Source organism: Ursus arctos, unplaced genomic scaffold (assembly GCF_023065955.2).
Source record: "Ursus arctos isolate Adak ecotype North America unplaced genomic scaffold, UrsArc2.0 scaffold_29, whole genome shotgun sequence".
Taxonomy (NCBI): domain Eukaryota; kingdom Metazoa; phylum Chordata; class Mammalia; order Carnivora; family Ursidae; genus Ursus; species Ursus arctos.
This window is the reverse complement of record NW_026622974.1, coordinates 435,223-577,380: the sequence shown is the minus strand read 5'-3', so window position 1 is coordinate 577,380 and position 142,158 is coordinate 435,223.

Below are 142,158 nucleotides of genomic sequence, written 5' to 3'. Positions count from 1 at the left end.
GCCACACACCCAGGTGTAAGAAACAACATTGCCCAGGCATGGTCTAAGCCCCTCACCTCGTCCCTGTGCTTTGGGGAGCCGGAGGGACAGCCGAGGCACACGGCCCTGAGACCCCTTTGCAAAAAGCCGGCTTCCCACGGAAACAGTTTTCCTGAGGTGCAGACCCTATCCCAAGTGGTTGTGGCAAGGTAAAGCAAATGCCCTCCACTTCTCTGGAAGAAACCACAGTGCCCAGCCATGTTCTAGGCCCTCCCATCCTCCCTGGGCTTCTGGCAGCAGGAGTGAAAAGAGAGGAGCAGAGCACTGGGACCCGTTTGACAAAACCCGGCTTCCCACGGGAAAGTCTTTCTCCACGTGCAGACATACTCCCAGGTGCATGTGGCAAGGGGAAGGAAATGCCATACACTGACCTGGAAGAGACCACAGGGCCCAGGCACAGTCTGAACCCTTCCCTCAACCCGGCGGTTTTGCTAGCAGGAGTTCAACCCCAACGAACACAGCCCGGAGACCCCTGGGGCAAAAACGGCTTCCGACGAACAATAGGTGCTTGCTGTGGAACACCTATCCCAAGTGGTGGAAGCCAGCTCAACAAAATGCCACACACCCAGGTGTAAGAAACAACATTGCCCAGGCATGGTCTAAGCCCCTCACCTCGTCCCTGTGCTTTGGGGAGCCGGAGGGACAGCCGAGGCCCATGGCCCTGAGACCCCTTTGCAAAAAGCCGGCTTCCCACGGAAACAGTTTTCCTGAGGTTCACACCCTATCCCAAGTGGTTGTGGCAAGGTAAAGCAAATGCCCTCCACTTCTCTGGAAGAAACCACAGTGCCTAGCCATGTTCTAAGCCCTCCCATCCTCCCTGGGCTTCTGGCAGCAGGAGTGAAAAGAGAGGAGCAGAGCACTGGGTCCCGTTTGACAAAACCCGGCTTCCCACGGGAAAGTCTTTCTCCACGTGCAGACATGCTCTCAGGTGCCTGGGGCAAGGGGAAGGAAATGCCATACACTGACCTGGAAGAGACCACAGGGCCCAGGCACAGTCTGAACCCTTCCCTCAACCCGGCGGTTTTGCTAGCAGGAGTTCAACCCCAACGAACACAGCCCGGAGACCCCTGGGGCAAAAACGGCTTCCGACGATCAATAGGTGCTTGCTGTGGAACACCTATCCCAAGTGGGGGTAGCCAGCTCAACAAAATGCCACACACCCAGGTGTAAGAAACAACATTGCCCAGGCATGGTCTAAGCCCCTCACCTCGTCCCTGTGCTTTGGGGAGCCGGAGGGACAGCCGAGGCCCACGGCCCTGAGACCCCTTTGCAAAAAGCCGGCTTCCCACGGAAACAGTTTTCCTGAGGTGCACACCCTATCCCAAGTGGTTGTGGCAAGGTAAAGCAAATGCCCTCCACTTCTCTGGAAGAAACCACAGTGCCCAGCCTTGTTTTAAGCCCTCCCATCCTCCCTGGGCTTCTGTCAGCAGGAGTGAAAAGAGAGGAGCAGAGCACTGGGACTCGTTTGACAAAACCCGGCTTCCCACGGGAAAGTCTTTCTCCACGCGCAGACATGCTCCCAGGTGCCTGTGGTAAGGGGAAGGAAATGCCATACACTGACCTGGAATAGACCACAGGGCCCAGGCACAGTCTGAACCCTTCCCTCAACCCGGCGGTTTTGCTAGCAGGAGTTCAACCCCAACGAACACAGCCCGGAGACCCCTGGGGCAAAAACGGCTTCCGACGATCAATAGGTCCTTGCCTTGGAACACCTATCCCAAGTGGGGGAAGCCAGCTCAACAAAATGCCACACACCCAGGTGTAAGAAAAAACATTGCCCAGGCATGGTCTAAGCCCCTCACCTCGTCCCTGTGCTTCGGGGAGCCGGAGGGACAGCCGAGGCATACGGCCCTGAGACCCCTTTGCAAAAAGCCGGCTTCCCACGGAGACAGTATTCCTGAGGTGCAGACCCTATCCCAAGTGGTTGTGGCAAGGTAAAGCAAATGCCCTCCACTTCTCTGGAAGAAACCACAGTGCCCAGCCATGTTCTAGGCCCTCCCATCCTCCCTGGGCTTCTGGCAGCAGGAGTGAAAAGAGAGGAGCAGAGCACTGGGACCCGTTTGACAAAACCCGGCTTCCCACGGGAAAGTCTTTCTCCACGTGCAGACATGCTCCCAGGTACCTGTGGGAAGGGGAAGGAAATGCCATACACTGACCTGGAAGAGACCACAGGGCCGAGGCACAGTCTGAACACTTCCCTCAACCCGGCGGTTTTGCTAGCAGGAGTTCAACCCCAACGAACACAGCCCGGAGACCCCTGGGGCAAAAACGGCTTCCGACGATCAATAGGTGCTTGCTGTGGAACACCTATCCCAAGTGGTGGAAGCCAGCTGAACAAAATGCCACACACCCAGGTGTAAGAAACAACATTGCCCAGGCTTGGTCTAAGCCCCTCACCTTGTCCCTGTGCTTTGGGGAGCCGGAGGGACAGCCGAGGCACACGGCCCTGAGACCCCTTTGCAAAAAGAGCTTCCCACGGAAACAGTTTTCCTGAGGTGCAGACCCTATCCCAAGTGGTTGTGGCAAGGTAAAGCAAATGCCCTCCACTTCTCTGGAAGAAACCACAGTGCCCAGCCATGTTCTAAGCCCTCCCATCCTCCCTGGGCTTCTGGCAGCAGGAGTGAAAAGAGAGGAGCAGAGCACTGGGTCCCGTTTGACAAAACCCGGCTTCCCACGGGAAAGTCTTTCTCCACGTGCAGACATGCTCCCAGGTGCCTGGGGCAAGGGGAAGGAAATGCCATACACTGACCTGGAAGAGACCACAGGGCCCAGGCACAGTCTGAACCCTTCCCTCAACCCGGCGGTTTTGCTAGCAGGAGTTCAACCCCAACGAACACAGCCCGGAGACCCCTGGGGCAAAAACGGCTTCCGACGAACAATAGGTGCTTGCTGTGGAACACCTATCCCAAGTGGTGGAAGCCAGCTCAACAAAATGCCACACACCCAGGTGTAAGAAACAACATTGCCCAGGCATGGTCCAAGCCCCTCACCTCGTCCCTGTGCTTTGGGGAGCCGGAGGGACAGCCGAGGCACACGGCCCTGAGACCCCTTTGCAAAAAGCCGGCTTCCCACGGAAACAGTTTTCCTGAGGTGCAGACCATATCCCAAGTGGTTGTGGCAAGGTAAAGCAAATGCCCTCCACTTCTCTGTAAGAAACCACAGTGCCCAGCCATGTTCTAAGCCCTCCCATTCTCCCTGGGCTTCTGGCAGCAGGAGTGAAAAGAGAGGAGCAGAGCACTGGGACCCGTTTGACAAAAACCGGCTCCCCACGGGAAAGTCTTTCTCCACGTGCAGACATGCTCCCAGGTGCCTGGGGCAAGGGGAAGGAAATGCCATACACTGACCTGGAAGAGACCACAGGGCCCAGGCACAGTCTGAACCCTTCCCTCAACCCGGCGGTTTTGCTAGCAGGAGTTCAACCCCAACGAACACAGCCCGGAGACCCCTGGGGCAAAAACGGCTTCCGACGAACAATAGGTGCTTGCTGTGGAACACCTATCCCAAGTGGGGATAGCCAGCTCAGCAAAATGCCACACACCCAGGTGTAAGAAACAACATTGCCCAGGCATGGTCTAAGCCCCTCACCTCGTCCCTGTGCTTTGGGGAGCCGGAGGGACAGCCGAGGCCCACGGCCCTGAGACCCCTTTGCAAAAAGCCGGCTTCCCACGGAGACAGTTTTCCTGAGGTGCAGACCCTATCCCAAGTGGTTGTGGCAAGGTAAAGCAAATGCCCTCCACTTCTCTGGAAGAAACCACAGTGCCCAGCCATGTTCTAGGCCCTCCCATCCTCCCTGGGCTTCTGGCAGCAGGAGTGAAAAGAGAGGAGCAGAGCACTGGGACCCGTTTGACAAAAACCGGCTTCCCACGGGAAAGTCTTTCTCCACGTGCAGACATGCTCCCAGGTGCCTGGGGCAAGGGGAAGGAAATGCCATACACTGACCTGGAAGAGACCACAGGGCCCAGGCACAGTCTGAACCCTTCCCTCAACCCGGCGGTTTTGCTAGCAGGAGTTCAACCCCAACGAACACAGCCCGGAGACCCCTGGGGCAAAAACGGCTTCCGACGAACAATAGGTGCTTGCTGTGGAACACCTATCCTAAGTGGGGATAGCCAGCTCAGCAAAATGCCACACACCCAGGTGTAAGAAACAACATTGCCCAGGCATGGTCTAAGCCCCTCACCTCGTCCCTGTGCTTTGGGGAGCCGGAGGGACAGCCGAGGCACACGGCCCTGAGACCCCTTTGCAAAAAGCCGGCTTCCCACGGAGACAGTTTTCCTGAGGTGCAGACCCTATCCCAAGTGGTTGTGGCAAGGTAAAGCAAATGCCCTCCACTTCTCTGGAAGAAACCACAGTGCCCAGCCATGTTCTAGGCCCTCCCATCCTCCCTGGGCTTCTGGCAGCAGGAGTGAAAAGAGAGGAGCAGAGCACTGGGACCCGTTTGACAAAACCCGGCTTCCCACGGGAAAGTCTTTCTCCACGTGCAGACATACTCCCAGGTGCATGTGGCAAGGGGAAGGAAATGCCATACACTGACCTGGAAGAGACCACAGGGCCCAGGCACAGTCTGAACCCTTCCCTCAACCCGGCGGTTTTGCTAGCAGGAGTTCAACCCCAACGAACACAGCCCGGAGACCCCTGGGGCAAAAACGGCTTCCGACGAACAATAGGTGCTTGCTGTGGAACACCTATCCCAAGTGGTGGAAGCCAGCTCAACAAAATGCCACACACCCAGGTGTAAGAAACAACATTGCCCAGGCATGGTCTAAGCCCCTCACCTCGTCCCTGTGCTTTGGGGAGCCGGAGGGACAGCCGAGGCCCATGGCCCTGAGACCCCTTTGCAAAAAGCCGGCTTCCCACGGAAACAGTTTTCCTGAGGTTCACACCCTATCCCAAGTGGTTGTGGCAAGGTAAAGCAAATGCCCTCCACTTCTCTGGAAGAAACCACAGTGCCTAGCCATGTTCTAAGCCCTCCCATCCTCCCTGGGCTTCTGGCAGCAGGAGTGAAAAGAGAGGAGCAGAGCACTGGGTCCCGTTTGACAAAACCCGGCTTCCCACGGGAAAGTCTTTCTCCACGTGCAGACATGCTCCCAGGTGCCTGGGGCAAGGGGAAGGAAATGCCATACACTGACCTGGAAGAGACCACAGGGCCCAGGCACAGTCTGAACCCTTCCCTCAACCCGGCGGTTTTGCTAGCAGGAGTTCAACCCCAACGAACACAGCCCGGAGACCCCTGGGGCAAAAACGGCTTCCGACGATCAATAGGTGCTTGCTGTGGAACACCTATCCCAAGTGGGGGTAGCCAGCTCAACAAAATGCCACACACCCAGGTGTAAGAAACAACATTGCCCAGGCATGGTCTAAGCCCCTCACCTCGTCCCTGTGCTTTGGGGAGCCGGAGGGACAGCCGAGGCCCACGGCCCTGAGACCCCTTTGCAAAAAGCCGGCTTCCCACGGAAACAGTTTTCCTGAGGTGCACACCCTATCCCAAGTGGTTGTGGCAAGGTAAAGCAAATGCCCTCCACTTCTCTGGAAGAAACCACAGTGCCCAGCCTTGTTTTAAGCCCTCCCATCCTCCCTGGGCTTCTGTCAGCAGGAGTGAAAAGAGAGGAGCAGAGCACTGGGACTCGTTTGACAAAACCCAGCTTCCCACGGGAAAGTCTTTCTCCACGCGCAGACATGCTCCCAGGTGCCTGTGGTAAGGGGAAGGAAATGCCATACACTGACCTGGAATAGACCACAGGGCCCAGGCACAGTCTGAACCCTTCCCTCAACCCGGCGGTTTTGCTAGCAGGAGTTCAACCCCAACGAACACAGCCCGGAGACCCCTGGGGCAAAAACGGCTTCCGACGATCAATAGGTCCTTGCCTTGGAACACCTATCCCAAGTGGGGGAAGCCAGCTCAACAAAATGCCACACACCCAGGTGTAAGAAAAAACATTGCCCAGGCATGGTCTAAGCCCCTCACCTCGTCCCTGTGCTTCGGGGAGCCGGAGGGACAGCCGAGGCATACGGCCCTGAGACCCCTTTGCAAAAAGCCGGCTTCCCACGGAGACAGTATTCCTGAGGTGCAGACCCTATCCCAAGTGGTTGTGGCAAGGTAAAGCAAATGCCCTCCACTTCTCTGGAAGAAACCACAGTGCCCAGCCATGTTCTAGGCCCTCCCATCCTCCCTGGGCTTCTGGCAGCAGGAGTGAAAAGAGAGGAGCAGAGCACTGGGACCCGTTTGACAAAACCCGGCTTCCCACGGGAAAGTCTTTCTCCACGTGCAGACATGCTCCCAGGTGCCTGGGGCAAGGGGAAGGGAATGCCATACACTGACCTGGAAGAGACCACAGGGCCCAGGCACAGTCTGAACCCTTCCCTCAACCCGGCGGTTTTGCTAGCAGGAGTTCAACCCCAACGAACACAGCCCGGAGACCCCTGGGGCAAAAACGGCTTCCGACGAACAATAGGTGCTTGCTGTGGAACACCTATCCCAAGTGGTGGAAGCCAGCTCAACAAAATGCCACACACCCAGGTGTAAGAAACAACATTGCCCAGGCATGGTCCAAGCCCGTCACCTCGTCCCTGTGCTTTGGGGAGCCGGAGGGACAGCCGAGGCACACGGCCCTGAGACCCCTTTGCAAAAAGCCGGCTTCCCACGGAAACAGTTTTCCTGAGGTGCAGACCATATCCCAAGTGGTTGTGGCAAGGTAAAGCAAATGCCCTCCACTTCTCTGGAAGAAACCACAGTGCCCAGCCATGTTCTAAGCCCTCCCATTCTCCCTGGGCTTCTGGCAGCAGGAGTGAAAAGAGAGGAGCAGAGCACTGGGACTCGTTTGACAAAAACCGGCTCCCCACGGGAAAGTCTTTCTCCACGTGCAGACATGCTCCCAGGTGCCTGGGGCAAGGGGAAGGAAATGCCATACACTGACCTGGAAGAGACCACAGGGCCCAGGCACAGTCTGAACCCTTCCCTCAACCCGGCGGTTTTGCTAGCAGGAGTTCAACCCCAACGAACACAGCCCGGAGACGCCTGGGGCAAAAACGGCTTCCGACGAACAATAGGTGCTTGCTGTGGAACACCTATCCCAAGTGGGGGTAGCCAGCTCAACATAATGCCACACACCCAGGTGTAAGAAACAACATTGCCCAGGCATGGTCTAAGCCCCTCACCTCGTCCCTGTGCTTTGGGGAGCGGAGGGACAGCCGAGGCCCATGGCCCTGAGACCCCTTTGCAAAAAGCCGGCTTCCCACGGAAACAGTTTTCCTGAGGTGCACACCCTATCCCAAGTGGTTGTGGCAAGGTAAAGCAAATGCCCTCCACTTCTCTGGAAGAAACCACAGTGCCCAGCCATGTTCTAAGCCCTCCCATCCTCCCTGGGCTTCTGCCAGCAGGAGTGAAAAGAGAGGAGCAGAGCACTGGGTCCCGTTTGACAAAACCCGGCTTCCCACGGGAAAGTCTTTCTCCACGTGCAGACATGCTCCCAGGTGCCTGGGGCAAGGGGAAGGAAATGCCATACACTGACCTGGAAGAGACCACAGGGCCCAGGCACAGTCTGAACCCTTCCCTCAACCCGGCGGTTTTGCTAGCAGGAGTTCAACCCCAACGAACACAGCCCGGAGACCCCTGGGGCAAAAACGGCTTCCGACGATCAATAGGTGCTTGCTGTGGAACACCTATCCCAAGTGGGGGTAGCCAGCTCAACAAAATGCCACACACCCAGGTGTAAGAAACAACATTGCCCAGGCATGGTCTAAGCCCCTCACCTCGTCCCTGTGCTTTGGGGAGCCGGAGGGACAGCCGAGGCCCACGGCCCTGAGACCCCTTTGCAAAAAGCCGGCTTCCCACGGAAACAGTTTTCCTGAGGTGCACACCCTATCCCAAGTGGTTGTGGCAAGGTAAAGCAAATGCCCTCCACTTCTCTGGAAGAAACCACAGTGCCCAGCCTTGTTTTAAGCCCTCCCATCCTCCCTGGGCTTCTGTCAGCAGGAGTGAAAAGAGAGGAGCAGAGCACTGGGACTCGTTTGACAAAACCCGGCTTCCCACGGGAAAGTCTTTCTCCACGCGCAGACATGCTCCCAGGTGCCTGTGGTAAGGGGAAGGAAATGCCATACACTGACCTGGAATAGACCACAGGGCCCAGGCACAGTCTGAACCCTTCCCTCAACCCGGCGGTTTTGCTAGCAGGAGTTCAACCCCAACGAACACAGCCCGGAGACCCCTGGGGCAAAAACGGCTTCCGACGATCAATAGGTCCTTGCCTTGGAACACCTATCCCAAGTGGGGGAAGCCAGCTCAACAAAATGCCACACACCCAGGTGTAAGAAAAAACATTGCCCAGGCATGGTCTAAGCCCCTCACCTCGTCCCTGTGCTTCGGGGAGCCGGAGGGACAGCCGAGGCATACGGCCCTGAGACCCCTTTGCAAAAAGCCGGCTTCCCACGGAGACAGTATTCCTGAGGTGCAGACCCTATCCCAAGTGGTTGTGGCAAGGTAAAGCAAATGCCCTCCACTTCTCTGGAAGAAACCACAGTGCCCAGCCATGTTCTAGGCCCTCCCATCCTCCCTGGGCTTCTGGCAGCAGGAGTGAAAAGAGAGGAGCAGAGCACTGGGACCCGTTTGACAAAACCCGGCTTCCCACGGGAAAGTCTTTCTCCACGTGCAGACATGCTCCCAGGTGCCTGGGGCAAGGGGAAGGAAATGCCATACACTGACCTGGAAGAGACCACAGGGCCGAGGCACAGTCTGAACACTTCCCTCAACCCGGCGGTTTTGCTAGCAGGAGTTCAACCCCAACGAACACAGCCCGGAGACCCCTGGGGCAAAAACGGCTTCCGACGATCAATAGGTGCTTGCTGTGGAACACCTATCCCAAGTGGTGGAAGCCAGCTGAACAAAATGCCACACACCCAGGTGTAAGAAACAACATTGCCCAGGCTTGGTCTAAGCCCCTCACCTTGTCCCTGTGCTTTGGGGAGCCGGAGGGACAGCCGAGGCACACGGCCCTGAGACCCCTTTGCAAAAAGCCGGCTTCCCACGGAAACAGTTTTCCTGAGGTGCAGACCCTATCCCAAGTGGTTGTGGCAAGGTAAAGCAAATGCCCTCCACTTCTCTGGAAGAAACCACAGTGCCCAGCCATGTTCTAAGCCCTCCCATCCTCCCTGGGCTTCTGGCAGCAGGAGTGAAAAGAGAGGAGCAGAGCACTGGGTCCCGTTTGACAAAACCCGGCTTCCCACGGGAAAGTCTTTCTCCACGTGCAGACATGCTCCCAGGTGCCTGGGGCAAGGGGAAGGAAATGCCATACACTGACCTGGAAGAGACCACAGGGCCCAGGCACAGTCTGAACCCTTCCCTCAACCCGGCGGTTTTGCTAGCAGGAGTTCAACCCCAACGAACACAGCCCGGAGACCCCTGGGGCAAAAACGGCTTCCGACGAACAATAGGTGCTTGCTGTGGAACACCTATCCCAAGTGGTGGAAGCCAGCTCAACAAAATGCCACACACCCAGGTGTAAGAAACAACATTGCCCAGGCATGGTCCAAGCCCGTCACCTCGTCCCTGTGCTTTGGGGAGCCGGAGGGACAGCCGAGGCACACGGCCCTGAGACCCCTTTGCAAAAAGCCGGCTTCCCACGGAAACAGTTTTCCTGAGGTGCAGACCATATCCCAAGTGGTTGTGGCAAGGTAAAGCAAATGCCCTCCACTTCTCTGGAAGAAACCACAGTGCCCAGCCATGTTCTAAGCCCTCCCATTCTCCCTGGGCTTCTGGCAGCAGGAGTGAAAAGAGAGGAGCAGAGCACTGGGACCCGTTTGACAAAAACCGGCTCCCCACGGGAAAGTCTTTCTCCACGTGCAGACATGCTCCCAGGTGCCTGGGGCAAGGGGAAGGAAATGCCATACACTGACCTGGAAGAGACCACAGGGCCCAGGCACAGTCTGAACCCTTCCCTCAACCCGGCGGTTTTGCTAGCAGGAGTTCAACCCCAACGAACACAGCCCGGAGACCCCTGGGGCAAAAACGGCTTCCGACGAACAATAGGTGCTTGCTGTGGAACACCTATCCCAAGTGGGGATAGCCAGCTCAGCAAAATGCCACACACCCAGGTGTAAGAAACAACATTGCCCAGGCATGGTCTAAGCCCCTCACCTCGTCCCTGTGCTTTGGGGAGCCGGAGGGACAGCCGAGGCCCACGGCCCTGAGACCCCTTTGCAAAAAGCCGGCTTCCCACGGAGACAGTTTTCCTGAGGTGCAGACCCTATCCCAAGTGGTTGTGGCAAGGTAAAGCAAATGCCCTCCACTTCTCTGGAAGAAACCACAGTGCCCAGCCATGTTCTAGGCCCTCCCATCCTCCCTGGGCTTCTGGCAGCAGGAGTGAAAAGAGAGGAGCAGAGCACTGGGACCCGTTTGACAAAAACCGGCTTCCCACGGGAAAGTCTTTCTCCACGTGCAGACATGCTCCCAGGTGCCTGGGGCAAGGGGAAGGAAATGCCATACACTGACCTGGAAGAGACAACAGGGCCCAGGCACAGTCTGAACCCTTCCCTCAACCCGGCGGTTTTGCTAGCAGGAGTTCAACCCCAACGAACACAGCCCGGAGACCCCTGGGGCAAAAACGGCTTCCGACGATCAATAGGTGCTTGCTGTGGAACACCTATCCCAAGTGGTGGAAGCCAGCTGAACAAAATGCCACACACCCAGGTGTAAGAAACAACATTGCCCAGGCTTGGTCTAAGCCCCTCACCTTGTCCCTGTGCTTTGGGGAGCCGGAGGGACAGCCGAGGCCCACGGCCCTGAGACCCCTTTGCAAAAAGCCGGCTTCCCACGGAAACAGTTTTCCTGAGGTGCAGACCCTATCCCAAGTGGTTGTGGCAAGGTAAAGCAAATGCCCTCCACTTCTCTGGAAGAAACCACAGTGCCCAGACATGTTCTAAGCCCTCCCATCCTCCCTGGGCTTCTGGCAGCAGGAGTGAAAAGAGAGGAGCAGAGCACTGGGTCCCGTTTGACAAAACCCGGCTTCCCACGGGAAAGTCTTTCTCCACGTGCAGACATGCTCCCAGGTGCCTGGGGCAAGGGGAAGGAAATGCCATACACTGACCTGGAAGAGACCACAGGGCCCAGGCACAGTCTGAACCCTTCCCTCAACCCGGCGGTTTTGCTAGCAGGAGTTCAACCCCAACGAACACAGCCCGGAGACCCCTGGGACAAAAACGGCTTCCGACGAACAATAGGTGCTTGCTGTGGAACACCTATCCCAAGTGGGGATAGCCAGCTCAGCAAAATGCCACACACCCAGGTGTAAGAAACAACATTGCCCAGGCATGGTCTAAGCCCCTCACCTCGTCCCTGTGCTTTGGGGAGCCGGAGGGACAGCCGAGGCACACGGCCCTGAGACCCCTTTGCAAAAAGCCGGCTTCCCACGGAGACAGTTTTCCTGAGGTGCAGACCCTATCCCAAGTGGTTGTGGCAAGGTAAAGCAAATGCCCTCCACTTCTCTGGAAGAAACCACAGTGCCCAGCCATGTTCTAGGCCCTCCCATCCTCCCTGGGCTTCTGGCAGCAGGAGTGAAAAGAGAGGAGCAGAGCACTGGGACCCGTTTGACAAAACCCGGCTTCCCACGGGAAAGTCTTTCTCCACGTGCAGACATACTCCCAGGTGCATGTGGCAAGGGGAAGGAAATGCCATACACTGACCTGGAAGAGACCACAGGGCCCAGGCACAGTCTGAACCCTTCCCTCAACCCGGCGGTTTTGCTAGCAGGAGTTCAACCCCAACGAATACAGCCCGGAGACCCCTGGGGCAAAAACGGCTTCCGACGAACAATAGGTGCTTGCTGTGGAACACCTATCCGAAGTGGTGGAAGCCAGCTCAACAAAATGCCACACACCCAGGTGTAAGAAACAACATTGCCCAGGCATGGTCTAAGCCCCTCACCTCGTCCCTGTGCTTTGGGGAGCCGGAGGGACAGCCGAGGCACACGGCCCTGAGACCCCTTTGCAAAAAGCCGGCTTCCCACGGAAACAGTTTTCCTGAGGTGCACACCCTATCCCAAGTGGTTGTGGCAAGGTAAAGCAAATGCCCTCCACTTCTCTGGAAGAAACCACAGTGCCCAGCCATGTTCTAAGCCCTCCCATCCTCCCTGGGCTTCTGGCAGCAGGAGTGAAAAGAGAGGAGCAGAGCACTGGGTCCCGTTTAACAAAACCCGGCTTCCCACGGGAAAGTCTTTCTCCACGTGCAGACATGCTCCCAGGTGCCTGGGGCAAGGGGAAGGAAATGCCATACACTGACCTGGAAGAGACCACAGGGCCCAGGCACAGTCTGAACCCTTCCCTCAACCCGGCGGTTTTGCTAGCAGGAGTTCAACCCCAACGAACACAGCCCGGAGACCCCTTGGGCAAAAACGGCTTCCGACGATCAATAGGTGCTTGCTGTGGAACACCTATCCCAAGTGGGGGTAGCCAGCTCAACAAAATGCCACACACCCAGGTGTAAGAAACAACATTGCCCAGGCATGGTCTAAGCCCCTCACCTCGTCCCTGTGCTTTGGGGAGCCGGAGGGACAGCCGAGGCCCACGGCCCTGAGACCCCTTTGCAAAAAGCCGGCTTCCCACGGAAACAGTTTTCCTGAGGTGCACACCCTATCCCAAGTGGTTGTGGCAAGGTAAAGCAAATGCCCTCCACTTCTCTGGAAGAAACCACAGTGCCCAGCCTTGTTTTAAGCCCTCCCATCCTCCCTGGGCTTCTGTCAGCAGGAGTGAAAAGAGAGGAGCAGAGCACTGGGACTCGTTTGACAAAACCCGGCTTCCCACGGGAAAGTCTTTCTCCACGCGCAGACATGCTCCCAGGTGCCTGTGGTAAGGGGAAGGAAATGCCATACACTGACCTGGAATAGACCACAGGGCCCAGGCACAGTCTGAACCCTTCCCTCAACCCGGCGGTTTTGCTAGCAGGAGTTCAACCCCAACGAACACAGCCCGGAGACCCCTGGGGCAAAAACGGCTTCCGACGATCAATAGGTCCTTGCCTTGGAACACCTATCCCAAGTGGGGGAAGCCAGCTCAACAAAATGCCACACACCCAGGTGTAAGAAAAAACATTGCCCAGGCATGGTCTAAGCCCCTCACCTCGTCCCTGTGCTTCGGGGAGCCGGAGGGACAGCCGAGGCATACGGCCCTGAGACCCCTTTGCAAAAAGCCGGCTTCCCACGGAGACAGTATTCCTGAGGTGCAGACCCTATCCCAAGTGGTTGTGGCAAGGTAAAGCAAATGCCCTCCACTTCTCTGGAAGAAACCACAGTGCCCAGCCATGTTCTAGGCCCTCCCATCCTCCCTGGGCTTCTGGCAGCAGGAGTGAAAAGAGAGGAGCAGAGCACTGGGACCCGTTTGACAAAACCCGGCTTCCCACGGGAAAGTCTTTCTCCACGTGCAGACATGCTCCCAGGTGCCTGTGGCAAGGGGAAGGAAATGCCATACACTGACCTGGAAGAGACCACACGGCCGAGGCACAGTCTGAACACTTCCCTCAACCCGGCGGTTTTGCTAGCAGGAGTTCAACCCCAACGAACACAGCCCGGAGACCCCTGGGGCAAAAACGGCTTCCGACGATCAATAGGTGCTTGCTGTGGAACACCTATCCCAAGTGGTGGAAGCCAGCTGAACAAAATGCCACACACCCAGGTGTAAGAAACAACATTGCCCAGGCTTGGTCTAAGCCCCTCACCTTGTCCCTGTGCTTTGGGGAGCCGGAGGGACAGCCGAGGCACACGGCCCTGAGACCCCTTTGCAAAAAGCCGGCTTCCCACGGAAACAGTTTTCCTGAGGTGCAGACCCTATCCCAAGTGGTTGTGGCAAGGTAAAGCAAATGCCCTCCACTTCTCTGGAAGAAACCACAGTGCCCAGCCATGTTCTAAGCCCTCCCATCCTCCCTGGGCTTCTGGCAGCAGGAGTGAAAAGAGAGGAGCAGAGCACTGGGTCCCGTTTGACAAAACCCGGCTTCCCACGGGAAAGTCTTTCTCCACGTGCAGACATGCTCCCAGGTGCCTGGGGCAAGGGGAAGGAAATGCCATACACTGACCTGGAAGAGACCACAGGGCCCAGGCACAGTCTGAACCCTTCCCTCAACCCGGCGGTTTTGCTAGCAGGAGTTCAACCCCAACGAACACAGCCCGGAGACCCCTGGGGCAAAAACGGCTTCCGACGAACAATAGGTGCTTGCTGTGGAACACCTATCCCAAGTGGTGGAAGCCACCTCAACAAAATGCCACACACCCAGGTGTAAGAAACAACATTGCCCAGGCATGGTCCAAGCCCCTCACCTCGTCCCTGTGCTTTGGGGAGCCGGAGGGACAGCCGAGGCACACGGCCCTGAGACCCCTTTGCAAAAAGCCGGCTTCCCACGGAAACAGTTTTCCTGAGGTGCAGACCATATCCCAAGTGGTTGTGGCAAGGTAAAGCAAATGCCCTCCACTTCTCTGGAAGAAACCACAGTGCCCAGCCATGTTCTAAGCCCTCCCATTCTACCTGGGCTTCTGGCAGCAGGAGTGAAAAGAGAGGAGCAGAGCACTGGGACCCGTTTGACAAAAACCGGCTCCCCACGGGAAAGTCTTTCTCCACGTGCAGACATGCTCCCAGGTGCCTGGGGCAAGGGGAAGGAAATGCCATACACTGACCTGGAAGAGACCACAGGGCCCAGGCACAGTCTGAACCCTTCCCTCAACCCGGCGGTTTTGCTAGCAGGAGTTCAACCCCAACGAACACAGCCCGGAGACCCCTGGGGCAAAAACGGCTTCCGACGAACAATAGGTGCTTGCTGTGGAACACCTATCCCAAGTGGGGATAGCCAGCTCAGCAAAATGCCACACACCCAGGTGTAAGAAACAACATTGCCCAGGCATGGTCTAAGCCCCTCACCTCGTCCCTGTGCTTTGGGGAGCCGGAGGGACAGCCGAGGCCCACGGCCCTGAGACCCCTTTGCAAAAAGCCGGCTTCCCACGGAGACAGTTTTCCTGAGGTGCAGACCCTATCCCAAGTGGTTGTGGCAAGGTAAAGCAAATGCCCTCCACTTCTCTGGAAGAAACCACAGTGCCCAGCCATGTTCTAGGCCCTCCCATCCTCCCTGGGCTTCTGGCAGCAGGAGTGAAAAGAGAGGAGCAGAGCACTGGGACCCGTTTGACAAAAACCGGCTTCCCACGGGAAAGTCTTTCTCCACGTGCAGACATGCTCCCAGGTGCCTGGGGCAAGGGGAAGGAAATGCCATACACTGACCTGGAAGAGACAACAGGGCCCAGGCACAGTCTGAACCCTTCCCTCAACCCGGCGGTTTTGCTAGCAGGAGTTCAACCCCAACGAACACAGCCCGGAGACCCCTGGGGCAAAAACGGCTTCCGACGATCAATAGGTGCTTGCTGTGGAACACCTATCCCAAGTGGTGGAAGCCAGCTGAACAAAATGCCACACACCCAGGTGTAAGAAACAACATTGCCCAGGCTTGGTCTAAGCCCCTCACCTTGTCCCTGTGCTTTGGGGAGCCGGAGGGACAGCCGAGGCCCACGGCCCTGAGACCCCTTTGCAAAAAGCCGGCTTCCCACGGAAACAGTTTTCCTGAGGTGCAGACCCTATCCCAAGTGGTTGTGGCAAGGTAAAGCAAATGCCCTCCACTTCTCTGGAAGAAACCACAGTGCCCAGCCATGTTCTAAGCCCTCCCATTCTCCCTGGGCTTCTGGCAGCAGGAGTGAAAAGAGAGGAGCAGAGCACTGGGTCCCGTTTGACAAAACCCGGCTTCCCACGGGAAAGTCTTTCTCCACGTGCAGACATGCTCCCAGGTGCCTGGGGCAAGGGGAAGGAAATGCCATACACTGACCTGGAAGAGACCACAGGGCCCAGGCACAGTCTGAACCCTTCCCTCAACCCGGCGGTTTTGCTAGCAGGAGTTCAACCCCAACGAACACAGCCCGGAGACCCCTGGGGCAAAAACGGCTTCCGATGAACAATAGGTGCTTGCTGTGGAACACCTATCCCAAGTGGGGATAGCCAGCTCAGCAAAATGCCACACACCCAGGTGTAAGAAACAACATTGCCCAGGCATGGTCTAAGCCCCTCACCTCGTCCCTGTGCTTTGGGGAGCCGGAGGGACAGCCGAGGCACACGGCCCTGAGACCCCTTTGCAAAAAGCCGGCTTCCCACGGAGACAGTTTTCCTGAGGTGCAGACCCTATCCCAAGTGGTTGTGGCAAGGTAAAGCAAATGCCCTCCACTTCTCTGGAAGAAACCACAGTGCCCAGCCATGTTCTAGGCCCTCCCATCCTCCCTGGGCTTCTGGCAGCAGGAGTGAAAAGAGAGGAGCAGAGCACTGGGACCCGTTTGACAAAACCCGGCTTCCCACGGGAAAGTCTTTCTCCACGTGCAGACATAATCCCAGGTGCATGTGGCAAGGGGAAGGAAATGCCATACACTGACCTGGAAGAGACCACAGGGCCCAGGCACAGTCTGAACCCTTCCCTCAACCCGGCGGTTTTGCTAGCAGGAGTTCAACCCCAACGAACACAGCCCGGAGACCCCTGGGGCAAAAACGGCTTCCGACGAACAATAGGTGCTTGCTGTGGAACACCTATCCCAAGTGGTGGAAGCCAGCTCAACAAAATGCCACACACCCAGGTGTAAGAAACAACATTGCCCAGGCATGGTCTAAGCCCCTCACCTCGTCCCTGTGCTTTGGGGAGCCGGAGGGACAGCCGAGGCCCACGGCCCTGAGACCCCTTTGCAAAAAGCCGGCTTCCCACGGAAACAGTTTTCCTGAGGTGCACACCCTATCCCAAGTGGTTGTGGCAAGGTAAAGCAAATGCCCTCCACTTCTCTGGAAGAAACCACAGTGCCCAGCCTTGTTTTAAGCCCTCCCATCCTCCCTGGGCTTCTGTCAGCAGGAGTGAAAAGAGAGGAGCAGAGCACTGGGACTCGTTTGACAAAACCCGGCTTCCCACGGGAAAGTCTTTCTCCACGCGCAGACATGCTCCCAGGTGCCTGTGGTAAGGGGAAGGAAATGCCATACACTGACCTGGAATAGACCACAGGGCCCAGGCACAGTCTGAACCCTTCCCTCAACCCGGCGGTTTTGCTAGCAGGAGTTCAACCCCAACGAACACAGCCCGGAGACCCCTGGGGCAAAAACGGCTTCCGACGATCAATAGGTCCTTGCCTTGGAACACCTATCCCAAGTGGGGGAAGCCAGCTCAACAAAATGCCACACACCCAGGTGTAAGAAAAAACATTGCCCAGGCATGGTCTAAGCCCCTCACCTCGTCCCTGTGCTTCGGGGAGCCGGAGGGACAGCCGAGGCATACGGCCCTGAGACCCCTTTGCAAAAAGCCGGCTTCCCACGGAGACAGTATTCCTGAGGTGCAGACCCTATCCCAAGTGGTTGTGGCAAGGTAAAGCAAATGCCCTCCACTTCTCTGGAAGAAACCACAGTGCCCAGCCATGTTCTAGGCCCTCCCATCCTCCCTGGGCTTCTGGCAGCAGGAGTGAAAAGAGAGGAGCAGAGCACTGGGACCCGTTTGACAAAGCCCGGCTTCCCACGGGAAAGTCTTTCTCCACGTGCAGACATGCTCCCAGGTGCCTGGGGCAAGGGGAAGGAAATGCCATACACTGACCTGGAAGAGACCACAGGGCCGAGGCACAGTCTGAACACTTCCCTCAACCCGGCGGTTTTGTTAGCAGGAGTTCAACCCCAACGAACACAGCCCGGAGACCCCTGGGGCAAAAACGGCTTCCGACGATCAATAGGTGCTTGCTGTGGAACACCTATCCCAAGTGGTGGAAGCCAGCTGAACAAAATGCCACACACCCAGGTGTAAGAAACAACATTGCCCAGGCTTGGTCTAAGCCCCTCACCTTGTCCCTGTGCTTTGGGGAGCCGGAGGGACAGCCGAGGCACACGGCCCTGAGACCCCTTTGCAAAAAGCCGGCTTCCCATGGAAACAGTTTTCCTGAGGTGCAGACCCTATCCCAAGTGGTTGTGGCAAGGTAAAGCAAATGCCCTCCACTTCTCTGGAAGAAACCACAGTGCCCAGACATGTTCTAAGCCCTCCCATCCTCCCTGGGCTTCTGGCAGCAGGAGTGAAAAGAGAGGAGCAGAGCACTGGGTCCCGTTTGACAAAACCCGGCTTCCCACGGGAAAGTCTTTCTCCACGTGCAGACATGCTCCCAGGTGCCTGGGGCAAGGGGAAGGAAATGCCATACACTGACCTGGAAGAGACCACAGGGCCCAGGCACAGTCTGAACCCTTCCCTCAACCCGGCGGTTTTGCTAGCAGGAGTTCAACCCCAACGAACACAGCCCGGGGACCCCTGGGGCAAAAACGGCTTCCGACGAACAATAGGTGCTTGCTGTGGAACACCTATCCCAAGTGGTGGAAGCCAGCTCAACAAAATGCCACACACCCAGGTGTAAGAAACAACATTGCCCAGGCATGGTCCAAGCCCGTCACCTCGTCCCTGTGCTTTGGGGAGCCGGAGGGACAGCCGAGGCACACGGCCCTGAGACCCCTTTGCAAAAAGCCGGCTTCCCACGGAAACAGTTTTCCTGAGGTGCAGACCATATCCCAAGTGGCTGTGGCAAGGTAAAGCAAATGCCCTCCACTTCTCTGGAAGAAACCACAGTGCCCAGCCATGTTCTAAGCCCTCCCATTCTCCCTGGGCTTCTGGCAGCAGGAGTGAAAAGAGAGGAGCAGAGCACTGGGACCCGTTTGACAAAAACCGGCTCCCCACGGGAAAGTCTTTCTCCACGTGCAGACATGCTCCCAGGTGCCTGGGGCAAGGGGAAGGAAATGCCATACACTGACCTGGAAGAGACCACAGGGCCCAGGCACAGTCTGAACCCTTCCCTCAACCCGGCGGTTTTGCTAGCAGGAGTTCAACCCCAACGAACACAGCCCGGAGACCCCTGGGGCAAAAACGGCTTCGGACGAACAATAGGTGCTTGCTGTGGAACACCTATCCCAAGTGGGGATAGCCAGCTCAGCAAAATGCCACACACCCAGGTGTAAGAAACAACATTGCCCAGGCATGGTCTAAGCCCCTCACCTCGTCCCTGTGCTTTGGGGAGCCGGAGGGACAGCCGAGGCCCACGGCCCTGAGACCCCTTTGCAAAAAGCCGGCTTCCCACGGAAACAGTTTTCCTGAGGTGCAGACCCTATCCCAAGTGGTTGTGGCAAGGTAAAGCAAATGCCCTCCACTTCTCTGGAAGAAACCACAGTGCCCAGACATGTTCTAAGCCCTCCCATCCTCCCTGGGCTTCTGGCAGCAGGAGTGAAAAGAGAGGAGCAGAGCACTGGGTCCCGTTTGACAAAACCCGGCTTCCCACGGGAAAGTCTTTCTCCACGTGCAGACATGCTCCCAGGTGCCTGGGGCAAGGGGAAGGAAATGCCATACACTGACCTGGAAGAGACCACAGGGCCCAGGCACAGTCTGAACCCTTCCCTCAACCCGGCGGTTTTGCTAGCAGGAGTTCAACCCCAACGAACACAGCCCGGAGACCCCTGGGGCAAAAACGGCTTCCGACGAACAATAGGTGCTTGCTGTGGAACACCTATCCCAAGTGGGGATAGCCAGCTCAGCAAAATGCCACACACCCAGGTGTAAGAAACAACATTGCCCAGGCATGGTCTAAGCCCCTCACCTCGTCCCTGTGCTTTGGGGAGCCGGAGGGACAGCCGAGGCACACGGCCCTGAGACCCCTTTGCAAAAAGCCGGCTTCCCACGGAAACAGTTTTCCTGAGGTGCACACCCTATCCCAAGTGGTTGTGGCAAGGTAAAGCAAATGCCCTCCACTTCTCTGGAAGAAACCACAGTGCCCAGCCATGTTCTAAGCCCTCCCATCCTCCCTGGGCTTCTGGCAGCAGGAGTGAAAAGAGAGGAGCAGAGCACTGGGTCCCGTTTGACAAAACCCGGCTTCCCACGGGAAAGTCTTTCTCCACGTGCAGACATGCTCCCAGGTGCCTGGGGCAAGGGGAAGGAAATGCCATACACTGACCTGGAAGAGACCACAGGGCCCAGGCACAGTCTGAACCCTTCCCTCAACCCGGCGGTTTTGCTAGCAGGAGTTCAACCCCAACGAACACAGCCCGGGGACCCCTGGGGCAAAAACGGCTTCCGACGAACAATAGGTGCTTGCTGTGGAACACCTATCCCAAGTGGGGATAGCCAGCTCAGCAAAATGCCACACACCCAGGTGTAAGAAACAACATTGCCCAGGCATGGTCTAAGCCCCTCACCTCGTCCCTGTGCTTTGGGGAGCCGGAGGGACAGCCGAGGCACACGGCCCTGAGACCCCTTTGCAAAAAGCCGGCTTCCCACGGAAACAGTTTTCCTGAGGTGCACACCCTATCCCAAGTGGTTGTGGCAAGGTAAAGCAAATGCCCTCCACTTCTCTGGAAGAAACCACAGTGCCCAGCCATGTTCTAAGCCCTCCCATCCTCCCTGGGCTTCTGGCAGCAGGAGTGAAAAGAGAGGAGCAGAGCACTGGGTCCCGTTTGACAAAACCCGGCTTCCCACGGGAAAGTCTTTCTCCACGTGCAGACATGCTCCCAGGTGCCTGGGGCAAGGGGAAGGAAATGCCATACACTGACCTGGAAGAGACCACAGGGCCCAGGCACAGTCTGAACCCTTCCCTCAACCCGGCGGTTTTGCTAGCAGGAGTTCAACCCCAACGAACACAGCCCGGGGACCCCTGGGGCAAAAACGGCTTCCGACGAACAATAGGTGCTTGCTGTGGAACACCTATCCCAAGTGGTGGAAGCCAGCTCAACAAAATGCCACACACCCAGGTGTAAGAAACAACATTGCCCAGGCATGGTCCAAGCCCGTCACCTCGTCCCTGTGCTTTGGGGAGCCGGAGGGACAGCCGAGGCACACGGCCCTGAGACCCCTTTGCAAAAAGCCGGCTTCCCACGGAAACAGTTTTCCTGAGGTGCAGACCATATCCCAAGTGGCTGTGGCAAGGTAAAGCAAATGCCCTCCACTTCTCTGGAAGAAACCACAGTGCCCAGCCATGTTCTAAGCCCTCCCATTCTCCCTGGGCTTCTGGCAGCAGGAGTGAAAAGAGAGGAGCAGAGCACTGGGACCCGTTTGACAAAAACCGGCTCCCCACGGGAAAGTCTTTCTCCACGTGCAGACATGCTCCCAGGTGCCTGGGGCAAGGGGAAGGAAATGCCATACACTGACCTGGAAGAGACCACAGGGCCCAGGCACAGTCTGAACCCTTCCCTCAACCCGGCGGTTTTGCTAGCAGGAGTTCAACCCCAACGAACACAGCCCGGAGACCCCTGGGGCAAAAACGGCTTCCGACGAACAATAGGTGCTTGCTGTGGAACACCTATCCCAAGTGGGGATAGCCAGCTCAGCAAAATGCCACACACCCAGGTGTAAGAAACAACATTGCCCAGGCATGGTCTAAGCCCCTCACCTCGTCCCTGTGCTTTGGGGAGCCGGAGGGACAGCCGAGGCCCACGGCCCTGAGACCCCTTTGCAAAAAGCCGGCTTCCCACGGAAACAGTTTTCCTGAGGTGCAGACCCTATCCCAAGTGGTTGTGGCAAGGTAAAGCAAATGCCCTCCACTTCTCTGGAAGAAACCACAGTGCCCAGACATGTTCTAAGCCCTCCCATCCTCCCTGGGCTTCTGGCAGCAGGAGTGAAAAGAGAGGAGCAGAGCACTGGGTCCCGTTTGACAAAACCCGGCTTCCCACGGGAAAGTCTTTCTCCACGTGCAGACATGCTCCCAGGTGCCTGGGGCAAGGGGAAGGAAATGCCATACACTGACCTGGAAGAGACCACAGGGCCCAGGCACAGTCTGAACCCTTCCCTCAACCCGGCGGTTTTGCTAGCAGGAGTTCAACCCCAACGAACACAGCCCGGAGACCCCTGGGGCAAAAACGGCTTCCGACGAACAATAGGTGCTTGCTGTGGAACACCTATCCCAAGTGGGGATAGCCAGCTCAGCAAAATGCCACACACCCAGGTGTAAGAAACAACATTGCCCAGGCATGGTCTAAGCCCCTCACCTCGTCCCTGTGCTTTGGGGAGCCGGAGGGACAGCCGAGGCACACGGCCCTGAGACCCCTTTGCAAAAAGCCGGCTTCCCACGGAAACAGTTTTCCTGAGGTGCACACCCTATCCCAAGTGGTTGTGGCAAGGTAAAGCAAATGCCCTCCACTTCTCTGGAAGAAACCACAGTGCCCAGCCATGTTCTAAGCCCTCCCATCCTCCCTGGGCTTCTGGCAGCAGGAGTGAAAAGAGAGGAGCAGAGCACTGGGTCCCGTTTGACAAAACCCGGCTTCCCACGGGAAAGTCTTTCTCCACGTGCAGACATGCTCCCAGGTGCCTGGGGCAAGGGGAAGGAAATGCCATACACTGACCTGGAAGAGACCACAGGGCCCAGGCACAGTCTGAACCCTTCCCTCAACCCGGCGGTTTTGCTAGCAGGAGTTCAACCCCAACGAACACAGCCCGGAGACCCCTGGGGCAAAAACGGCTTCCGACGATCAATAGGTGCTTGCTGTGGAACACCTATCCCAAGTGGGGATAGCCAGCTCAACAAAATGCCACACACCCAGGTGTAAGAAACAACATTGCCCAGGCATGGTCCAAGCCCCTCACCTCGTCCCTGTGCTTTGGGGAGCCGGAGGGACAGCCGAGGCACACGGCCCTGAGACCCGTTTGCAAAAAGCCGGCTTCCCACGGAAACAGTTTTCCTGAGGTGCAGACCCTATCCCAAGTGGTTGTGGCAAGGTAAAGCAAATGCCCTCCACTTCTCTGGAAGAAACCACAGTGCCCAGCCATGTTCTAAGCCCTCCCATCCTCCCTGGGCTTCTGGCAGCAGGAGTGAAAAGAGAGGAGCAGAGCACTGGGACCCGTTTGACAAAACCCGGCTTCCCACGGGAAAGTCTTTCTCCACGTGCAGACATGCACCCAGGTGCCTGTGGCAAGGGGAAGGAAATGCCATACACTGACCTGGAAGAGACCACAGGGCCGAGGCACAGTCTGAACACTTCCCTCAACCCGGCGGTTTTGCTAGCAGGAGTTCAACCCCAACGAACACAGCCCGGAGACCCCTGGGGCAAAAACGGCTTCCGACGAACAATAGGTGCTTGCTGTGGAACACCTATCCCAAGTGGTGGAAGCCAGCTCAACAAAATGCCACACACCCAGGTGTAAGAAACAACATTGCCCAGGCATGGTCTAAGCCCCTCACCTCGTCCCTGTGCTTTGGGGAGCCGGAGGGACAGCCGAGGCACACGGCCCTGAGACCCCTTTGCAAAAAGCCGGCTTCCCACGGAAACAGTTTTCCTGAGGTGCACACCCTATCCCAAGTGGTTGTGGCAAGGTAAAGCAAATGCCCTCCACTTCTCTGGAAGAAACCACAGTGCCCAGCCTTGTTTTAAGCCCTCCCATCCTCCCTGGGCTTCTGTCAGCAGGAGTGAAAAGAGAGGAGCAGAGCACTGGGACTCGTTTGACAAAACCCGGCTTCCCACGGGAAAGTCTTTCTCCACGCGCAGACATGCTCCCAGGTGCCTGTGGTAAGGGGAAGGAAATGCCATACACTGACCTGGAATAGACCACAGGGCCCAGGCACAGTCTGAACCCTTCCCTCAACCCGGCGGTTTTGCTAGCAGGAATCAACCCCAACGAACACAGCCCGGAGACGCCTGGGGCAAAAACGGCTTCCGACGAACAATAGGTGCTTGCTGTGGAACACCTATCCCAAGTGGGGGTAGCCAGCTCAACAAAATGCCACACACCCAGGTGTAAGAAACAACATTGCCCAGGCATGGTCTAAGCCCCTCACCTCGTCCCTGTGCTTTGGGGAGCCGGAGGGACAGCCGAGGCACACGGCCCTGAGACCCCTTTGCAAAAAGCCGGCTTCCCACGGAGACAGTTTTCCTGAGGTGCAGACCCTATCCCAAGTGGTTGTGGCAAGGTAAAGCAAATGCCCTCCACTTCTCTGGAAGAAACCACAGTGCCCAGCCATGTTCTAAGCCCTCCCATCCGCCCTGGGCTTCTGGCAGCAGGAGTGAAAAGAGAGGAGCAGAGCACTGGGACCCGTTTGACAAAACCCGGCTTCCCACGGGAAAGTCTTTCTCCACGTGCAGACATGCTCCCAGGTGCCTGTGGCAAGGGGAAGGAAATGCCATACACTGACCTGGAAGAGACCACAGGGCCGAGGCACAGTCTGAACACTTCCCTCAACCCGGCGGTTTTGCTAACAGGAGTTCAACCCCAACGAACACAGCCCGGAGACCCCTGGGGCAAAAACGGCTTCCGACGATCAATAGGTGCTTGCTGTGGAACACCTATCCCAAGTGGTGGAAGCCAGCTGAACAAAATGCCACACACCCAGGTGTAAGAAACAACATTGCCCAGGCTTGGTCTAAGCCCCTCACCTTGTCCCTGTGCTTTGGGGAGCCGGAGGGACAGCCGAGGCCCACGGCCCTGAGACCCCTTTGCAAAAAGCCGGCTTCCCACGGAAACAGTTTTCCTGAGGTGCAGACCCTATCCCAAGTGGTTGTGGCAAGGTAAAGCAAATGCCCTCCACTTCTCTGGAAGAAACCACAGTGCCCAGCCATGTTCTAAGCCCTCCCATCCTCCCTGGGCTTCTGGCAGCAGGAGTGAAAAGAGAGGAGCAGAGCACTGGGTCCCGTTTGACAAAACCCGGCTTCCCACGGGAAAGTCTTTCTCCACGTGCAGACATGCTCCCAGGTGCCTGGGGCAAGGGGAAGGAAATGCCATACACTGACCTGGAAGAGACCACAGGGCCCAGGCACAGTCTGAACCCTTCCCTCAACCCGGCGGTTTTGCTAGCAGGAGTTCAACCCCAACGAACACAGCCCGGAGACCCCTGGGGCAAAAACGGCTTCCGACGAACAATAGGTGCTTGCTGTGGAACACCTATCCCAAGTGGTGGAAGCCAGCTCAACAAAATGCCACACACCCAGGTGTAAGAAACAACATTGCCCAGGCATGGTCCAAGCCCCTCACCTCGTCCCTGTGCTTTGGGGAGCCGGAGGGACAGCCGAGGCACACGGCCCTGAGACCCCTTTGCAAAAAGCCGGCTTCCCACGGAAACAGTTTTCCTGAGGTGCAGACCATATCCCAAGTGTTTGTGGCAAGGTAAAGCAAATGCCCTCCACTTCTCTGGAAGAAACCACAGTGCCCAGCCATGTTCTAAGCCCTCCCATTCTCCCTGGGCTTCTGGCAGCAGGAGTGAAAAGAGAGGAGCAGAGCACTGGGACCCGTTTGACAAAAACCGGCTCCCCACGGGAAAGTCTTCCTCCACGTGCAGACATGCTCCCAGGTGCCTGGGGCAAGGGGAAGGAAATGCCATACACTGACCTGGAAGAGACCACAGGGCCCAGGCACAGTCTGAACCCTTCCCTCAACCCGGCGGTTTTGCTAGCAGGAGTTCAACCCCAACGAACACAGCCCGGAGACCCCTGGGGCAAAAACGGCTTCCGACGATCAATAGGTGCTTGCTGTGGAACACCTATCCCAAGTGGGGGTAGCCAGCTCAACAAAATGCCACACACCCAGGTGTAAGAAACAACATTGCCCAGGCATGGTTTAAGCCCCTCACCTCGTCCCTGTGCTTTGGGGAGCCGGAGGGACAGCCGAGGCACACGGCCCTGAGACCCCTTTGCAAAAAGCCGGCTTCCCACGGAAACAGTTTTCCTGAGGTGCACACCCTATCCCAAGTGGTTGTGGCAAGGTAAAGCAAATGCCCTCCACTTCTCTGGAAGAAACCACAGTGCCCAGCCTTGTTTTAAGCCCTCCCATCCTCCCTGGGCTTCTGTCAGCAGGAGTGAAAAGAGAGGAGCAGAGCACTGGGACTCGTTTGACAAAACCCGGCTTCCCACGGGAAAGTCTTTCTCCACGCGCAGACATGCTCCCAGGTGCCTGTGGTAAGGGGAAGGAAATGCCATACACTGACCTGGAATAGACCACAGGGCCCAGGCACAGTCTGAACCCTTCCCTCAACCCGGCGGTTTTGCTAGCAGGAATCAACCCCAACGAACACAGCCCGGAGACCCCTGGGGCAAAAACCGCTTCCGACGATCAATAGGTCCTTGCCTTGGAACACCTATCCCAAGTGGGGAAGCCAGCTCAACAAAATGCCACACACCCAGGTGTAAGAAAAAACATTACCCAGGCATGGTCTAAGCCCCTCACCTCGTCCCTGTGCTTCGGGGAGCCGGAGGGACAGCCGAGGCATACGGCCCTGAGACCCCTTTGCAAAAAGCCGGCTTCCCACGGAGACAGTATTCCTGAGTTGCAGACCCTATCCCAAGTGGTTGTGGCAAGGTAAAGCAAATGCCCTCCACTTCTCTGGAAGAAACCACAGTGCCCAGCCATGTTCTAAGCCCTCCCATCCTCCCTGGGCTTCTGGCAGCAGGAGTGAAAAGAGAGGAGCAGAGCACTGGGACCCGTTTGACAAAACCCGGCTTCCCACGGGAAAGTCTTTCTCCACGTGCAGACATACTCCCAGGTGCATGTGGCAAGGGGAAGGGAATGCCATACACTGACCTGGAAGAGACCACAGGGCCCAGGCACAGTCTGAACCCTTCCCTCAACCCGGCGGTTTTGCTAGCAGGAGTTCAACCCCAACGAACACAGCCCGGAGACCCCTGGGGCAAAAACGGCTTCCGACGATCAATAGGTGCTTGCTGTGGAACACCTATCCCAAGTGGTGGAAGCCAGCTGAACAAAATGCCACACACCCAGGTGTAAGAAACAACATTGCCCAGGCTTGGTCTAAGCCCCTCACCTCGTCCCTGTGGTTTGGGGAGCCGGAGGGACAGCCGAGGCCCATGGCCCTGAGACCCCTTTGTAAGAAGCCGGCTTCCCACGGAAACAGTTTTCCTGAGGTGCACACCCTATCCCAAGTGGTTGTGGCAAGGTAAAGCAAATGCCTTCCACTTCTCTGGAAGAAACCACAGTGCCCAGCCATGTTCTAAGCCCTCCCATCCTCCCTGGGCTTCTGGCAGCAGGAGTGAAAAGAGAGGAGCAGAGCACTGGGACCCGTTTGACAAAACCAGGCTTCCCACGGGAAAGTCTTTCTCCACGTGCAGACATGCTCCCAGGTGCCTGGGGCAAGGGGAAGGAAATGCCATACACTGACCTGGAAGAGACCACAGGGCCCAGGCACAGTCTGAACCCTTCCCTCAATCTGGCGGTTTTGCTAGCAGGAGTTCAACCCCAACGAACACAGCCCAGAGACCCCTGAGGCAAAAACCGCTTCCGACGAACAATAGGTGCTTGCTGTGGAACACCTATCCCAAGTGGGGATAGCCAGCTCAACAAAATGCCACACACCCAGGTGTAAGAAACAACATTGCCCAGGCATGGTCTAAGCCCCTCACCTCGTCCCTGTGCTTTGGGGAGCCGGAGGGACAGCCGAGGCACACGGCCCTGAGACCCCTTTGCAAAAAGCCGGCTTCCCACGGAGACAGTTTTCCTGAGGTGCAGACCCTATCCCAAGTGGTTGTGGCAAGGTAAAGCAAATGCCCTCCACTTCTCTGGAAGAAACCACAGTGCCCAGCCATGTTCTAAGCCCTCCCATCCGCCCTGGGCTTCTGGCAGCAGGAGTGAAAAGAGAGGAGCAGAGCACTGGGACCCGTTTGACAAAACCCGGCTTCCCACGGGAAAGTCTTTCTCCACGTGCAGACATGCTCCCAGGTGCCTGTGGCAAGGGGAAGGAAATGCCATACACTGACCTGGAAGAGACCACAGGGCCGAGGCACAGTCTGAACACTTCCCTCAACCCGGCGGTTTTGCTAACAGGAGTTCAACCCCAACGAACACAGCCCGGAGACCCCTGGGGCAAAAACGGCTTCCGACGATCAATAGGTGCTTGCTGTGGAACACCTATCCCAAGTGGTGGAAGCCAGCTGAACAAAATGCCACACACCCAGGTGTAAGAAACAACATTGCCCAGGCTTGGTCTAAGCCCCTCACCTTGTCCCTGTGCTTTGGGGAGCCGGAGGGACAGCCGAGGCCCACGGCCCTGAGACCCCTTTGCAAAAAGCCGGCTTCCCACGGAAACAGTTTTCCTGAGGTGCAGACCCTATCCCAAGTGGTTGTGGCAAGGTAAAGCAAATGCCCTCCACTTCTCTGGAAGAAACCACAGTGCCCAGCCATGTTCTAAGCCCTCCCATCCTCCCTGGGCTTCTGGCAGCAGGAGTGAAAAGAGAGGAGCAGAGCACTGGGTCCCGTTTGACAAAACCCGGCTTCCCACGGGAAAGTCTTTCTCCACGTGCAGACATGCTCCCAGGTGCCTGGGGCAAGGGGAAGGAAATGCCATACACTGACCTGGAAGAGACCACAGGGCCCAGGCACAGTCTGAACCCTTCCCTCAACCCGGCGGTTTTGCTAGCAGGAGTTCAACCCCAACGAACACAGCCCGGAGACCCCTGGGGCAAAAACGGCTTCCGACGAACAATAGGTGCTTGCTGTGGAACACCTATCCCAAGTGGTGGAAGCCAGCTCAACAAAATGCCACACACCCAGGTGTAAGAAACAACATTGCCCAGGCATGGTCCAAGCCCCTCACCTCGTCCCTGTGCTTTGGGGAGCCGGAGGGACAGCCGAGGCACACGGCCCTGAGACCCCTTTGCAAAAAGCCGGCTTCCCACGGAAACAGTTTTCCTGAGGTGCAGACCATATCCCAAGTGTTTGTGGCAAGGTAAAGCAAATGCCCTCCACTTCTCTGGAAGAAACCACAGTGCCCAGCCATGTTCTAAGCCCTCCCATTCTCCCTGGGCTTCTGGCAGCAGGAGTGAAAAGAGAGGAGCAGAGCACTGGGACCCGTTTGACAAAACCCGGCTTCCCACGGGAAAGTCTTTCTCCACGTGCAGACATACTCCCAGGTGCATGTGGCAAGGGGAAGGGAATGCCATACACTGACCTGGAAGAGACCACAGGGCCCAGGCACAGTCTGAACCCTTCCCTCAACCCGGCGGTTTTGCTAGCAGGAGTTCAACCCCAACGAACACAGCCCGGAGACCCCTGGGGCAAAAACGGCTTCCGACGATCAATAGGTGCTTGCTGTGGAACACCTATCCCAAGTGGTGGAAGCCAGCTGAACAAAATGCCACACACCCAGGTGTAAGAAACAACATTGCCCAGGCTTGGTCTAAGCCCCTCACCTCGTCCCTGTGGTTTGGGGAGCCGGAGGGACAGCCGAGGCCCATGGCCCTGAGACCCCTTTGTAAAAAGCCGGCTTCCCACGGAAACAGTTTTCCTGAGGTGCACACCCTATCCCAAGTGGTTGTGGCAAGGTAAAGCAAATGCCTTCCACTTCTCTGGAAGAAACCACAGTGCCCAGCCATGTTCTAAGCCCTCCCATCCTCCCTGGGCTTCTGGCAGCAGGAGTGAAAAGAGAGGAGCAGAGCACTGGGACCCGTTTGACAAAACCAGGCTTCCCACGGGAAAGTCTTTCTCCACGTGCAGACATGCTCCCAGGTGCCTGGGGCAAGGGGAAGGAAATGCCATACACTGACCTGGAAGAGACCACAGGGCCCAGGCACAGTCTGAACCCTTCCCTCAATCTGGCGGTTTTGCTAGCAGGAGTTCAACCCCAACGAACACAGCCCAGAGACCCCTGAGGCAAAAACCGCTTCCGACGAACAATAGGTGCTTGCTGTGGAACACCTATCCCAAGTGGGGATAGCCAGCTCAACAAAATGCCACACACCCAGGTGTAAGAAACAACATTGCCCAGGCATGGTCTAAGCCCCTCACCTCGTCCCTGTGCTTTGGGGAGCCGGAGGGACAGCCGAGGCACACGGCCCTGAGACCCCTTTGCAAAAAGCCGGCTTCCCACGGAGACAGTTTTCCTGAGGTGCAGACCCTATCCCAAGTGGTTGTGGCAAGGTAAAGCAAATGCCCTCCACTTCTCTGGAAGAAACCACAGTGCCCAGCCATGTTCTAAGCCCTCCCATCCGCCCTGGGCTTCTGGCAGCAGGAGTGAAAAGAGAGGAGCAGAGCACTGGGACCCGTTTGACAAAACCCGGCTTCCCACGGGAAAGTCTTTCTCCACGTGCAGACATGCTCCCAGGTGCCTGTGGCAAGGGGAAGGAAATGCCATACACTGACCTGGAAGAGACCACAGGGCCGAGGCACAGTCTGAACACTTCCCTCAACCCGGCGGTTTTGCTAACAGGAGTTCAACCCCAACGAACACAGCCCGGAGACCCCTGGGGCAAAAACGGCTTCCGACGATCAATAGGTGCTTGCTGTGGAACACCTATCCCAAGTGGTGGAAGCCAGCTGAACAAAATGCCACACACCCAGGTGTAAGAAACAACATTGCCCAGGCTTGGTCTAAGCCCCTCACCTTGTCCCTGTGCTTTGGGGAGCCGGAGGGACAGCCGAGGCCCACGGCCCTGAGACCCCTTTGCAAAAAGCCGGCTTCCCACGGAAACAGTTTTCCTGAGGTGCAGACCCTATCCCAAGTGGTTGTGGCAAGGTAAAGCAAATGCCCTCCACTTCTCTGGAAGAAACCACAGTGCCCAGCCATGTTCTAAGCCCTCCCATCCTCCCTGGGCTTCTGGCAGCAGGAGTGAAAAGAGAGGAGCAGAGCACTGGGTCCCGTTTGACAAAACCCGGCTTCCCACGGGAAAGTCTTTCTCCACGTGCAGACATGCTCCCAGGTGCCTGGGGCAAGGGGAAGGAAATGCCATACACTGACCTGGAAGAGACCACAGGGCCCAGGCACAGTCTGAACCCTTCCCTCAACCCGGCGGTTTTGCTAGCAGGAGTTCAACCCCAACGAACACAGCCCGGAGACCCCTGGGGCAAAAACGGCTTCCGACGAACAATAGGTGCTTGCTGTGGAACACCTATCCCAAGTGGTGGAAGCCAGCTCAACAAAATGCCACACACCCAGGTGTAAGAAACAACATTGCCCAGGCATGGTCCAAGCCCCTCACCTCGTCCCTGTGCTTTGGGGAGCCGGAGGGACAGCCGAGGCACACGGCCCTGAGACCCCTTTGCAAAAAGCCGGCTTCCCACGGAAACAGTTTTCCTGAGGTGCAGACCATATCCCAAGTGTTTGTGGCAAGGTAAAGCAAATGCCCTCCACTTCTCTGGAAGAAACCACAGTGCCCAGCCATGTTCTAAGCCCTCCCATTCTCCCTGGGCTTCTGGCAGCAGGAGTGAAAAGAGAGGAGCAGAGCACTGGGACCCGTTTGACAAAAACCGGCTCCCCACGGGAAAGTCTTCCTCCACGTGCAGACATGCTCCCAGGTGCCTGGGGCAAGGGGAAGGAAATGCCATACACTGACCTGGAAGAGACCACAGGGCCCAGGCACAGTCTGAACCCTTCCCTCAACCCGGCGGTTTTGCTAGCAGGAGTTCAACCCCAACGAACACAGCCCGGAGACCCCTGGGGCAAAAACGGCTTCCGACGAACAATAGGTGCTTGCTGTGGAACACCTATCCCAAGTGGGGATAGCCAGCTCAGCAAAATGCCACACACCCAGGTGTAAGAAACAACATTGCCCAGGCATGGTCTAAGCCCCTCACCTCGTCCCTGTGCTTTGGGGAGCCGGAGGGACAGCCGAGGCACACGGCCCTGAGACCCCTTTGCAAAAAGCCGGCTTCCCACGGAGACAGTTTTCCTGAGGTGCAGACCCTATCCCAAGTGGTTGTGGCAAGGTAAAGCAAATGCCCTCCACTTCTCTGGAAGAAACCACAGTGCCCAGCCATGTTCTAGGCCCTCCCATCCTCCCTGGGCTTCTGGCAGCAGGAGTGAAAAGAGAGGAGCAGAGCACTGGGACCCGTTTGACAAAAACCGGCTTCCCACGGGAAAGTCTTTCTCCACGTGCAGACATGCTCCCAGGTGCCTGGGGCAAGGGGAAGGAAATGCCATACACTGACCTGGAAGAGACTACAGGGCCCAGGCACAGTCTGAACCCTTCCCTCAACCCGACGGTTTTGCTAGCAGGAGTTCAACCCCAACGACCACAGCCCGGAGACCCCTGGGGCAAAAACGGCTTCCGACGATCAATAGGTGCTTGCTGTGGAACACCTATCCCAAGTGGGGGTAGCCAGCTCAACAAAATGCCACACACCCAGGTGTAAGAAACAACATTGCCCAGGCTTGGTCTAAGCCCCTCACCTTGTCCCTGTGCTTTGGGGAGCCGGAGGGACAGCCGAGGCCCACGGCCCTGAGACCCCTTTGCAAAAAGCCGGCTTCCCACGGAAACAGTTTTCCTGAGGTGCAGACCCTATCCCAAGTGGTTGTGGCAAGGTAAAGCAAATGCCCTCCACTTCTCTGGAAGAAACCACAGTGCCCAGCCATGTTCTAAGCCCTCCCATCCTCCCTGGGCTTCTGGCAGCAGGAGTGAAAAGAGAGGAGCAGAGCACTGGGTCCCGTTTGACAAAACCCGGCTTCCCACGGGAAAGTCTTTCTCCACGTGCAGACATGCTCCCAGGTGCCTGTGGTAAGGGGAAGGAAATGCCATACACTGACCTGGAATAGACCACAGGGCCCAGGCACAGTCTGAACCCTTCCCTCAACCCGGCGGTTTTGCTAGCAGGAATCAACCCCAACGAACACAGCCCGGAGACCCCTGGGGCAAAAACGGCTTCCGACGATCAATAGGTCCTTGCCTTGGAACACCTATCCCAAGTGGGGAAGCCAGCTCAACAAAATGCCACACACCCAGGTGTAAGAAAAAACATTACCCAGGCATGGTCTAAGCCCCTCACCTCGTCCCTGTGCTTCGGGGAGCCGGAGGGACAGCCGAGGCATACGGCCCTGAGACCCCTTTGCAAAAAGCCGGCTTCCCACGGAGACAGTATTCCTGAGGTGCAGACCCTATCCCAAGTGGTTGTGGCAAGGTAAAGCAAATGCCCTCCACTTCTCTGGAAGAAACCACAGTGCCCAGCCATGTTCTAAGCCCTCCCATCCTCCCTGGGCTTCTGGCAGCAGGAGTGAAAAGAGAGGAGCAGAGCACTGGGACCCGTTTGACAAAACCCGGCTTCCCACGGGAAAGTCTTTCTCCACGTGCAGACATACTCCCAGGTGCATGTGGCAAGGGGAAGGGAATGCCATACACTGACCTGGAAGAGACCACAGGGCCCAGGCACAGTCTGAACCCTTCCCTCAACCCGGCGGTTTTGCTAGCAGGAGTTCAACCCCAACGAACACAGCCCAGAGACCCCTGGGGCAAAAACGGCTTCCGACGATCAATAGGTGCTTGCTGTGGAACACCTATCCCAAGTGGTGGAAGCCAGCTGAACAAAATGCCACACACCCAGGTGTAAGAAACAACATTGCCCAGGCTTGGTCTAAGCCCCTCACCTCGTCCCTGTGGTTTGGGGAGTCGGAGGGACAGCCGAGGCCCATGGCCCTGAGACCCCTTTGTAAAAAGCCGGCTTCCCACGGAAACAGTTTTCCTGAGGTGCAGACCCTATCCCAAGTGGTTGTGGCAAGGTAAAGCAAATGCCCTCCACTTCTCTGGAAGAAACCACAGTGCCCAGCCATGTTCTAAGCCCTCCCATCCGCCCTGGGCTTCTGGCAGAAGGAGTGAAAAGAGAGGAGCAGAGCACTGGGACCCGTTTGACAAAACCCGGCTTCCCACGGGAAAGTCTTTCTCCACGTGCAGACATGCTCCCAGGTGCATGTGGCAAGGGGAAGGAAATGCCATACACTGACCTGGAAGAGACCACAGGGCCCAGGCACAGTCTGAACCCTTCCCTCAACCCGGCGGTTTTGCTAGCAGGAGTTCAACCCCAACGAACACAGCCCGGAGACCCCTGGGGCAAAAACGGCTTCCGACGAACAATAGGTGCTTGCTGTGGAACACCTATCCCAAGTGGTGGAAGCCAGCTCAACAAAATGCCACACACCCAGGTGTAAGAAACAACATTGCCCAGGCATGGTCTAAGCCCCTCACCTCGTCCCTGTGCTTTGGGGAGCCGGAGGGACAGCCGAGGCACACGGCCCTGAGACCCCTTTGCAAAAAGCCGGCTTCCCACGGAAACAGTTTTCCTGAGGTGCAGACCATATCCCAAGTGGTTGTGGCAAGGTAAAGCAAATGCCCTCCACTTCTCTGGAAGAAACCGCAGTGCCCAGCCATGTTCTAAGCCCTCCCATCCTCCCTGGGCTTCTGGCAGCAGGAGTGAAAAGAGATGAGCAGAGCACTGGGACCTGTTTGACAAAAACCGGCTCCCCACGGGAAAGTCTTTTTCCACGTGCAGACATGCTCCCAGGTGCCTGGGGCAAGGGGAAGGAAATGCCATACACTGACCTGGAAGAGACCACAGGGCCCAGGCACAGTCTGAACCCTTCCCTCAACCCGGCGGTTTTGCTAGCAGGAGTTCAACCCCAACGAACACAGCCCGGAGACCCCTGGGGCAAAAACGGCTTCCGACGAACAATAGGTGCTTGCTGTGGAACACCTATCCCAAGTGGGGATAGCCAGCTCAGCAAAATGCCACACACCCAGGTGTAAGAAACAACATTGCCCAGGCATGGTCTAAGCCCCTCACCTCGTCCCTGTGCTTTGGGGAGCCGGAGGGACAGCCGAGGCCCACGGCCCTGAGACCCCTTTGCAAAAAGCCGGCTTCCCACGGAAACAGTTTTCCTGAGGTGCAGACCCTATCCCAAGTGGTTGTGGCAAGGTAAAGCAAATGCCCTCCACTTCTCTGGAAGAAACCACAGTGCCCAGCCATGTTCTAGGCCCTCCCATCCTCCCTGGGCTTCTGGCAGCAGGAGTGAAAAGAGAGGAGCAGAGCACTGGGACCCGTTTGACAAAACCCGGCTTCCCACGGGAAAGTCTTTCTCCACGTGCAGACATACTCCCAGGTGCATGTGGCAAGGGGAAGGAAAAGCCATACACTGACCTGGAAGAGACCACAGGGCCCAGGCACAGTCTGAACCCTTCCCTCAATCCGGCGGTTTTGCTAGCAGGAGTTCAACCCCAACGAACACAGCCCAGAGACCCCTGAGGCAAAAACGGCTTCCGACGAACAATAGGTGCTTGCTGTGGAACACCTATCCCAAGTGGGGATAGCCAGCTCAACAAAATGCCACACACCCAGGTGTAAGAAACAACATTGCCCAGGCATGGTCCAAGCCCCTCACCTCGTCCCTGTGCTTTGGGGAGCCGGAGGGACAGCCGAGGCACACGGCCCTGAGACCCCTTTGCAAAAAGCCGGCTTCCCACGGAAACAGTTTTCCTGAGGTGCAGACCCTATCCCAAGTGGTTGTGGCAAGGTAAAGCAAATGCCCTCCACTTCTCTGGAAGAAACCACAGTGCCCAGCCATGTTCTAAGCCCTCCCATCCTCCCTGGGCTTCTGGCAGCAGGAGTGAAAAGAGAGGAGCAGAGCACTGGGACCCGTTTGACAAAACCCGGCTTCCCACGGGAAAGTCTTTCTCCACGTGCAGACATGCACCCAGGTGCCTGTGGCAAGGGGAAGGAAATGCCATACACTGACCTGGAAGAGACCACAGGGCCGAGGCACAGTCTGAACACTTCCCTCAACCCGGCGGTTTTGCTAGCAGGAGTTCAACCCCAACGAACACAGCCCGGAGACCCCTGGGGCAAAAACGGCTTCCGACGATCAATAGGTGCTTGCTGTGGAACACCTATCCCAAGTGGTGGAAGCCAGCTGAACAAAATGCCACACACCCAGGTGCAAGAAACAACATTGCCCAGGCTTGGTCTAAGCCCCTCACCTTGTCCCTGTGCTTTGGGGAGCCGGAGGGACAGCCGAGGCACACGGCCCTGAGACCCCTTTGCAAAAAGCCGGCTTCCCACGGAAACAGTTTTCCTGAGGTGCAGACCCTATCCCAAGTGGTTGTGGCAAGGTAAAGCAAATGCCCTCCACTTCTCTGGAAGAAACCACAGTGCCCAGACATGTTCTAAGCCCTCCCATCCTCCCTGGGCTTCTGGCAGCAGGAGTGAAAAGAGAGGAGCAGAGCACTGGGTCCCGTTTGACAAAACCCGGCTTCCCACCGGAAAGTCTTTCTCCACGTGCAGACATGCTCCCAGGTGCCTGGGGCAAGGGGAAGGAAATGCCATACACTGACCTGGAAGAGACCACAGGGCCCAGGCACAGTCTGAACCCTTCCCTCAACCCGGCGGTTTTGCTAGCAGGAGTTCAACCCCAACGAACACAGCCCGGAGACCCCTGGGGCAAAAACGGCTTCCGACGAACAATAGGTGCTTGCTGTGGAACACCTATCCCAAGTGGGGATAGCCAGCTCAGCAAAAAGCCACACACCCAGGTGTAAGAAACAACATTGCCCAGGCATGGTCTAAGCCCCTCACCTCGTCCCTGTGCTTTGGGGAGCCGGAGGGACAGCCGAGGCACACGGCCCTGAGACCCCTTTGCAAAAAGCCGGCTTCCCACGGAGACAGTTTTCCTGAGGTGCAGACCCTATCCCAAGTGGTTGTGGCAAGGTAAAGCAAATGCCCTCCACTTCTCTGGAAGAAACCACAGTGCCCAGCCATGTTCTAGGCCCTCCCATCCTCCCTGGGCTTCTGGCAGCAGGAGTGAAAAGAGAGGAGCAGAGCACTGGGACCCGTTTGACAAAACCCGGCTTCCCACGGGAAAGTCTTTCTCCACGTGCAGACATACTCCCAGGTGCATGTGGCAAGGGGAAGGAAATGCCATACACTGACCTGGAAGAGACCACAGGGCCCAGGCACAGTCTGAACCCTTCCCTCAACCCGGCGGTTTTGCTAGCAGGAGTTCAACCCCAACGAACACAGCCCGGAGACCCCTGGGGCAAAAACGGCTTCCGACGAACAATAGGTGCTTGCTGTGGAACACCTATCCCAAGTGGTGGAAGCCAGCTCAACAAAATGCCACACACCCAGGTGTAAGAAACAACATTGCCCAGGCATGGTCTAAGCCCCTCACCTCGTCCCTGTGCTTTGGGGAGCCGGAGGGACAGCCGAGGCCCATGGCCCTGAGACCCCTTTGTAAAAAGCCGGCTTCCCACGGAAACAGTTTTCCTGAGGTGCAGACCATATCCCAAGTGGTTGTGGCAAGGTAAAGCAAATGCCCTCCACTTCTCTGGAAGAAACCGCAGTGCCCAGCCATGTTCTAAGCCCTCCCATCCTCCCTGGGCTTCTGGCAGCAGGAGTGAAAAGAGAGGAGCAGAGCACTGGGACCCGTTTGACAAAAACCGGCTCCCCACGGGAAAGTCTTTTTCCACGTGCAGACATGCTCCCAGGTGCCTGGGGCAAGGGGAAGGAAATGCCATACACTGACCTGGAAGAGACCACAGGGCCCAGGCACAGTCTGAACCCTTCCCTCAACCCGGCGGTTTTGCTAGCAGGAGTTCAACCCCAACGAACACAGCCCGGAGACCCCTGGGGCAAAAACGGCTTCCGACGAACAATAGGTGCTTGCTGTGGAACACCTATCCCAAGTGGGGATAGCCAGCTCAGCAAAATGCCACACACCCAGGTGTAAGAAACAACATTGCCCAGGCATGGTCTAAGCCCCTCACCTCGTCCCTGTGCTTTGGGGAGCCAGAGGGACAGCCGAGGCACACGGCCCTGAGACCCCTTTGCAAAAAGCCGGCTTCCCACGGAGACAGTTTTCCTGAGGTGCAGACCCTATCCCAAGTGGTTGTGGCAAGGTAAAGCAAATGCCCTCCACTTCTCTGGAAGAAACCACAGTGCCCAGCCATGTTCTAGGCCCTCCCATCCTCCCTGGGCTTCTGGCAGCAGGAGTGAAAAGAGAGGAGCAGAGCACTGGGACCCGTTTGACAAAACCCGGCTTCCCACGGGAAAGTCTTTCTCCACGTGCAGACATACTCCCAGGTGCATGTGGCAAGGGGAAGGAAATGCCATACACTGACCTGGAAGAGACCACAGGGCCCAGGCACAGTCTGAACCCTTCCCTCAATCCGGCGGTTTTGCTAGCAGGAGTTCAACCCCAACGAACACAGCCCAGAGACCCCTGAGGCAAAAACGGCTTCCGAGGAACAATAGGTGCTTGCTGTGGAACACCTATCCCAAGTGGGGATAGCCAGCTCAACAAAATGCCACACACCCAGGTGTAAGAAACAACATTGCCCAGGCATGGTCCAAGCCCCTCACCTCGTCCCTGTGCTTGGGGAGCCGGAGGGACAGCCGAGGCACACGGCCCTGAGACCCCTTTGCAAAAAGCCGGCTTCCCACGGAAACAGTTTTCCTGAGGTGCAGACCCTATCCCAAGTGGTTGTGGCAAGGTAAAGCAAATGCCCTCCACTTCTCTGGAAGAAACCACAGTGCCCAGCCATGTTCTAAGCCCTCCCATCCTCCCTGGGCTTCTGGCAGCAGGAGTGAAAAGAGAGGAGCAGAGCACTGGGACCCGTTTGACAAAACCCGGCTTCCCACGGGAAAGTCTTTCTCCACGTGCAGACATGCACCCAGGTGCCTGTGGCAAGGGGAAGGAAATGCCATACACTGACCTGGAAGAGACCACAGGGCCGAGGCACAGTCTGAACACTTCCCTCAACCCGGCGGTTTTGCTAGCAGGAGTTCAACCCCAACGAACACAGCCCGGAGACCCCTGGGGCAAAAACGGCTTCCGACGATCAATAGGTGCTTGCTGTGGAACACCTATCCCAAGTGGTAGAAGCCAGCTGAACAAAATGCCACACACCCAGGTGTAAGAAACAACATTGCCCAGGCTTGGTCTAAGCCCCTCAACTTGTCCCTGTGCTTTGGGGAGCCGGAGGGACAGCCGAGGCCCACGGCCCTGAGACCCCTTTGCAAAAAGCCGGCTTCCCACGGAAACAGTTTTCCTGAGGTGCAGACCCTATCCCAAGTGGTTGTGGCAAGGTAAAGCAAATGCCCTCCACTTCTCTGGAAGAAACCACAGTGCCCAGCCATGTTCTAAGCCCTCCCATCCTCCCTGGGCTTCTGGCAGCAGGAGTGAAAAGAGAGGAGCAGAGCACTGGGTCCCGTTTGACAAAACCCGGCTTCCCACCGGAAAGTCTTTCTCCACGTGTAGACATGCTCCCAGGTGCCTGGGGCAAGGGGAAGGAAATGCCATACACTGACCTGGAAGAGACCACAGGGCCCAGGCACAGTCTGAACCCTTCCCTCAACCCGGCGGTTTTGCTAGCAGGAGTTCAACCCCAACGAACACAGCCCGGAGACCCATGGGGCAAAAACGGCTTCCGACGAACAATAGGTGCTTGCTGTGGAACACCTATCCCAAGTGGTGGAAGCCAGCTCAACAAAATGCCACACACCCAGGTGTAAGAAACAACATTGCCCAGGCATGGTCTAAGCCCCTCACCTCGTCCCTGTGCTTTGGGGAGCCGGAGGGACAGCCGAGGCACACGGCCCTGAGACCCCTTTGCAAAAAGCCGGCTTCCCACGGAAACAGTTTTCCTGAGGTGCAGACCATATCCCAAGTGGTTGTGGCAAGGTAAAGCAAATGCCCTCCACTTCTCTGGAAGAAACCACAGTGCCCAGCCATGTTCTAAGCCCTCCCATTCTCCCTGGGCTTCTGGCAGCAGGAGTGAAGAGAGGAGCAGAGCACTGGGTCCCGTTTGACAAAACCCGGCTTCCCACGGGAAAGTCTTTCTCCACGTGCAGACATGCTCCCAGGTGCCTGGGGCAAGGGGAAGGAAATGCCATACACTGACCTGGAAGAGACCACAGGGCCCAGGCACAGTCTGAACCCTTCCCTCAACCCGGCGGTTTTGCTAGCAGGAGTTCAACCCCAACGAACACAGCCCGGAGACCCCTGGGGCAAAAACGGCTTCCGACGAACAATAGGTGCTTGCTGTGGAACACCTATCCCAAGTGGGGATAGCCAGCTCAGCAAAATGCCACACACCCAGGTGTAAGAAACAACATTGCCCAGGCATGGTCTAAGCCCCTCACCTCGTCCCTGTGCTTTGGGGAGCCGGAGGGACAGCCGAGGCACACGGCCCTGAGACCCCTTTGCAAAAAGCCGGCTTCCCACGGAAACAGTTTTCCTGAGGTGCAGACCCTATCCCAAGTGGTTGTGGCAAGGTAAAGCAAATGCCCTCCACTTCTCTGGAAGAAACCACAGTGCCCAGCCATGTTCTAGGCCCTCCCATCCTCCCTGGGCTTCTGGCAGCAGGAGTGAAAAGAGAGGAGCAGAGCACTGGGACCCGTTTGACAAAACCCGGCTTCCCACGGGAAAGTCTTTCTCCACGTGCAGACATACTCCCAGGTGCATGTGGCAAGGGGAAGGAAATGCCATACACTGACCTGGAAGAGACCACAGGGCCCAGGCACAGTCTGAACCCTTCCCTCAATCCGGCGGTTTTGCTAGCAGGAGTTCAACCCCAACGAACACAGCCCAGAGACCCCTGAGGCAAAAACGGCTTCCGAGGAACAATAGGTGCTTGCTGTGGAACACCTATCCCAAGTGGGGATAGCCAGCTCAACAAAATGCCACACACCCAGGTGTAAGAAACAACATTGCCCAGGCATGGTCCAAGCCCCTCACCTCGTCCCTGTGCTTTGGGGAGCCGGAGGGACAGCCGAGGCCCACGGCCCTGAGACCCCTTTGCAAAAAGCCGGCTTCCCACGGAAACAGTTTTCCTGAGGTGCAGACCCTATCCCAAGTGGTTGTGGCAAGGTAAAGCAAATGCCCTCCACTTCTCTAGAGGAAACCACAGTGCCCAGCCATGTTCTAAGCCCTCCCATCCTCCCTGGGCTTCTGGCAGCAGGAGTGAAAAGAGAGGAGCAGAGCACTGGGACCCGTTTGACAAAACCCGGCTTCCCACGGGAAAGTCTTTCTCCACGTGCAGACATGCACCCAGGTGCCTGTGGCAAGGGGAAGGAAATGCCATACACTGACCTGGAAGAGACCACAGGGCCGAGGCACAGTCTGAACACTTCCCTCAACCCGGCGGTTTTGCTAGCAGGAGTTCAACCCCAACGAACACAGCCCGGAGACCCCTGGGGCAAAAACGGCTTCCGACGATCAATAGGTGCTTGCTGTGGAACACCTATCCCAAGTGGTAGAAGCCAGCTGAACAAAATGCCACACACCCATGTGTAAGAAACAACATTGCCCAGGCTTGGTCTAAGCCCCTCACCTTGTCCCTGTGCTTTGGGGAGCCGGAGGGACAGCCGAGGCCCACGGCCCTGAGACCCCTTTGCAAAAAGCCGGCTTCCCACGGAAACAGTTTTCCTGAGGTGCAGACCCTATCCCAAGTGGTTGTGGCAAGGTAAAGCAAATGCCCTCCACTTCTCTGGAAGAAACCACAGTGCCCAGCCATGTTCTAAGCCCTCCCATCCTCCCTGGGCTTCTGGCAGCAGGAGTGAAAAGAGAGGAGCAGAGCACTGGGTCCCGTTTGACAAAACCCGTCTTCCCACCGGAAAGTCTTTCTCCACGTGCAGACATGCTCCCAGGTGACTGCGGCAAGGGGAAGGAAATGCCATACACTGACCTGGAAGAGACCACAGGGCCCAGGCACAGTCTGAACCCTTCCCTCAACCCGGCGGTTTTGCTAGCAGGAGTTCAACCCCAACGAACACAGCCCGGAGACCCCTGGGGCAAAAACGGCTTCCGACGATCAATAGGTGCTTGCTGTGGAACACCTATCCCAAGTGGTGGAAGCCAGCTCAACAAAATGCCACACACCCAGGTGTAAGAAACAACATTGCCCAGGCATGGTCTAAGCCCCTCACCTCGTCCCTGTGCTTTGGGGAGCCGGAGGGACAGCCGAGGCACACGGCCCTGAGACCCCTTTGCAAAAAGCCGGCTTCCCACGGAAACAGTTTTCCTGAGGTGCAGACCATATCCCAAGTGGTTGTGGCAAGGTAAAGCAAATGCCCTCCACTTCTCTGGAAGAAACCACAGTGCCCAGCCATGTTCTAAGCCCTCCCATTCTCCCTGGGCTTCTGGCAGCAGGAGTGAAAAGAGAGGAGCAGAGCACTGGGTCCCGTTTGACAAAACCCGGCTTCCCACGGGAAAGTCTTTCTCCACGTGCAGACATGCTCCCAGGTGCCTGGGGCAAGGGGAAGGAAATGCCATACACTGACCTGGAAGAGACCACAGGGCCCAGGCACAGTCTGAACCCTTCCCTCAACCCGGCGGTTTTGCTAGCAGGAGTTCAACCCCAACGAACACAGCCCGGAGACCCCTGGGGCAAAAACGGCTTCCGACGATCAATAGGTGCTTGCTGTGGAACACCTATCCCAAGTGGGGGTAGCCAGCTCAACAAAATGCCACACACCCAGGTGTAAGAAACAACATTGCCCAGGAATGGTTTAAGCCCCTCACCTCGTCCCTGTGCTTTGGGGAGCCGGAGGGACAGCCGAGGCACACGGCCCTGAGACCCCTTTGCAAAAAGCCGGCTTCCCACGGAAACAGTTTTCCTGAGGTGCACACCCTATCCCAAGTGGTTGTGGCAAGGTAAAGCAAATGCCCTCCACTTCTCTGGAAGAAACCACAGTGCCCAGCCTTGTTTTAAGCCCTCCCATCCTCCCTGGGCTTCTGTCAGCAGGAGTGAAAAGAGAGGAGCAGAGCACTGGGACTCGTTTGACAAAACCCGGCTTCCCACGGGAAAGTCTTTCTCCACGCGCAGACATGCTCCCAGGTGCCTGTGGTAAGGGGAAGGAAATGCCATACACTGACCTGGAATAGACCACAGGGCCCAGGCACAGTCTGAACCCTTCCCTCAACCCGGCGGTTTTGCTAGCAGGAATCAACCCCAACGAACACAGCCCGGAGACCCCTGGGGCAAAAACGGCTTCCGACGATCAATAGGTCCTTGCCTTGGAACACCTATCCCAAGTGGGGAAGCCAGCTCAACAAAATGCCACACACCCAGGTGTAAGAAAAAACATTACCCAGGCATGGTCTAAGCCCCTCACCTCGTCCCTGTGCTTCGGGGAGCCGGAGGGACAGCCGAGGCATACGGCCCTGAGACCCCTTTGCAAAAAGCCGGCTTCCCACGGAGACAGTATTCCTGAGGTGCAGACCCTATCCCAAGTGGTTGTGGCAAGGTAAAGCAAATGCCCTCCACTTCTCTGGAAGAAACCACAGTGCCCAGCCATGTTCTAAGCCCTCCCATCCTCCCTGGGCTTCTGGCAGCAGGAGTGAAAAGAGAGGAGCAGAGCACTGGGACCCGTTTGACAAAACCCGGCTTCCCACGGGAAAGTCTTTCTCCACGTGCAGACATACTCCCAGGTGCATGTGGCAAGGGGAAGGGAATGCCATACACTGACCTGGAAGAGACCACAGGGCCCAGGCACAGTCTGAACCCTTCCCTCAACCCGGCGGTTTTGCTAGCAGGAGTTCAACCCCAACGAACACAGCCCGGAGACCCCTGGGGCAAAAACGGCTTCCGACGATCAATAGGTGCTTGCTGTGGAACACCTATCCCAAGTGGTGGAAGCCAGCTGAACAAAATGCCACACACCCAGGTGTAAGAAACAACATTGCCCAGGCTTGGTCTAAGCCCCTCACCTCGTCCCTGTGGTTTGGGGAGCCGGAGGGACAGCCGAGGCCCATGGCCCTGAGACCCCTTTGTAAAAAGCCGGCTTCCCACGGAAACAGTTTTCCTGAGGTGCACACCCTATCCCAAGTGGTTGTGGCAAGGTAAAGCAAATGCCTTCCACTTCTCTGGAAGAAACCACAGTGCCCAGCCATGTTCTAAGCCCTCCCATCCTCCCTGGGCTTCTGGCAGCAGGAGTGAAAAGAGAGGAGCAGAGCACTGGGACCCGTTTGACAAAACCAGGCTTCCCACGGGAAAGTCTTTCTCCACGTGCAGACATGCTCCCAGGTGCCTGGGGCAAGGGGAAGGAAATGCCATACACTGACCTGGAAGAGACCACAGGGCCCAGGCACAGTCTGAACCCTTCCCTCAATCTGGCGGTTTTGCTAGCAGGAGTTCAACCCCAACGAACACAGCCCAGAGACCCCTGAGGCAAAAACCGCTTCCGACGAACAATAGGTGCTTGCTGTGGAACACCTATCCCAAGTGGGGATAGCCAGCTCAACAAAATGCCACACACCCAGGTGTAAGAAACAACATTGCCCAGGCATGGTCTAAGCCCCTCACCTCGTCCCTGTGCTTTGGGGAGCCGGAGGGACAGCCGAGGCACACGGCCCTGAGACCCCTTTGCAAAAAGCCGGCTTCCCACGGAGACAGTTTTCCTGAGGTGCAGACCCTATCCCAAGTGGTTGTGGCAAGGTAAAGCAAATGCCCTCCACTTCTCTGGAAGAAACCACAGTGCCCAGCCATGTTCTAAGCCCTCCCATCCGCCCTGGGCTTCTGGCAGCAGGAGTGAAAAGAGAGGAGCAGAGCACTGGGACCCGTTTGACAAAACCCGGCTTCCCACGGGAAAGTCTTTCTCCACGTGCAGACATGCTCCCAGGTGCCTGTGGCAAGGGGAAGGAAATGCCATACACTGACCTGGAAGAGACCACAGGGCCGAGGCACAGTCTGAACACTTCCCTCAACCCGGCGGTTTTGCTAACAGGAGTTCAACCCCAACGAACACAGCCCGGAGACCCCTGGGGCAAAAACGGCTTCCGACGATTAATAGGTGCTTGCTGTGGAACACCTATCCCAAGTGGTGGAAGCCAGCTGAACAAAATGCCACACACCCAGGTGTAAGAAACAACATTGCCCAGGCTTGGTCTAAGCCCCTCACCTTGTCCCTGTGCTTTGGGGAGCCGGAGGGACAGCCGAGGCCCACGGCCCTGAGACCCCTTTGCAAAAAGCCGGCTTCCCACGGAAACAGTTTTCCTGAGGTGCAGACCCTATCCCAAGTGGTTGTGGCAAGGTAAAGCAAATGCCCTCCACTTCTCTGGAAGAAACCACAGTGCCCAGCCATGTTCTAAGCCCTCCCATCCTCCCTGGGCTTCTGGCAGCAGGAGTGAAAAGAGAGGAGCAGAGCACTGGGTCCCGTTTGACAAAACCCGGCTTCCCACGGGAAAGTCTTTCTCCACGTGCAGACATGCTCCCAGGTGCCTGGGGCAAGGGGAAGGAAATGCCATACACTGACCTGGAAGAGACCACAGGGCCCAGGCACAGTCTGAACCCTTCCCTCAACCCGGCGGTTTTGCTAGCAGGAGTTCAACCCCAACGAACACAGCCCGGAGACCCCTGGGGCAAAAACGGCTTCCGACGAACAATAGGTGCTTGCTGTGGAACACCTATCCCAAGTGGTGGAAGCCAGCTCAACAAAATGCCACACACCCAGGTGTAAGAAACAACATTGCCCAGGCATGGTCCAAGCCCCTCACCTCGTCCCTGTGCTTTGGGGAGCCGGAGGGACAGCCGAGGCACACGGCCCTGAGACCCCTTTGAAAAAGCCGGCTTCCCACGGAAACAGTTTTCCTGAGGTGCAGACCATATCCCAAGTGTTTGTGGCAAGGTAAAGCAAATGCCCTCCACTTCTCTGGAAGAAACCACAGTGCCCAGCCATGTTCTAAGCCCTCCCATTCTCCCTGGGCTTCTGGCAGCAGGAGTGAAAAGAGAGGAGCAGAGCACTGGGACCCGTTTGACAAAAACCGGCTCCCCACGGGAAAGTCTTTCTCCACGTGCAGACATGCTCCCAGGTGCCTGGGGCAAGGGGAAGGAAATGCCATACACTGACCTGGAAGAGACCACAGGGCCCAGGCACAGTCTGAACCCTTCCCTCAACCCGGCGGTTTTGCTAGCAGGAGTTCAACCCCAACGAACACAGCCCGGAGACCCCTGGGGCAAAAACGGCTTCCGACGAACAATAGGTGCTTGCTGTGGAACACCTATCCCAAGTGGGGATAGCCAGCTCAGCAAAATGCCACACACCCAGGTGTAAGAAACAACATTGCCCAGGCATGGTCTAAGCCCCTCACCTCGTCCCTGTGCTTTGGGGAGCCGGAGGGACAGCCGAGGCACACGGCCCTGAGACCCCTTTGCAAAAAGCCGGTTTCCCACGGAGACAGTTTTCCTGAGGTGCAGACCCTATCCCAAGTGGTTGTGGCAAGGTAAAGCAAATGCCCTCCACTTCTCTGGAAGAAACCACAGTGCCCAGCCATGTTCTAGGCCCTCCCATCCTCCCTGGGCTTCTGGCAGCAGGAGTGAAAAGAGAGGAGCAGAGCACTGGGACCCGTTTGACAAAAACCGGCTTCCCACGGGAAAGTCTTTCTCCACGTGCAGACATGCTCCCAGGTGCCTGGGGCAAGGGGAAGGAAATGCCATACACTGACCTGGAAGAGACTACAGGGCCCAGGCACAGTCTGAACCCTTCCCTCAACCCGGTGGTTTTGCTAGCAGGAGTTCAACCCCAACGACCACAGCCCGGAGACCCCTGGGGCAAAAACGGCTTCCGACGATCAATAGGTGCTTGCTGTGGAACACCTATCCCAAGTGGGGGTAGCCAGCTCAACAAAATGCCACACACCCAGGTGTAAGAAACAACATTGCCCAGCCTTGGTCTAAGCCCTTCACCTTGTCCCTGTGCTTTGGGGAGCCGGAGGGACAGCCGAGGCACACGGCCCTGAGACCCCTTTGCAAAAAGCCGGCTTCCCACGGAAACAGTTTTCCTGAGGTGCAGACCCTATCCCAAGTGGTTGTGGCAAGGTAAAGCAAATGCCCTCCACTTCTCTGGAAGAAACCACAGTGCCCAGCCATGTTCTAAGCCCTCCCATCCTCCCTGGGCTTCTGGCAGCAGGAGTGAAAAGAGAGGAGCAGAGCACTGGGTCCCGTTTGACAAAACCCGGCTTCCCACGGGAAAGTCTTTCTCCACGTGCAGACATGCTCCCAGGTGCCTGTGGTAAGGGGAAGGAAATGCCATACACTGACCTGGAATAGACCACAGGGCCCAGGCACAGTCTGAACCCTTCCCTCAACCCGGCGGTTTTGCTAGCAGGAATCAACCCCAACGAACACAGCCCGGAGACCCCTGGGGCAAAAACGGCTTCCGACGATCAATAGGTCCTTGCCTTGGAACACCTATCCCAAGTGGGGAAGCCAGCTCAACAAAATGCCACACACCCAGGTGTAAGAAAAAACATTACCCAGGCATGGTCTAAGCCCCTCACCTCGTCCCTGTGCTTCGGGGAGCCGGAGGGACAGCCGAGGCATACGGCCCTGAGACCCCTTTGCAAAAAGCCGGCTTCCCACGGAGACAGTATTCCTGAGGTGCAGACCCTATCCCAAGTGGTTGTGGCAAGGTAAAGCAAATGCCCTCCACTTCTCTGGAAGAAACCACAGTGCCCAGCCATGTTCTAAGCCCTCCCATCCTCCCTGGGCTTCTGGCAGCAGGAGTGAAAAGAGAGGAGCAGAGCACTGGGACCCGTTTGACAAAACCCGGCTTCCCACGGGAAAGTCTTTCTCCACGTGCAGACATACTCCCAGGTGCATGTGGCAAGGGGAAGGGAATGCCATACACTGACCTGGAAGAGACCACAGGGCCCAGGCACAGTCTGAACCCTTCCCTCAACCCGGCGGTTTTGCTAGCAGGAGTTCAACCCCAATGAACACAGCCCGGAGACCCCTGGGGCAAAAACGGCTTCCGACGATCAATAGGTGCTTGCTGTGGAACACCTATCCCAAGTGGTGGAAGCCAGCTGAACAAAATGCCACACACCCAGGTGTAAGAAACAACATTGCCCAGGCTTGGTCTAAGCCCCTCACCTCGTCCCTGTGGTTTGGGGAGCCGGAGGGACAGCCGAGGCCCATGGCCCTGAGACCCCTTTGTAAAAAGCCGGCTTCCCACGGAAACAGTTTTCCTGAGGTGCAGACCCTATCCCAAGTGGTTGTGGCCAGGTAAAGCAAATGCCCTCCACTTCTCTGGAAGAAACCACAGTGCCCAGCCATGTTCTAAGCCCTCCCATCCGCCCTGGGCTTCTGGCAGCAGGAGTGAAAAGAGAGGAGCAGAGCACTGGGACCCGTTTGACAAAACCCGGCTTCCCACGGGAAAGTCTTTCTCCACGTGCAGACATACTCCCAGGTGCATGTGGCAAGGGGAAGGAAATGCCATACACTGACCTGGAAGAGACCACAGGGCCCAGGCACAGTCTGAACCCTTCCCTCAATCCGGCGGTTTTGCTAGCAGGAGTTCAACCCCAACGAACACAGCCCAGAGACCCCTGAGGCAAAAACGGCTTCCGAGGAACAATAGGTGCTTGCTGTGGAACACCTATCCCAAGTGGGGATAGCCAGCTCAACAAAATGCCACACACCCAGGTGTAAGAAACAACATTGCCCAGGCATGGTCCAAGCCCCTCACCTCGTCCCTGTGCTTTGGGGAGCCGGAGGGACAGCCGAGGCCCACGGCCCTGAGACCCCTTTGCAAAAAGCCGGCTTCCCACGGAAACAGTTTTCCTGAGGTGCAGACCCTATCCCAAGTGGTTGTGGCAAGGTAAAGCAAATGCCCTCCACTTCTCTGGAGGAAACCACAGTGCCCAGCCATGTTCTAAGCCCTCCCATCCTCCCTGGGCTTCTGGCAGCAGGAGTGAAAAGAGAGGAGCAGAGCACTGGGACCCGTTTGACAAAACCCGGCTTCCCACGGGAAAGTCTTTCTCCACGTGCAGACATGCACCCAGGTGCCTGTGGCAAGGGGAAGGAAATGCCATACACTGACCTGGAAGAGACCACAGGGCCGAGGCACAGTCTGAACACTTCCCTCAACCCGGCGGTTTTGCTAGCAGGAGTTCAACCCCAACGAACACAGCCCGGAGACCCCTGGGGCAAAAACGGCTTCCGACGATCAATAGGTGCTTGCTGTGGAACACCTATCCCAAGTGGTAGAAGCCAGCTGAACAAAATGCCACACACCCATGTGTAAGAAACAACATTGCCCAGGCTTGGTCTAAGCCCCTCACCTTGTCCCTGTGCTTTGGGGAGCCGGAGGGACAGCCGAGGCCCACGGCCCTGAGACCCCTTTGCAAAAAGCCGGCTTCCCACGGAAACAGTTTTCCTGAGGTGCAGACCCTATCCCAAGTGGTTGTGGCAAGGTAAAGCAAATGCCCTCCACTTCTCTGGAAGAAACCACAGTGCCCAGCCATGTTCTAAGCCCTCCCATCCTCCCTGGGCTTCTGGCAGCAGGAGTGAAAAGAGAGGAGCAGAGCACTGGGTCCCGTTTGACAAAACCCGTCTTCCCACCGGAAAGTCTTTCTCCACGTGCAGACATGCTCCCAGGTGCCTGCGGCAAGGGGAAGGAAATGCCATACACTGACCTGGAAGAGACCACAGGGCCCAGGCACAGTCTGAACCCTTCCCTCAACCCGGCGGTTTTGCTAGCAGGAGTTCAACCCCAACGAACACAGCCCGGAGACCCCTGGGGCAAAAACGGCTTCCGACGATCAATAGGTGCTTGCTGTGGAACACCTATCCCAAGTGGTGGAAGCCAGCTCAACAAAATGCCACACACCCAGGTGTAAGAAACAACATTGCCCAGGCATGGTCTAAGCCCCTCACCTCGTCCCTGTGCTTTGGGGAGCCGGAGGGACAGCCGAGGCACACGGCCCTGAGACCCCTTTGCAAAAAGCCGGCTTCCCACGGAAACAGTTTTCCTGAGGTGCAGACCATATCCCAAGTGGTTGTGGCAAGGTAAAGCAAATGCCCTCCACTTCTCTGGAAGAAACCACAGTGCCCAGCCATGTTCTAAGCCCTCCCATTCTCCCTGGGCTTCTGGCAGCAGGAGTGAAAAGAGAGGAGCAGAGCACTGGGTCCCGTTTGACAAAACCCGGCTTCCCACGGGAAAGTCTTTCTCCACGTGCAGACATGCTCCCAGGTGCCTGGGGCAAGGGGAAGGAAATGCCATACACTGACCTGGAAGAGACCACAGGGCCCAGGCACAGTCTGAACCCTTCCCTCAACCCGGCGGTTTTGCTAGCAGGAGTTCAACCCCAACGAACACAGCCCGGAGACCCCTGGGGCAAAAACGGCTTCCGACGATCAATAGGTGCTTGCTGTGGAACACCTATCCCAAGTGGGGGTAGCCAGCTCAACAAAATGCCACACACCCAGGTGTAAGAAACAACATTGCCCAGGAATGGTTTAAGCCCCTCACCTCGTCCCTGTGCTTTGGGGAGCCGGAGGGACAGCCGAGGCACACGGCCCTGAGACCCCTTTGCAAAAAGCCGGCTTCCCACGGAAACAGTTTTCCTGAGGTGCACACCCTATCCCAAGTGGTTGTGGCAAGGTAAAGCAAATGCCCTCCACTTCTCTGGAAGAAACCACAGTGCCCAGCCATGTTCTAAGCCCTCCCATCCTCCCTGGGCTTCTGTCAGCAGGAGTGAAAAGAGAGGAGCAGAGCACTGGGACTCGTTTGACAAAACCCGGCTTCCCACGGGAAAGTCTTTCTCCACGCGCAGACATGCTCCCAGGTGCCTGTGGTAAGGGGAAGGAAATGCCATACACTGACCTGGAATAGACCACAGGGCCCAGGCACAGTCTGAACCCTTCCCTCAACCCGGCGGTTTTGCTAGCAGGAATCAACCCCAACGAACACAGCCCTGAGACCCCTGGGGCAAAAACGGCTTCCGACGATCAATAGGTCCTTGCCTTGGAACACCTATCCCAAGTGGGGAAGCCAGCTCAACAAAATGCCACACACCCAGGTGTAAGAAAAAACATTACCCAGGCATGGTCTAAGCCCCTCACCTCGTCCCTGTGCTTCGGGGAGCCGGAGGGACAGCCGAGGCATACGGCCCTGAGACCCCTTTGCAAAAAGCCGGCTTCCCACGGAGACAGTATTCCTGAGGTGCAGACCCTATCCCAAGTGGTTGTGGCAAGGTAAAGCAAATGCCCTCCACTTCTCTGGAAGAAACCACAGTGCCCAGCCATGTTCTAAGCCCTCCCATCCTCCCTGGGCTTCTAGCAGCAGAAGTGAAAAGAGAGGAGCAGAGCACTGGGACCCGTTTGACAAAACCCGGCTTCCCACGGGAAAGTCTTTCTCCACGTGCAGACATACTCCCAGGTGCATGTGGCAAGGGGAAGGGAATGCCATACACTGACCTGGAAGAGACCACAGGGCCCAGGCACAGTCTGAACCCTTCCCTCAACCCGGCGGTTTTGCTAGCAGGAGTTCAACCCCAACGAACACAGCCCGGAGACCCCTGGGGCAAAAACGGCTTCCGACGATCAATAGGTGCTTGCTGTGGAACACCTATCCCAAGTGGTGGAAGCCAGCTGAACAAAATGCCACACACCCAGGTGTAAGAAACAACATTGCCCAGGCTTGGTCTAAGCCCCTCACCTCGTCCCTGTGGTTTGGGGAGCCGGAGGGACAGCCGAGGCCCATGGCCCTGAGACCCCTTTGTAAAAAGCCGGCTTCCCACGGAAACAGTTTTCCTTAGGTGCACACCCTATCCCAAGTGGTTGTGGCAAGGTAAAGCAAATGCCTTCCACTTCTCTGGAAGAAACCACAGTGCCCAGCCATGTTCTAAGCCCTCCCATCCTCCCTGGGCTTCTGGCAGCAGGAGTGAAAAGAGAGGAGCAGAGCACTGGGACCCGTTTGACAAAACCAGGCTTCCCACGGGAAAGTCTTTCTCCACGTGCAGACATGCTCCCAGGTGCCTGGGGCAAGGGGAAGGAAATGCCATACACTGACCTGGAAGAGACCACAGGGCCCAGGCACAGTCTGAACCCTTCCCTCAATCTGGCGGTTTTGCTAGCAGGAGTTCAACCCCAACGAACACAGCCCAGAGACCCCTGAGGCAAAAACCGCTTCCGACGAACAATAGGTGCTTGCTGTGGAACACCTATCCCAAGTGGGGATAGCCAGCTCAACAAAATGCCACACACCCAGGTGTAAGAAACAACATTGCCCAGGCATGGTCTAAGCCCCTCACCTCGTCCCTGTGCTTTGGGGAGCCGGAGGGACAGCCGAGGCACACGGCCCTGAGACCCCTTTGCAAAGAGCCGGCTTCCCACGGAGACAGTTTTCCTGAGGTGCAGACCCTATCCCAAGTGGTTGTGGCAAGGTAAAGCAAATGCCCTCCACTTCTCTGGAAGAAACCACAGTGCCCAGCCATGTTCTAAGCCCTCCCATCCGCCCTGGGCTTCTGGCAGCAGGAGTGAAAAGAGAGGAGCAGAGCACTGGGACCCGTTTGACAAAACCCGGCTTCCCACGGGAAAGTCTTTCTCCACGTGCAGACATACTCCCAGGTGCATGTGGCAAGGGGAAGGGAATGCCATACACTGACCTGGAAGAGACCACAGGGCCCAGGCACAGTCTGAACCCTTCCCTCAACCCGGCGGTTTTGCTAGCAGGAGTTCAACCCCAATGAACACAGCCCGGAGACCCCTGGGGCAAAAACGGCTTCCGACGATCAATAGGTGCTTGCTGTGGAACACCTATCCCAAGTGGTGGAAGCCAGCTGAACAAAATGCCACACACCCAGGTGTAAGAAACAACATTGCCCAGGCTTGGTCTAAGCCCCTCACCTCGTCCCTGTGGTTTGGGGAGCCGGAGGGACAGCCGAGGCCCATGGCCCTGAGACCCCTTTGTAAAAAGCCGGCTTCCCACGGAAACAGTTTTCCTGAGGTGCAGACCCTATCCCAAGTGGTTGTGGCCAGGTAAAGCAAATGCCCTCCACTTCTCTGGAAGAAACCACAGTGCCCAGCCATGTTCTAAGCCCTCCCATCCGCCCTGGGCTTCTGGCAGCAGGAGTGAAAAGAGAGGAGCAGAGCACTGGGACCCGTTTGACAAAACCCGGCTTCCCACGGGAAAGTCTTTCTCCACGTGCAGACATACTCCCAGGTGCATGTGGCAAGGGGAAGGAAATGCCATACACTGACCTGGAAGAGACCACAGGGCCCAGGCACAGTCTGAACCCTTCCCTCAATCCGGCGGTTTTGCTAGCAGGAGTTCAACCCCAACGAACACAGCCCAGAGACCCCTGAGGCAAAAACGGCTTCCGAGGAACAATAGGTGCTTGCTGTGGAACACCTATCCCAAGTGGGGATAGCCAGCTCAACAAAATGCCACACACCCAGGTGTAAGAAACAACATTGCCCAGGCATGGTCCAAGCCCCTCACCTCGTCCCTGTGCTTTGGGGAGCCGGAGGGACAGCCGAGGCCCACGGCCCTGAGACCCCTTTGCAAAAAGCCGGCTTCCCACGGAAACAGTTTTCCTGAGGTGCAGACCCTATCCCAAGTGGTTGTGGCAAGGTAAAGCAAATGCCCTCCACTTCTCTGGAGGAAACCACAGTGCCCAGCCATGTTCTAAGCCCTCCCATCCTCCCTGGGCTTCTGGCAGCAGGAGTGAAAAGAGAGGAGCAGAGCACTGGGACCCGTTTGACAAAACCCGGCTTCCCACGGGAAAGTCTTTCTCCACGTGCAGACATGCACCCAGGTGCCTGTGGCAAGGGGAAGGAAATGCCATACACTGACCTGGAAGAGACCACAGGGCCGAGGCACAGTCTGAACCCTTCCCTCAACCCGGCGGTTTTGCTAGCAGGAGTTCAACCCCAACGAACACAGCCCGGAGACCCCTGGGGCAAAAACGGCTTCCGACGATCAATAGGTGCTTGCTGTGGAACACCTATCCCAAGTGGTAGAAGCCAGCTGAACAAAATGCCACACACCCATGTGTAAGAAACAACATTGCCCAGGCTTGGTCTAAGCCCCTCACCTTGTCCCTGTGCTTTGGGGAGCCGGAGGGACAGCCGAGGCCCACGGCCCTGAGACCCCTTTGCAAAAAGCCGGCTTCCCACGGAAACAGTTTTCCTGAGGTGCAGACCCTATCCCAAGTGGTTGTGGCAAGGTAAAGCAAATGCCCTCCACTTCTCTGGAAGAAACCACAGTGCCCAGCCATGTTCTAAGCCCTCCCATCCTCCCTGGGCTTCTGGCAGCAGGAGTGAAAAGAGAGGAGCAGAGCACTGGGTCCCGTTTGACAAAACCCGTCTTCCCACCGGAAAGTCTTTCTCCACGTGCAGACATGCTCCCAGGTGCCTGCGGCAAGGGGAAGGAAATGCCATACAGTGACCTGGAAGAGACCACAGGGCCCAGGCACAGTCTGAACCCTTCCCTCAACCCGGCGGTTTTGCTAGCAGGAGTTCAACCCCAACGAACACAGCCCGGAGACCCCTGGGGCAAAAACGGCTTCCGACGATCAATAGGTGCTTGCTGTGGAACACCTATCCCAAGTGGGGGTAGCCAGCTCAACAAAATGCCACACACCCAGGTGTAAGAAACAACATTGCCCAGGAATGGTTTAAGCCCCTCACCTCGTCCCTGTGCTTTGGGGAGCCGGAGGGACAGCCGAGGCACACGGCCCTGAGACCCCTTTGCAAAAAGCCGGCTTCCCACGGAAACAGTTTTCCTGAGGTGCACACCCTATCCCAAGTGGTTGTGGCAAGGTAAAGCAAATGCCCTCCACTTCTCTGGAAGAAACCACAGTGCCCAGCCATGTTCTAAGCCCTCCCATCCTCCCTGGGCTTCTGTCAGCAGGAGTGAAAAGAGAGGAGCAGAGCACTGGGACTCGTTTGACAAAACCCGGCTTCCCACGGGAAAGTCTTTCTCCACGCGCAGACATGCTCCCAGGTGCCTGTGGTAAGGGGAAGGAAATGCCATACACTGACCTGGAATAGACCACAGGGCCCAGGCACAGTCTGAACCCTTCCCTCAACCCGGCGGTTTTGCTAGCAGGAATCAACCCCAACGAACACAGCCCGGAGACCCCTGGGGCAAAAACGGCTTCCGACGATCAATAGGTCCTTGCCTTGGAACACCTATCCCAAGTGGGGAAGCCAGCTCAACAAAATGCCACACACCCAGGTGTAAGAAAAAACATTACCCAGGCATGGTCTAAGCCCCTCACCTCGTCCCTGTGCTTCGGGGAGCCGGAGGGACAGCCGAGGCATACGGCCCTGAGACCCCTTTGCAAAAAGCCGGCTTCCCACGGAGACAGTATTCCTGAGGTGCAGACCCTATCCCAAGTGGTTGTGGCAAGGTAAAGCAAATGCCCTCCACTTCTCTGGAAGAAACCACAGTGCCCAGCCATGTTCTAAGCCCTCCCATCCTCCCTGGGCTTCTGGCAGCAGGAGTGAAAAGAGAGGAGCAGAGCACTGGGACCCGTTTGACAAAACCAGGCTTCCCACGGGAAAGTCTTTCTCCACGTGCAGACATGCTCCCAGGTGCCTGGGGCAAGGGGAAGGAAATGCCATACACTGACCTGGAAGAGACCACAGGGCCCAGGCACAGTCTGAACCCTTCCCTCAATCTGGCGGTTTTGCTAGCAGGAGTTCAACCCCAACGAACACAGCCCAGAGACCCCTGAGGCAAAAACCGCTTCCGACGAACAATAGGTGCTTGCTGTGGAACACCTATCCCAAGTGGGGATAGCCAGCTCAACAAAATGCCACACACCCAGGTGTAAGAAACAACATTGCCCAGGCATGGTCTAAGCCCCTCACCTCGTCCCTGTGCTTTGGGGAGCCGGAGGGACAGCCGAGGCACACGGCCCTGAGACCCCTTTGCAAAAAGCCGGCTTCCCACGGAGACAGTTTTCCTGAGGTGCAGACCCTATCCCAAGTGGTTGTGGCAAGGTAAAGCAAATGCCCTCCACTTCTCTGGAAGAAACCACAGTGCCCAGCCATGTTCTAAGCCCTCCCATCCGCCCTGGGCTTCTGGCAGCAGGAGTGAAAAGAGAGGAGCAGAGCACTGGGACCCGTTTGACAAAACCCGGCTTCCCACGGGAAAGTCTTTCTCCACGTGCAGACATGCTCCCAGGTGCCTGTGGCAAGGGGAAGGAAATGCCATACACTGACCTGGAAGAGACCACAGGGCCGAGGCACAGTCTGAACACTTCCCTCAACCCGGCGGTTTTGCTAACAGGAGTTCAACCCCAACGAACACAGCCCGGAGACCCCTGGGGCAAAAACGGCTTCCGACGATTAATAGGTGCTTGCTGTGGAACACCTATCCCAAGTGGTGGAAGCCAGCTGAACAAAATGCCACACACCCAGGTGTAAGAAACAACATTGCCCAGGCTTGGTCTAAGCCCCTCACCTTGTCCCTGTGCTTTGGGGAGCCGGAGGGACAGCCGAGGCCCACGGCCCTGAGACCCCTTTGCAAAAAGCCGGCTTCCCACGGAAACAGTTTTCCTGAGGTGCAGACCCTATCCCAAGTGGTTGTGGCAAGGTAAAGCAAATGCCCTCCACTTCTCTGGAAGAAACCACAGTGCCCAGCCATGTTCTAAGCCCTCCCATCCTCCCTGGGCTTCTGGCAGCAGGAGTGAAAAGAGAGGAGCAGAGCACTGGGTCCCGTTTGACAAAACCCGGCTTCCCACGGGAAAGTCTTTCTCCACGTGCAGACATGCTCCCAGGTGCCTGGGGCAAGGGGAAGGAAATGCCATACACTGACCTGGAAGAGACCACAGGGCCCAGGCACAGTCTGAACCCTTCCCTCAACCCGGCGGTTTTGCTAGCAGGAGTTCAACCCCAACGAACACAGCCCGGAGACCCCTGGGGCAAAAACGGCTTCCGACGAACAATAGGTGCTTGCTGTGGAACACCTATCCCAAGTGGTGGAAGCCAGCTCAACAAAATGCCACACACCCAGGTGTAAGAAACAACATTGCCCAGGCATGGTCCAAGCCCCTCACCTCGTCCCTGTGCTTTGGGGAGCCGGAGGGACAGCCGAGGCACACGGCCCTGAGACCCCTTTGAAAAAGCCGGCTTCCCACGGAAACAGTTTTCCTGAGGTGCAGACCATATCCCAAGTGTTTGTGGCAAGGTAAAGCAAATGCCCTCCACTTCTCTGGAAGAAACCACAGTGCCCAGCCATGTTCTAAGCCCTCCCATCCTCCCTGGGCTTCTGGCAGCAGGAGTGAAAAGAGAGGAGCAGAGCACTGGGACCCGTTTGACAAAAACCGGCTCCCCACGGGAAAGTCTTTCTCCACGTGCAGACATGCTCCCAGGTGCCTGGGGCAAGGGGAAGGAAATGCCATACACTGACCTGGAAGAGACCACAGGGCCCAGGCACAGTCTGAACCCTTCCCTCAACCCGGCGGTTTTGCTAGCAGGAGTTCAACCCCAACGAACACAGCCCGGAGACCCCTGGGGCAAAAACGGCTTCCGACGAACAATAGGTGCTTGCTGTGGAACACCTATCCCAAGTGGGGATAGCCAGCTCAGCAAAATGCCACACACCCAGGTGTAAGAAACAACATTGCCCAGGCATGGTCTAAGCCCCTCACCTCGTCCCTGTGCTTTGGGGAGCCGGAGGGACAGCCGAGGCACACGGCCCTGAGACCCCTTTGCAAAAAGCCGGCTTCCCACGGAGACAGTTTTCCTGAGGTGCAGACCCTATCCCAAGTGGTTGTGGCAAGGTAAAGCAAATGCCCTCCACTTCTCTGGAAGAAACCACAGTGCCCAGCCATGTTCTAGGCCCTCCCATCCTCCCTGGGCTTCTGGCAGCAGGAGTGAAAAGAGAGGAGCAGAGCACTGGGACCCGTTTGACAAAAACCGGCTTCCCACGGGAAAGTCTTTCTCCACGTGCAGACATGCTCCCAGGTGCCTGGGGCAAGGGGAAGGAAATGCCATACACTGACCTGGAAGAGACTACAGGGCCCAGGCACAGTCTGAACCCTTCCCTCAACCCGGCGGTTTTGCTAGCAGGAGTTCAACCCCAACGACCACAGCCCGGAGACCCCTGGGGCAAAAACGGCTTCCGACGATCAATAGGTGCTTGCTGTGGAACACCTATCCCAAGTGGGGGTAGCCAGCTCAACAAAATGCCACACACCCAGGTGTAAGAAACAACATTGCCCAGGCTTGGTCTAAGCCCCTCACCTTGTCCCTGTGCTTTGGGGAGCCGGAGGGACAGCCGAGGCCCACGGCCCTGAGACCCCTTTGCAAAAAGCCGGCTTCCCACGGAAACAGTTTTCCTGAGGTGCAGACCCTATCCCAAGTGGTTGTGGCAAGGTAAAGCAAATGCCCTCCACTTCTCTGGAAGAAACCACAGTGCCCAGCCATGTTCTAAGCCCTCCCATCCTCCCTGGGCTTCTGGCAGCAGGAGTGAAAAGAGAGGAGCAGAGCACTGGGTCCCGTTTGACAAAACCCGGCTTCCCACGGGAAAGTCTTTCTCCACGTGCAGACATGCTCCCAGGTGCCTGTGGTAAGGGGAAGGAAATGCCATACACTGACCTGGAATAGACCACAGGGCCCAGGCACAGTCTGAACCCTTCCCTCAACCCGGCGGTTTTGCTAGCAGGAATCAACCCCAACGAACACAGCCCGGAGACCCCTGGGGCAAAAACGGCTTCCGACGATCAATAGGTCCTTGCCTTGGAACACCTATCCCAAGTGGGGAAGCCAGCTCAACAAAATGCCACACACCCAGGTGTAAGAAAAAACATTACCCAGGCATGGTCTAAGCCCCTCACCTCGTCCCTGTGCTTCGGGGAGCCGGAGGGACAGCCGAGGCATACGGCCCTGAGACCCCTTTGCAAAAAGCCGGCTTCCCACGGAGACAGTATTCCTGAGGTGCAGACCCTATCCCAAGTGGTTGTGGCAAGGTAAAGCAAATGCCCTCCACTTCTCTGGAAGAAACCACAGTGCCCAGCCATGTTCTAAGCCCTCCCATCCTCCCTGGGCTTCTGGCAGCAGGAGTGAAAAGAGAGGAGCAGAGCACTGGGTCCCGTTTGACAAAACCCGGCTTCCCACGGGAAAGTCTTTCTCCACGTGCAGACATGCTCCCAGGTGCCTGGGGCAAGGGGAAGGAAATGCCATACACTGACCTGGAAGAGACCACAGGGCCCAGGCACAGTCTGAACCCTTCCCTCAACCCGGCGGTTTTGCTAGCAGGAGTTCAACCCCAACGAACACAGCCCGGAGACCCCTGGGGCAAAAACGGCTTCCGACGAACAATAGGTGCTTGCTGTGGAACACCTATCCCAAGTGGTGGAAGCCAGCTCAACAAAATGCCACACACCCAGGTGTAAGAAACAACATTGCCCAGGCATGGTCCAAGCCCCTCACCTTGTCCCTGTGCTTTGGGGAGCCGGAGGGACAGCCGAGGCACACGGCCCTGAGACCACTTTGCAAAAAGCCGGCTTCCCACGGAAACAGTTTTCCTGAGGTGCAGACCCTATCCCAAGTGGTTGTGGCAAGGTAAAGCAAATGCCCTCCACTTCTCTGGAAGAAACCACAGTGCCCAGCCATGTTCTAGGCCCTCCCATCCTCCCTGGGCTTCTGGCAGCAGGAGTGAAAAGAGAGGAGCAGAGCACTGGGACCCGTTTGACAAAACCCGGCTTCCCACGGGAAAGTCTTTCTCCACGTGCAGACATACTCCCAGGTGCATGTGGCAAGGGGAAGGAAATGCCATACACTGACCTGGAAGAGACCACAGGGCCCAGGCACAGTCTGAACCCTTCCCTCAACCCGGCGGTTTTGCTAGCAGGAGTTCAACCCCAACGAACACAGCCCGGAGACCCCTGAGGCAAAAATGGCTTCCGACGAACAATAGGTGCTTGCTGTGGAACACCTATCCCAAGTGGTGGAAGCCAGCTCAAAAAAATGCCACACACCCAGGTGTAAGAAACAACATTGCCCAGGCATGGTCTAAGCCCCTCACCTCGTCCCTGTGCTTTGGGGAGCCGGAGGGACAGCCGAGGCACACGGCCCTGAGACCCCTTTGCAAAAAGCCGGCTTCCCACGGAAACAGTTTTCCTGAGGTGCAGACTATATCCCAAGTGGTTGTGGCAAGGTAAAGCAAATGCCCTCCACTTCTCTGGAAGAAACCACAGTGCCCAGCCATGTTCTAAGCCCTCCCATCCTCCCTGGGCTTCTGGCAGCAGGAGTGAAAAGAGAGGAGCAGAGCACTGGGACCCGTTTGACAAAACCCGGCTTCCCACGGGAAAGTCTTTCTCCACGTGCAGACTTGCTCCCAGGTGCCTGGGGCAAGGGGAAGGAAATGCCATACACTGACCTGGAAGAGACCACAGGGCCCAGGCACAGTCTGAACCCTTCCCTCAACCCGGCGGTTTTGCTAGCAGGAGTTCAACCCCAACGAACACAGCCCGGAGACCCCTGGGGCAAAAACGGCTTCCGACGAACAATAGGTGCTTGCTGTGGAACACCTATCCCAAGTGGTGGAAGACAGCTCAACAAAATGCCACACACCCAGGTGTAAGAAACAACATTGCCCAGGCATGGTCCAAGCCCCTCACCTCGTCCCTGTGCTTTGGGGAGCCGGAGGGACAGCCGAGGCACACGGCCCTGAGACCCCTTTGCAAAAAGCCGGCTTCCCACGGAGACAGTTTTCCTGAGGTGCAGACCCTATCCCAAGTGGTTGTGGCAAGGTAAAGCAAATGCCCTCCACTTCTCTGGAAGAAACCACAGTGCCCAGCCATGTTCTAAGCCCTCCCATCCGCCCTGGGCTTCTGGCAGCAGGAGTGAAAAGAGAGGAGCAGAGCACTGGGACCCGTTTGACAAAACCCGGCTTCCCACGGGAAAGTCTTTCTCCACGTGCAGACATGCTCCCAGGTGCCTGTGGCAAGGGGAAGGAAATGCCATACACTGACCTGGAAGAGACCACAGGGCCGAGGCACAGTCTGAACCCTTCCCTCAACCCGGCGGTTTTGCTAGCAGGAGATCAACCCCAACGAACACAGCCCGGAGACCCCTGGGGCAAAAACGGCTTCCGACGATCAATAGGTGCTTGCTGTGGAACACCTATCCCAAGTGGTGGAAGCCAGCTGAACAAAATGCCACACACCCAGGTGTAAGAAACAACATTGCCCAGGCTTGGTCTAAGCCCCTCACCTTGTCCCTGTGCTTTGGGGAGCCGGAGGGACAGCCGAGGCCCACGGCCCTGAGACCCCTTTGCAAAAAGCCGGCTTCCCACGGAAACAGTTTTCCTGAGGTGCAGACCCTATCCCAAGTGGTTGTGGCAAGGTAAAGCAAATGCCCTCCACTTCTCTGGAAGAAACCACAGTGCCCAGCCATGTTCTAAGCCCTCCCATTCTCCCTGGGCTTCTGGCAGCAGGAGTGAAAAGAGAGGAGCAGAGCACTGGGACCCGTTTGACAAAAACCGGCTCCCCACGGGAAAGTCTTTCTCCACGTGCAGACATGCTCCCAGGTGCCTGGGGCAAGGGGAAGGAAATGCCATACACTGACCTGGAAGAGACCACAGGGCCCAGGCACAGTCTGAACCCTTCCCTCAACCCGGCGGTTTTGCTAGCAGGAGTTCAACCCCAACGAACACAGCCCGGAGACCCCTGGGGCAAAAACGGCTTCCGACGAACAATAGGTGCTTGCTGTGGAACACCTATCCCAAGTGGGGATAGCCAGCTCAGCAAAATGCCACACACCCAGGTGTAAGAAACAACATTGCCCAGGCATGGTCTAAGCCCCTCACCTCGTCCCTGTGCTTTGGGGAGCCGGAGGGACAGCCGAGGCACACGGCCCTGAGACCCCTTTGCAAAAAGCCGGCTTCCCACGGAGACAGTTTTCCTGAGGTGCAGACCCTATCCCAAGTGGTTGTGGCAAGGTAAAGCAAATGCCCTCCACTTCTCTGGAAGAAACCACAGTGCCCAGCCATGTTCTAGGCCCTCCCATCCTCCCTGGGCTTCTGGCAGCAGAAGTGAAAAGAGAGGAGCAGAGCACTGGGACCCGTTTGACAAAAACCGGCTTCCCACGGGAAAGTCTTTCTCCACGTGCAGACATGCTCCCAGGTGCCTGGGGCAAGGGGAAGGAAATGCCATACACTGACCTGGAAGAGACAACAGGGCCCAGGCACAGTCTGAACCCTTCCCTCAACCCGGCGGTTTTGCTAGCAGGAGTTCAACCCCACGAACACAGCCCGGAGACCCCTGGGGCAAAAACGGCTTCCGACGATCAATAGGTGCTTGCTGTGGAACACCTATCCCAAGTGGTGGAAGCCAGCTGAACAAAATGCCACACACCCAGGTGTAAGAAACAACATTGCCCAGGCTTGGTCTAAGCCCCTCACCTTGTCCCTGTGCTTTGGGGAGCCGGAGGGACAGCCGAGGCACACGGCCCTGAGACCCCTTTGCAAAAAGCCGGCTTCCCACGGAAACAGTTTTCCTGAGGTGCAGACCCTATCCCAAGTGGTTGTGGCAAGGTAAAGCAAATGCCCTCCACTTCTCTGGAAGAAACCACAGTGCCCAGCCATGTTCTAAGCCCTCCCATCCTCCCTGGGCTTCTGGCAGCAGGAGTGAAAAGAGAGGAGCAGAGCACTGGGTCCCGTTTGACAAAACCCGGCTTCCCACGGGAAAGTCTTTCTCCACGTGCAGACATGCTCCCAGGTGCCTGGGGCAAGGGGAAGGAAATGCCATACACTGACCTGGAAGAGACCACAGGGCCCAGGCACAGTCTGAACCCTTCCCTCAACCCGGCGGTTTTGCTAGCAGGAGTTCAACCCCAACGAACACAGCCCGGAGACCCCTGGGGCAAAAACGGCTTCCGACGAACAATAGGTGCTTGCTGTGGAACACCTATCCCAAGTGGTGGAAGCCAGCTCAACAAAATGCCACACACCCAGGTGTAAGAAACAACATTGCCCAGGCATGGTCCAAGCCCCTCACCTTGTCCCTGTGCTTTGGGGAGCCGGAGGGACAGCCGAGGCACACGGCCCTGAGACCACTTTGCAAAAAGCCGGCTTCCCACGGAAACAGTTTTCCTGAGGTGCAGACCCTATCCCAAGTGGTTGTGGCAAGGTAAAGCAAATGCCCTCCACTTCTCTGGAAGAAACCACAGTGCCCAGCCATGTTCTAGGCCCTCCCATCCTCCCTGGGCTTCTGGCAGCAGGAGTGAAAAGAGAGGAGCAGAGCACTGGGACCCGTTTGACAAAACCCGGCTTCCCACGGGAAAGTCTTTCTCCACGTGCAGACATACTCCCAGGTGCATGTGGCAAGGGGAAGGAAATGCCATACACTGACCTGGAAGAGACCACAGGGCCCAGGCACAGTCTGAACCCTTCCCTCAACCCGGCGGTTTTGCTAGCAGGAGTTCAACCCCAACGAACACAGCCCGGAGACCCCTGAGGCAAAAATGGCTTCCGACGAACAATAGGTGCTTGCTGTGGAACACCTATCCCAAGTGGTGGAAGCCAGCTCAAAAAAATGCCACACACCCAGGTGTAAGAAACAACATTGCCCAGGCATGGTCTAAGCCCCTCACCTCGTCCCTGTGCTTTGGGGAGCCGGAGGGACAGCCGAGGCACACGGCCCTGAGACCCCTTTGCAAAAAGCCGGCTTCCCACGGAAACAGTTTTCCTGAGGTGCAGACTATATCCCAAGTGGTTGTGGCAAGGTAAAGCAAATGCCCTCCACTTCTCTGGAAGAAACCACAGTGCCCAGCCATGTTCTAAGCCCTCCCATCCTCCCTGGGCTTCTGGCAGCAGGAGTGAAAAGAGAGGAGCAGAGCACTGGGACCCGTTTGACAAAACCCGGCTTCCCACGGGAAAGTCTTTCTCCACGTGCAGACTTGCTCCCAGGTGCCTGGGGCAAGGGGAAGGAAATGCCATACACTGACCTGGAAGAGACCACAGGGCCCAGGCACAGTCTGAACCCTTCCCTCAACCCGGCGGTTTTGCTAGCAGGAGTTCAACCCCAACGAACACAGCCCGGAGACCCCTGGGGCAAAAACGGCTTCCGACGAACAATAGGTGCTTGCTGTGGAACACCTATCCCAAGTGGGGGTAGCCAGCTCAACAAAATGCCACACACCCAGGTGTAAGAAACAACATTGCCCAGGCATGGTCCAAGCCCCTCACCTCGTCCCTGTGCTTTGGGGAGCCGGAGGGACAGCCGAGGCACACGGCCCTGAGACCCCTTTGCAAAAAGCCGGCTTCCCACGGAGACAGTTTTCCTGAGGTGCAGACCCTATCCCAAGTGGTTGTGGCAAGGTAAAGCAAATGCCCTCCACTTCTCTGGAAGAAACCACAGTGCCCAGCCATGTTCTAAGCCCTCCCATCCGCCCTGGGCTTCTGGCAGCAGGAGTGAAAAGAGAGGAGCAGAGCACTGGGACCCGTTTGACAAAACCCGGCTTCCCACGGGAAAGTCTTTCTCCACGTGCAGACATGCTCCCAGGTGCCTGTGGCAAGGGGAAGGAAATGCCATACACTGACCTGGAAGAGACCACAGGGCCGAGGCACAGTCTGAACCCTTCCCTCAACCCGGCGGTTTTGCTAGCAGGAGATCAACCCCAACGAACACAGCCCGGAGACCCCTGGGGCAAAAACGGCTTCCGACGATCAATAGGTGCTTGCTGTGGAACACCTATCCCAAGTGGTGGAAGCCAGCTGAACAAAATGCCACACACCCAGGTGTAAGAAACAACATTGCCCAGGCTTGGTCTAAGCCCCTCACCTTGTCCCTGTGCTTTGGGGAGCCGGAGGGACAGCCGAGGCCCACGGCCCTGAGACCCCTTTGCAAAAAGCCGGCTTCCCACGGAAACAGTTTTCCTGAGGTGCAGACCCTATCCCAAGTGGTTGTGGCAAGGTAAAGCAAATGCCCTCCACTTCTCTGGAAGAAACCACAGTGCCCAGCCATGTTCTAAGCCCTCCCATTCTCCCTGGGCTTCTGGCAGCAGGAGTGAAAAGAGAGGAGCAGAGCACTGGGACCCGTTTGACAAAAACCGGCTCCCCACGGGAAAGTCTTTCTCCACGTGCAGACATGCTCCCAGGTGCCTGGGGCAAGGGGAAGGAAATGCCATACACTGACCTGGAAGAGACCACAGGGCCCAGGCACAGTCTGAACCCTTCCCTCAACCCGGCGGTTTTGCTAGCAGGAGTTCAACCCCAACGAACACAGCCCGGAGACCCCTGGGGCAAAAACGGCTTCCGACGAACAATAGGTGCTTGCTGTGGAACACCTATCCCAAGTGGGGATAGCCAGCTCAGCAAAATGCCACACACCCAGGTGTAAGAAACAACATTGCCCAGGCATGGTCTAAGCCCCTCACCTCGTCCCTGTGCTTTGGGGAGCCGGAGGGACAGCCGAGGCACACGGCCTTGAGACCCCTTTGCAAAAAGCCGGCTTCCCACGGAGACAGTTTTCCTGAGGTGCAGACCCTATCCCAAGTGGTTGTGGCAAGGTAAAGCAAATGCCCTCCACTTCTCTGGAAGAAACCACAGTGCCCAGCCATGTTCTAGGCCCTCCCATCCTCCCTGGGCTTCTGGCAGCAGGAGTGAAAAGAGAGGAGCAGAGCACTGGGACCCGTTTGACAAAAACCGGCTTCCCACGGGAAAGTCTTTCTCCACGTGCAGACATGCTCCCAGGTGCCTGGGGCAAGGGGAAGGAAATGCCATACACTGACCTGGAAGAGACAACAGGGCCCAGGCACAGTCTGAACCCTTCCCTCAACCCGGCGGTTTTGCTAGCAGGAGTTCAACCCCACGAACACAGCCCGGAGACCCCTGGGGCAAAAACGGCTTCCGACGATCAATAGGTGCTTGCTGTGGAACACCTATCCCAAGTGGTGGAAGCCAGCTGAACAAAATGCCACACACCCAGGTGTAAGAAACAACATTGCCCAGGCTTGGTCTAAGCCCCTCACCTTGTCCCTGTGCTTTGGGGAGCCGGAGGGACAGCCGAGGCACACGGCCCTGAGACCCCTTTGCAAAAAGCCGGCTTCCCACGGAAACAGTTTTCCTGAGGTGCAGACCCTATCCCAAGTGGTTGTGGCAAGGTAAAGCAAATGCCCTCCACTTCTCTGGAAGAAACCACAGTGCCCAGCCATGTTCTAAGCCCTCCCATCCTCCCTGGGCTTCTGGCAGCAGGAGTGAAAAGAGAGGAGCAGAGCACTGGGTCCCGTTTGACAAAACCCGGCTTCCCACGGGAAAGTCTTTCTCCACGTGCAGACATGCTCCCAGGTGCCTGGGGCAAGGGGAAGGAAATGCCATACACTGACCTGGAAGAGACCACAGGGCCCAGGCACAGTCTGAACCCTTCCCTCAACCCGGCGGTTTTGCTAGCAGGAGTTCAACCCCAACGAACACAGCCCGGAGACCCCTGGGGCAAAAACGGCTTCCGACGAACAATAGGTGCTTGCTGTGGAACACCTATCCCAAGTGGTGGAAGCCAGCTCAACAAAATGCCACACACCCAGGTGTAAGAAACAACATTGCCCAGGCATGGTCCAAGCCCCTCACCTCGTCCCTGTGCTTTGGGGAGCCGGAGGGACAGCCGAGGCACACGGCCCTGAGACCACTTTGCAAAAAGCCGGCTTCCCACGGAAACAGTTTTCCTGAGGTGCAGACCCTATCCCAAGTGGTTGTGGCAAGGTAAAGCAAATGCCCTCCACTTCTCTGGAAGAAACCACAGTGCCCAGCCATGTTCTAGGCCCTCCCATCCTCCCTGGGCTTCTGGCAGCAGGAGTGAAAAGAGAGGAGCAGAGCACTGGGACCCGTTTGACAAAACCCGGCTTCCCACGGGAAAGTCTTTCTCCACGTGCAGACATACTCCCAGGTGCATGTGGCAAGGGGAAGGAAATGCCATACACTGACCTGGAAGAGACCACAGGGCCCAGGCACAGTCTGAACCCTTCCCTCAACCCGGCGGTTTTGCTAGCAGGAGTTCAACCCCAACGAACACAGCCCGGAGACCCCTGGGGCAAAAACGGCTTCCGACGAACAATAGGTGCTTGCTGTGGAACACCTATCCCAAGTGGTGGAAGCCAGCTCAAAAAAATGCCACACACCCAGGTGTAAGAAACAACATTGCCCAGGCATGGTCTAAGCCCCTCACCTCGTCCCTGTGCTTTGGGGAGCCGGAGGGACAGCCGAGGCACACGGCCCTGAGACCCCTTTGCAAAAAGCCGGCTTCCCACGGAAACAGTTTTCCTGAGGTGCAGACCCTATCCCAAGTGGTTGTGGCAAGGTAAAGCAAATGCCCTCCACTTCTCTGGAAGAAACCACAGTGCCCAGCCATGTTCTAAGCCCTCCCATCCTCCCTGGGCTTCTGGCAGCAGGAGTGAAAAGAGAGGAGCAGAGCACTGGGACCCGTTGGACAAAAACCGGCTTCCCACGGGAAAGTCTTTCTCCACGTGCAGACTTGCTCCCAGGTGCCTGGGGCAAGGGGAAGGAAATGCCATACACTGACCTGGAAGAGACCACAGGGCCCAGGCACAGTCTGAACCCTTCCCTCAACCCGGCGGTTTTGCTAGCAGGAGTTCAACCCCAACGAACACAGCCCGGAGACCCCTGGGGCAAAAACGGCTTCCGACGAACAATAGGTGCTTGCTGTGGAACACCTATCCCAAGTGGTGGAAGCCAGCTCAACAAAATGCCACACACCCAGGTGTAAGAAACAACATTGCCCAGGCATGGTCCAAGCCCCTCACCTCGTCCCTGTGCTTTGGGGAGCCGGAGGGACAGCCGAGGCACACGGCCCTGAGACCCCTTTGCAAAAAGCCGGCTTCCCACGGAGACAGTTTTCCTGAGGTGCAGACCCTATCCCAAGTGGTTGTGGCAAGGTAAAGCAAATGCCCTCCACTTCTCTGGAAGAAACCACAGTGCCCAGCCATGTTCTAAGCCCTCCCATCCGCCCTGGGCTTCTGGCAGCAGGAGTGAAAAGAGAGGAGCAGAGCACTGGGACCCGTTTGACAAAACCCGGCTTCCCACGGGAAAGTCTTTCTCCACGTGCAGACATGCTCCCAGGTGCCTGTGGCAAGGGGAAGGAAATGCCATACACTGACCTGGAAGAGACCACAGGGCCGAGGCACAGTCTGAACCCTTCCCTCAACCCGGCGGTTTTGCTAGCAGGAGATCAACCCCAACGAACACAGCCCGGAGACCCCTGGGGCAAAAACGGCTTCCGACGATCAATAGGTGCTTGCTGTGGAACACCTATCCCAAGTGGTGGAAGCCAGCTGAACAAAATGCCACACACCCAGGTGTAAGAAACAACATTGCCCAGGCTTGGTCTAAGCCCCTCACCTTGTCCCTGTGCTTTGGGGAGCCGGAGGGACAGCCGAGGCCCACGGCCCTGAGACCCCTTTGCAAAAAGCCGGCTTCCCACGGAAACAGTTTTCCTGAGGTGCAGACCCTATCCCAAGTGGTTGTGGCAAGGTAAAGCAAATGCCCTCCACTTCTCTGGAAGAAACCACAGTGCCCAGCCATGTTCTAAGCCCTCCCATTCTCCCTGGGCTTCTGGCAGCAGGAGTGAAAAGAGAGGAGCAGAGCACTGGGACCCGTTTGACAAAAACCGGCTCCCCACGGGAAAGTCTTTCTCCACGTGCAGACATGCTCCCAGGTGCCTGGGGCAAGGGGAAGGAAATGCCATACACTGACCTGGAAGAGACCACAGGGCCCAGGCACAGTCTGAACCCTTCCCTCAACCCGGCGGTTTTGCTAGCAGGAGTTCAACCCCAACGAACACAGCCCGGAGACCCCTGGGGCAAAAACGGCTTCCGACGAACAATAGGTGCTTGCTGTGGAACACCTATCCCAAGTGGGGATAGCCAGCTCAGCAAAATGCCACACACCCAGGTGTAAGAAACAACATTGCCCAGGCATGGTCTAAGCCCCTCACCTCGTCCCTGTGCTTTGGGGAGCCGGAGGGACAGCCGAGGCACACGGCCTTGAGACCCCTTTGCAAAAAGCCGGCTTCCCACGGAGACAGTTTTCCTGAGGTGCAGACCCTATCCCAAGTGGTTGTGGCAAGGTAAAGCAAATGCCCTCCACTTCTCTGGAAGAAACCACAGTGCCCAGCCATGTTCTAGGCCCTCCCATCCTCCCTGGGCTTCTGGCAGCAGGAGTGAAAAGAGAGGAGCAGAGCACTGGGACCCGTTTGACAAAAACCGGCTTCCCACGGGAAAGTCTTTCTCCACGTGCAGACATGCTCCCAGGTGCCTGGGGCAAGGGGAAGGAAATGCCATACACTGACCTGGAAGAGACAACAGGGCCCAGGCACAGTCTGAACCCTTCCCTCAACCCGGCGGTTTTGCTAGCAGGAGTTCAACCCCACGAACACAGCCCGGAGACCCCTGGGGCAAAAACGGCTTCCGACGATCAATAGGTGCTTGCTGTGGAACACCTATCCCAAGTGGTGGAAGCCAGCTGAACAAAATGCCACACACCCAGGTGTAAGAAACAACATTGCCCAGGCTTGGTCTAAGCCCCTCACCTTGTCCCTGTGCTTTGGGGAGCCGGAGGGACAGCCGAGGCCCACGGCCCTGAGACCCCTTTGCAAAAAGCCGGCTTCCCACGGAAACAGTTTTCCTGAGGTGCAGACCCTATCCCAAGTGGTTGTGGCAAGGTAAAGCAAATGCCCTCCACTTCTCTGGAAGAAACCACAGTGCCCAGCCATGTTCTAAGCCCTCCCATCCTCCCTGGGCTTCTGGCAGCAGGAGTGAAAAGAGAGGAGCAGAGCACTGGGTCCCGTTTGACAAAACCCGGCTTCCCACGGGAAAGTCTTTCTCCACGTGCAGACATGCTCCCAGGTGCCTGGGGCAAGGGGAAGGAAATGCCATACACTGACCTGGAAGAGACCACAGGGCCCAGGCACAGTCTGAACCCTTCCCTCAACCCGGCGGTTTTGCTAGCAGGAGTTCAACCCCAACGAACACAGCCCGGAGACCCCTGGGGCAAAAACGGCTTCCGACGAACAATAGGTGCTTGCTGTGGAACACCTATCCCAAGTGGTGGAAGCCAGCTCAACAAAATGCCACACACCCAGGTGTAAGAAACAACATTGCCCAGGCATGGTCCAAGCCCCTCACCTCGTCCCTGTGCTTTGGGGAGCCGGAGGGACAGCCGAGGCACACGGCCCTGAGACCACTTTGCAAAAAGCCGGCTTCCCACGGAAACAGTTTTCCTGAGGTGCAGACCCTATCCCAAGTGGTTGTGGCAAGGTAAAGCAAATGCCCTCCACTTCTCTGGAAGAAACCACAGTGCCCAGCCATGTTCTAGGCCCTCCCATCCTCCCTGGGCTTCTGGCAGCAGGAGTGAAAAGAGAGGAGCAGAGCACTGGGACCCGTTTGACAAAACCCGGCTTCCCACGGGAAAGTCTTTCTCCACGTGCAGACATGCTCCCAGGTGCCTGTGGCAAGGGGAAGGAAATGCCATACACTGACCTGGAAGAGACCACAGGGCCGAGGCACAGTCTGAACCCTTCCCTCAACCCGGCGGTTTTGCTAGCAGGAGATCAACCCCAACGAACACAGCCCGGAGACCCCTGGGGCAAAAACGGCTTCCGACGATCAATAGGTGCTTGCTGTGGAACACCTATCCCAAGTGGTGGAAGCCAGCTGAACAAAATGCCACACACCCAGGTGTAAGAAACAACATTGCCCAGGCTTGGTCTAAGCCCCTCACCTTGTCCCTGTGCTTTGGGGAGCCGGAGGGACAGCCGAGGCCCACGGCCCTGAGACCCCTTTGCAAAAAGCCGGCTTCCCACGGAAACAGTTTTCCTGAGGTGCAGACCCTATCCCAAGTGGTTGTGGCAAGGTAAAGCAAATGCCCTCCACTTCTCTGGAAGAAACCACAGTGCCCAGCCATGTTCTAAGCCCTCCCATTCTCCCTGGGCTTCTGGCAGCAGGAGTGAAAAGAGAGGAGCAGAGCACTGGGACCCGTTTGACAAAAACCGGCTCCCCACGGGAAAGTCTTTCTCCACGTGCAGACATGCTCCCAGGTGCCTGGGGCAAGGGGAAGGAAATGCCATACACTGACCTGGAAGAGACCACAGGGCCCAGGCACAGTCTGAACCCTTCCCTCAACCCGGCGGTTTTGCTAGCAGGAGTTCAACCCCAACGAACACAGCCCGGAGACCCCTGGGGCAAAAACGGCTTCCGACGAACAATAGGTGCTTGCTGTGGAACACCTATCCCAAGTGGGGATAGCCAGCTCAGCAAAATGCCACACACCCAGGTGTAAGAAACAACATTGCCCAGGCATGGTCTAAGCCCCTCACCTCGTCCCTGTGCTTTGGGGAGCCGGAGGGACAGCCGAGGCACACGGCCTTGAGACCCCTTTGCAAAAAGCCGGCTTCCCACGGAGACAGTTTTCCTGAGGTGCAGACCCTATCCCAAGTGGTTGTGGCAAGGTAAAGCAAATGCCCTCCACTTCTCTGGAAGAAACCACAGTGCCCAGCCATGTTCTAGGCCCTCCCATCCTCCCTGGGCTTCTGGCAGCAGGAGTGAAAAGAGAGGAGCAGAGCACTGGGACCCGTTTGACAAAAACCGGCTTCCCACGGGAAAGTCTTTCTCCACGTGCAGACATGCTCCCAGGTGCCTGGGGCAAGGGGAAGGAAATGCCATACACTGACCTGGAAGAGACAACAGGGCCCAGGCACAGTCTGAACCCTTCCCTCAACCCGGCGGTTTTGCTAGCAGGAGTTCAACCCCACGAACACAGCCCGGAGACCCCTGGGGCAAAAACGGCTTCCGACGATCAATAGGTGCTTGCTGTGGAACACCTATCCCAAGTGGTGGAAGCCAGCTGAACAAAATGCCACACACCCAGGTGTAAGAAACAACATTGCCCAGGCTTGGTCTAAGCCCCTCACCTTGTCCCTGTGCTTTGGGGAGCCGGAGGGACAGCCGAGGCCCACGGCCCTGAGACCCCTTTGCAAAAAGCCGGCTTCCCACGGAAACAGTTTTCCTGAGGTGCAGACCCTATCCCAAGTGGTTGTGGCAAGGTAAAGCAAATGCCCTCCACTTCTCTGGAAGAAACCACAGTGCCCAGCCATGTTCTAAGCCCTCCCATCCTCCCTGGGCTTCTGGCAGCAGGAGTGAAAAGAGAGGAGCAGAGCACTGGGTCCCGTTTGACAAAACCCGGCTTCCCACGGGAAAGTCTTTCTCCACGTGCAGACATGCTCCCAGGTGCCTGGGGCAAGGGGAAGGAAATGCCATACACTGACCTGGAAGAGACCACAGGGCCCAGGCACAGTCTGAACCCTTCCCTCAACCCGGCGGTTTTGCTAGCAGGAGTTCAACCCCAACGAACACAGCCCGGAGACCCCTGGGGCAAAAACGGCTTCCGACGAACAATAGGTGCTTGCTGTGGAACACCTATCCCAAGTGGTGGAAGCCAGCTCAACAAAATGCCACACACCCAGGTGTAAGAAACAACATTGCCCAGGCATGGTCCAAGCCCCTCACCTCGTCCCTGTGCTTTGGGGAGCCGGAGGGACAGCCGAGGCACACGGCCCTGAGACCACTTTGCAAAAAGCCGGCTTCCCACGGAAACAGTTTTCCTGAGGTGCAGACCCTATCCCAAGTGGTTGTGGCAAGGTAAAGCAAATGCCCTCCACTTCTCTGGAAGAAACCACAGTGCCCAGCCATGTTCTAGGCCCTCCCATCCTCCCTGGGCTTCTGGCAGCAGGAGTGAAAAGAGAGGAGCAGAGCACTGGGACCCGTTTGACAAAACCCGGCTTCCCACGGGAAAGTCTTTCTCCACGTGCAGACATACTCCCAGGTGCATGTGGCAAGGGGAAGGAAATGCCATACACTGACCTGGAAGAGACCACAGGGCCCAGGCACAGTCTGAACCCTTCCCTCAACCCGGCGGTTTTGCTAGCAGGAGTTCAACCCCAACGAACACAGCCCGGAGACCCCTGGGGCAAAAACGGCTTCCGACGAACAATAGGTGCTTGCTGTGGAACACCTATCCCAAGTGGTGGAAGCCAGCTCAAAAAAATGCCACACACCCAGGTGTAAGAAACAACATTGCCCAGGCATGGTCTAAGCCCCTCACCTCGTCCCTGTGCTTTGGGGAGCCGGAGGGACAGCCGAGGCACACGGCCCTGAGACCCCTTTGCAAAAAGCCGGCTTCCCACGGAAACAGTTTTCCTGAGGTGCAGACCCTATCCCAAGTGGTTGTGGCAAGGTAAAGCAAATGCCCTCCACTTCTCTGGAAGAAACCACAGTGCCCAGCCATGTTCTAAGCCCTCCCATCCTCCCTGGGCTTCTGGCAGCAGGAGTGAAAAGAGAGGAGCAGAGCACTGGGACCCGTTGGACAAAAACCGGCTTCCCACGGGAAAGTCTTTCTCCACGTGCAGACTTGCTCCCAGGTGCCTGGGGCAAGGGGAAGGAAATGCCATACACTGACCTGGAAGAGACCACAGGGCCCAGGCACAGTCTGAACCCTTCCCTCAACCCGGCGGTTTTGCTAGCAGGAGTTCAACCCCAACGAACACAGCCCGGAGACCCCTGGGGCAAAAACGGCTTCCGACGAACAATAGGTGCTTGCTGTGGAACACCTATCCCAAGTGGTGGAAGCCAGCTCAACAAAATGCCACACACCCAGGTGTAAGAAACAACATTGCCCAGGCATGGTCCAAGCCCCTCACCTCGTCCCTGTGCTTTGGGGAGCCGGAGGGACAGCCGAGGCACACGGCCCTGAGACCCCTTTGCAAAAAGCCGGCTTCCCACGGAGACAGTTTTCCTGAGGTGCAGACCCTATCCCAAGTGGTTGTGGCAAGGTAAAGCAAATGCCCTCCACTTCTCTGGAAGAAACCACAGTGCCCAGCCATGTTCTAAGCCCTCCCATCCGCCCTGGGCTTCTGGCAGCAGGAGTGAAAAGAGAGGAGCAGAGCACTGGGACCCGTTTGACAAAACCCGGCTTCCCACGGGAAAGTCTTTCTCCACGTGCAGACATGCTCCCAGGTGCCTGTGGCAAGGGGAAGGAAATGCCATACACTGACCTGGAAGAGACCACAGGGCCGAGGCACAGTCTGAACCCTTCCCTCAACCCGGCGGTTTTGCTAGCAGGAGATCAACCCCAACGAACACAGCCCGGAGACCCCTGGGGCAAAAACGGCTTCCGACGATCAATAGGTGCTTGCTGTGGAACACCTATCCCAAGTGGTGGAAGCCAGCTGAACAAAATGCCACACACCCAGGTGTAAGAAACAACATTGCCCAGGCTTGGTCTAAGCCCCTCACCTTGTCCCTGTGCTTTGGGGAGCCGGAGGGACAGCCGAGGCACACGGCCCTGAGACCCCTTTGCAAAAAGCCGGCTTCCCACGGAAACAGTTTTCCTGAGGTGCAGACCCTATCCCAAGTGGTTGTGGCAAGGTAAAGCAAATGCCCTCCACTTCTCTGGAAGAAACCACAGTGCCCAGCCATGTTCTAAGCCCTCCCATCCTCCCTGGGCTTCTGGCAGCAGGAGTGAAAAGAGAGGAGCAGAGCACTGGGTCCCGTTTGACAAAACCCGGCTTCCCACGGGAAAGTCTTTCTCCACGTGCAGACATGCTCCCAGGTGCCTGGGGCAAGGGGAAGGAAATGCCATACACTGACCTGGAAGAGACCACAGGGCCCAGGCACAGTCTGAACCCTTCCCTCAACCCGGCGGTTTTGCTAGCAGGAGTTCAACCCCAACGAACACAGCCCGGAGACCCCTGGGGCAAAAACGGCTTCCGACGAACAATAGGTGCTTGCTGTGGAACACCTATCCCAAGTGGTGGAAGCCAGCTCAACAAAATGCCACACACCCAGGTGTAAGAAACAACATTGCCCAGGCATGGTCCAAGCCCCTCACCTCGTCCCTGTGCTTTGGGGAGCCGGAGGGACAGCCGAGGCACACGGCCCTGAGACCACTTTGCAAAAAGCCGGCTTCCCACGGAAACAGTTTTCCTGAGGTGCAGACCCTATCCCAAGTGGTTGTGGCAAGGTAAAGCAAATGCCCTCCACTTCTCTGGAAGAAACCACAGTGCCCAGCCATGTTCTAGGCCCTCCCATCCTCCCTGGGCTTCTGGCAGCAGGAGTGAAAAGAGAGGAGCAGAGCACTGGGACCCGTTTGACAAAACCCGGCTTCCCACGGGAAAGTCTTTCTCCACGTGCAGACATACTCCCAGGTGCATGTGGCAAGGGGAAGGAAATGCCATACACTGACCTGGAAGAGACCACAGGGCCCAGGCACAGTTTGAACCCTTCCCTCAACCCGGCGGTTTTGCTAGCAGGAGTTCAACCCCAACGAACACAGCCCGGAGACCCCTGGGGCAAAAACGGCTTCCGACGAACAATAGGTGCTTGCTGTGGAACACCTATCCCAAGTGGTGGAAGCCAGCTCAAAAAAATGCCACACACCCAGGTGTAAGAAACAACATTGCCCAGGCATGGTCTAAGCCCCTCACCTCGTCCCTGTGCTTTGGGGAGCCGGAGGGACAGCCGAGGCACACGGCCCTGAGACCCCTTTGCAAAAAGCCGGCTTCCCACGGAAACAGTTTTCCTGAGGTGCAGACTATATCCCAAGTGGTTGTGGCAAGGTAAAGCAAATGCCCTCCACTTCTCTGGAAGAAACCACAGTGCCCAGCCATGTTCTAAGCCCTCCCATCCTCCCTGGGCTTCTGGCAGCAGGAGTGAAAAGAGAGGAGCAGAGCACTGGGACCCGTTGGACAAAAACCGGCTTCCCACGGGAAAGTCTTTCTCCACGTGCAGACTTGCTCCCAGGTGCCTGGGGCAAGGGGAAGGAAATGCCATACACTGACCTGGAAGAGACCACAGGGCCCAGGCACAGTCTGAACCCTTCCCTCAACCCGGCGGTTTTGCTAGCAGGAGTTCAACCCCAACGAACACAGCCCGGAGACCCCTGGGGCAAAAACGGCTTCCGACGAACAATAGGTGCTTGCTGTGGAACACCTATCCCAAGAGGGGATAGCCAGCTCAGCAAAATGCCACACACCCAGGTGTAAGAAACAACATTGCCCAGGCATGGTCTAAGCCCCTCACCTCGTCCCTGTGCTTTGGGGAGCCGGAGGGACAGCCGAGGCCCTCGGCCCTGAGACCCCTTTGTAAAAAGCCGGCTTCCCACGGAAACAGTTTTCCTGAGGTGCACACCCTATCCCAAGTGGTTGTGGCAAGGTAAAGCAAATGCCCTCCACTTCTCTGGAAGAAACCACAGTGCCCAGCCATGTTCTAGGCCCTCCCATCCTCCCTGGGCTTCTGGCAGCAGGAGTGAAAAGAGAGGAGCAGAGCACTGGGACCCGTTTGACAAAACCAGGCTTCCCACGGGAAAGTCTTTCTCCACGTGCAGACATGCTCCCAGGTGCCTGGGGCAAGGGGAAGGAAATGCCATACACTGACCTGGAAGAGACCACAGGGCCCAGGCACAGTCTGAACCCTTCCCTCAATCCGGCGGTTTTGCTAGCAGGAGTTCAACCCCAACGAACACAGCCCAGAGACCCCTGCGGCAAAAACGGCTTCCGACGAACAATAGGTGCTTGCTGTGGAACACCTATCCCAAGTGGGGATAGCCAGCTCAACAAAATGCCACACACCCAGGTGTAAGAAACAACATTGCCCAGGCATGGTCTAAGCCACTCACCTCGTCCCTGTGCTTTGGGGAGCCGGAGGGACAGCCGAGGCACACGGCCCTGAGACCCCTTTGCAAAAAGCCGGCTTCCCACGGAAACAGTTTTCCTGAGGTGCAGACCCTATCCCAAGTGGTTGTGGCAAGGTAAAGCAAATGCCCTCCACTTCTCTGGAAGAAACCACAGTGCCCAGCCATGTTCTAAGCCCTCCCATCCTCCCTGGGCTTCTGGCAGCAGGAGTGAAAAGAGAGGAGCAGAGCACTGGGTCCCGTTTGACAAAACCCGGCTTCCCACGGGAAAGTCTTTCTCCACGTGCAGACATGCTCCCAGGTGCCTGGGGCAAGGGGAAGGAAATGCCATACACTGACCTGGAAGAGACCACAGGGCCCAGGCACAGTCTGAACCCTTCCCTCAACCCGGCGGTTTTGCTAGCAGGAGTTCAACCCCAACGAACACAGCCCGGAGACCCCTGGGGCAAAAACGGCTTCCGACGAACAATAGGTGCTTGCTGTGGAACACCTATCCCAAGTGGTGGAAGCCAGCTGAACAAAATGCCACACACCCAGGTGTAAGAAACAACATTGCCCAGGCATGGTCCAAGCCCCTCACCTCGTCCCTGTGCTTTGGGGAGCCGGAGGGACAGCCGAGGCACACGGCCCTGAGACCACTTTGCAAAAAGCCGGCTTCCCACGGAAACAGTTTTCCTGAGGTGCAGACCATATCCCAAGTGGTTGAGGCAAGGTAAAGCAAATGCCCTCCACTTCTCTGGAAGAAACCACAGTGCCCAGCCATGTTCTAAGCCCTCCCATTCTCCCTGGGCTTCTGGCAGCAGGAGTGAAAAGAGAGGAGCAGAGCACTGGGACCCGTTTGACAAAACCCGGCTTCCCACGGGAAAGTCTTTCTCCACGTGCAGACATGCACCCAGGTGCCTGTGGCAAGGGGAAGGAAATGCCATACACTGACCTGGAAGAGACCACAGGGCCGAGGCACAGTCTGAACACTTCCCTCAACCCGGCGGTTTTGCTAGCAGGAGTTCAACCCCAACGAACACAGCCCGGAGACCCCTGGGGCAAAAACGGCTTCCGACGATCAATAGGTGCTTGCTGTGGAACACCTATCCCAAGTGGTAGAAGCCAGCTGAACAAAATGCCACTCACCCAGGTGTAAGAAACAACATTGCCCAGGCTTGGTCTAAGCCCCTCACCTTGTCCCTGTGCTTTGGGGAGCCGGAGGGACAGCCGAGGCCCACGGCCCTGAGACCCCTTTGCAAAAAGCCGGCTTCCCACGGAAACAGTTTTCCTGAGGTGCAGACCCTATCCCAAGTGGTTGTGGCAAGGTAAAGCAAATGCCCTCCACTTCTCTGGAAGAAACCACAGTGCCCAGCCATGTTCTAAGCCCTCCCATCCTCCCTGGGCTTCTGGCAGCAGGAGTGAAAAGAGAGGAGCAGAGCACTGGGTCCCGTTTGACAAAACCCGGCTTCCCACGGGAAAGTCTTTCTCCACGTGCAGACATGCTCCCAGGTGCCTGGGGCAAGGGGAAGGAAATGCCATACACTGACCTGGAAGAGACCACAGGGCCGAGGCACAGTCTGAACCCTTCCCTCAACCCGGCGGTTTTGCTAGCAGGAGATCAACCCCAACGAACACAGCCCGGAGACCCCTGGGGCAAAAACGGCTTCCGACGATCAATAGGTGCTTGCTGTGGAACACCTATCCCAAGTGGTGGAAGCCAGCTGAACAAAATGCCACACACCCAGGTGTAAGAAACAACATTGCCCAGGCTTGGTCTAAGCCCCTCACCTTGTCCCTGTGCTTTGGGGAGCCGGAGGGACAGCCGAGGCCCACGGCCCTGAGACCCCTTTGCAAAAAGCCGGCTTCCCACGGAAACAGTTTTCCTGAGGTGCAGACCCTATCCCAAGTGGTTGTGGCAAGGTAAAGCAAATGCCCTCCACTTCTCTGGAAGAAACCACAGTGCCCAGCCATGTTCTAAGCCCTCCCATCCTCCCTGGGCTTCTGGCAGCAGGAGTGAAAAGAGAGGAGCAGAGCACTGGGTCCCGTTTGACAAAACCCGGCTTCCCACGGGAAAGTCTTTCTCCACGTGCAGACATGCTCCCAGGTGCCTGGGGCAAGGGGAAGGAAATGCCATACACTGACCTGGAAGAGACCACAGGGCCCAGGCACAGTCTGAACCCTTCCCTCAACCCGGCGGTTTTGCTAGCAGGAGTTCAACCCCAACGAACACAGCCCGGAGACCCCTGGGGCAAAAACGGCTTCCGACGAACAATAGGTGCTTGCTGTGGAACACCTATCCCAAGTGGTGGAAGCCAGCTCAACAAAATGCCACACACCCAGGTGTAAGAAACAACATTGCCCAGGCATGGTCCAAGCCCCTCACCTCGTCCCTGTGCTTTGGGGAGCCGGAGGGACAGCCGAGGCACACGGCCCTGAGACCACTTTGCAAAAAGCCGGCTTCCCACGGAAACAGTTTTCCTGAGGTGCAGACCCTATCCCAAGTGGTTGTGGCAAGGTAAAGCAAATGCCCTCCACTTCTCTGGAAGAAACCACAGTGCCCAGCCATGTTCTAGGCCCTCCCATCCTCCCTGGGCTTCTGGCAGCAGGAGTGAAAAGAGAGGAGCAGAGCACTGGGACCCGTTTGACAAAACCCGGCTTCCCACGGGAAAGTCTTTCTCCACGTGCAGACATACTCCCAGGTGCATGTGGCAAGGGGAAGGAAATGCCATACACTGACCTGGAAGAGACCACAGGGCCCAGGCACAGTTTGAACCCTTCCCTCAACCCGGCGGTTTTGCTAGCAGGAGTTCAACCCCAACGAACACAGCCCGGAGACCCCTGGGGCAAAAACGGCTTCCGACGAACAATAGGTGCTTGCTGTGGAACACCTATCCCAAGTGGTGGAAGCCAGCTCAAAAAAATGCCACACACCCAGGTGTAAGAAACAACATTGCCCAGGCATGGTCTAAGCCCCTCACCTCGTCCCTGTGCTTTGGGGAGCCGGAGGGACAGCCGAGGCACACGGCCCTGAGACCCCTTTGCAAAAAGCCGGCTTCCCACGGAAACAGTTTTCCTGAGGTGCAGACTATATCCCAAGTGGTTGTGGCAAGGTAAAGCAAATGCCCTCCACTTCTCTGGAAGAAACCACAGTGCCCAGCCATGTTCTAGGCCCTCCCATCCTCCCTGGGCTTCTGGCAGCAGGAGTGAAAAGAGAGGAGCAGAGCACTGGGACCCGTTTGACAAAACCAGGCTTCCCACGGGAAAGTCTTTCTCCACGTGCAGACATGCTCCCAGGTGCCTGGGGCAAGGGGAAGGAAATGCCATACACTGACCTGGAAGAGACCACAGGGCCCAGGCACAGTCTGAACCCTTCCCTCAATCCGGCGGTTTTGCTAGCAGGAGTTCAACCCCAACGAACACAGCCCAGAGACCCCTGCGGCAAAAACGGCTTCCGACGAACAATAGGTGCTTGCTGTGGAACACCTATCCCAAGTGGGGATAGCCAGCTCAACAAAATGCCACACACCCAGGTGTAAGAAACAACATTGCCCAGGCATGGTCTAAGCCACTCACCTCGTCCCTGTGCTTTGGGGAGCCGGAGGGACAGCCGAGGCACACGGCCCTGAGACCCCTTTGCAAAAAGCCGGCTTCCCACGGAAACAGTTTTCCTGAGGTGCAGACCCTATCCCAAGTGGTTGTGGCAAGGTAAAGCAAATGCCCTCCACTTCTCTGGAAGAAACCACAGTGCCCAGCCATGTTCTAAGCCCTCCCATCCTCCCTGGGCTTCTGGCAGCAGGAGTGAAAAGAGAGGAGCAGAGCACTGGGACCCGTTTGACAAAACCCGGCTTCCCACGGGAAAGTCTTTCTCCAAGTGCAGACATGCTCCCAGGTGCCTGGGGCAAGGGGAAGGAAATGCCATACACTGACCTGGAAGAGACCACAGGGCCCAGGCACAGTCTGAACCCTTCCCTCAACCCGGCGGTTTTGCTAGCAGGAGTTCAACCCCAACGAACACAGCCCGGAGACCCCTGGGGCAAAAACGGCTTCCGACGAACAATAGGTGCTTGCTGTGGAACACCTATCCCAAGTGGTGGAAGCCAGCTCAACAAAATGCCACACACCCAGGTGTAAGAAACAACATTGCCCAGGCATGGTCCAAGCCCCTCACCTCGTCCCTGTGCTTTGGGGAGCCGGAGGGACAGCCGAGGCACACGGCCCTGAGACCACTTTGCAAAAAGCCGGCTTCCCACGGAAACAGTTTTCCTGAGGTGCAGACCATATCCCAAGTGGTTGTGGCAAGGTAAAGCAAATGCCCTCCACTTCTCTGGAAGAAACCACAGTGCCCAGCCATGTTCTAAGCCCTCCCATTCTCCCTGGGCTTCTGGCAGCAGGAGTGAAAAGAGAGGAGCAGAGCACTGGGACCCGTTTGACAAAACCCGGCTTCCCACGGGAAAGTCTTTCTCCACGTGCAGACATGCACCCAGGTGCCTGTGGCAAGGGGAAGGAAATGCCATACACTGACCTGGAAGAGACCACAGGGCCGAGGCACAGTCTGAACACTTCCCTCAACCCGGCGGTTTTGGTAGCAGGAGTTCAACCCCAACGAACACAGCCCGGAGACCCCTGGGGCAAAAACGGCTTCCGACGATCAATAGGTGCTTGCTGTGGAACACCTATCCCAAGTGGTAGAAGCCAGCTGAACAAAATGCCACACACCCAGGTGTAAGAAACAACATTGCCCAGGCTTGGTCTAAGCCCCTCACCTTGTCCCTGTGCATTGGGGAGCCGGAGGGACAGCCGAGGCCCACGGCCCTGAGACCCCTTTGCAAAAAGCCGGCTTCCCATGGAAACAGTTTTCCTGAGGTGCAGACCCTATCCCAAGTGGTTGTGGCAAGGTAAAGCAAATGCCCTCCACTTCTCTGGAAGAAACCACAGTGCCCAGCCATGTTCTAAGCCCTCCCATCCTCCCTGGGCTTCTGGCAGCAGGAGTGAAAAGAGAGGAGCAGAGCACTGGGTCCCGTTTGACAAAACCCGGCTTCCCACGGGAAAGTCTTTCTCCACGTGCAGACATGCTCCCAGGTGCCTGGGGCAAGGGGAAGGAAATGCCATACACTGACCTGGAAGAGACCACAGGGCCCAGGCACAGTCTGAACCCTTCCCTCAACCCGGCGGTTTTGCTAGCAGGAGTTCAACCCCAACGAACACAGCCCGGAGACCCCTGGGGCAAAAACGGCTTCCGACGATCAATAGGTGCTTGCTGTGGAACACCTATCCCAAGTGGTGGAAGCCAGCTCAGCAAAATGCCACACACCCAGGTGTAAGAAACAACATTGCCCAGGCATGGTCTAAGCCCCTCACCTCGTCCCTGTGCTTTGGGGAGCCGGAGGGACAGCCGAGGCACACGGCCCTGAGACCCCTTTGCAAAAAGCCGGCTTCCCACGGAGACAGTTTTCCTGAGGTGCAGACCCTATCCCAAGTGGTTGTGGCAAGGTAAAGCAAATGCCCTCCACTTCTCTGGAAGAAACCACAGTGCCCAGCCATGTTCTAAGCCCTCCCATTCTCCCTGGGCTTCTGGCAGCAGGAGTGAAAAGAGAGGAGCAGAGCACTGGGACCCGTTTGACAAAACCCGGCTTCCCACGGGAAAGTCTTTCTCCACGTGCAGACATGCACCCAGGTGCCTGTGGCAAGGGGAAGGAAATGCCATACACTGACCTGGAAGAGACCACAGGGCCGAGGCACAGTCTGAACACTTCCCTCAACCCGGCGGTTTTGCTAGCAGGAGTTCAACCCCAACGAACACAGCCCGGAGACCCCTGGGGCAAAAACGGCTTCCGACGATCAATAGGTGCTTGCTGTGGAACACCTATCCCAAGTGGTAGAAGCCAGCTGAACAAAATGCCACACACCCAGGTGTAAGAAACAACATTGCCCAGGCTTGGTCTAAGCCCCTCACCTTGTCCCTGTGCTTTGGGGAGCCGGAGGGACAGCCGAGGCCCACGGCCCTGAGACCCCTTTGCAAAAAGCCGGCTTCCCACGGAAACAGTTTTCCTGAGGTGCAGACCCTATCCCAAGTGGTTGTGGCAAGGTAAAGCAAATGCCCTCCACTTCTCTGGAAGAAACCACAGTGCCCAGCCATGTTCTAAGCCCTCCCATCCTCCCTGGGCTTCTGGCAGCAGGAGTGAAAAGAGAGGAGCAGAGCACTGGGTCCCGTTTGACAAAACCCGGCTTCCCACGGGAAAGTCTTTCTCCACCTGCAGACATGCTCCCAGGTGCCTGGGGCAAGGGGAAGGAAATGCCATACACTGACCTGGAAGAGACCACAGGGCCCAGGCACAGTCTGAACCCTTCCCTCAACCCGGCGGTTTTGCTAGCAGGAGTTCAACCCCAACGAACACAGCCCGGAGACCCCTGGGGCAAAAACGGCTTCCGACGAACAATAGGTGCTTGCTGTGGAACACCTATCCCAAGTGGGGATAGCCAGCTCAACAAAATGCCACACACCCAGGTGTAAGAAACAACATTGCCCAGGCATGGTCTAAGCCCCTCACCTCGTCCCTGTGCTTTGGGGAGCCGGAGGGACAGCCGAGGCACACGGCCCTGAGACCCCTTTGCAAAAAGCCGGCTTCCCACGGAGACAGTTTTCCTGAGGTGCAGACCCTATCCCAAGTGGTTGTGGCAAGGTAAAGCAAATGCCCTCCACTTCTCTGGAAGAAACCACAGTGCCCAGCCATGTTCTAGGCCCTCCCATCCTCCCTGGGCTTCTGGCAGCAGGAGTGAAAAGAGAGGAGCAGAGCACTGGGACCCGTTTGACAAAACCCGTGTTCCCACGGGAAAGTCTTTCTCCACGTGCAGACATGCTCCCAGTTGCCTGGGGCAAGGGGAAGGAAATGCTATACACTGACCTGGAAGAGACCACAGGGCCCAGGCACCGTCTGAACCCTTCCCTCAACCCGGCGGTTTTGCTAGCAGGAGTTCAACCCCAACGAACACAGCCCGGAGACCCCTGGGGCAAAAACGGCTTCCGACGATCAATAGGTGCTTGCTGTGGAACACCTATCCCAAGTGGGGGTAGCCAGCTCAACAAAATGCCACACACCCAGGTGTAAGAAACAACATTGCCCAGGCATGGTGTAAGCCCCTCACCTCGTCCCTGTGCTTTGGGGAGCCGGAGGGACAGCCGAGGCCCACGGCCCTGAGACCCCTTTGCAAAAAGCCGGCTTCCCACGGAAACAGTTTTCCTGAGGTGCACACCCTATCCCAAGTGGTTGTGGCAAGGTAAAGCAAATGCCCTCCACTTCTCTGGAAGAAACCACAGTGCCCAGCCATGTTCTAAGCCCTCCCATCCTCCCTGGGCTTCTGGCAGCAGGAGTGAAAAGAGAGGAGCAGAGCACTGGGTCCCGTTTGACAAAACCCGGCTTCCCACGGGAAAGTCTTTCTCCACGTGCAGACATGCTCCCAGGTGCCTGGGGCAAGGGGAAGGAAATGCCATACACTGACCTGGAAGAGACCACAGGGCCCAGGCACAGTCTGAACCCTTCCCTCAACCCGGCGGTTTTGCTAGCAGGAGTTCAACCCCAACGAACACAGCCCGGAGACCCCTGGGGCAAAAACGGCTTCCGACGAACAATAGGTGCTTGCTGTGGAACACCTATCCCAAGTGGTGGAAGCCAGCTGAACAAAATGCCACACACCCAGGTGTAAGAAACAACATTGCCCAGGCATGGTCCAAGCCCCTCACCTCGTCCCTGTGCTTTGGGGAGCCGGAGGGACAGCCGAGGCACACGGCCCTGAGACCACTTTGCAAAAAGCCGGCTTCCCACGGAAACAGTTTTCCTGAGGTGCAGACCCTATCCCAAGTGGTTGTGGCAAGGTAAAGCAAATGCCCTCCACTTCTCTGGAAGAAACCACAGTGCCCAGCCATGTTCTAGGCCCTCCCATCCTCCCTGGGCTTCTGGCAGCAGGAGTGAAAAGAGAGGAGCAGAGCACTGGGACCCGTTTGACAAAACCCGGCTTCCCACGGGAAAGTCTTTCTCCACGTGCAGACATACTCCCAGGTGCATGTGGCAAGGGGAAGGAAATGCCATACACTGACCTGGAAGAGACCACAGGGCCCAGGCACAGTCTGAACCCTTCCCTCAACCCGGCGGTTTTGCTAGCAGGAGTTCAACCCCAACGAACACAGCCCGGAGACCCCTGGGGCAAAAACGGCTTCCGACGAACAATAGGTGCTTGCTGTGGAACACCTATCCCAAGTGGGGATAGCCAGCTCAGCAAAATGCCACACACCCAGGTGTAAGAAACAACATTGCCCAGGCATGGTCTAAGCCCCTCACCTCGTCCCTGTGCTTTGGGGAGCCGGAGGGACAGCCGAGGCACACGGCCCTGAGACCCCTTTGCAAAAAGCCGGCTTCCCACGGAGACAGTTTTCCTGAGGTGCAGACCCTATCCCAAGTGGTTGTGGCAAGGTAAAGCAAATGCCCTCCACTTCTCTGGAAGAAACCACAGTGCCCAGCCATGTTCTAGGCCCTCCCATCCTCCCTGGGCTTCTGGCAGCAGGAGTGAAAAGAGAGGAGCAGAGCACTGGGACCCGTTTGACAAAACCCGGCTTCCCACGGGAAAGTCTTTCTCCACGTGCAGACATACTCCCAGGTGCATGTGGCAAGGGGAAGGAAATGCCATACACTGACCTGGAAGAGACCACAGGGCCCAGGCACAGTCTGAACCCTTCCCTCAACCCGGCGGTTTTGCTAGCAGGAGTTCAACCCCAACGAACACAGCCCGGAGACCCCTGGGGCAAAAACGGCTTCCGACGAACAATAGGTGCTTGCTGTGGAACACCTATCCCAAGTGGTGGAAGCCAGCTCAACAAAATGCCACACACCCAGGTGTAAGAAACAACATTGCCCAGGCATGGTCTAAGCCCCTCACCTCGTCCCTGTGCTTTGGGGAGCCGGAGGGACAGCCGAGGCCCATGGCCCTGAGACCCCTTTGCAAAAAGCCGGCTTCCCACGGAAACAGTTTTCCTGAGGTGCACACCCTATCCCAAGTGGTTGTGGCAAGGTAAAGCAAATGCCCTCCACTTCTCTGGAAGAAACCACAGTGCCCAGCCATGTTCTAAGCCCTCCCATCCTCCCTGGGCTTCTGGCAGCAGGAGTGAAAAGAGAGGAGCAGAGCACTGGGTCCCGTTTGACAAAACCCGGCTTCCCACGGGAAAGTCTTTCTCCACGTGCAGACATGCTCCCAGGTGCCTGGGGCAAGGGGAAGGAAATGCCATACACTGACCTGGAAGAGACCACAGGGCCCAGGCACAGTCTGAACCCTTCCCTCAACCCGGCGGTTTTGCTAGCAGGAGTTCAACCCCAACGAACACAGCCCGGAGACCCCTGGGGCAAAAACGGCTTCCGACGATCAATAGGTGCTTGCTGTGGAACACCTATCCCAAGTGGGGGTAGCCAGCTCAACAAAATGCCACACACCCAGGTGTAAGAAACAACATTGCCCAGGCATGGTCTAAGCCCCTCACCTCGTCCCTGTGCTTTGGGGAGCCGGAGGGACAGCCGAGGCCCACGGCCCTGAGACCCCTTTGCAAAAAGCCGGCTTCCCACGGAGACAGTATTCCTGAGGTGCAGACCCTATCCCAAGTGGTTGTGGCAAGGTAAAGCAAATGCCCTCCACTTCTCTGGAAGAAACCACAGTGCCCAGCCATGTTCTAGGCCCTCCCATCCTCCCTGGGCTTCTGGCAGCAGGAGTGAAAAGAGAGGAGCAGAGCACTGGGTCCCGTTTGACAAAACCCGGCTTCCCACGGGAAAGTCTTTCTCCACGTGCAGACATGCTCCCAGGTGCCTGGGGCAAGGGGAAGGAAATGCCATACACTGACCTGGAAGAGACCACAGGGCCCAGGCACAGTCTGAACCCTTCCCTCAACCCGGCGGTTTTGCTAGCAGGAGTTCAACCCCAACGAACACAGCCCAGAGACCCCTGGGGCAAAAACGGCTTCCGACGAACAATAGGTGCTTGCTGTGGAACACCTATCCCAAGTGGTGGAAGCCAGCTCAACAAAATGCCACACACCCAGGTGTAAGAAACAACATTGCCCAGGCATGGTCCAAGCCCCTCACCTCGTCCCTGTGCTTTGGGGAGCCGGAGGGACAGCCGAGGCACACGGCCCTGAGACCCCTTTGCAAAAAGCCGGCTTCCCACGGAAACAGTTTTCCTGAGGTGCAGACCATATCCCAAGTGGTTGTGGCAAGGTAAAGCAAATGCCCTCCACTTCTCTGGAAGAAACCACAGTGCCCAGCCATGTTCTAAGCCCTCCCATTCTCCCTGGGCTTCTGGCAGCAGGAGTGAAAAGAGAGGAGCAGAGCACTGGGACCCGTTTGACAAAAACCGGCTCCCCACGGGAAAGTCTTTCTCCACGTGCAGACATGCTCCCAGGTGCCTGGGGCAAGGGGAAGGAAATGCCATACACTGACCTGGAAGAGACCACAGGGCCCAGGCACAGTCTGAACCCTTCCCTCAACCCGGCGGTTTTGCTAGCAGGAGTTCAACCCCAACGAACACAGCCCGGAGACCCCTGGGGCAAAAACGGCTTCCGACGAACAATAGGTGCTTGCTGTGGAACACCTATCCCAAGTGGGGATAGCCAGCTCAGCAAAATGCCACACACCCAGGTGTAAGAAACAACATTGCCCAGGCATGGTCTAAGCCCCTCACCTCGTCCCTGTGCTTTGGGGAGCCGGAGGGACAGCCGAGGCCCACGGCCCTGAGACCCCTTTGCAAAAAGCCGGCTTCCCACGGAGACAGTTTTCCTGAGGTGCAGACCCTATCCCAAGTGGTTGTGGCAAGGTAAAGCAAATGCCCTCCACTTCTCTGGAAGAAACCACAGCGCCCAGCCATGTTCTAGGCCCTCCCATCCTCCCTGGGCTTCTGGCAGCAGGAGTGAAAAGAGAGGAGCAGAGCACTGGGACCCGTTTGACAAAAACCGGCTTCCCACGGGAAAGTCTTTCTCCACGTGCAGACATGCTCCCAGGTGCCTGGGGCAAGGGGAAGGAAATGCCATACACTGACCTGGAAGAGACCACAGGGCCCAGGCACAGTCTGAACCCTTCCCTCAACCCGGCGGTTTTGCTAGCAGGAGTTCAACCCCAACGAACACAGCCCGGAGACCCCTGGGGCAAAAACGGCTTCCGACGAACAATAGGTGCTTGCTGTGGAACACCTATCCCAAGTGGGGATAGCCAGCTCAGCAAAAAGCCACACACCCAGGTGTAAGAAACAACATTGCCCAGGCATGGTCTAAGCCCCTCACCTCGTCCCTGTGCTTTGGGGAGCCGGAGGGACAGCCGAGGCACACGGCCCTGAGACCCCTTTGCAAAAAGCCGGCTTCCCACGGAGACAGTTTTCCTGAGGTGCAGACCCTATCCCAAGTGGTTGTGGCAAGGTAAAGCAAATGCCCTCCACTTCTCTGGAAGAAACCACAGTGCCCAGCCATGTTCTAGGCCCTCCCATCCTCCCTGGGCTTCTGGCAGCAGGAGTGAAAAGAGAGGAGCAGAGCACTGGGACCCGTTTGACAAAACCCGGCTTCCCACGGGAAAGTCTTTCTCCACGTGCAGACATACTCCCAGGTGCATGTGGCAAGGGGAAGGAAATGCCATACACTGACCTGGAAGAGACCACAGGGCCCAGGCACAGTCTGAACCCTTCCCTCAATCCGGCGGTTTTGCTAGCAGGAGTTCAACCCCAACGAACACAGCCCAGAGACCCCTGAGGCAAAAACGGCTTCCGAGGAACAATAGGTGCTTGCTGTGGAACACCTATCCCAAGTGGGGATAGCCAGCTCAACAAAATGCCACACACCCAGGTGTAAGAAACAACATTGCCCAGGCATGGTCCAAGCCCCTCACCTCGTCCCTGTGCTTTGGGGAGCCGGAGGGACAGCCGAGGCACACGGCCCTGAGACCCCTTTGCAAAAAGCCGGCTTCCCACGGAAACAGTTTTCCTGAGGTGCAGACCCTATCCCAAGTGGTTGTGGCAAGGTAAAGCAAATGCCCTCCACTTCTCTGGAAGAAACCACAGTGCCCAGCCATGTTCTAAGCCCTCCCATCCTCCCTGGGCTTCTGGCAGCAGGAGTGAAAAGAGAGGAGCAGAGCACTGGGACCCGTTTGACAAAACCCGGCTTCCCACAGGAAAGTCTTTCTCCACGTGCAGACATGCACCCAGGTGCCTGGGGCAAGGGGAAGGAAATGCCATACACTGACCTGGAAGAGACCACAGGGCCGAGGCACAGTCTGAACACTTCCCTCAACCCGGCGGTTTTGCTAGCAGGAGTTCAACCCCAACGAACACAGCCCGGAGATCCCTGGGGCAAAAACGGCTTCCGACGATCAATAGGTGCTTGCTGTGGAACACCTATCCCAAGTGGTAGAAGCCAGCTGAACAAAATGCCACACACCCAGGTGTAAGAAACAACATTGCCCAGGCATGGTCCAAGCCCCTCACCTCGTCCCTGTGCTTTGGGGAGCCGGAGGGACAGCCGAGGCACACGGCCCTGAGACCCCTTTGCAAAAAGCCGGCTTCCCACGGAAACAGTTTTCCTGAGGTGCAGACCATATCCCAAGTGGTTGTGGCAAGGTAAAGCAAATGCCCTCCACTTCTCTGGAAGAAACCACAGTGCCCAGCCATGTTCTAAGCCCTCCCATCCTCCCTGGGCTTCTGGCAGCAGGAGTGAAAAGAGAGGAGCAGAGCACTGGGTCCCCTTTGACAAAACCCGGCTTCCCACGGGAAAGTCTTTCTCCACGTGCAGACATCCTCCCAGGTGCCTGGGGCAAGGGGAAGGAAATGCCATACACTGACCTGGAAGAGACCACAGGGCCCAGGCACAGTCTGAACCCTTCCCTCAACCCGGCGGTTTTGCTAGCAGGAGTTCAACACCAACGAACACAGCCCGGAGACCCCTGGGGCAACAACGGCTTCCGACGAACAATAGGTGCTTGCTGTGGAACACCTATCCCAAGTGGTGGAAGCCAGCTCAACAAAATGCCACACACCCAGGTGTAAGAAACAACATTGCCCAGGCATGGTCCAAGCCCCTCACCTCGTCCCTGTGCTTTGGGGAGCCGGAGGGACAGCCGAGGCACACGGCCCTGAGACCACTTTGCAAAAAGCCGGCTTCCCACGGACACAGTTTTCCTGAGGTGCAGACCATATCCCAAGTGGTTGTGGCAAGGTAAAGCAAATGCCCTCCACTTCTCTGGAAGAAACCACAGTGCCCAGCCATGTTCTAAGCCCTCCCATTCTCCCTGGGCTTCTGGCAGCAGGAGTGAAAAGAGAGGAGCAGAGCACTGGGACCCGTTTGACAAAAACCGGCTCCCCACGGGAAAGTCTTTCTCCACGTGCAGACATGCTCCCAGGTGCCTGGGGCAAGGGGAAGGAAATGCCATACACTGACCTGGAAGAGACCACAGGGCCCAGGCACAGTCTGAACCCTTCCCTCAACCCGGCGGTTTTGCTAGCAGGAGTTCAACCCCAACGAACACAGCCCGGAGACCCCTGGGGCAAAAACGGCTTCCGACGAACAATAGGTGCTTGCTGTGGAACACCTATCCCAAGTGGGGATAGCCAGCTCAGCAAAAAGCCACACACCCAGGTGTAAGAAACAACATTGCCCAGGCATGGTCTAAGCCCCTCACCTCGTCCCTGTGCTTTGGGGAGCCGGAGGGACAGCCGAGGCACACGGCCCTGAGACCCCTTTGCAAAAAGCCGGCTTCCCACGGAGACAGTTTTCCTGAGGTGCAGACCCTATCCCAAGTGGTTGTGGCAAGGTAAAGCAAATGCCCTCCACTTCTCTGGAAGAAACCACAGTGCCCAGCCATGTTCTAGGCCCTCCCATCCTCCCTGGGCTTCTGGCAGCAGGAGTGAAAAGAGAGGAGCAGAGCACTGGGACCCGTTTGACAAAACCCGGCTTCCCACGGGAAAGTCTTTCTCCACGTGCAGACATACTCCCAGGTGCATGTGGCAAGGGGAAGGAAATGCCATACACTGACCTGGAAGAGACCACACGGCCCAGGCACAGTCTGAACCCTTCCCTCAACCCGGCGGTTTTGCTAGCAGGAGTTCAACCCCAACGAACACAGCCCGGAGACCCCTGGGGCAAAAACGGCTTCCGACGAACAATAGGTGCTTGCTGTGGAACACCTATCCCAAGTGGTGGAAGCCAGCTCAACAAAATGCCACACACCCAGGTGTAAGAAACAACATTGCCCAGGCATGGTCTAAGCCCCTCACCTCGTCCCTGTGCTCTGGGGAGCCGGAGGGACAGCCGAGGCCCATGGCCCTGAGACCCCTTTGCAAAAAGCCGGCTTCCCACGGAAACAGTTTTCCTGAGGTGCAGACCATATCCCAAGTGGTTGTGGCAAGGTAAAGCAAATGCCCTCCACTTCTCTGGAAGAAACCGCAGTGCCCAGCCATGTTCTAAGCCCTCCCATCCTCCCTGGGCTTCTGGCAGCAGGAGTGAAAAGAGAGGAGCAGAGCACTGGGACCCGTTTGACAAAAACCGGCTCCCCACGGGAAAGTCTTTTTCCACGTGCAGACATGCTCCCAGGTGCCTGGGGCAAGGGGAAGGAAATGCCATACACTGACCTGGAAGAGACCACAGGGCCCAGGCACAGTCTGAACCCTTCCCTCAACCCGGCGGTTTTGCTAGCAGGAGTTCAACCCCAACGAACACAGCCCAGAGACCCCTGAGGCAAAAACCGCTTCCGACGAACAATAGGTGCTTGCTGTGGAACACCTATCCCAAGTGGGGATAGCCAGCTCAACAAAATGCCACACACCCAGGTGTAAGAAACAACAATGCCCAGGCATGGTCTAAGCCCCTCACCTCGTCCCTGTGCTTTGGGGAGCCGGAGGGACAGCCGAGGCCCACGGCCCTGAGACCCCTTTGCAAAAAGCCGGCTTCCCACGGAGACAGTTTTCCTGAGGTGCAGACCCTATCCCAAGTGGTTGTGGCAAGGTAAAGCAAATGCCCTCCACTTCTCTGGAAGAAACCACAGTGCCCAGCCATGTTCTAGGCCCTCCCATCCTCCCTGGGCTTCTGGCAGCAGGAGTGAAAAGAGAGGAGCAGAGCACTGGGACCCGTTTGACAAAAACCGGCTTCCCACGGGAAAGTCTTTCTCCACGTGCAGACATGCTCCCAGGTGCCTGGGGCAAGGGGAAGGAAATGCCATACACTGACCTGGAAGAGACAACAGGGCCCAGGCACAGTCTGAACCCTTCCCTCAACCCGGCGGTTTTGCTAGCAGGAGTTCAACCCCAACGAACACAGCCCGGAGACCCCTGGGGCAAAAACGGCTTCCGACGATCAATAGGTGCTTGCTGTGGAACACCTATCCCAAGTGGTGGAAGCCAGCTCAACAAAATGCCACACACCCAGGTGTAAGAAACAACATTGCCCAGGCTTGGTCTAAGCCCCTCACCTTGTCCCTGTGCTTTGGGGAGCCGGAGGGACAGCCGAGGCCCACGGCCCTGAGACCCCTTTGCAAAAAGCCGGCTTCCCACGGAAACAGTTTTCCTGAGGTGCAGACCCTATCCCAAGTGGTTGTGGCAAGGTAAAGCAAATGCCCTCCACTTCTCTGGAAGAAACCACAGTGCCCAGCCATGTTCTAGGCCCTCCCATCCTCCCTGGGCTTCTGGCAGCAGGAGTGAAAAGAGAGGAGCAGAGCACTGGGACCCGTTTGACAAAAACCGGCTTCCCACGGGAAAGTCTTTCTCCACGTGCAGACATGCTCCCAGGTGCCTGGGGCAAGGGGAAGGAAATGCCATACACTGACCTGGAAGAGACAACAGGGCCCAGGCACAGTCTGAACCCTTCCCTCAACCCGGCGGTTTTGCTAGCAGGAGTTCAACCCCAACGAACACAGCCCGGAGACCCCTGGGGCAAAAACGGCTTCCGACGATCAATAGGTGCTTGCTGTGGAACACCTATCCCAAGTGGTGGAAGCCAGCTGAACAAAATGCCACACACCCAGGTGTAAGAAACAACATTGCCCAGGCTTGGTCTAAGCCCCTCACCTTGTCCCTGTGCTTTGGGGAGCCGGAGGGACAGCCGAGGCCCACGGCCCTGAGACCCCTTTGCAAAAAGCCGGCTTCCCACGGAAACAGTTTTCCTGAGGTGCAGACCCTATCCCAAGTGGTTGTGGCAAGGTAAAGCAAATGCCCTCCACTTCTCTGGAAGAAACCACAGTGCCCAGACATGTTCTAAGCCCTCCCATCCTCCCTGGGCTTCTGGCAGCAGGAGTGAAAAGAGAGGAGCAGAGCACTGGGTCCCGTTTGACAAAACCCGGCTTCCCACGGGAAAGTCTTTCTCCACGTGCAGACATGCTCCCAGGTGCCTGGGGCAAGGGGAAGGAAATGCCATACACTGACCTGGAAGAGACCACAGGGCCCAGGCACAGTCTGAACCCTTCCCTCAACCCGGCGGTTTTGCTAGCAGGAGTTCAACCCCAACGAACACAGCCCGGAGACCCCTGGGGCAAAAACGGCTTCCGACGAACAATAGGTGCTTGCTGTGGAACACCTATCCCAAGTGGGGATAGCCAGCTCAGCAAAATGCCACACACCCAGGTGTAAGAAACAACATTGCCCAGGCATGGTCTAAGCCCCTCACCTCGTCCCTGTGCTTTGGGGAGCCGGAGGGACAGCCGAGGCACACGGCCCTGAGACCCCTTTGCAAAAAGCCGGCTTCCCACGGAGACAGTTTTCCTGAGGTGCAGACCCTATCCCAAGTGGTTGTGGCAAGGTAAAGCAAATGCCCTCCACTTCTCTGGAAGAAACCACAGTGCCCAGCCATGTTCTAGGCCCTCCCATCCTCCCTGGGCTTCTGGCAGCAGGAGTGAAAAGAGAGGAGCAGAGCACTGGGACCCGTTTGACAAAACCCGTGTTCCCACGGGAAAGTCTTTCTCCACGTGCAGACATGCTCCCAGGTGCCTGTGGCAAGGGGAAGGAAATGCCATACACTGACCTGGAAGAGACCACAGGGCCCAGGCACAGTCTGAACCCTTCCCTCAACCCGGCGGTTTTGCTAGCAGGAGTTCAACCCCAACGAACACAGCCCGGAGACCCCTGGGGCAAAAACGGCTTCCGACGAACAATAGGTGCTTGCTGTGGAACACCTATCCCAAGTGGTGGAAGCCAGCTCAACAAAACGCCACACACCCAGGTGTAAGAAACAACATTGCCCAGGCATGGTCTAAGCCCCTCACCTCGTCCCTGTGCTTTGGGGAGCCGGAGGGACAGCCGAGGCACACGGCCCTGAGACCCCTTTGCAAAAAGCCGGCTTCCCACGGAAACAGTTTTCCTGAGGTGCAGACCCTATCCCAAGTGGTTGTGGCAAGGTAAAGCAAATGCTCTCCACTTCTCTGGAAGAAACCACAGTGCCCAGCCATGTTCTAAGCCCTCCCATCCTCCCTGGGCTTCTGGCAGCAGGAGTGAAAAGAGAGGAGCAGAGCACTGGGACCCGTTTGACAAAAACCGGCTTCCCACGGGAAAGTCTTTCTCCACGTGCAGACATGCTCCCAGGTGCCTGGGGCAAGGGGAAGGAAATGCCATACACTGACCTGGAAGAGACCACAGGGCCCAGGCACAGTCTGAACCCTTCCCTCAACCCGGCGGTTTTGCTAGCAGGAGTTCAACCCCAACGAACACAGCCCGGAGACGCCTGGGGCAAAAACGGCTTCCGACGAACAATAGGTGCTTGCTGTGGAACACCTATCCCAAGTGGGGGTAGCCAGCTCAACAAAATGCCACACACCCAGGTGTAAGAAACAACATTGCCCAGGCATGGTCCAAGCCCCTCACCTCGTCCCTGTGCTTTGGGGAGCCGGAGGGACAGCCGAGGCCCACGGCCCTGAGACCCCTTTGCAAAAAGCCGGCTTCCCACGGAAACAGTTTTCCTGAGGTGCACACCCTATCCCAAGTGGTTGTGGCAAGGTAAAGCAAATGCCCTCCACTTCTCTGGAAGAAACCACAGTGCCCAGCCATGTTCTAAGCCCTCCCATCCTCCCTGGGCTTCTGGCAGCAGGAGTGAAAAGAGAGGAGCAGAGCACTGGGTCCCGTTTGACAAAACCCGGCTTCCCACGGGAAAGTCTTTCTCCACGTGCAGACATGCTCCCAGGTGCCTGGGGCAAGGGGAAGGAAATGCCATACACTGACCTGGAAGAGACCACAGGGCCCAGGCACAGTCTGAACCCTTCCCTCAACCCGGCGGTTTTGCTAGCAGGAGTTCAACCCCAAGGAACACAGCCCGGAGACCCCTGGGGCAAAAACGGCTTCCGACGATCCATAGGTGCTTGCTGTGGAACACCTATCCCAAGTGGTGGAAGCCAGCTCAACAAAATGCCACACACCCAGGTGTAAGAAACAACATTGCCCAGGCATGGTCTAAGCCCCTCACCTCGTCCCTGTGCTTTGGGGAACCGGAGGGACAGCCGAGGCACACGGCCCTGAGACCCCTTTGCAAAAAGCGGGCTTCCCACGGAAACAGTTTTCCTGAGGTGCAGACCCTATCCCAAGTGGTTGTGGCAAGGTAAAGCAAATGCCCTCCACTTCTCTGGAAGAAACCACAGTGCCCAGCCTTGTTTAAAGCCCTCCCATCCTCCCTGGGCTTATGTCAGCAGGAGTGAAAAGAGAGGAGCAGAGCACTGGGACTCGTTTGACAAAACCCGGCTTCCCACGGGAAAGTCTTTCTCCACGCGCAGACATGCTCCCAGGTGCCTGTGGTAAGGGGAAGGAAATGCCATACACTGACCTGGAATAGACCACAGGGCCCAGGCACAGTCTGAACCCTTCCCTCAACCCGGCGGGTTTGCTAGCAGGAGTTCAACCCCAACGAACACAGCCCGGAGACCCCTGGGGCAAAAACGGCTTCCGACGATCAATAGGTCCTTGCTGTGGAACACCTATCCCAAGTGGGGGAAGCCAGCTCAACAAAATGCCACACACCCAGGTGTAAGAAAAAACATTGCCCAGGCATGGTCTAAGCCCCTCACCTCGTCCCTGTGCTTCGGGGAGCCGGAGGGACAGCCGAGGCACACGGCCCTGAGACCCCTTTGCAAAAAGCCGGCTTCCCACGGAGACAGTATTCCTGAGGTGCAGACCCTATCCTAAGTGGTTGTGGCAAGGTAAAGCAAATGCCCTCCACTTCTCTGGAAGAAACCACAGTGCCCAGCCATGTTCTAGGCCCTCCCATCCTCCCTGGGCTTCTGGCAGCAGGAGTGAAAAGAGAGGAGCAGAGCACTGGGACCCGTTTGACAAAACCCGGCTTCCCACGGGAAAGTCTTTCTCCACGTGCAGACATACTCCCAGGTGCATGTGGCAAGGGGAAGGAAATGCCATACACTGACCTGGAAGAGACCACAGGGCCCAGGCACAGTCTGAACCCTTCCCTCAATCCGGCGGTTTTGCTAGCAGGAGTTCAACCCCAACGAACACAGCCCAGAGACCCCTGAGGCAAAAACGGCTTCCGACGAACAATAGGTGCTTGCTGTGGAACACCTATCCCAAGTGGTGGAAGCCAGCTGAACAAAATGCCACACACCCAGGTGTAAGAAACAACATTGCCCAGGCTTGGTCTAAGCCCCTCACCTCGTCCCTGTGGTTTGGGGAGCCGGAGGGACAGCCGAGGCCCACGGCCCTGAGACCCCTTTGTAAAAAGCCGGCTTCCCACGGAAACAGTTTTCCTGAGGTGCAGACCCTATCCCAAGTGGTTGTGGCAAGGTAAAGCAAATGCCCTCCACTTCTCTGGAAGAAACCACAGTGCCCAGCCATGTTCTAAGCCCTCCCATCCTCCCTGGGCTTCTGGCAGCAGGAGTGAAAAGAGAGGAGCAGAGCACTGGGACCCGTTTGACAAAAACCGGCTTCCCACGGGAAAGTCTTTCTCCACGTGCAGACATGCTCCCAGGTGCCTGGGGCAAGGGGAAGGAAATGCCATACACTGACCTGGAAGAGACCACAGGGCCCAGGCACAGTCTGAACCCTTCCCTCAACCCGGCGGTTTTGCTAGCAGGAGTTCAACCCCAACGAACACTGCCCGGAGACGCCTGGGGCAAAAACGGCTTCCGACGAACAATAGGTGCTTGCTGTGGAACACCTATCCCAAGTGGGGGTAGCCAGCTCAACATAATGCCACACACCCAGGTGTAAGAAACAACATTGCCCAGGCATGGTCTAAGTCCCTCACCTCGTCCCTGTGCTTTGGGGAGCCGGAGGGACAGCCGAGGCCCATGGCCCTGAGACCCCTTTGCAAAAAGCCGGCTTCCCACGGAAACAGTTTTCCTGAGGTGCACACCCTATCCCAAGTGGTTGTGGCAAGGTAAAGCAAATGCCCTCCACTTCTCTGGAAGAAACCACAGTGCCCAGCCATGTTCTAAGCCCTCCCATCCTCCCTGGGCTTCTGGCAGCAGGAGTGAAAAGAGAGGAGCAGAGCACTGGGTCCCGTTTGACAAAACCCGGCTTCCCACGGGAAAGTCTTTCTCCACGTGCAGACATGCTCCCAGGTGCCTGGGGCAAGGGGAAGGAAATGCCATACACTGACCTGGAAGAGACCACAGGGCCCAGGCACAGTCTGAACCCTTCCCTCAACCCGGCGGTTTTGCTAGCAGGAGTTCAACCCCAACGAACACAGCCCGGAGACCCCTGGGGCAAAAACGGCTTCCGACGATCAATAGGTGCTTGCTGTGGAACACCTATCCCAAGTGGGGGTAGCCAGCTCAACAAAATGCCACACACCCAGGTGTAAGAAACAACATTGCCCAGGCATGGTCTAAGCCCCTCACCTCGTCCCTGTGCTTTGGGGAGCCGGAGGGACAGCCGAGGCCCACGGCCCTGAGACCCCTTTGCAAAAAGCCGGCTTCCCACGGAAACAGTTTTCCTGAGGTGCACACCCTATCCCAAGTGGTTGTGGCAAGGTAAAGCAAATGCCCTCCACTTCTCTGGAAGAAACCACAGTGCCCAGCCTTGTTTTAAGCCCTCCCATCCTCCCTGGGCTTCTGTCAGCAGGAGTGAAAAGAGAGGAGCAGAGCACTGGGACTCGTTTGACAAAACCCGGCTTCCCACGGGAAAGTCTTTCTCCACGCGCAGACATGCTCCCAGGTGCCTGTGGTAAGGGGAAGGAAATGCCATACACTGACCTGGAATAGACCACAGGGCCCAGGCACAGTCTGAACCCTTCCCTCAACCCGGCGGTTTTGCTAGCAGGAGTTCAACCCCAACGAACACAGCCCGGAGACCCCTGGGGCAAAAACGGCTTCCGACGATCAATAGGTCCTTGCCTTGGAACACCTATCCCAAGTGGGGGAAGCCAGCTCAACAAAATGCCACACACCCAGGTGTAAGAAAAAACATTGCCCAGGCATGGTCTAAGCCCCTCACCTCGTCCCTGTGCTTCGGGGAGCCGGAGGGACAGCCGAGGCATACGGCCCTGAGACCCCTTTGCAAAAAGCCGGCTTCCCACGGAGACAGTATTCCTGAGGTGCAGACCCTATCCCAAGTGGTTGTGGCAAGGTAAAGCAAATGCCCTCCACTTCTCTGGAAGAAACCACAGTGCCCAGCCATGTTCTAGGCCCTCCCATCCTCCCTGGGCTTCTGGCAGCAGGAGTGAAAAGAGAGGAGCAGAGCACTGGGACCCGTTTGACAAAACCCGGCTTCCCACGGGAAAGTCTTTCTCCACGTGCAGACATGCTCCCAGGTGCCTGTGGCAAGGGGAAGGAAATGCCATACACTGACCTGGAAGAGACCACAGGGCCGAGGCACAGTCTGAACACTTCCCTCAACCCGGCGGTTTTGCTAGCAGGAGTTCAACCCCAACGAACACAGCCCGGAGACCCCTGGGGCAAAAACGGCTTCCGACGATCAATAGGTGCTTGCTGTGGAACACCTATCCCAAGTGGTGGAAGCCAGCTCAACAAAATGCCACACACCCAGGTGTAAGAAACAACATTGCCCAAGCTTGGTCTAAGCCCCTCACCTTGTCCCTGTGCTTTGGGGAGCCGGAGGGACAGCCGAGGCACACGGCCCTGAGACCCCTTTGCAAAAAGCCGGCTTCCCACGGAAACAGTTTTCCTGAGGTGCAGACCCTATCCCAAGTGGTTGTGGCAAGGTAAAGCAAATGCCCTCCACTTCTCTGGAAGAAACCACAGTGCCCAGCCATGTTCTAAGCCCTCCCATCCTCCCTGGGCTTCTGGCAGCAGGAGTGAAAAGAGAGGAGCAGAGCACTGGGTCCCGTTTGACAAAACCCGGCTTCCCACGGGAAAGTCTTTCTCCACGTGCAGACATGCTCCCAGGTGCCTGGGGCAAGGGGAAGGAAATGCCATACACTGACCTGGAAGAGACCACAGGGCCCAGGCACAGTCTGAACCCTTCCCTCAACCCGGCGGTTTTGCTAGCAGGAGTTCAACCCCAACGAACACAGCCCGGAGACCCCTGGGGCAAAAACGGCTTCCGACGAACAATAGGTGCTTGCTGTGGAACACCTATCCCAAGTGGTGGAAGCCAGCTCAACAAAATGCCACACACCCAGGTGTAAGAAACAACATTGCCCAGGCATGGTCCAAGCCCCTCACCTCGTCCCTGTGCTTTGGGGAGACGGAGGGACAGCCGAGGCACACGGCCCTGAGACCCCTTTGCAAAAAGCCGGCTTCCCACGGAAACAGTTTTCCTGAGGTGCTGACCATATCCCAAGTGGTTGTGGCAAGGTAAAGCAAATGCCCTCCACTTCTCTGGAAGAAACCACAGTGCCCAGCCATGTTCTAAGCCCTCCCATTCTCCCTGGGCTTCTGGCAGCAGGAGTGAAAAGAGAGGAGCAGAGCACTGGGACCCGTTTGACAAAAACCGGCTCCCCACGGGAAAGTCTTTCTCCACGTGCAGACATGCTCCCAGGTGCCTGGGGCAAGGGGAAGGAAATGCCATACACTGACCTGGAAGAGACCACAGGGCCCAGGCACAGTCTGAACCCTTCCCTCAACCCGGCGGTTTTGCTAGCAGGAGTTCAACCCCAACGAACACAGCCCGGAGACCCCTGGGGCAAAAACGGCTTCCGACGAACAATAGGTGCTTGCTGTGGAACACCTATCCCAAGTGGGGATAGCCAGCTCAGCAAAATGCCACACACCCAGGTGTAAGAAACAACATTGCCCAGGCATGGTCTAAGCCCCTCACCTCGTCCCTGTGCTTTGGGGAGCCGGAGGGACAGCCGAGGCCCACGGCCCTGAGACCCCTTTGCAAAAAGCCGGCTTCCCACGGAGACAGTTTTCCTGAGGTGCAGACCCTATCCCAAGTGGTTGTGGCGAGGTAAAGCAAATGCCCTCCACTTCTCTGGAAGAAACCACAGTGCCCAGCCATGTTCTAGGCCCTCCCATCCTCCCTGGGCTTCTGGCAGCAGGAGTGAAAAGAGAGGAGCAGAGCACTGGGACCCGTTTGACAAAAACCGGCTTCCCACGGGAAAGTCTTTCTCCACGTGCAGACATGCTCCCAGGTGCCTGGGGCAAGGGGAAGGAAATGCCATACACTGACCTGGAAGAGACAACAGGGCCCAGGCACAGTCTGAACCCTTCCCTCAACCCGGCGGTTTTGCTAGCAGGAGTTCAACCCCAACGAACACAGCCCGGAGACCCCTGGGGCAAAAACGGCTTCCGACGATCAATAGGTGCTTGCTGTGGAACACCTATCCCAAGTGGTGGAAGCCAGCTGAACAAACTGCCACACACCCAGGTGTAAGAAACAACATTGCCCAGGCTTGGTCTAAGCCCCTCACCTTGTCCCTGTGCTTTGGGGAGCCGGAGGGACAGCCGAGGCCCACGGCCCTGAGACCCCTTTGCAAAAAGCCGGCTTCCCACGGAAACAGTTTTCCTGAGGTGCAGACCCTATCCCAAGTGGTTGTGGCAAGGTAAAGCAAATGCCCTCCACTTCTCTGGAAGAAACCACAGTGCCCAGACATGTTCTAAGCCCTCCCATCCTCCCTGGGCTTCTGGCAGCAGGAGTGAAAAGAGAGGAGCAGAGCACTGGGTCCCGTTTGACAAAACCCGGCTTCCCACGGGAAAGTCTTTCTCCACGTGCAGACATGCTCCCAGGTGCCTGGGGCAAGGGGAAGGAAATGCCATACACTGACCTGGAAGAGACCACAGGGCCCAGGCACAGTCTGAACCCTTCCCTCAACCCGGCGGTTTTGCTAGCAGGAGTTCAACCCCAACGAACACAGCCCGGAGACCCCTGGGGCAAAAACGGCTTCCGACGAACAATAGGTGCTTGCTGTGGAACACCTATCCCAAGTGGGGATAGCCAGCTCAGCAAAATGCCACACACCCAGGTGTAAGAAACAACATTGCCCAGGCATGGTCTAAGCCCCTCACCTCGTCCCTGTGCTTTGGGGAGCCGGAGGGACAGCCGAGGCCCACGGCCCTGAGACCCCTTTGCAAAAAGCCGGCTTCCCACGGAGACAGTTTTCCTGAGGTGCAGACCCTATCCCAAGTGGTTGTGGCAAGGTAAAGCAAATGCCCTCCACTTCTCTGGAAGAAACCACAGTGCCCAGCCATGTTCTAGGCCCTCCCATCCTCCCTGGGCTTCTGGCAGCAGGAGTGAAAAGAGAGGAGCAGAGCACTGGGACCCGTTTGACAAAACCCGGCTTCCCACGGGAAAGTCTTTCTCCACGTGCAGACATACTCCCAGGTGCATGTGGCAAGGGGAAGGAAATGCCATACACTGACCTGGAAGAGACCACAGGGCCCAGGCACAGTCTGAACCCTTCCCTCAACCCGGCGGTTTTGCTAGCAGGAGTTCAACCCCAACGAACACAGCCCGGAGACCCCTGGGGCAAAAACGGCTTCCGACGAACAATAGGTGCTTGCTGTGGAACACCTATCCCAAGTGGTGGAAGCCAGCTCAACAAAATGCCACACACCCAGGTGTAAGAAACAACATTGCCCAGGCATGGTCTAAGCCCCTCACCTCGTCCCTGTGCTTTGGGGAGCCGGAGGGACAGCCGAGGCCCATGGCCCTGAGACCCCTTTGCAAAAAGCCGGCTTCCCACGGAAACAGTTTTCCTGAGGTGCACACCCTATCCCAAGTGGTTGTGGCAAGGTAAAGCAAATGCCCTCCACTTCTCTGGAAGAAACCACAGTGCCCAGCCATGTTCTAAGCCCTCCCATCCTCCCTGGGCTTCTGGCAGCAGGAGTGAAAAGAGAGGAGCAGAGCACTGGGTCCCGTTTGACAAAACCCGGCTTCCCACGGGAAAGTCTTTCTCCACGTGCAGACATGCTCCCAGGTGCCTGGGGCAAGGGGAAGGAAATGCCATACACTGACCTGGAAGAGACCACAGGGCCCAGGCACAGTCTGAACCCTTCCCTCAACCCGGCGGTTTTGCTAGCAGGAGTTCAACCCCAACGAACACAGCCCGGAGACCCCTGGGGCAAAAACGGCTTCCGACGATCAATAGGTGCTTGCTGTGGAACACCTATCCCAAGTGGGGGTAGCCAGCTCAACAAAATGCCACACACCCAGGTGTAAGAAACAACATTGCCCAGGCATGGTCTAAGCCCCTCACCTCGTCCCTGTGCTTTGGGGAGCCGGAGGGACAGCCGAGGCCCACGGCCCTGAGACCCCTTTGCAAAAAGCCGGCTTCCCACGGAGACAGTATTCCTGAGGTGCAGACCCTATCCCAAGTGGTTGTGGCAAGGTAAAGCAAATGCCCTCCACTTCTCTGGAAGAAACCACAGTGCCCAGCCATGTTCTAGGCCCTCCCATCCTCCCTGGGCTTCTGGCAGCAGGAGTGAAAAGAGAGGAGCAGAGCACTGGGTCCCGTTTGACAAAACCCGGCTTCCCACGGGAAAGTCTTTCTCCACGTGCAGACATGCTCCCAGGTGCCTGGGGCAAGGGGAAGGAAATGCCATACACTGACCTGGAAGAGACCACAGGGCCCAGGCACAGTCTGAACCCTTCCCTCAACCCGGCGGTTTTGCTAGCAGGAGTTCAACCCCAACGAACACAGCCCAGAGACCCCTGGGGCAAAAACGGCTTCCGACGAACAATAGGTGCTTGCTGTGGAACACCTATCCCAAGTGGTGGAAGCCAGCTCAACAAAATGCCACACACCCAGGTGTAAGAAACAACATTGCCCAGGCATGGTCCAAGCCCCTCACCTCGTCCCTGTGCTTTGGGGAGCCGGAGGGACAGCCGAGGCACACGGCCCTGAGACCCCTTTGCAAAAAGCCGGCTTCCCACGGAAACAGTTTTCCTGAGGTGCAGACCATATCCCAAGTGGTTGTGGCAAGGTAAAGCAAATGTCCTCCACTTCTCTGGAAGAAACCACAGTGCCCAGCCATGTTCTAAGCCCTCCCATTCTCCCTGGGCTTCTGGCAGCAGGAGTGAAAAGAGAGGAGCAGAGCACTGGGACCCGTTTGACAAAAACCGGCTCCCCACGGGAAAGTCTTTCTCCACGTGCAGACATGCTCCCAGGTGCCTGGGGCAAGGGGAAGGAAATGCCATACACTGACCTGGAAGAGACCACAGGGCCCAGGCACAGTCTGAACCCTTCCCTCAACCCGGCGGTTTTGCTAGCAGGAGTTCAACCCCAACGAACACAGCCCGGAGACCCCTGGGGCAAAAACGGCTTCCGACGAACAATAGGTGCTTGCTGTGGAACACCTATCCCAAGTGGGGATAGCCAGCTCAGCAAAATGCCACACACCCAGGTGTAAGAAACAACATTGCCCAGGCATGGTCTAAGCCCCTCACCTCGTCCCTGTGCTTTGGGGAGCCGGAGGGACAGCCGAGGCCCACGGCCCTGAGACCCCTTTGCAAAAAGCCGGCTTCCCACGGAGACAGTTTTCCTGAGGTGCAGACCCTATCCCAAGTGGTTGTGGCAAGGTAAAGCAAATGCCCTCCACTTCTCTGGAAGAAACCACAGCGCCCAGCCATGTTCTAGGCCCTCCCATCCTCCCTGGGCTTCTGGCAGCAGGAGTGAAAAGAGAGGAGCAGAGCACTGGGACCCGTTTGACAAAAACCGGCTTCCCACGGGAAAGTCTTTCTCCACGTGCAGACATGCTCCCAGGTGCCTGGGGCAAGGGGAAGGAAATGCCATACACTGACCTGGAAGAGACCACAGGGCCCAGGCACAGTCTGAACCCTTCCCTCAACCCGGCGGTTTTGCTAGCAGGAGTTCAACCCCAACGAACACAGCCCGGAGACCCCTGGGGCAAAAACGGCTTCCGACGAACAATAGGTGCTTGCTGTGGAACACCTATCCCAAGTGGGGATAGCCAGCTCAGCAAAATGCCACACACCCAGGTGTAAGAAACAACATTGCCCAGGCATGGTCTAAGCCCCTCACCTCGTCCCTGTGCTTTGGGGAGCCGGAGGGACAGCCGAGGCACACGGCCCTGAGACCCCTTTGCAAAAAGCCGGCTTCCCACGGAGACAGTTTTCCTGAGGTGCAGACCCTATCCCAAGTGGTTGTGGCAAGGTAAAGCAAATGCCCTCCACTTCTCTGGAAGAAACCACAGTGCCCAGCCATGTTCTAGGCCCTCCCATCCTCCCTGGGCTTCTGGCAGCAGGAGTGAAAAGAGAGGAGCAGAGCACTGGGACCCGTTTGACAAAACCCGGCTTCCCACGGGAAAGTCTTTCTCCACGTGCAGACATACTCCCAGGTGCATGTGGCAAGGGGAAGGAAATGCCATACACTGACCTGGAAGAGACCACAGGGCCCAGGCACAGTCTGAACCCTTCCCTCAATCCGGCGGTTTTGCTAGCAGGAGTTCAACCCCAACGAACACAGCCCGGAGACCCCTGAGGCAAAAACGGCTTCCGAGGAACAATAGGTGCTTGCTGTGGAACACCTATCCCAAGTGGGGATAGCCAGCTCAACAAAATGCCACACACCCAGGTGTAAGAAACAACATTGCCCAGGCATGGTCCAAGCCCCTCACCTCGTCCCTGTGCTTTGGGGAGCCGGAGGGACAGCCGAGGCACACGGCCCTGAGACCCCTTTGCAAAAAGCCGGCTTCCCACGGAAACAGTTTTCCTGAGGTGCAGACCCTATCCCAAGTGGTTGTGGCAAGGTAAAGCAAATGCCCTCCACTTCTCTGGAAGAAACCACAGTGCCCAGCCATGTTCTAAGCCCTCCCATCCTCCCTGGGCTTCTGGCAGCAGGAGTGAAAAGAGAGGAGCAGAGCACTGGGACCCGTTTGACAAAACCCGGCTTCCCACAGGAAAGTCTTTCTCCACGTGCAGACATGCACCCAGGTGCCTGTGGCAAGGGGAAGGAAATGCCATACACTGACCTGGAAGAGACCACAGGGCCGAGGCACAGTCTGAACACTTCCCTCAACCCGGCGGTTTTGCTAGCAGGAGTTCAACCCCAACGAACACAGCCCGGAGACCCCTGGGGCAAAAACGGCTTCCGACGATCAATAGGTGCTTGCTGTGGAACACCTATCCCAAGTGGTAGAAGCCAGCTGAACAAAATGCCACACACCCAGGTGTAAGAAACAACATTGCCCAGGCATGGTCCAAGCCCCTCACCTCGTCCCTGTGCTTTGGGGAGCCGGAGGGACAGCCGAGGCACACGGCCCTGAGACCCCTTTGCAAAAAGCCGGCTTCCCACGGAAACAGTTTTCCTGAGGTGCAGACCATATCCCAAGTGGTTGTGGCAAGGTAAAGCAAATGCCCTCCACTTCTCTGGAAGAAACCACAGTGCCCAGCCATGTTCTAAGCCCTCCCATCCTCCCTGGGCTTCTGGCAGCAGGAGTGAAAAGAGAGGAGCAGAGCACTGGGTCCCCTTTGACAAAACCCGGCTTCCCACGGGAAAGTCTTTCTCCACGTGCAGACATCCTCCCAGGTGCCTGGGGCAAGGGGAAGGAAATGCCATACACTGACCTGGAAGAGACCACAGGGCCCAGGCACAGTCTGAACCCTTCCCTCAACCCGGCGGTTTTGCTAGCAGGAGTTCAACACCAACGAACACAGCCCGGAGACCCCTGGGGCAACAACGGCTTCCGACGAACAATAGGTGCTTGCTGTGGAACACCTATCCCAAGTGGTGGAAGCCAGCTCAACAAAATGCCACACACCCAGGTGTAAGAAACAACATTGCCCAGGCATGGTCCAAGCCCCTCACCTCGTCCCTGTGCTTTGGGGAGCCGGAGGGACAGCCGAGGCACACGGCCCTGAGACCACTTTGCAAAAAGCCGGCTTCCCACGGACACAGTTTTCCTGAGGTGCAGACCATATCCCAAGTGGTTGTGGCAAGGTAAAGCAAATGCCCTCCACTTCTCTGGAAGAAACCACAGTGCCCAGCCATGTTCTAAGCCCTCCCATTCTCCCTGGGCTTCTGGCAGCAGGAGTGAAAAGAGAGGAGCAGAGCACTGGGACCCGTTTGACAAAAACCGGCTCCCCACGGGAAAGTCTTTCTCCACGTGCAGACATGCTCCCAGGTGCCTGGGGCAAGGGGAAGGAAATGCCATACACTGACCTGGAAGAGACCACAGGGCCCAGGCACAGTCTGAACCCTTCCCTCAACCCGGCGGTTTTGCTAGCAGGAGTTCAACCCCAACGAACACAGCCCGGAGACCCCTGGGGCAAAAACGGCTTCCGACGAACAATAGGTGCTTGCTGTGGAACACCTATCCCAAGTGGGGATAGCCAGCTCAGCAAAAAGCCACACACCCAGGTGTAAGAAACAACATTGCCCAGGCATGGTCTAAGCCCCTCACCTCGTCCCTGTGCTTTGGGGAGCCGGAGGGACAGCCGAGGCACACGGCCCTGAGACCCCTTTGCAAAAAGCCGGCTTCCCACGGAGACAGTTTTCCTGAGGTGCAGACCCTATCCCAAGTGGTTGTGGCAAGGTAAAGCAAATGCCCTCCACTTCTCTGGAAGAAACCACAGTGCCCAGCCATGTTCTAGGCCCTCCCATCCTCCCTGGGCTTCTGGCAGCAGGAGTGAAAAGAGAGGAGCAGAGCACTGGGACCCGTTTGACAAAACCCGGCTTCCCACGGGAAAGTCTTTCTCCACGTGCAGACATACTCCCAGGTGCATGTGGCAAGGGGAAGGAAATGCCATACACTGACCTGGAAGAGACCACAGGGCCCAGGCACAGTCTGAACCCTTCCCTCAACCCGGCGGTTTTGCTAGCAGGAGTTCAACCCCAACGAACACAGCCCGGAGACCCCTGGGGCAAAAACGGCTTCCGACGAACAATAGGTGCTTGCTGTGGAACACCTATCCCAAGTGGTGGAAGCCAGCTCAACAAAATGCCACACACCCAGGTGTAAGAAACAACATTGCCCAGGCATGGTCTAAGCCCCTCACCTCGTCCCTGTGCTCTGGGGAGCCGGAGGGACAGCCGAGGCCCATGGCCCTGAGACCCCTTTGCAAAAAGCCGGCTTCCCACGGAAACAGTTTTCCTGAGGTGCAGACCATATCCCAAGTGGTTGTGGCAAGGTAAAGCAAATGCCCTCCACTTCTCTGGAAGAAACCGCAGTGCCCAGCCATGTTCTAAGCCCTCCCATCCTCCCTGGGCTTCTGGCAGCAGGAGTGAAAAGAGAGGAGCAGAGCACTGGGACCCGTTTGACAAAAACCGGCTCCCCACGGGAAAGTCTTTTTCCACGTGCAGACATGCTCCCAGGTGCCTGGGGCAAGGGGAAGGAAATGCCATACACTGACCTGGAAGAGACCACAGGGCCCAGGCACAGTCTGAACCCTTCCCTCAACCCGGCGGTTTTGCTAGCAGGAGTTCAACCCCAACGAACACAGCCCAGAGACCCCTGAGGCAAAAACCGCTTCCGACGAACAATAGGTGCTTGCTGTGGAACACCTATCCCAAGTGGGGATAGCCAGCTCAACAAAATGCCACACACCCAGGTGTAAGAAACAACAATGCCCAGGCATGGTCTAAGCCCCTCACCTCGTCCCTGTGCTTTGGGGAGCCGGAGGGACAGCCGAGGCCCACGGCCCTGAGACCCCTTTGCAAAAAGCCGGCTTCCCACGGAAACAGTTTTCCTGAGGTGCAGACCCTATCCCAAGTGGTTGTGGCAAGGTAAAGCAAATGCCCTCCACTTCTCTGGAAGAAACCACAGTGCCCAGACATGTTCTAGGCCCTCCCATCCTCCCTGGGCTTCTGGCAGCAGGAGTGAAAAGAGAGGAGCAGAGCACTGGGACCCGTTTGACAAAACCCGGCTTCCCACGGGAAAGTCTTTCTCCACGTGCAGACATACTCCCAGGTGCATGTGGCAAGGGGAAGGAAATGCCATACACTGACCTGGAAGAGACCACAGGGCCCAGGCACAGTCTGAACCCTTCCCTCAATCCGGCGGTTTTGCTAGTAGGAGTTCAACCCCAACGAACACAGCCCAGAGACCCCTGAGGCAAAAACGGCTTCCGACGAACAATAGGTGCTTGCTGTGGAACACCTATCCCAAGTGGGGATAGCCAGCTCAACAAAATGCCACACACCCAGGTGTAAGAAACAACATTGCCCAGGCATGGTCCAAGCCCCTCACCTCGTCCCTGTGCTTTGGGGAGCCGGAGGGACAGCCGAGGCACACGGCCCTGAGACCCCTTTGCAAAAAGCCGGCTTTCCACGGAAACAGTTTTCCTGAGGTGCAGACCCTATCCCAAGTGGTTGTGGCAAGGTAAAGCAAATGCCCTCCACTTCTCTGGAAGAAACCACAGTGCCCAGCCATGTTCTAAGCCCTCCCATCCTCCCTGGGCTTCTGGCAGCAGGAGTGAAAAGAGAGGAGCAGAGCACTGGGACCCGTTTGACAAAACCCGGCTTCCCACGGGAAAGTCTTTCTCCACGTGCAGACATGCACCCAGGTGCCTGTGGCAAGGGGAAGGAAATGCCATACACTGACCTGGAAGAGACCACAGGGCCGAGGCACAGTCTGAACACTTCCCTCAACCCGGCGGTTTTGCTAGCAGGAGTTCAACCCCAACGAACACAGCCCGGAGACCCCTGGGGCAAAAACGGCTTCCGACGATCAATAGGTGCTTGCTGTGGAACACCTATCCCAAGTGGGGGTAGCCAGCTCAACAAAATGCCACACACCCAGGTGTAAGAAACAACATTGCCCAGGCATGGTCTAAGCCCCTCACCTCGTCCCTGTGCTTTGGGGAACCGGAGGGACAGCCGAGGCCCACGGCCCTGAGACCCCTTTGCAAAAAGCCGGCTTCCCACGGAAACAGTTTTCCTGAGGTGCAGACCCTATCCCAAGTGGTTGTGGCAAGGTAAAGCAAATGCCCTCCACTTCTCTGGAAGAAACCACAGTGCCCAGCCATGTTCTAAGCCCTCCCATCCTCCCTGGGCTTCTGGCAGCAGGAGTGAAAAGAGAGGAGCAGAGCACTGGGACCCGTTTGACAAAAACCGGCTTCCCACGGGAAAGTCTTTCTCCACGTGCAGACATGCTCCCAGGTGCCTGGGGCAAGGGGAAGGAAATGCCATACACTGACCTGGAAGAGACCACAGGGCCCAGGCACAGTCTGAACCCTTCCCTCAACCCGGCGGTTTTGCTAGCAGGAGTTCAACCCCAACGAACACAGCCCGGAGACGCCTGGGGCAAAAACGGCTTCCGACGAACAATAGGTGCTTGCTGTGGAACACCTATCCCAAGTGAGGGTAGCCAGCTCAACAAAATGCCACACACCCAGGTGTAAGAAACAACATTGCCCAGGCATGGTCTAAGCCCCTCACCTCGTCCCTGTGCTTTGGGGAGCCGGAGGGACAGCCGAGGCCCACGGCCCTGAGACCCCTTTGCAAAAAGCCGGCTTCCCACGGAAACAGTTTTCCTGAGGTGCACACCCTATCCCAAGTGGTTGTGGCAAGGTAAAGCAAATGCCCTCCACTTCTCTGGAAGAAACCACAGTGCCCAGCCATGTTCTAAGCCCTCCCATCCTCCCTGGGCTTCTGGCAGCAGGAGTGAAAAGAGAGGAGCAGAGCACTGGGTCCCGTTTGACAAAACCCGTGTTCCCACGGGAAAGTCTTTCTCCACGTGCAGACATGCTCCCAGGTGCCTGGGGCAAGGGGAAGGAAATGCCATACACTGACCTGGAAGAGACCACAGGGCCCAGGCACAGTCTGAACCCTTCCCTCAACCCGGCGGTTTTGCTAGCAGGAGTTCAACCCCAACGAACACAGCCCGGAGACCCCTGGGGCAAAAACGGCTTCCGACGATCAATAGGTGCTTGCTGTGGAACACCTATCCCAAGTGGGGGTAGCCAGCTCAACAAAATGCCACACACCCAGGTGTAAGAAACAACATTGCCCAGGCATGGTCTAAGCCCCTCACCTCGTCCCTGTGCTTTGGGGAACCGGAGGGACAGCCGAGGCACACGGCCCTGAGACCCCTTTGCAAAAAGCGGGCTTCCCACGGAAACAGTTTTCCTGAGGTGCAGACCCTATCTCAAGTGGTTGTGGCAAGGTAAAGCAAATGCCCTCCACTTCTCTGGAAGAAACCACAGTGCCCAGCCTTGTTTAAAGCCCTCCCATCCTCCCTGGGCTTATGTCAGCAGGAGTGAAAAGACAGGAGCAGAGCACTGGGACTCGTTTGACAAAACCCGGCTTCCCACGGGAAAGTCTTTCTCCACGCGCAGACATGCTCCCAGGTGCCTGTGGTAAGGGGAAGGAAATGCCATACACTGACCTGGAATAGACCACAGGGCCCAGGCACAGTCTGAACCCTTCCCTCAACCCGGCGGGTTTGCTAGCAGGAGTTCAACCCCAACGAACACAGCCCGGAGACCCCTGGGGCAAAAACGGCTTCCGACGATCAATAGGTCCTTGCTGTGGAACACCTATCCCAAGTGGGGGAAGCCAGCTCAACAAAATGCCACAAACCCAGGTGTAAGAAAAAACATTGCCCAGGCATGGTCTAAGCCCCTCACCTCGTCCCTGTGCTTCGGGGAGCCGGAGGGACAGCCGAGGCACACGGCCCTGAGACCCCTTTGCAAAAAGCCGGCTTCCCACGGAGACAGTATTCCTGAGGTGCAGACCCTATCCCAAGTGGTTGTGGCAAGGTAAAGCAAATGCCCTCCACTTCTCTGGAAGAAACCACAGTGCCCAGCCATGTTCTAGGCCCTCCCATCCTCCCTGGGCTTCTGGCAGCAGGAGTGAAAAGAGAGGAGCAGAGCACTGGGACCCGTTTGACAAAACCCGGCTTCCCACGGGAAAGTCTTTCTCCACGTGCAGACATACTCCCAGGTGCATGTGGCAAGGGGAAGGAAATGCCATACACTGACCTGGAAGAGACCACAGGGCCCAGGCACAGTCTGAACCCTTCCCTCAACCCGGCGGTTTTGCTAGCAGGAGTTCAACCCCAACGAACACAGCCCGGAGACCCCTGGGGCAAAAACGGCTTCCGACGATCAATAGGTGCTTGCTGTGGAACACCTATCCCAAGTGGTGGAAGCCAGCTGAACAAAATGCCACACACCCAGGTGTAAGAAACAACATTGCCCAGGCTTGGTCTAAGCCCCTCACCTTGTCCCTGTGCTTTGGGGAGCCGGAGGGATAGCCGAGGCCCACGGCCCTGAGACCCCTTTGCAAAAAGCCGGCTTCCCACGGAAACAGTTTTCCTGAGGTGCAGACCCTATCCCAAGTGGTTGTGGCAAGGTAAAGCAAATGCCCTCCACTTCTCTGGAAGAAACCACAGTGCCCAGCCATGTTCTAAGCCCTCCCATCCTCCCTGGGCTTCTGGCAGCAGGAGTGAAAAGAGAGGAGCAGAGCACTGGGACCCGTTTGACAAAAACCGGCTTCCCACGGGAAAGTCTTTCTCCACGTGCAGACATGCTCCCAGGTGCCTGGGGCAAGGGGAAGGAAATGCCATACACTGACCTGGAAGAGACCACAGGGCCCAGGCACAGTCTGAACCCTTCCCTCAACCCGGCGGTTTTGCTAGCAGGAGTTCAACCCCAACGAACACAGCCCGGAGACGCCTGGGGCAAAAACGGCTTCCGACGAACAATAGGTGCTTGCTGTGGAACACCTATCCCAAGTGAGGGTAGCCAGCTCAACAAAATGCCACACACCCAGGTGTAAGAAACAACATTGCCCAGGCATGGTCTAAGCCCCTCACCTCGTCCCTGTGCTTTGGGGAGCCGGAGGGACAGCCGAGGCCCACGGCCCTGAGACCCCTTTGCAAAAAGCCGGCTTCCCACGGAAACAGTTTTCCTGAGGTGCACACCCTATCCCAAGTGGTTGTGGCAAGGTAAAGCAAATGCCCTCCACTTCTCTGGAAGAAACCACAGTGCCCAGCCATGTTCTAAGCCCTCCCATCCTCCCTGGGCTTCTGGCAGCAGGAGTGAAAAGAGAGGAGCAGAGCACTGGGTCCCGTTTGACAAAACCCGTGTTCCCACGGGAAAGTCTTTCTCCACGTGCAGACATGCTCCCAGGTGCCTGGGGCAAGGGGAAGGAAATGCCATACACTGACCTGGAAGAGACCACAGGGCCCAGGCACAGTCTGAACCCTTCCCTCAACCCGGCGGTTTTGCTAGCAGGAGTTCAACCCCAACGAACACAGCCCGGAGACCCCTGGGGCAAAAACGGCTTCCGACGATCAATAGGTGCTTGCTGTGGAACACCTATCCCAAGTGGGGGTAGCCAGCTCAACAAAATGCCACACACCCAGGTGTAAGAAACAACATTGCCCAGGCATGGTCTAAGCCCCTCACCTCGTCCCTGTGCTTTGGGGAACCGGAGGGACAGCCGAGGCACACGGCCCTGAGACCCCTTTGCAAAAAGCGGGCTTCCCACGGAAACAGTTTTCCTGAGGTGCAGACCCTATCTCAAGTGGTTGTGGCAAGGTAAAGCAAATGCCCTCCACTTCTCTGGAAGAAACCACAGTGCCCAGCCTTGTTTAAAGCCCTCCCATCCTCCCTGGGCTTATGTCAGCAGGAGTGAAAAGACAGGAGCAGAGCACTGGGACTCGTTTGACAAAACCCGGCTTCCCACGGGAAAGTCTTTCTCCACGCGCAGACATGCTCCCAGGTGCCTGTGGTAAGGGGAAGGAAATGCCATACACTGACCTGGAATAGACCACAGGGCCCAGGCACAGTCTGAACCCTTCCCTCAACCCGGCGGGTTTGCTAGCAGGAGTTCAACCCCAACGAACACAGCCCGGAGACCCCTGGGGCAAAAACGGCTTCCGACGATCAATAGGTCCTTGCTGTGGAACACCTATCCCAAGTGGGGGAAGCCAGCTCAACAAAATGCCACAAACCCAGGTGTAAGAAAAAACATTGCCCAGGCATGGTCTAAGCCCCTCACCTCGTCCCTGTGCTTCGGGGAGCCGGAGGGACAGCCGAGGCACACGGCCCTGAGACCCCTTTGCAAAAAGCCGGCTTCCCACGGAGACAGTATTCCTGAGGTGCAGACCCTATCCCAAGTGGTTGTGGCAAGGTAAAGCAAATGCCCTCCACTTCTCTGGAAGAAACCACAGTGCCCAGCCATGTTCTAGGCCCTCCCATCCTCCCTGGGCTTCTGGCAGCAGGAGTGAAAAGAGAGGAGCAGAGCACTGGGACCCGTTTGACAAAACCCGGCTTCCCACGGGAAAGTCTTTCTCCACGTGCAGACATACTCCCAGGTGCATGTGGCAAGGGGAAGGAAATGCCATACACTGACCTGGAAGAGACCACAGGGCCCAGGCACAGTCTGAACCCTTCCCTCAAACCGGCGGTTTTGCTAGCAGGAGTTCAACCCCAACGAACACAGCCCGGAGACCCCTGGGGCAAAAACGGCTTCCGACGATCAATAGGTGCTTGCTGTGGAACACCTATCCCAAGTGGTGGAAGCCAGCTGAACAAAATGCCACACACCCAGGTGTAAGAAACAACATTGCCCAGGCTTGGTCTAAGCCCCTCACCTCGTCCCTGTGGTTTGGGGAGCCGGAGGGACAGCCGAGGCCCACGGCCCTGAGACCCCTTTGTAAAAAGCCGGCTTCCCACGGAAACAGTTTTCCTGAGGTGCACACCCTATCCCAAGTGGTTGTGGCAAGGTAAAGCAAATGCCCTCCACTTCTCTGGAAGAAACCACAGTGCCCAGCCATGTTCTAAGCCCTCCCATCCTCCCTGGGCTTCTGGCAGCAGGAGTGAAAAGAGAGGAGCAGAGCACTGGGACCCGTTTGACAAAACCAGGCTTCCCACGGGAAAGTCTTTCTCCACGTGCAGACATGCTCCCAGGTGCCTGGGGCAAGGGAAAGGAAATGCCATACACTGACCTGGAAGAGACCACAGGGCCCAGGCACAGTCTGAACCCTTCCCTCAACCCGGCGGTTTTGCTAGCAGGAGTTCAACCCCAACGAACACAGCCCAGAGACCCCTGAGGCAAAAACCGCTTCCGACGAACAATAGGTGCTTGCTGTGGAACACCTATCCCAAGTGGGGATAGCCAGCTCAACAAAATGCCACACACCCAGGTGTAAGAAACAACATTGCCCAGGCATGGTCTAAGCCCCTCACCTCGTCCCTGTGCTTTGGGGAGCCGGAGGGACAGCCGAGGCACACGGCCCTGAGACCCCTTTGCAAAAAGCCGGCTTCCCACGGAGACAGTTTTCCTGAGGTGCAGACCCTATCCCAAGTGGTTGTGGCAAGGTAAAGCAAATGCCCTCCACTTCTCTGGAAGAAACCACAGTGCCCAGCCATGTTCTAAGCCCACCCATCCTCCCTGGGCTTCTGGCAGCAGGAGTGAAAAGAGAGGAGCAGAGCACTGGGACCCGTTTGACAAAACCCGGCTTCCCACGGGAAAGTCTTTCTCCACGTGCAGACATGCTCCCAGGTGCCTGTGGCAAGGGGAAGGAAATGCCATACACTGACCTGGAAGAGACCACAGGGCCGAGGCACAGTCTGAACACTTCCCTCAACCCGGCGGTTTTGCTAGCAGGAGTTCAACCCCAACGAACACAGCCCGGAGACCCCTGGGGCAAAAACGGCTTCCGACGATCAATAGGTGCTTGCTGTGGAACACCTATCCCAAGTGGTGGAAGCCAGCTGAACAAAATGCCACACACCCAGGTGTAAGAAACAACATTGCCCAGGCTTGGTCTAAGCCCCTCACCTCGTCCCTGTGCTTTGGGGAGCCGGAGGGACAGCCGAGGCCCACGGCCCTGAGACCCCTTTGCAAAAAGCCGGCTTCCCACGGAAACAGTTTTCCTGAGGTGCAGACCCTATCCCAAGTGGTTGTGGCAAGGTAAAGCAAATGCCCTCCACTTCTCTGGAAGAAACCACAGTGCCCAGCCATGTTCTAAGCCCTCCCATCCTCCCTGGGCTTCTGGCAGCAGGAGTGAAAAGAGAGGAGCAGAGCACTGGGTCCCGTTTGACAAAACCCGGCTTCCCACGGGAAAGTCTTTCTCCACGTGCAGACATGCTCCCAGGTGCCTGGGGCAAGGGGAAGGAAATGCCATACACTGACCTGGAAGAGACCACAGGGCCCAGGCACAGTCTGAACCCTTCCCTCAACCCGGCGGTTTTGCTAGCAGGAGTTCAACCCCAACGAACACAGCCCGGAGACCCCTGGGGCAAAAACGGCTTCCGACGAACAATAGGTGCTTGCTGTGGAACACCTATCCCAAGTGGGGATAGCCAGCTCAACAAAATGCCACACACCCAGGTGTAAGAAACATTGCCCAGGCATGGTCTAAGCCCCTCACCTCGTCCCTGTGCTTTGGGGAGCCGGAGGGACAGCCGAGGCACACGGCCCTGAGACCCCTTTGCAAAAAGCCGGCTTCCCACGGAAACATTTTTCCTGAGGTGCAGACCATATCCCAAGTGGTTGTGGCAAGGTAAAGCAAATGCCCTCCACTTCTCTGGAAGAAACCACAGTGCCCAGCCATGTTCTAGGCCCTCCCATCCTCCCTGGGCTTCTGGCAGCAGGAGTGAAAAGAGAGGAGCAGAGCACTGGGACCCGTTTGACAAAACCCGGCTTCCCACGGGAAAGTCTTTCTCCACGTGCAGACATACTCCCAGGTGCATGTGGCAAGGGGAAGGAAATGCCATACACTGACCTGGAAGAGACCACAGGGCCCAGGCACAGTCTGAACCCTTCCCTCAACCCGGCAGTTTTGCTAGCAGGAGTTCAACCCCAACGAACACAGCCCGGAGACCCCTGGGGCAAAAACGGCTTCCGACGATCAATAGGTGCTTGCTGTGGAACACCTATCCCAAGTGGGGGAAGCCAGCTGAACAAAATGCCACACACCCAGGTGTAAGAAACAACATTGCCCAGGCTTGGTCTAAGCCCCTCACCTCGTCCCTGTGCTTTGGGGAGCCGGAGGGACAGCCGAGGCCCACGGCCCTGAGACCCCTTTGTAAAAAGCCGGCTTCCCACGGAAACAGTTTTCCTGAGGTGCACACCCTATCCCAAGTGGTTGTGGCAAGGTAAAGCAAATGCCCTCCACTTCTCTGGAAGAAACCACAGTGCCCAGCCATGTTCTAAGCCCTCCCATCCTCCCTGGGCTTCTGGCAGCAGGAGTGAAAAGAGAGGAGCAGAGCACTGGGACTCGTTTGACAAAACCCGGCTTCCCACGGGAAAGTCTTTCTCCACGCGCAGACATGCTCCCAGGTGCCTGTGGTAAGGGGAAGGAAATGCCATACACTGACCTGGAATAGACCACAGGGCCCAGGCACAGTCTGAACCCTTCCCTCAACCCGGCGGGTTTGCTAGCAGGAGTTCAACCCCAACGAACACAGCCCGGAGACCCCTGGGGAAAAAACGGCTTCCGACGATCAATAGGTCCTTGCTGTGGAACACCTATCCCAAGTGGGGGAAGCCAGCTCAACAAAATGCCACAAACCCAGGTGTAAGAAAAAACATTGCCCAGGCATGGTCTAAGCCCCTCACCTCGTCCCTGTGCTTCGGGGAGCCGGAGGGACAGCCGAGGCACACGGCCCTGAGACCCCTTTGCAAAAAGCCGGCTTCCCACGGAGACAGTATTCCTGAGGTGCAGACCCTATCCCAAGTGGTTGTGGCAAGGTAAAGCAAATGCCCTCCACTTCTCTGGAAGAAACCACAGTGCCCAGCCATGTTCTAGGCCCTCCCATCCTCCCTGGGCTTCTGGCAGCAGGAGTGAAAAGAGAGGAGCAGAGCACTGGGACCCGTTTGACAAAACCCGGCTTCCCACGGGAAAGTCTTTCTCCACGTGCAGACATACTCCCAGGTGCATGTGGCAAGGGGAAGGAAATGCCATACACTGACCTGGAAGAGACCACAGGGCCCAGGCACAGTCTGAACCCTTCCCTCAAACCGGCGGTTTTGCTAGCAGGAGTTCAACCCCAACGAACACAGCCCGGAGACCCCTGGGGCAAAAACGGCTTCCGACGATCAATAGGTGCTTGCTGTGGAACACCTATCCCAAGTGGTGGAAGCCAGCTGAACAAAATGCCACACACCCAGGTGTAAGAAACAACATTGCCCAGGCTTGGTCTAAGCCCCTCACCTCGTCCCTGTGGTTTGGGGAGCCGGAGGGACAGCCGAGGCCCACGGCCCTGAGACCCCTTTGTAAAAAGCCGGCTTCCCACGGAAACAGTTTTCCTGAGGTGCAGACCCTATCCCAAGTGGTTGTGGCAAGGTAAAGCAAATGCCCTCCACTTCTCTGGAAGAAACCACAGTGCCCAGCCATGTTCTAAGCCCTCCCATCCTCCCTGGGCTTCTGGCAGCAGGAGTGAAAAGAGAGGAGCAGAGCACTGGGACCCGTTTGACAAAAACCGGCTTCCCACGGGAAAGTCTTTCTCCACGTGCAGACATGCTCCCAGGTGCCTGGGGCAAGGGGAAGGAAATGCCATACACTGACCTGGAAGAGACCACAGGGCCCAGGCACAGTCTGAACCCTTCCCTCAACCCGGCGGTTTTGCTAGCAGGAGTTCAACCCCAACGAACACAGCCCGGAGACGCCTGGGGCAAAAACGGCTTCCGACGAACAATAGGTGCTTGCTGTGGAACACCTATCCCAAGTGGGGGTAGCCAGCTCAACATAATGCCACACACCAAGGTGTAAGAAACAACATTGCCCAGGCATGGTCTAAGCCCCTCACCTCGTCCCTGTGCTTTGGGGAGCCGGAGGGACAGCCGAGGCCCACGGCCCTGAGACCCCTTTGCAAAAAGCCGGCTTCCCACGGAAACAGTTTTCCTGAGGTGCACACCCTATCCCAAGTGGTTGTGGCAAGGTAAAGCAAATGCCCTCCACTTCTCTGGAAGAAACCACAGTGCCCAGCCATGTTCTAAGCCCTCCCATCCTCCCTGGGCTTTTGGCAGCAGGAGTGAAAAGAGAGGAGCAGAGCACTGGGTCCCGTTTGACAAAACCCGGCTTCCCACGGGAAAGTCTTTCTCCACGTGCAGACATGCTCCCAGGTGCCTGGGGCAAGGGGAAGGAAATGCCATACACTGACCTGGAAGAGACCACAGGGCCCAGGCACAGTCTGAACCCTTCCCTCAACCCGGCGGTTTTGCTAGCAGGAGTTCAACCCCAACGAACACAGCCCGGAGACCCCTGGGGCAAAAACGGCTTCCGACGATCAATAGGTGCTTGCTGTGGAACACCTATCCCACGTGGGGGTAGCCAGCTCAACAAAATGCCACACACCCAGGTGTAAGAAACAACATTGCCCAGGCATGGTCTAAGCCCCTCACCTCGTCCCTGTGCTTTGGGGAGCCGGAGGGACAGCCGAGGCACACGGCCCTGAGACCCCTTTGCAAAAAGCCGGCTTCCCACGGAAACAGTTTTCCTGAGGTGCACACCCTATCCCAAGTGGTTGTGGCAAGGTAAAGCAAATGCCCTCCACTTCTCTGGAAGAAACCACAGTGCCCAGCCTTGTTTTAAGCCCTCCCATCCTCCCTGGGCTTCTGTCAGCAGGAGTGAAAAGAGAGGAGCAGAGCACTGGGACTCGTTTGACAAAACCCGGCTTCCCACGGGAAAGTCTTTCTCCACGCGCAGACATGCTCCCAGGTGCCTGTGGTAAGGGGAAGGAAATGCCATACACTGACCTGGAATAGACCACAGGGCCCAGGCACAGTCTGAACCCTTCCCTCAACCCGGCGGTTTTGCTAGCAGGAGTTCAACCCCAACGAACACAGCCCGGAGACCCCTGGGGCAAAAACGGCTTCCGACGATCAATAGGTCCTTGCCTTGGAACACCTATCCCAAGTGGGGGAAGCCAGCTCAACAAAATGCCACACACCCAGGTGTAAGAAAAAACATTGCCCAGGCATGGTCTAAGCCCCTCACCTCGTCCCTGTGCTTCGGGGAGCCGGAGGGACAGCCGAGGCCCACGGCCCTGAGACCCCTTTGCAAAAAGCCGGCTTCCCACCGAGACAGTATTCCTGAGGTGCAGACCCTATCCCAAGTGGTTGTGGCAAGGTAAAGCAAATGCCCTCCACTTCTCTGGAAGAAACCACAGTGCCCAGCCATGTTCTAGGCCCTCCCATCCTCCCTGGGCTTCTGGCAGCAGGAGTGAAAAGAGAGGAGCAGAGCACTGGGACCCGTTTGACAAAACCCGGCTTCCCACGGGAAAGTCTTTCTCCACGTGCAGACATGCTCCCAGGTGCCTGGGGCAAGGGGAAGGAAATGCCATACACTGACCTGGAAGAGACCACAGGGCCCAGGCACAGTCTGAACCCTTCCCTCAACCCGGCGGTTTTGCTAGCAGGAGTTCAACCCCAACGAACACAGCCCGGAGACCCCTGGGACAAAAACGGCTTCCGACGAACAATAGGTGCTTGCTGTGGAACACCTATCCCAAGTGGGGGTAGCCAGCTCAACATAATGCCACACACCCAGGTGTAAGAAACAACATTGCCCAGGCATGGTCTAAGCCCCTCACCTCGTCCCTGTGCTTTGGGGAGCCGGAGGGACAGCCGAGGCCCACGGCCCTGAGACCCCTTTGCAAAAAGCCGGCTTCCCACGGAAACAGTTTTCCTGAGGTGCACACCCTATCCCAAGTGGTTGTGGCAAGGTAAAGCAAATGCCCTCCACTTCTCTGGAAGAAACCACAGTGCCCAGCCATGTTCTAAGCCCTCCCATCCTCCCTGGGCTTCTGCCAGCAGGAGTGAAAAGAGAGGAGCAGAGCACTGGGTCCCGTTTGACAAAACCCGGCTTCCCACGGGAAAGTCTTTCTCCACGTGCAGACATGCTCCCAGGTGCCTGGGGCAAGGGGAAGGAAATGCCATACACTGACCTGGAAGAGACCACAGGGCCCAGGCACAGTCTGAACCCTTCCCTCAACCCGGCGGTTTTGCTAGCAGGAGTTCAACCCCAACGAACACAGCCCGGAGACCCCTGGGGCAAAAACGGCTTCCGACGATCAATAGGTGCTTGCTGTGGAACACCTATCCCAAGTGGGGGTAGCCAGCTCAACAAAATGCCACACACCCAGGTGTAAGAAACAACATTGCCCAGGCATGGTCTAAGCCCCTCACCTCGTCCCTGTGCTTTGGGGAGCCGGAGGGACAGCCGAGGCCCACGGCCCTGAGACCCCTTTGCAAAAAGCCGGCTTCCCACGGAAACAGTTTTCCTGAGGTGCACACCCTATCCCAAGTGGTTGTGGCAAGGTAAAGCAAATGCCCTCCACTTCTCTGGAAGAAACCACAGTGCCCAGCCTTGTTTTAAGCCCTCCCATCCTCCCTGGGCTTCTGTCAGCAGGAGTGAAAAGAGAGGAGCAGAGCACTGGGACTCGTTTGACAAAACCCGGCTTCCCACGGGAAAGTCTTTCTCCACGCGCAGACATGCTCCCAGGTGCCTGTGGTAAGGGGAAGGAAATGCCATACACTGACCTGGAATAGACCACAGGGCCCAGGCACAGTCTGAACCCTTCCCTCAACCCGGCGGTTTTGCTAGCAGGAGTTCAACCCCAACGAACACAGCCCGGAGACCCCTGGGGCAAAAACGGCTTCCGACGATCAATAGGTCCTTGCCTTGGAACACCTATCCCAAGTGGGGGAAGCCAGCTCAACAAAATGCCACACACCCAGGTGTAAGAAAAAACATTGCCCAGGCATGGTCTAAGCCCCTCACCTCGTCCCTGTGCTTCGGGGAGCCGGAGGGACAGCCGAGGCATACGGCCCTGAGACCCCTTTGCAAAAAGCCGGCTTCCCACGGAGACAGTATTCCTGAGGTGCAGACCCTATCCCAAGTGGTTGTGGCAAGGTAAAGCAAATGCCCTCCACTTCTCTGGAAGAAACCACAGTGCCCAGCCATGTTCTAGGCCCTCCCATCCTCCCTGGGCTTCTGGCAGCAGGAGTGAAAAGAGAGGAGCAGAGCACTGGGACCCGTTTGACAAAACCCGGCTTCCCACGGGAAAGTCTTTCTCCACGTGCAGACATGCTCCCAGGTGCCTGTGGCAAGGGGAAGGAAATGCCATACACTGACCTGGAAGAGACCACAGGGCCGAGGCACAGTCTGAACACTTCCCTCAACCCGGCGGTTTTGCTAGCAGGAGTTCAACCCCAACGAACACAGCCCGGAGACCCCTGGGGCAAAAACGGCTTCCGACGATCAATAGGTGCTTGCTGTGGAACACCTATCCCAAGTGGTGGAAGCCAGCTGAACAAAATGCCACACACCCAGGTGTAAGAAACAACATTGCCCAGGCTTGGTCTAAGACCCTCACCTTGTCCCTGTGCTTTGGGGAGCCGGAGGGACAGCCGAGGCACACGGCCCTGAGACCCCTTTGCAAAAAGCCGGCTTCCCACGGAAACAGTTTTCCTGAGGTGCAGACCCTATCCCAAGTGGTTGTGGCAAGGTAAAGCAAATGCCCTCCACTTCTCTGGAAGAAACCACAGTGCCCAGCCATGTTCTAAGCCCTCCCATCCTCCCTGGGCTTCTGGTAGCAGGAGTGAAAAGAGAGGAGCAGAGCACTGAGTCCCGTTTGACAAAACCCGGCTTCCCACGGGAAAGTCTTTCTCCACGTGCAGACATGCTCCCAGGTGCCTGGGGCAAGGGGAAGGAAATGCCATACACTGACCTGGAAGAGACCACAGGGCCCAGGCACAGTCTGAACCCTTCCCTCAACCCGGCGGTTTTGCTAGCAGGAGTTCAACCCCAACGAACACAGCCCGGAGACCCCTGGGGCAAAAACGGCTTCCGACGAACAATAGGTGCTTGCTGTGGAACACCTATCCCAAGTGGTGGAAGCCAGCTCAACAAAATGCCACACACCCAGGTGTAAGAAACAACATTGCCCAGGCATGGTCCAAGCCCCTCACCTCGTCCCTGTGCTTTGGGGAGCCGGAGGGACAGCCGAGGCACACGGCCCTGAGACCCCTTTGCAAAAAGCCGGCTTCCCACGGAAACAGTTTTCCTGAGGTGCAGACCATATCCCAAGTGGTTGTGGCAAGGTAAAGCAAATGCCCTCCACTTCTCTGGAAGAAACCACAGTGCCCAGCCATGTTCTAAGCCCTCCCATCCTCCCTGGGCTTCTGGCAGCAGGAGTGAAAAGAGAGGAGCAGAGCACTGGGTCCCGTTTGACAAAACCCGTGTTCCCACGGGAAAGTCTTTCTCCACGTGCAGACATGCTCCCAGGTGCCTGGGGCAAGGGGAAGGAAATGCCATACACTGACCTGGAAGAGACCACAGGGCCCAGGCACAGTCTGAACCCTTCCCTCAACCCGGCGGTTTTGCTAGCAGGAGTTCAACCCCAACGAACACAGCCCGGAGACCCCTGGGGCAAAAACGGCTTCCGACGAACAATAGGTGCTTGCTGTGGAACACCTATCCCAAGTGGTGGAAGCCAGCTCAACAAAATGCCACACACCCAGGTGGAAGAAACAACATTGCCCAGGCATGGTCCAAGCCCCTCACCTCGTCCCTGTGCTTTGGGGAGCCGGAGGGACAGCCGAGGCACACGGCCCTGAGACCCCTTTGCAAAAAGCCGGCTTCCCACGGAAAGAGTTTTCCTGAGGTGCAGACCATATCCCAAGTGGTTGTGGCAAGGTAAAGCAAATGCCCTCCACTTCTCTGGAAGAACCCACAGTGCCCAGCCATGTTCTAAGCCCTCCCATTCTCCCTGGGCTTCTGGCAGCAGGAGTGAAAAGAGAGGAGCAGAGCACTGGGACCCGTTTGACAAAAACCGGCTCCCCACGGGAAAGTCTTTCTCCACGTGCAGACATGCTCCCAGGTGCCTGGGGCAAGGGGAAGGAAATGCCATACACTGACCTGGAAGAGACCATAGGGCCCAGGCACAGTCTGAACCCTTCCCTCAACCCGGCGGTTTTGCTAGCAGGAGTTCAACCCCAACGAACACAGCCCGGAGACCCCTGGGGCAAAAACGGCTTCCGACGAACAATAGGTGCTTGCTGTGGAACACCTATCCCAAGTGGGGATAGCCAGCTCAGCAAAATGCCACACACCCAGGTGTAAGAAACAACATTGCCCAGGCATGGTCTAAGCCCCTCACCTCGTCCCTGTGCTTTGGGGAGCCGGAGGGACAGCCGAGGCCCACGGCCCTGAGACCCCTTTGCAAAAAGCCGGCTTCCCACGGAGACAGTTTTCCTGAGGTGCAGACCCTATCCCAAGTGGTTGTGGCAAGGTAAAGCAAATGCCCTCCACTTCTCTGGAAGAAACCACAGTGCCCAGCCATGTTCTAGGCCCTCCCATCCTCCCTGGGCTTCTGGCAGCAGGAGTGAAAAGAGAGGAGCAGAGCACTGGGACCCGTTTGACAAAAACCGGCTTCCCACGGGAAAGTCTTTCTCCACGTGCAGACATGCTCCCAGGTGCCTGGGGCAAGGGGAAGGAAATGCCATACACTGACCTGGAAGAGACAACAGGGCCCAGGCACAGTCTGAACCCTTCCCTCAACCCGGCGGTTTTGCTAGCAGGAGTTCAACCCCAACGAACACAGCCCGGAGACCCCTGGGGCAAAAACGGCTTCCGACGATCAATAGGTGCTTGCTGTGGAACACCTATCCCAAGTGGTGGAAGCCAGCTCAACAAAATGCCACACACCCAGGTGTAAGAAACAACATTGCCCAGGCATGGTCTAAGCCCCTCACCTCGTCCCTGTGCTTTGGGGAGCCGGAGGGACAGCCGAGGCACACGGCCCTGAGACCCCTTTGCAAAAAGCCGGCTTCCCACGGAAACAGTTTTCCTGAGGTGCAGACCATATCCCAAGTGGTTGTGGCAAGGTAAAGCAAATGCCCTCCACTTCTCTGGAAGAAACCGCAGTGCCCAGCCATGTTCTAAGCCCTCCCATCCTCCCTGGGCTTCTGGCAGCAGGAGTGAAAAGAGAGGAGCAGAGCACTGGGACCTGTTTGACAAAAACCGGCTCCCCACGGGAAAGTCTTTTTCCACGTGCAGACATGCTCCCAGGTGCCTGGGGCAAGGGGAAGGAAATGCCATACACTGACCTGGAAGAGACCACAGGGCCCAGGCACAGTCTGAACCCTTCCCTCAACCCGGCGGTTTTGCTAGCAGGAGTTCAACCCCAACGAACACAGCCCGGAGACCCCTGGGGCAAAAACGGCTTCCGACGAACAATAGGTGCTTGCTGTGGAACACCTATCCCAAGTGGGGATAGCCAGCTCAGCAAAATGCCACACACCCAGGTGTAAGAAACAACATTGCCCAGGCATGGTCTAAGCCCCTCACCTCGTCCCTGTGCTTTGGGGAGCCGGAGGGACAGCCGAGGCACACGGCCCTGAGACCCCTTTGCAAAAAGCCGGCTTCCCACGGAGACAGTTTTCCTGAGGTGCAGACCCTATCCCAAGTGGTTGTGGCAAGGTAAAGCAAATGCCCTCCACTTCTCTGGAAGAAACCACAGTGCCCAGCCATGTTCTAGGCCCTCCCATCCTCCCTGGGCTTCTGGCAGCAGGAGTGAAAAGAGAGGAGCAGAGCACTGGGACCCGTTTGACAAAACCCGTGTTCCCACGGGAAAGTCTTTCTCCACGTGCAGACATGCTCCCAGGTGCCTGGGGCAAGGGGAAGGAAATGCCATACACTGACCTGGAAGAGACCACAGGGCCCAGGCACAGTCTGAACCCTTCCCTCAACCCGGCGGTTTTGCTAGCAGGAGTTCAACCCCAACGAACACAGCCCGGAGACGCCTGGGGCAAAAACGGCTTCCGACGAACAATAGGTGCTTGCTGTGGAACACCTATCCCAAGTGGGGGTAGCCAGCTCAACAAAATGCCACACACCCAGGTGTAAGAAACAACATTGCCCAGGCATGGTCCAAGCCCCTCACCTCGTCCCTGTGCTTTGGGGAGCCGGAGGGACAGCCGAGGCCCACGGCCCTGAGACCCCTTTGCAAAAAGCCGGCTTCCCACGGAAACAGTTTTCCTGAGGTGCACACCCTATCCCAAGTGGTTGTGGCAAGGTAAAGCAAATGCCCTCCACTTCTCTGGAAGAAACCACAGTGCCCAGCCATGTTCTAAGCCCTCCCATCCTCCCTGGGCTTCTGGCAGCAGGAGTGAAAAGAGAGGAGCAGAGCACTGGGACCCGTTTGACAAAAACCGGCTTCCCACGGGAAAGTCTTTCTCCACGTGCAGACATACTCCCAGGTGCATGTGGCAAGGGGAAGGAAATGCCATACACTGACCTGGAAGAGACCACAGGGCCCAGGCACAGTCTGAACCCTTCCCTCAACCCGGCGGTTTTGCTAGCAGGAGTTCAACCCCAACGAACACAGCCCGGAGACCCCTGGGGCAAAAACGGCTTCCGACGATCAATAGGTGCTTGCTGTGGAACACCTATCCCAAGTGGTGGAAGCCAGCTGAACAAAATGCCACACACCCAGGTGTAAGAAACAACATTGCCCAGGCTTGGTCTAAGCCCCTCACCTCGTCCCTGTGGTTTGGGGAGCCGGAGGGACAGCCGAGGCCCACGGCCCTGAGACCCCTTTGTAAAAAGCCGGCTTCCCACGGAAACAGTTTTCCTGAGGTGCAGACCCTATCCCAAGTGGTTGTGGCAAGGTAAAGCAAATGCCCTCCACTTCTCTGGAAGAAACCACAGTGCCCAGCCATGTTCTAAGCCCTCCCATCCTCCCTGGGCTTCTGGCAGCAGGAGTGAAAAGAGAGGAGCAGAGCACTGGGACCCGTTTGACAAAAACCGGCTTCCCACGGGAAAGTCTTTCTCCACGTGCAGACATGCTCCCAGGTGCCTGGGGCAAGGGGAAGGAAATGCCATACACTGACCTGGAAGAGACCACAGGGCCCAGGCACAGTCTGAACCCTTCCCTCAACCCGGCGGTTTTGCTAGCAGGAGTTCAACCCCAAGGAACACAGCCCGGAGACGCCTGGGGCAAAAACGGCTTCCGACGAACAATAGGTGCTTGCTGTGGAACACCTATCCCAAGTGGGGGTAGCCAGCTCAACATAATGCCACACACCCAGGTGTAAGAAACAACATTGCCCAGGCATGGTCTAAGCCCCTCACCTCGTCCCTGTGCTTTGGGGAGCCGGAGGGACAGCCGAGGCCCACGGCCCTGAGACCCCTTTGCAAAAAGCCGGCTTCCCACGGAAACAGTTTTCCTGAGGTGCACACCCTATCCCAAGTGGTTGTGGCAAGGTAAAGCAAATGCCCTCCACTTCTCTGGAAGAAACCACAGTGCCCAGCCATGTTCTAAGCCCTCCCATCCTCCCTGGGCTTCTGCCAGCAGGAGTGAAAAGAGAGGAGCAGAGCACTGGGTCCCGTTTGACAAAACCCGGCTTCCCACGGGAAAGTCTTTCTCCACGTGCAGACATGCTCCCAGGTGCCTGGGGCAAGGGGAAGGAAATGCCATACACTGACCTGGAAGAGACCACAGGGCCCAGGCACAGTCTGAACCCTTCCCTCAACCCGGCGGTTTTGCTAGCAGGAGTTCAACCCCAACGAACACAGCCCGGAGACCCCTGGGGCAAAAACGGCTTCCGACGATCAATAGGTGCTTGCTGTGGAACACCTATCCCAAGTGGGGGTAGCCAGCTCAACAAAATGCCACACACCCAGGTGTAAGAAACAACATTGCCCAGGCATGGTCTAAGCCCCTCACCTCGTCCCTGTGCTTTGGGGAGCCGGAGGGACAGCCGAGGCCCACGGCCCTGAGACCCCTTTGCAAAAAGTCGGCTTCCCACGGAGACAGTATTCCTGAGGTGCAGACCCTATCCCAAGTGGTTGTGGCAAGGTAAAGCAAATGCCCTCCACTTCTCTGGAAGAAACCACAGTGCCCAGCCATGTTCTAGGCCCTCCCATCCTCCCTGGGCTTCTGGCAGCAGGAGTGAAAAGAGAGGAGCAGAGCACTGGGACCCGTTTGACAAAACCCGGCTTCCCACGGGAAAGTCTTTCTCCACGTGCAGACATACTCCCAGGTGCATGTGGCAAGGGGAAGGAAATGCCATACACTGACCTGGAAGAGACCACAGGGCCCAGGCACAGTCTGAACCCTTCCCTCAAACCGGCGGTTTTGCTAGCAGGAGTTCAACCCCAACGAACACAGCCCGGAGACCCCTGGGGCAAAAACGGCTTCCGACGATCAATAGGTGCTTGCTGTGGAACACCTATCCCAAGTGGTGGAAGCCAGCTGAACAAAATGCCACACACCCAGGTGTAAGAAACAACATTGCCCAGGCTTGGTCTAAGCCCCTCACCTCGTCCCTGTGGTTTGGGGAGCCGGAGGGACAGCCGAGGCCCACGGCCCTGAGACCCCTTTGTAAAAAGCCGGCTTCCCACGGAAACAGTTTTCCTGAGGTGCAGACCCTATCCCAAGTGGTTGTGGCAAGGTAAAGCAAATGCCCTCCACTTCTCTGGAAGAAACCACAGTGCCCAGCCATGTTCTAAGCCCTCCCATCCTCCCTGGGCTTCTGGCAGCAGGAGTGAAAAGAGAGGAGCAGAGCACTGGGACCCGTTTGACAAAAACCGGCTTCCCACGGGAAAGTCTTTCTCCACGTGCAGACATGCTCCCAGGTGCCTGGGGCAAGGGGAAGGAAATGCCATACACTGACCTGGAAGAGACCACAGGGCCCAGGCACAGTCTGAACCCTTCCCTCAACCCGGCGGTTTTGCTAGCAGGAGTTCAACCCCAACGAACACAGCCCGGAGACGCCTGGGGCAAAAACGGCTTCCGACGAACAATAGGTGCTTGCTGTGGAACACCTATCCCAAGTGGGGGTAGCCAGCTCAACATAATGCCACACACCAAGGTGTAAGAAACAACATTGCCCAGGCATGGTCTAAGCCCCTCACCTCGTCCCTGTGCTTTGGGGAGCCGGAGGGACAGCCGAGGCCCACGGCCCTGAGACCCCTTTGCAAAAAGCCGGCTTCCCACGGAAACAGTTTTCCTGAGGTACACACCCTATCCCAAGTGGTTGTGGCAAGGTAAAGCAAATGCCCTCCACTTCTCTGGAAGAAACCACAGTGCCCAGCCATGTTCTAAGCCCTCCCATCCTCCCTGGGCTTTTGGCAGCAGGAGTGAAAAGAGAGGAGCAGAGCACTGGGTCCCGTTTGACAAAACCCGGCTTCCCACGGGAAAGTCTTTCTCCACGTGCAGACATGCTCCCAGGTGCCTGGGGCAAGGGGAAGCAAATGCCATACACTGACCTGGAAGAGACCACAGGGCCCAGGCACAGTCTGAACCCTTCCCTCAACCCGGCGGTTTTGCTAGCAGGAGTTCAACCCCAACGAACACAGCCCGGAGACCCCTGGGGCAAAAACGGCTTCCGACGATCAATAGGTGCTTGCTGTGGAACACCTATCCCACGTGGGGGTAGCCAGCTCAACAAAATGCCACACACCCAGGTGTAAGAAACAACATTGCCCAGGCATGGTCTAAGCCCCTCACCTCGTCCCTGTGCTTTGGGGAGCCGGAGGGACAGCCGAGGCACACGGCCCTGAGACCCCTTTGCAAAAAGCCGGCTTCCCACGGAAACAGTTTTCCTGAGGTGCACACCCTATCCCAAGTGGTTGTGGCAAGGTAAAGCAAATGCCCTCCACTTCTCTGGAAGAAACCACAGTGCCCAGCCTTGTTTTAAGCCCTCCCATCCTCCCTGGGCTTCTGTCAGCAGGAGTGAAAAGAGAGGAGCAGAGCACTGGGACTCGTTTGACAAAACCCGGCTTCCCACGGGAAAGTCTTTCTCCACGCGCAGACATGCTCCCAGGTGCCTGTGGTAAGGGGAAGGAAATGCCATACACTGACCTGGAATAGACCACAGGGCCCAGGCACAGTCTGAACCCTTCCCTCAACCCGGCGGTTTTGCTAGCAGGAGTTCAACCCCAACGAACACAGCCCGGAGACCCCTGGGGCAAAAACGGCTTCCGACGAACAATAGGTGCTTGCTGTGGAACACCTATCCCAAGTGGTGGAAGCCAGCTCAACAAAACGCCACACACCCAGGTGTAAGAAACAACATTGCCCAGGCATGGTCTAAGCCCCTCACCTCGTCCCTGTGCTTTGGGGAGCCGGAGGGACAGCCGAGGCACACGGCCCTGAGACCCCTTTGCAAAAAGCCGGCTTCCCACGGAAACAGTTTTCCTGAGGTGCAGACCCTATCCCAAGTGGTTGTGGCAAGGTAAAGCAAATGCCCTCCACTTCTCTGGAAGAAACCACAGTGCCCAGCCATGTTCTAAGCCCTCCCATCCTCCCTGGGCTTCTGGCAGCAGGAGTGAAAAGAGAGGAGCAGAGCACTGGGACCCGTTTGACAAAAACCGGCTTCCCACGGGAAAGTCTTTCTCCACGTGCAGACATACTCCCAGGTGCATGTGGCAAGAGGAAGGAAATGCCATACACTGACCTGGAAGAGACCACAGGGCCCAGGCACAGTCTGAACCCTTCCCTCAACCCGGCGGTTTTGCTAGCAGGAGTTCAACCCCAACGAACACAGCCCGGAGACCCCTGGGGCAAAAACGGCTTCCGACGATCAATAGGTGCTTGCTGTGGAACACCTATCCCAAGTGGTGGAAGCCAGCTGAACAAAATGCCACACACCCAGGTGTAAGAAACAACATTGCCCAGGCTTGGTCTAAGCCCCTCACCTCGTCCCTGTGGTTTGGGGAGCCGGAGGGACAGCCGAGGCCCACGGCCCTGAGACCCCTTTGTAAAAAGCCGGCTTCCCACGGAAACAGTTTTCCTGAGGTGCAGACCCTATCCCAAGTGGTTGTGGCAAGGTAAAGCAAATGCCCTCCACTTCTCTGGAAGAAACCACAGTGCCCAGCCATGTTCTAAGCCCTCCCATCCTCCCTGGGCTTCTGGCAGCAGGAGTGAAAAGAGAGGAGCAGAGCACTGGGACCCGTTTGACAAAAACCGGCTTCCCACGGGAAAGTCTTTCTCCACGTGCAGACATGCTCCCAGGTGCCTGGGGCAAGGGGAAGGAAATGCCATACACTGACCTGGAAGAGACCACAGGGCCCAGGCACAGTCTGAACCCTTCCCTCAACCCGGCGGTTTTGCTAGCAGGAGTTCAACCCCAACGAACACAGCCCGGAGACGCCTGGGGCAAAAACGGCTTCCGACGAACAATAGGTGCTTGCTGTGGAACACCTATCCCAAGTGGGGGTAGCCAGCTCAACATAATGCCACACACCCAGGTGTAAGAAACAACATTGCCCAGGCATGGTCTAAGCCCCTCACCTCGTCCCTGTGCTTTGGGGAGCCGGAGGGACAGCCGAGGCCCACGGCCCTGAGACCCCTTTGCAAAAAGCCGGCTTCCCACGGAAACAGTTTTCCTGAGGTGCACACCCTATCCCAAGTGGTTGTGGCAAGGTAAAGCAAATGCCCTCCACTTCTCTGGAAGAAACCACAGTGCCCAGCCATGTTCTAAGCCCTCCCATCCTCCCTGGGCTTCTGCCAGCAGGAGTGAAAAGAGAGGAGCAGAGCACTGGGTCCCGTTTGACAAAACCCGGCTTCCCACGGGAAAGTCTTTCTCCACGTGCAGACATGCTCCCAGGTGCCTGGGGCAAGGGGAAGGAAATGCCATACACTGACCTGGAAGAGACCACAGGGCCCAGGCACAGTCTGAACCCTTCCCTCAACCCGGCGGTTTTGCTAGCAGGAGTTCAACCCCAACGAACACAGCCCGGAGACTCCTGGGGCAAAAACGGCTTCCGACGATCAATAGGTGCTTGCTGTGGAACACCTATCCCAAGTGGGGGTAGCCAGCTCAACAAAATGCCACACACCCAGGTGTAAGAAACAACATTGCCCAGGCATGGTCTAAGCCCCTCACCTCGTCCCTGTGCTTTGGGGAGCCGGAGGGACAGCCGAGGCCCACGGCCCTGAGACCCCTTTGCAAAAAGCCGGCTTCCCACGGAAACAGTTTTCCTGAGGTGCACACCCTATCCCAAGTGGTTGTGGCAAGGTAAAGCAAATGCCCTCCACTTCTCTGGAAGAAACCACAGTGCCCAGCCTTGTTTTAAGCCCTCCCATCCTCCCTGGGCTTCTGTCAGCAGGAGTGAAAAGAGAGGAGCAGAGCACTGGGACTCGTTTGACAAAACCCGGCTTCCCACGGGAAAGTCTTTCTCCACGCGCAGACATGCTCCCAGGTGCCTGTGGTAAGGGGAAGGAAATGCCATACACTGACCTGGAATAGACCACAGGGCCCAGGCACAGTCTGAACCCTTCCCTCAACCCGGCGGTTTTGCTAGCAGGAGTTCAACCCCAACGAACACAGCCCGGAGACCCCTGGGGCAAAAACGGCTTCCGACGATCAATAGGTCCTTGCCTTGGAACACCTATCCCAAGTGGGGGAAGCCAGCTCAACAAAATGCCACACACCCAGGTGTAAGAAAAAACATTGCCCAGGCATGGTCTAAGCCCCTCACCTCGTCCCTGTGCTTCGGGGAGCCGGAGGGACAGCCGAGGCATACGGCCCTGAGACCCCTTTGCAAAAAGCCGGCTTCCCACGGAGACAGTATTCCTGAGGTGCAGACCCTATCCCAAGTGGTTGTGGCAAGGTAAAGCAAATGCCCTCCACTTCTCTGGAAGAAACCACAGTGCCCAGCCATGTTCTAGGCCCTCCCATCCTCCCTGGGCTTCTGGCAGCAGGAGTGAAAAGAGAGGAGCAGAGCACTGGGACCCGTTTGACAAAACCCGGCTTCCCACGGGAAAGTCTTTCTCCACGTGCAGACATGCTCCCAGGTGCCTGTGGCAAGGGGAAGGAAATGCCATACACTGACCTGGAAGAGACCACAGGGCCGAGGCACAGTCTGAACACTTCCCTCAACCCGGCGGTTTTGCTAGCAGGAGTTCAACCCCAACGAACACAGCCCGGAGACCCCTGGGGCAAAAACGGCTTCCGACGATCAATAGGTGCTTGCTGTGGAACACCTATCCCAAGTGGTGGAAGCCAGCTGAACAAAATGCCACACACCCAGGTGTAAGAAACAACATTGCCCAGGCTTGGTCTAAGCCCCTCACCTTGTCCCTGTGCTTTGGGGAGCCGGAGGGACAGCCGAGGCACACGGCCCTGAGACCCCTTTGCAAAAAGCCGGCTCCCCACGGAAACAGTTTTCCTGAGGTGCAGACCCTATCCCAAGTGGTTGTGGCAAGGTAAAGCAAATGCCCTCCACTTCTCTGGAAGAAACCACAGTGCCCAGCCATGTTCTAAGCCCTCCCATCCTCCCTGGGCTTCTGGTAGCAGGAGTGAAAAGAGAGGAGCAGAGCACTGGGTCCCGTTTGACAAAACCCGGCTTCCCACGGGAAAGTCTTTCTCCACGTGCAGACATGCTCCCAGGTGCCTGGGGCAAGGGGAAGGAAATGCCATACACTGACCTGGAAGAGACCACAGGGCCCAGGCACAGTCTGAACCCTTCCCTCAACCCGGCGGTTTTGCTAGCAGGAGTTCAACCCCAACGAACACAGCCCGGAGACCCCTGGGGCAAAAACGGCTTCCGACGAACAATAGGTGCTTGCTGTGGAACACCTATCCCAAGTGGTGGAAGCCAGCTCAACAAAATGCCACACACCCAGGTGTAAGAAACAACATTGCCCAGGCATGGTCCAAGCCCCTCACCTCGTCCCTGTGCTTTGGGGAGCTGGAGGGACAGCCGAGGCACACGGCCCTGAGACCCCTTTGCAAAAAGCCGGCTTCCCACGGAAACAGTTTTCCTGAGGTGCAGACCCTATCCCAAGTGGTTGTGGCAAGGTAAAGCAAATGCCCTCCACTTCTCTGGAAGAAACCACAGTGCCCAGCCATGTTCTAAGCCCTCCCATCCTCCCTGGGCTTCTGGCAGCAGGAGTGAAAAGAGAGGAGCAGAGCACTGGGTCCCGTTTGACAAAACCCGGCTTCCCACGGGAAAGTCTTTCTCCACGTGCAGACATGCTCCCAGGTGCCTGGGGCAAGGGGAAGCAAATGCCATACACTGACCTGGAAGAGACCACAGGGCCCAGGCACAGTCTGAACCCTTCCCTCAACCCGGCGGTTTTGCTAGCAGGAGTTCAACCCCAACGAACACAGCCCGGAGACCCCTGGGGCAAAACGGCTTCCGACGAACAATAGGTGCTTGCTGTGGAACACCTATCCCAAGTGGTGGAAGCCAGCTCAACAAAATGCCACACACCCAGGTGTAAGAAACAACATTGCCCAGGCATGGTCCAAGCCCCTCACCTCGTCCCTGTGCTTTGGGGAGCCGGAGGGACAGCCGAGGCACACGGCCCTGAGACCCCTTTGCAAAAAGCCGGCTTCCCACGGAAAGAGTTTTCCTGAGGTGCAGACCATATCCCAAGTGGTTGTGGCAAGGTAAAGCAAATGCCCTCCACTTCTCTGGAAGAAACCACAGTGCCTAGCCATGTTCTAAGCCCTCCCATTCTCCCTGGGCTTCTGGCAGCAGGAGTGAAAAGAGAGGAGCAGAGCACTGGGACCCGTTTGACAAAAACCGGCTCCCCACGGGAAAGTCTTTCTCCACGTGCAGACATGCTCCCAGGTGCCTGGGGCAAGGGGAAGGAAATGCCATACACTGACCTGGAAGAGACCACAGGGCCCAGGCACAGTCTGAACCCTTCCCTCAACCCGGCGGTTTTGCTAGCAGGAGTTCAACCCCAACGAACACAGCCCGGAGACCCCTGGGGCAAAAACGGCTTCCGACGATCAATAGGTCCTTGCCTTGGAACACCTATCCCAAGTGGGGGAAGCCAGCTCAACAAAATGCCACACACCCAGGTGTAAGAAAAAACATTGCCCAGGCATGGTCTAAGCCCCTCACCTCGTCCCTGTGCTTCGGGGAGCCGGAGGGACAGCCGAGGCATACGGCCCTGAGACCCCTTTGCAAAAAGCCGGCTTCCCACGGAGACAGTATTCCTGAGGTGCAGACCCTATCCCAAGTGGTTGTGGCAAGGTAAAGCAAATGCCCTCCACTTCTCTGGAAGAAACCACAGTGCCCAGCCATGTTCTAGGCCCTCCCATCCTCCCTGGGCTTCTGGCAGCAGGAGTGAAAAGAGAGGAGCAGAGCACTGGGACCCGTTTGACAAAACCCGGCTTCCCACGGGAAAGTCTTTCTCCACGTGCAGACATGCTCCCAGGTGCCTGTGGCAAGGGGAAGGAAATGCCATACACTGACCTGGAAGAGACCACAGGGCCGAGGCACAGTCTGAACACTTCCCTCAACCCGGCGGTTTTGCTAGCAGGAGTTCAACCCCAACGAACACAGCCCGGAGACCCCTGGGGCAAAAACGGCTTCCGACGATCAATAGGTGCTTGCTGTGGAACACCTATCCCAAGTGGTGGAAGCCAGCTGAACAAAATGCCACACACCCAGGTGTAAGAAACAACATTGCCCAGGCTTGGTCTAAGCCCCTCACCTTGTCCCTGTGCTTTGGGGAGCCGGAGGGACAGCCGAGGCACACGGCCCTGAGACCCCTTTGCAAAAAGCCGGCTCCCCACGGAAACAGTTTTCCTGAGGTGCAGACCCTATCCCAAGTGGTTGTGGCAAGGTAAAGCAAATGCCCTCCACTTCTCTGGAAGAAACCACAGTGCCCAGCCATGTTCTAAGCCCTCCCATCCTCCCTGGGCTTCTGGTAGCAGGAGTGAAAAGAGAGGAGCAGAGCACTGGGTCCCGTTTGACAAAACCCGGCTTCCCACGGGAAAGTCTTTCTCCACGTGCAGACATGCTCCCAGGTGCCTGGGGCAAGGGGAAGGAAATGCCATACACTGACCTGGAAGAGACCACAGGGCCCAGGCACAGTCTGAACCCTTCCCTCAACCCGGCGGTTTTGCTAGCAGGAGTTCAACCCCAACGAACACAGCCCGGAGACCCCTGGGGCAAAAACGGCTTCCGACGAACAATAGGTGCTTGCTGTGGAACACCTATCCCAAGTGGTGGAAGCCAGCTCAACAAAATGCCACACACCCAGGTGTAAGAAACAACATTGCCCAGGCATGGTCCAAGCCCCTCACCTCGTCCCTGTGCTTTGGGGAGCTGGAGGGACAGCCGAGGCACACGGCCCTGAGACCCCTTTGCAAAAAGCCGGCTTCCCACGGAAACAGTTTTCCTGAGGTGCAGACCCTATCCCAAGTGGTTGTGGCAAGGTAAAGCAAATGCCCTCCACTTCTCTGGAAGAAACCACAGTGCCCAGCCATGTTCTAAGCCCTCCCATCCTCCCTGGGCTTCTGGCAGCAGGAGTGAAAAGAGAGGAGCAGAGCACTGGGTCCCGTTTGACAAAACCCGGCTTCCCACGGGAAAGTCTTTCTCCACGTGCAGACATGCTCCCAGGTGCCTGGGGCAAGGGGAAGCAAATGCCATACACTGACCTGGAAGAGACCACAGGGCCCAGGCACAGTCTGAACCCTTCCCTCAACCCGGCGGTTTTGCTAGCAGGAGTTCAACCCCAACGAACACAGCCCGGAGACCCCTGGGGCAAAACGGCTTCCGACGAACAATAGGTGCTTGCTGTGGAACACCTATCCCAAGTGGTGGAAGCCAGCTCAACAAAATGCCACACACCCAGGTGTAAGAAACAACATTGCCCAGGCATGGTCCAAGCCCCTCACCTCGTCCCTGTGCTTTGGGGAGCCGGAGGGACAGCCGAGGCACACGGCCCTGAGACCCCTTTGCAAAAAGCCGGCTTCCCACGGAAAGAGTTTTCCTGAGGTGCAGACCATATCCCAAGTGGTTGTGGCAAGGTAAAGCAAATGCCCTCCACTTCTCTGGAAGAAACCACAGTGCCCAGCCATGTTCTAAGCCCTCCCATTCTCCCTGGGCTTCTGGCAGCAGGAGTGAAAAGAGAGGAGCAGAGCACTGGGACCCGTTTGACAAAAACCGGCTCCCCACGGGAAAGTCTTTCTCCACGTGCAGACATGCTCCCAGGTGCCTGGGGCAAGGGGAAGGAAATGCCATACACTGACCTGGAAGAGACCACAGGGCCCAGGCACAGTCTGAACCCTTCCCTCAACCCGGCGGTTTTGCTAGCAGGAGTTCAACCCCAACGAACACAGCCCGGAGACCCCTGGGGCAAAAACGGCTTCCGACGAACAATAGGTGCTTGCTGTGGAACACCTATCCCAAGTGGGGATAGCCAGCTCAGCAAAATGCCACACACCCAGGTGTAAGAAACAACATTGCCCAGGCATGGTCTAAGCCCCTCACCTCGTCCCTGTGCTTTGGGGAGCCGGAGGGACAGCCGAGGCCCACGGCCCTGAGACCCCTTTGCAAAAAGCCGGCTTCCCACGGAGACAGTTTCCTGAGGTGCAGACCCTATCCCAAGTGGTTGTGGCAAGGTAAAGCAAATGCCCTCCACTTCTCTGGAAGAAACCACAGTGCCCAGCCATGTTCTAGGCCCTCCCATCCTCCCTGGGCTTCTGGCAGCAGGAGTGAAAAGAGAGGAGCAGAGCACTGGGACCCGTTTGACAAAAACCGGCTTCCCACGGGAAAGTCTTTCTCCACGTGCAGACATGCTCCCAGGTGCCTGGGGCAAGGGGAAGGAAATGCCATACACTGACCTGGAAGAGACAACAGGGCCCAGGCACAGTCTGAACCCTTCCCTCAACCCGGCGGTTTTGCTAGCAGGAGTTCAACCCCAACGAACACAGCCCGGAGACCCCTGGGGCAAAAACGGCTTCCGACGATCAATAGGTGCTTGCTGTGGAACACCTATCCCAAGTGGTGGAAGCCAGCTGAACAAACTGCCACACACCCAGGTGTAAGAAACAACATTGCCCAGGCTTGGTCTAAGCCCCTCACCTTGTCCCTGTGCTTTGGGGAGCCGGAGGGACAGCCGAGGCCCACGGCCCTGAGACCCCTTTGCAAAAAGCCGGCTTCCCACGGAAACAGTTTTCCTGAGGTGCAGACCCTATCCCAAGTGGTTGTGGCAAGGTAAAGCAAATGCCCTCCACTTCTCTGGAAGAAACCACAGTGCCCAGACATGTTCTAAGCCCTCCCATCCTCCCTGGGCTTCTGGCAGCAGGAGTGAAAAGAGAGGAGCAGAGCACTGGGTCCCGTTTGACAAAACCCGGCTTCCCACGGGAAAGTCTTTCTCCACGTGCAGACATGCTCCCAGGTGCCTGGGGCAAGGGGAAGGAAATGCCATACACTGACCTGGAAGAGACCACAGGGCCCAGGCACAGTCTGAACCCTTCCCTCAACCCGGCGGTTTTGCTAGCAGGAGTTCAACCCCAACGAACACAGCCCGGAGACCCCTGGGGCAAAAACGGCTTCCGACGAACAATAGGTGCTTGCTGTGGAACACCTATCCCAAGTGGGGATAGCCAGCTCAGCAAAATGCCACACACCCAGGTGTAAGAAACAACATTGCCCAGGCATGGTCTAAGCCCCTCACCTCGTCCCTGTGCTTTGGGGAGCCGGAGGGACAGCCGAGGCACACGGCCCTGAGACCCCTTTGCAAAAAGCCGGCTTCCCACGGAGACAGTTTTCCTGAGGTGCAGACCCTATCCCAAGTGGTTGTGGCAAGGTAAAGCAAATGCCCTCCACTTCTCTGGAAGAAACCACAGTGCCCAGCCATGTTCTAGGCCCTCCCATCCTCCCTGGGCTTCTGGCAGCAGGAGTGAAAAGAGAGGAGGAGAGCACTGGGACCCGTTTGACAAAACCCGGCTTCCCACGGGAAAGTCTTTCTCCACGTGCAGACATACTCCCAGGTGCATGTGGCAAGGGGAAGGAAATGCCATACACTGACCTGGAAGAGACCACAGGGCCCAGGCACAGTCTGAACCCTTCCCTCAACCCGGCGGTTTTGCTAGCAGGAGTTCAACCCCAACGAACACAGCCCGGAGACCCCTGGGGCAAAAACGGCTTCCGACGAACAATAGGTGCTTGCTGTGGAACACCTATCCCAAGTGGGGATAGCCAGCTCAGCAAAATGCCACACACCCAGGTGTAAGAAACAACATTGCCCAGGCATGGTCTAAGCCCCTCACCTCGTCCCTGTGCTTTGGGGAGCCGGAGGGACAGCCGAGGCACACGGCCCTGAGACCCCTTTGCAAAAAGCCGGCTTCCCACGGAGACAGTTTTCCTGAGGTGCAGACCCTATCCCAAGTGGTTGTGGCAAGGTAAAGCAAATGCCCTCCACTTCTCTGGAAGAAACCACAGTGCCCAGCCATGTTCTAGGCCCTCCCATCCTCCCTGGGCTTCTGGCAGCAGGAGTGAAAAGAGAGGAGCAGAGCACTGGGACCCGTTTGACAAAACCCGTGTTCCCACGGGAAAGTCTTTCTCCACGTGCAGACATGCTCCCAGGTGCCTGTGGCAAGGGGAAGGAAATGCCATACACTGACCTGGAAGAGACCACAGGGCCCAGGCACAGTCTGAACCCTTCCCTCAACCCGGCGGTTTTGCTAGCAGGAGTTCAACCCCAACGAACACAGCCCGGAGACCCCTGGGGCAAAAACGGCTTCCGACGAACAATAGGTGCTTGCTGTGGAACACCTATCCCAAGTGGTGGAAGCCAGCTCAACAAAACGCCACACACCCAGGTGTAAGAAACAACATTGCCCAGGCATGGTCTAAGCCCCTCACCTCGTCCCTGTGCTTTGGGGAGCCGGAGGGACAGCCGAGGCACACGGCCCTGAGACCCCTTTGCAAAAAGCCGGCTTCCCACGGAAACAGTTTTCCTGAGGTGCAGACCCTATCCCAAGTGGTTGTGGCAAGGTAAAGCAAATGCTCTCCACTTCTCTGGAAGAAACCACAGTGCCCAGCCATGTTCTAAGCCCTCCCATCCTCCCTGGGCTTCTGGCAGCAGGAGTGAAAAGAGAGGAGCAGAGCACTGGGACCCGTTTGACAAAAACCGGCTTCCCACGGGAAAGTCTTTCTCCACGTGCAGACATGCTCCCAGGTGCCTGGGGCAAGGGGAAGGAAATGCCATACACTGACCTGGAAGAGACCACAGGGCCCAGGCACAGTCTGAACCCTTCCCTCAACCCGGCGGTTTTGCTAGCAGGAGTTCAACCCCAACGAACACAGCCCGGAGACGCCTGGGGCAAAAACGGCTTCCGACGAACAATAGGTGCTTGCTGTGGAACACCTATCCCAAGTGGGGGTAGCCAGCTCAACAAAATGCCACACACCCAGGTGTAAGAAACAACATTGCCCAGGCATGGTCCAAGCCCCTCACCTCGTCCCTGTGCTTTGGGGAGCCGGAGGGACAGCCGAGGCCCACGGCCCTGAGACCCCTTTGCAAAAAGCCGGCTTCCCACGGAAACAGTTTTCCTGAGGTGCACACCCTATCCCAAGTGGTTGTGGCAAGGTAAAGCAAATGCCCTCCACTTCTCTGGAAGAAACCACAGTGCCCAGCCATGTTCTAAGCCCTCCCATCCTCCCTGGGCTTCTGGCAGCAGGAGTGAAAAGAGAGGAGCAGAGCACTGGGTCCCGTTTGACAAAACCCGGCTTCCCACGGGAAAGTCTTTCTCCACGTGCAGACATGCTCCCAGGTGCCTGGGGCAAGGGGAAGGAAATGCCATACACTGACCTGGAAGAGACCACAGGGCCCAGGCACAGTCTGAACCCTTCCCTCAACCCGGCGGTTTTGCTAGCAGGAGTTCAACCCCAAGGAACACAGCCCGGAGACCCCTGGGGCAAAAACGGCTTCCGACGATCCATAGGTGCTTGCTGTGGAACACCTATCCCAAGTGGTGGAAGCCAGCTCAACAAAATGCCACACACCCAGGTGTAAGAAACAACATTGCCCAGGCATGGTCTAAGCCCCTCACCTCGTCCCTGTGCTTTGGGGAACCGGAGGGACAGCCGAGGCACACGGCCCTGAGACCCCTTTGCAAAAAGCGGGCTTCCCACGGAAACAGTTTTCCTGAGGTGCAGACCCTATCCCAAGTGGTTGTGGCAAGGTAAAGCAAATGCCCTCCACTTCTCTGGAAGAAACCACAGTGCCCAGCCTTGTTTAAAGCCCTCCCATCCTCCCTGGGCTTATGTCAGCAGGAGTGAAAAGAGAGGAGCAGAGCACTGGGACTCGTTTGACAAAACCCGGCTTCCCACGGGAAAGTCTTTCTCCACGCGCAGACATGCTCCCAGGTGCCTGTGGTAAGGGGAAGGAAATGCCATACACTGACCTGGAATAGACCACAGGGCCCAGGCACAGTCTGAACCCTTCCCTCAACCCGGCGGGTTTGCTAGCAGGAGTTCAACCCCAACGAACACAGCCCGGAGACCCCTGGGGCAAAAACGGCTTCCGACGATCAATAGGTCCTTGCTGTGGAACACCTATCCCAAGTGGGGGAAGCCAGCTCAACAAAATGCCACAAACCCAGGTGTAAGAAAAAACATTGCCCAGGCATGGTCTAAGCCCCTCACCTCGTCCCTGTGCTTCGGGGAGCCGGAGGGACAGCCGAGGCACACGGCCCTGAGACCCCTTTGCAAAAAGCCGGCTTCCCACGGAGACAGTATTCCTGAGGTGCAGACCCTATCCTAAGTGGTTGTGGCAAGGTAAAGCAAATGCCCTCCACTTCTCTGGAAGAAACCACAGTGCCCAGCCATGTTCTAGGCCCTCCCATCCTCCCTGGGCTTCTGGCAGCAGGAGTGAAAAGAGAGGAGCAGAGCACTGGGACCCGTTTGACAAAACCCGGCTTCCCACGGGAAAGTCTTTCTCCACGTGCAGACATACTCCCAGGTGCATGTGGCAAGGGGAAGGAAATGCCATACACTGACCTGGAAGAGACCACAGGGCCCAGGCACAGTCTGAACCCTTCCCTCAATCCGGCGGTTTTGCTAGCAGGAGTTCAACCCCAACGAACACAGCCCAGAGACCCCTGAGGCAAAAACGGCTTCCGACGAACAATAGGTGCTTGCTGTGGAACACCTATCCCAAGTGGTGGAAGCCAGCTGAACAAAATGCCACACACCCAGGTGTAAGAAACAACATTGCCCAGGCTTGGTCTAAGCCCCTCACCTCGTCCCTGTGGTTTGGGGAGCCGGAGGGACAGCCGAGGCCCACGGCCCTGAGACCCCTTTGTAAAAAGCCGGCTTCCCACGGAAACAGTTTTCCTGAGGTGCAGACCCTATCCCAAGTGGTTGTGGCAAGGTAAAGCAAATGCCCTCCACTTCTCTGGAAGAAACCACAGTGCCCAGCCATGTTCTAAGCCCTCCCATCCTCCCTGGGCTTCTGGCAGCAGGAGTGAAAAGAGAGGAGCAGAGCACTGCGACCCGTTTGACAAAAACCGGCTTCCCACGGGAAAGTCTTTCTCCACGTGCAGACATGCTCCCAGGTGCCTGGGGCAAGGGGAAGGAAATGCCATACACTGACCTGGAAGAGACCACAGGGCCCAGGCACAGTCTGAACCCTTCCCTCAACCCGGCGGTTTTGCTAGCAGGAGTTCAACCCCAACGAACACTGCCCGGAGACGCCTGGGGCAAAAACGGCTTCCGACGAACAATAGGTGCTTGCTGTGGAACACCTATCCCAAGTGGGGGTAGCCAGCTCAACATAATGCCACACACCCAGGTGTAAGAAACAACATTGCCCAGGCATGGTCTAAGTCCCTCACCTCGTCCCTGTGCTTTGGGGAGCCGGAGGGACAGCCGAGGCCCATGGCCCTGAGACCCCTTTGCAAAAAGCCGGCTTCCCACGGAAACAGTTTTCCTGAGGTGCACACCCTATCCCAAGTGGTTGTGGCAAGGTAAAGCAAATGCCCTCCACTTCTCTGGAAGAAACCACAGTGCCCAGCCATGTTCTAAGCCCTCCCATCCTCCCTGGGCTTCTGGCAGCAGGAGTGAAAAGAGAGGAGCAGAGCACTGGGTCCCGTTTGACAAAACCCGGCTTCCCACGGGAAAGTCTTTCTCCACGTGCAGACATGCTCCCAGGTGCCTGGGGCAAGGGGAAGGAAATGCCATACACTGACCTGGAAGAGACCACAGGGCCCAGGCACAGTCTGAACCCTTCCCTCAACCCGGCGGTTTTGCTAGCAGGAGTTCAACCCCAACGAACACAGCCCGGAGACCCCTGGGGCAAAAACGGCTTCCGACGATCAATAGGTGCTTGCTGTGGAACACCTATCCCAAGTGGGGGTAGCCAGCTCAACAAAATGCCACACACCCAGGTGTAAGAAACAACATTGCCCAGGCATGGTCTAAGCCCCTCACCTCGTCCCTGTGCTTTGGGGAGCCGGAGGGACAGCCGAGGCCCACGGCCCTGAGACCCCTTTGCAAAAAGCCGGCTTCCCACGGAAACAGTTTTCCTGAGGTGCACACCCTATCCCAAGTGGTTGTGGCAAGGTAAAGCAAATGCCCTCCACTTCTCTGGAAGAAACCACAGTGCCCAGCCTTGTTTTAAGCCCTCCCATCCTCCCTGGGCTTCTGTCAGCAGGAGTGAAAAGAGAGGAGCAGAGCACTGGGACTCGTTTGACAAAACCCGGCTTCCCACGGGAAAGTCTTTCTCCACGCGCAGACATGCTCCCAGGTGCCTGTGGTAAGGGGAAGGAAATGCCATACACTGACCTGGAATAGACCACAGGGCCCAGGCACAGTCTGAACCCTTCCCTCAACCCGGCGGTTTTGCTAGCAGGAGTTCAACCCCAACGAACACAGCCCGGAGACCCCTGGGGCAAAAACGGCTTCCGACGATCAATAGGTCCTTGCCTTGGAACACCTATCCCAAGTGGGGGAAGC